We start from the raw sequence: 121,896 nt of genomic DNA on the forward strand, positions 1-121,896 counted from the left end.
TTCACAACCAGTATTTGAATAGGATTTGGATGACATGAGGATCTTACGAAGTCTCCTGTAAAGCAATAGTTTTAAAATGCTGATGTCTAGAGAGGTACATAGAACCAGGGAGGATGGGAATCTAGTAGATTATGAGACAAAAATCAGTGCTGTGAGAAGTTATATACCTTTTCATTTATTCTCTGATAAAATCTAGAAAAGATAGGACTATCTTACTCATTTTTTTGAAGGTACTTAAGGTTACTAGACTGAAGAAAAAGAGCTTTAAAAAATAAAGATGTATTTGAAAGGAAAGAACAGAAAGAAAATGAGGTTTCTGGCCTTATAGCACCCTTAGCACACACTCTGAAATGACTGTGTTTGTGTTATTTATGATGCTATCTATCTTTTTTAAATTTCAGTACTAGTAGCACAAGGCAGTCTGCCATTCAGATTATGTTGGAGCATCAGTCATACCCAGAATAAACTGCAGAGATCCTGAGCATCCATGAAATAGACAGCATAGGGAACACTCACAGGGAAAACTATGCTTTTCCTTCTTACCTTTGTCACTGGCTGCCTTCCCAGCACTAGTCATGCCCTTTAACTTCACACGACTTCACCTTCTTCATCCATCAAACAGATACATAATTTTTATTCTGGTTGTCATTGAGGTGCTCAAGGAAGGCAAATTCCTCCTGTGCATAAAATGAATGATGGCAGGAAGGAGGCAGCCGTGGTGCTCTGTCCTCCTGCCTGGCTGGCCCTCTGCAGAGGGTACCAAACCTTCAGAGGGGACTGGCAACACATGAACAAACTTGGGAGACTGTGAGTGTGCAGTGCTCCAGGATAGGCTCCAGGGCTTGCAGGTGCATGATTGCAGCTGATGCACATATGGGCTGCCGCAAAAACAGGCTGTCCATGCTCCCTCCCTGACTCCTGTCAGACTTAGTAGTGAATGGCTTTAACTAGTTAAACTAGTTGAAAACTTAAATTTATTAATGTGTTTTTTAAGTTAGTTCCTTAGTCATATTGTGACTGCTGGAATTTGGTTATAATTCTGCAGGTGCACAGTCCAATCATTTCCATGTGTCCAGTTTTGATTCTTTAACTTGTATGTTTATTAGTGTCTGAAAAACCCTGATCAGTGAGCTGATTCAATTCCCAAGACAGAGTTGCTGAAACTGTCAGATGATCCTGAGTTTGGACATAGAGACAGCAGTTAGTGCAGAGAAATGTTTAGGGTGCTAGGGAAATAATACACATTAGTGAATATAACACTGGAAATTCAAACTGTTGGCTAATGCATCTAGGAGAAAATAACTAAAACATACTTCTTTGAGGAACAAAAACAAAACAAAAACAAAACAAAACAAAAAAACAAACCCACACCTTGCAGAGATTAATCAACAGCTGCTGTTTTCAACTCTTTATGTTCTGCAAACCCAAAAATATTCCACTGCAGCTTCAGCCTCCTGTAGATCAGATGACAACAGGCATCAGGAAATTTACTTTTCTTTGTGGCATGTCCTCTTGAAGCCATCTGCCAATGCAGAGATCCACAGCCCCCCGGCTGAAAACCACTGAGCACTCTCAGAGCAGGGAAGGGATTTTGCTGAGGAAATGAAGCCACAAGTCTTCGGAGTCGCATATTGAAAAGACTTTATCTCCCACCTACACCTGACAAAGGAGAGATGTAGTGACACATTGGGTCAGTGCCCAGTGGCAGCCCTAAGCCCTCAGCACGCTGCTCCAGGCACTGGTTCACTCTTGAAAGAACTCTCAAGATCCAAAATACCCACTGCTCACACTGCCAGGCTTTCCACACAACATAGGATTATATTTCCTGCATGGAGTAGACAAATCCCCTTCACAGACCAGGTAGATAATAATCCTCCTCTACAAAAATCTGATGGGACCATTCTTGATGTATCATATTAATTTCAGACTACTTCAGTATTTGAAAAATGTAGATGTAGTGGAGAAAATACAAGAACAATGGGAATTATTAAGGGTTTAAAGCTGACTTGTGAGCTCACACTGCACTGGTGTGATATATGTGGAACTCAGCTGGAAGTGACAACTGAAGTAAAGAACAAAATTGCTGCCTACAGGAACCTGTGTGTTAAATACAAAGAAGATTATGTATTTATTGCGTTAAAATGGTGATTCACTAAATGCAGCATGAGAGGTTTGGATTTTTTGCTTTTTTAAAAAAATGGAAGTTAAGATTAAGTACTAAGCTTACTAAGCAAATCAGATTGATCTGAAAGTATTTTTCTGTGAATAGCACATCAAGGACCAGACTAGAGGCATTTTAGAAATAGTATAAGATAAATAATTTCATGTATGATGGAGTTACTCTATGATGTTAACTTTGTGATCAGAAAAATTAGGCAACCAAGCAAGATACCCTCTGCCTTTTAAGCACAGGTACTGACTTTTTTTCTCCACAAGAAATCCCCTACAAGAGGGGATTTTTTTTAAGATGCTTTGAAAGGCTCTTCTGCAAGGTTTTTTCCTGTCAGACACCCTCCCAGATATTGTGCTGTTGGAATGGAGCCATGTTTGCTTCTCACTCACAGAAAGTCCACTTCAAGTTTGGCAGAGATGAGAGGGCCCAAAGGGAAATCACGGTAGCTCACGCAGATCCCGAATCCTGGCAGCATGCCTCCATTGAAACAGGACTGCAAAGACCCCTCCTGCCAGACAGATCAGATCCTGGGAATCTGTAAAAGCAGTTCTTAAGCTTAGATCTTTTGAATAGATTCAAACACAAGGTGTTTTTTGCTTTGAAAGGGTCACAGAAATGTAGTAGTCAAGGTCTTCCACACCAAGAACTGCTGAGTTTCAGGAACACTGAAACTGCCTGAGCATTCTCTGCTTCATCTCCAAGTAATTTAATCTTCATTGTTTTTCTCCTGTAATGGCTGGATTGCAAAAGCCAGTTAATGTTTATGGGTCCATATGTTTTTGTCTTCCTGCCTGTTCTAGCAAAGTAACAAAACTGTTACAACCTGTAATTAATCATTATCTCTGATTAAATTAATGCCTGTGCAATAAAGAAGATACAAGAAGATACAATACACTGTCAGGAGCAAGTGTAATTAAGTTGTAGGCAACACTGTGAAAACACATTAGAAGTCTTGACTCACAGTTTTATGCAATGATATTTCCCAGCTTTTTCCCTGTCAATAACATTATAATGTGCATTTTTATATTTCAAGTACCAGCAATAGAACAGCAATATCCAAAATGATTATGTGGCTGATTCCACTTCTTGTTTTACTTCCAGCATAATTTCCTCACTTCCAGTTGTAAAACCCACTTCTGCAATTTAGCACTGTCAAAGCTCTTCTGGGAACCACACAATTACTATGACACTGGAAAGGTCATCACATTTCAAGGCATTTAACAAACATTTCCTATGAAACAGCCTCTCTCAGGACACATGATTAAAATAATACATACATGTGGTTTAAGGCAGTAAACTCCAGCTTTTTCTTGTCTCACTAAGCTTCCAGCTCTCCAAAACGCTGGATGAGAAAAACAATCCCTTAGCCCATAGATAGAAGATGCCTGCAGAGCACACAGGTAATAGAGAGGAAACCAAGGCAGGGGCTTCCATGGCCACCGTTTTTCCAAAGGACAGCAGGGGAGTGAGGCCTTGTCTTGCCCTGCCCACTACTTAACACCCTCTCCACCAGTGCTTAAGAATGTGTCTGCGCTCTGCCAGAGCTCAGCCACACCAGCTTTCCTCCCCACCTTCAGCAGGTGCAGAAGACCTCTGTTGAGCACAGTGGCAGTGACCCCAGGAAGCTGGGAGGAGATGATGTAGATTATTTCAGTTATGATGGAAAGAAAAAGGTATTTCTCAAGTCACTGCCCAGGATACCCTCCCTGCCCATCCTCATTTTCATTCTCAAGATATGGCAGTGGGTAGACCCCATCCTCTCAGGATTCCTATATACAACCCTATCTGACACTGAGATAAGACACTAAAATTATTCTGGTACAAAAGAAGAGGAGTGGCCAACCCTGTAAAAAAAACTGCATTTCAAGAATACAATTTATTTCTGGCTTGGCATAAGTCACTGCAGTGGGAATGGAAGAGTTGGCCTCCTAAAATGCATTTCTGCTCTTTAGGGAGAATGAATCAAGCAGCCAGTGATTTTTCTACCTTTTGGTACATACAAGACCTTAAACAATAGAGCAAATTAGCAGAGCCAGGAACAAAGGAGGCAGAATCAAAAGCAAAGGTGCAAAGGCTCCGTAAGTTGTGACAAGGTTAAAAGCCCAGGGCAGAGAGGACAACAGCTCCTGAACAGAGGTTGCAACCTGCCCCCTTTCTAATTGCAGTTTTCTGTAGAGCAGCGGTCTTTCAGCAGCAATAGCAAATTACCTTGACAGGAAAAATGTCTTGCTGCCCTAACACGCTACCAAAAATACAGCTGCTGGCATTCACTTGTCCCAGGCAGTCTCAAAGGAAGCCTGAAGTGGAATGGCTTCTGTTAGCAGCAGCTTCCTCCGGCACTGTTTCCTGATTCAAAATTCCCATACCAATTTATCTTCCAAGATCAAAAGTCTTCAGGAGTTCAGCAATACTTTAATGATTTGGGGAATAAAAAATCCCAAACCTAAACCACCTCCAAAAGTATGCCAGCATTGTTTATAGTGCCCTATCTTGTTTCTGCATGGAGATGGGCAGTGGTTTTCCTACCATAGCTGTCTTTTGCTGGATTTGGGTACAATTTGCCTTAGCTAAAAGTATGGCCTAGAAAACTGGAAGAATTTCCATTTTTCTTGGCTGCAGAGGTTCTTGTTAGATGCTTACCCTGTTCTTCCTTTGATCCCCTGGGATATCAACTTGTGTGGACAGTAAGGCCTTTTAAAATCATGAATCACTTGTGCCTTTTTCTCAGTCAGAGATGCCTCACAAGAGCTGCATAACAGAAACACATGAAAGCACATTATGTCCCTTGAAGTCATGATGGTCTCTATCCCACCTGTATGCCACAAGGTCTGACCCCATATGGGATTTGTCATAACCCTGTGCACACAGGGACCCTACAGCCAGTTTGAAGCTACATAAAGCTCTACTGTTTTCCATTTTTTGTGAATCCTGCCTGCCTGTCTGGCAGCTGCAGACAGTTGGCACCTTCCACCAAGGGTGGAAGCGTCACATTATCACCCAAGTGCTCAGGGTGAGCATGCTGGGACTGCCAGTGCTGCCTGTGCTGGGCATGGTGGTGCAGCAGAAGGTGTAGGGAGGAGCCACCACTTCTGCTCACCTTCTGAGCATTTCAAAATACCTGTGGGGAGCTTCAGCTGCAGCAGTGGCAAAACTGTGTCACAGCACAAGCTTAGTTGTTGCAGAAGTGTCAGCACATTGAGACAAGTTTTAAAGTGTGTATGTGAGTGCCTTTGAAGCACACTTTAACATATCTTTTCTGGCAACCTTTTCCTCTTTTTTATGCACTGGGGGATCCCTAAAGGAGCATTTCTGTTGTGATTCTTACATCTTCCCACTATGACACTCAAAGCTATGCTAGCTGAGCTCGGTACATAGCTGATATTGCTGGGTAGGAATCATGCTGCACATGCCTAGGACTGGGTTTGAACTTGCTGTCTTTGATCAACACTGCATTTCTGCTTCTACCTGGCTGCCATATTCTGTGTGAAAGTTCCATGATCTCCTTTTGTTTTGCCTGCTGGCTAATTTAAATGTGACACCTGCCATTCTAACAGAATTTGGAGGCTTTTTCACCACCTATGTTTTTGCAGGTAGGCAAACAAGATGTTAATCTTTGCATGGCCACAGAACAATTCAAATTGGGAATGCATGATTTCAAAGAAAATAACTACAACTCTCTTCCCCTTTTTTACTATACTGCTATTTTTTTTTCTTTTCTAGACTACCAAGTCACATGGTTGCTGATGAAGTCCTGTTGTTTCTTCACTCAGTGAAGCTGGTGATACATACACATTCATGTGGTATATTCATATTCCTTTCAGGGATAAAATATTCATCACATACTTACAGAAATGCACCCAAACCATCTGCCTAGTCTTTATAGGAGATGTAGAAAGATTTGAAAACATGCTCTGCTTCCTTTCCCATTTGCAGAGGGGAATGGATCTTCTTGAATTCTGTTTTTTTTAAAATCTTTGTTTTACTTTGCCCTTTCTCTAACTGTTGTAGGCCAGCAAAGTCTTTGTTTCCATTCTTGTTATGGTGCAATTTTTGCATATCTATTTCTCTCATAAACCAGTTTCTCCTTGGGAGAACCCAAAAGACCTACAGAGCCTGAATTTTTAAAAGATATTGCTGCTTTTGAGTGTGCATGTTTAGACCTAGCTTTGCAGAAGTAAATAGGAAAGTAAATAGCAATGTTGATTAAATATAATCAACATTGATGACAACTGTGAAATCAATCCCTTCAGAGGTTTGGTGTTGAGTGTCAAGGAGGGTTCTTAAAAGTAGTTTCTGCTTTTGAAAACTTTGGACTTGAGCCAGAGCTTTCATCTCCTTATCTGTGAAAATTGAATATGGCTTAAATACCTGTCCAACAGCTTATGAAGGTTCATTAATGTTTATAAACCCCTTGGAATTGAAAAGCACTGATAACTACTGCATATTTATTAATTGCAGCTTCACATTCCTTTCACATGTCAAAGAAGAGGATTTAGCAGCTAGCAAAACCAACAAAACCTGTAACATTCTCTGCTCTCCTGCCCCTCCCTTACTGTAATGGTCTCCCTGTACTCTCTCTCCATGTCCCCATGGTTGCCTTTACATCTTCAGTCCCCCCTTCCTGCAATGCTTCCTGTTTCCCCTCCTCCCAGCGTGGTTCAGACTCTCTCCCAAAGCCTCCCTGCTGGGGCCAGCTGGTCTGACACAGCTGCAAAATGGCCAAGAAGTGAGAGCAGGAAAATTGGTTAGAGCTGAGAGAGCAGGCAGCAAAACTGACAGCAGACTCCATGGCAGAGCCCTTCCCCTCCACCAGGTCTCCAGCAGATGGAGATTTTACAGCTCCATCTCTTCCAGGCCTCTATCCCTCTCTCTCCTTTGGTTGAAAATAGCCACAGGTTTAAGACTTAGTGGGAAAGGGGAGGTTGGTACAAGACTGTGTAAATACAGAGTGGTTTCTTCTTTTGTTGATCAAGTAGATGTTTGAAATGCTCTTGATATTCAGGTCATAAATAAACCACACTGAGCAAACTCAATTTTTCCAGCTGAAACCATTTATGTAAGCACACTATTGACATTTCTCCATGCTTGTTTTTACAAGGTTATACTCACCTTGGTCGATGTATGAGAGTTGCTCCATTCATGGTACAGATTAAGTCTTCTGAAGGACACCGTGGCTTGTGACACAAGTGTCTATGTTGTCCAGGAACAAGACTCAGGACCTCAACAAAACAGCATTTCTTGAAGTATTGCCCTGCTATCAGACTGTCTTAAAGTAGCTCTCAGCCCATGTGCCCTATGCCAATGGGACATAGAGTTTACTCTGACCTGGCATGGTCTGTGGAAGCTGCAGCAGCTGCTTCTGGCCAGATGAAGGATGTTGCAAACTGAGGAGCTGGCTCTAGGGCATGTCATCTTCTAAAGATGAAAACCCTACCTACAAAAATACAGGGATATGCACATACAGGTCCTTTATATCCCTACAAGGTGAAACCAGTGACTTAGTGGAGAAACTGAAATCAAGGTGGTAGTGTTATTGCTTTGCCCTTTTCTCACTGCAAAGCAGCCCTGGGACTTGGCAAACTTGATGATTTGCTTTCAGTTCTGCCACACAAGTTTTGCCAAGTTATACTTCTGCCCATTTCTTGCTTTAAGATTTACCCTGGCTTACATATGTGGATGTGGATATCCAGACAAACCAAACATGCCCAAATGCACACATTTAATTCACAGTTACAGATGCAAGTCCACATGAGGAGTTCTGGGAGGGTGGCTAGGACTTCAAATTATCACCAACATGGAATACCTAAGGAAATGTTTTAACCATGTGCTGTGGAAAGATGTGTTTGTTTTTCCTCAACTCCAGCTCACAAACTATCCTAGTCCACTATTAAACTACTAAAAATAAAGTACTTCTGATTCAGCTTTTTCTCTCCTGTCCTTTCCAGCTGCTGCCCAGGCATGGATCCTGCACCATTGAAAGAGCTGTTCCTGTTTTGGACTGTGATGTTATTTCAGAAGGATGCACACACAAGGCTCTGACCATGAAGGGCATTTCAGCAGTGGTCTTTTTTAACCCTTACTTGACAGTGATGGGTCCTGGCAAAGAAATGATGCTGCTTACGCTGCTGAATGTTGACAGCTGTTGTTTACATCAGGCCTTGCCAGTTGAGGTTTCTGGTGCTGCAGGGTTGTGAAACTGCATCAAGATCTAGAGCAGGGGTGATAAGCAGCAGCTACAGAGTTATTGCATAGGGAACTCTGACCTCTTGGAGTCCTCTGAAGAGCTTCCTTTGACCCAAAACTGCTGTAAAAAAACAGAGACAGGACCTGGTGCACAAACAGGTCACCACTGCTAACCAGGAGGTGGCTGTGACAGGCTTAGGTAACCATTTTTGTTTTGATTAGACAACTTCTAATGCTGTGATAGGAAGAAGTTTGTGCTGATGCCAAACCACAGGCTCCGGCAGCTAATACATGTGAAATAGTAGCTGGCTGAGAGAGAGTGCACTTCTCCAGCTACACTGACTGCATGTGTCTGTCCTTGGTGTGATCTCTGCAAGAAATGCAGCAACAACTGGCATCCTGGGACACAGATCTGCAGATGGTGGCTGATCACAGGGAAACATTTATGGACACAAGCATGGGATGCATAGAGCATGAAACAAGGATCCTGAAGAAATCTAGGGTTTCCCTTTTGGAGAAGGGACTCAGGTTATTTCTGACAGTATATTTACAAATAGAAAGACTCTACCCATTATTTCTTTATTTTACCCACCTCACCATCATCTTCTATCCTGGCATCTAAAGTTATATGGTGAGGATGGATCACCTGATAGGAAAAGAAGGTTTAATTATATATTAAATATTTGCAAAATTATTTCAGTTGCTGAAGGCAAAATTGCTCAGCCTTCAAAATTGTTTGGAAGTCTATGTGTTCTGAAACATTTGTATTAACAGCACTCTGCACCTTCAACACCTTCAGTGAGAGCATCAGTTAAGAATGTCAATCTTTGGAGACAGAGAGGGACAGCAAGAGAAATCAAGGATGTCACACCTCTGTCTCCCCACCCCTGAAATACTGCCAAGTACCCAGGAGAGCCTCTCCAGAAGTACCTCTGAACTCCCAGCCCAGTGACTCCAGTTCTTCTACCTTCAGGGGACGATGGGCATCATGTGGTGTTACAGCTATGCCTAAGGTGACAGCCCTTTGCTGCCTACCCACTGAATTCAGCCAGAACAGGCTTCTCCCATGAGGGAACTGATAAGATCTCTCCTCTGGCCCACCCACTGATTTTCATAAAACTCATGTGCATTTTACACTTTTGAAAGAATTTTGCGTTTCTTTCAGATCTGGTTGAAAGAAATTAATGGTGAGAAGTTGATGGGGAAGGGAAGGGGGAAGGGGGCCAATTTGATAGACAGACAAATAGACAATGTGACTGCATCAGTCTCATTTCCTTAGGAAACTGGGCTAAAAATAAAAGGTTTTATTTGCCCTCGGGAATAAAGAAGAATGTCTCTTACATCTTTACAAAACATTTGTTTCTATGTATACTTATAAATAGTCAGGATGAGAGAGGAAGTTTGCACTGGATTTTGAGCAAAGAATTAAAAGGAAGAGCAGGAGGTGCGTGAGTTGCACAATCTGAGATTCTTTTAGGCAAATGAGAGCAGAGCAATGAATGCAGGGCCTTGTACACCAATGCCACACTACCCAAGAGTACACATCTCTGCCCTGCAAACCAACTACCCGTTGGGCAATTTTTCAGAGCCCCTCAGAATGCATGCAGCTTTACTGCATCAGTGATGGATGATGTGCTTTAGATCAAAGCCTTGGTGCACTTTATGGTCAGCAGATTCTCTCGGGTGTAAGTGAGCAACATGGAAATTGCTATATTTGTTCAGATTTATGGTCTAGAAATTCCTGTCTCATGGTGACCAAGACAAGTTACAACAGAGAAAATAATCCCCAAAAAGGTCTCATCCATCATTAAGAGATTGTGTAAGATGAAGAAGCACTTATGTACCTTCTAAATTACTCCTTTCCTGAATTTACTCTAGATATTTTGTTATCTTTGAAAATGTCATAGGCCTCCTTACAACCATGGCCTCTGTTACAGTCTGTAGTAGTAAATTCTTTATAAGCATGCTGTATATAAAATGCTTTTTGTTTATGAGATTTGAATTTACTACCTTTCAGTTTCACTGAACTGGCAGCACTGAGAACATGGGCTTTTATAGTCATACTTAATAGACAGGGAACAAAGTAGTTCCACATCCTCTAGAAATTCTCATTGTTGCAAGACACAAGTGCCAACAAGTAGGAGCCACAGGAGACTTCCCCCAGGGCAGGTGGGCAGAAAGAAGCATTTGTATTGTACAACCCCTTTGGTTTTCCACTGCTCATTTGTTTTTGCTTCAACTGCCTATGCATAGAAGCCCCTTCTTCCTGAGGCATGCCAGAATTTCCATTGCAGGGATGCTGCAATTACAGTCCCAGAAATTGCTGTACTGAGGACTGTCACTAGAGGCAGTCCTCATCCTGGAGAATTTATGTTTAAATATGAAAAACCAGCACAGTCTGGGGAAAAGGGATGCAACACAGCATTGGAAAATTAGAAATGGAGTGAGTACCTTGCCTGCAGGTATGATTGGAGCTCTGACCAGGAGTTAAACCTCACCTTGCTGTCAAACTTGATCTTGCTTCTCCAGGGGATGAGACTGATCTCCTAACTTAGAGGTCAAAAAATGAGATGTCTGAGGTCATCATTCTACAATCCCTCCACCATCAGCCAAGAGAATTAGTTTCTTCTGGAGACTGTTCATGTGACTTATCTTAAATAAAAAGTAACAGTAATTTCTTCTGTTTTCAACTATATGCATAAGAGATTTCTTCTCTGACTGGTTTAATATCCATGCCCCACTCCACAGCTTTTAGCAGAGTTACTTACTAATATCACCACCTATGCAAGGTACACTAAGATGGTTTTCTTGTTAATTTCTTTTTCTAGTTAGAATAGTCTCTGGTATGGGCAGAAATAGAGCTTAACTTACATTTTAACTACAAAACATGAATATGCCTGTCTTCGGTACCTTATTTGATAAACAATTTTAAATTTTTAGGTAACCTCTGAAAATTTTGTATCGTAATTTCAGTCTAAGGTGCATTGTGTGAATTACTAATAATTCAAAAAGCATCTCAGACATCAAAATCACTTACATAGTCTCAGAAAATTTGCTCCTGATCTTGCATCATCTTCTTGAAAGAAAACCACAGGATTGAAAAAACATCTGAACCAAATGATAATGAAAGCAGCTGATTTTTTTCAAGCTTGATAGCAAAACCCCTGTCTAATTATATGCAATTGCAATGAGGTCTGAGTCATGACTTGTCAGATGATCCTCTGATGTGGCTAGAAAACCAAAAGATATACACTGGGAAGGCAAGCAAACTGAAGACCTCACAAAAGCACAGGCCTTCCTTGTTTCCCTGGTCCTTTGCTTTTCTCTCTTTCTTTATGTATTACCTTATGTTCAACCAACCCACAGAGCAGAAGTTGTATTTCCTAAAACCTTGACAGTGTCATGCACATTTATGGTGCTGTGCAGATGACTGATGGGCAAAGAAAATGAATGATGCTGTGAAAAGACAGAAGGGAAAGGTGTAATGACGTAAGCTTGACCTGTATTCATTTTTGATAAACACTCTCTGAAAAAAATATGTCACAGTACTGGAAAATGAAGGTATTTACACATAACACTAGGAAAACATATTGCCAGTAGAGCCAGGCAATGCTGTTGTTAGTTTTATGTCCAAGCAGCCACACACACAGGGTGGTCAGGACAGTGTATGGCTGCTTCACATCTTGCTTGTTGGCTTCTCAGAAACCTCTCCTGGAAACAAAGCTCTTCATATGATTTAACTACTGAGTTATTCATCAAAAGGCAGCTGCTATCTTATGCTGATGTGTGTGTTTGCTGATGGCATTTTTCTCTTTGTGTTTGTTAGTTCACCAAGTGAGCGTGAGAACTGTCTAGAGGGCATCCTTGGGCAGTTCACTCCAGAGCTAACTCATTGCATTCTCTGGCAGCACTCACTGGATGTGGATCATTAATATCTTCATTGTGATCAGAACAGATAAGCAAAGCTGTGCCTGAATACTGAAATGTTGTAGTTTTCCCTTTTATTTTCTCGTATGGTATGAGAAAATAAAATTATTAGTAGTATTATTACTTTTTTTTAAACACTAAAAATTATATATTTCCAATGTGGCTGATTGCCAAAAAGATTGCAGAAGAGGGAGGAAAGAGGGTCAGGAAATAGAGAATGGGACTTTTTTTAGTAGAGACATATTGTGTTGCATTTGCCTTGTCTTTGAATCACATTAAATATACACACTGTTAAAAGGCTATTGAAATGTTCAAATGTCAGTGTTTCAAATGAAAATCAATAGTATGCTATTAGGCTCATTATATTGCTGTTATGCATCATTAAAACACATTTAAAAGCTTTCAGCATAAACCAGGAGATGGGATGAATAACAAGACACTTTGAGAATGTGCAACATACTTAAAAGGAAATGAAGAGGCAAAAGAGAAACTTTGTAGGCACTGGGATAGAAAGCCCTTGAAAGAGCTCACTGGGTGTTAGAAACATACATGAACATGAGAAAATGAATGATATGGAACTCAGGATACAGGCAAACGTGTGAAACTGTACACACATTTACACTGAAAGTATATTACCATATGAAAGTATGCATATGAGACTAAGAGAGATTCCTTACTATATTTTTAAATTTTCTTTCTGAAGAGAAAGCCTGGGAAGAAGTGACTCTCCCAATGACTGGGAATTTAAGTGGGCAAGAGGGGCAACAGATTTCTAGTCCCTTCACACATGTATTTTTATGCTTTTACACCTGATTGCTATAGTGCACATTTGCCTTGTTCCTGGAGCAGGACTACAACACAGACCACCCACCATCCTGAATGTCACACTCCATTAAATCCATCAGATCCTGCTTTTTCGCCCTTCCTCTTATGGTGAATCTTTAATGCCTGTAAACAAAGCAAAATAACCTTAGCCAAAGGAGATAAACACTCCCCTCTACTCCTAATAGCCATAATTTGGGCTGGAGTTTAAATCCCTGTAGGGAGATGAAGAAAACCTGAATCTGCCACTTCCTGGATAAGAGCTTTCTAATCAGCTCAGAATTATTGAATATTTTTCAGAAGGTGGATTTCAAATTTGTAGCTTAAACATAAAGCACTTCCTCCTGTAATTTTATCTGCATAGGTAAAGATCCTACTGGAATTGATTTTGGATGAAAACAGAACCATAAGGCATAAATCAAGTCATGGAGCCAGGGAACAGAAACAGTTCCATTTGTATCAGATATGCAATTGCATAGCTCAAATTAAAAATGCTGAGTGCTCAAATTAAAGTTCACAGTGAAGACTTCCCGAGCAATGCACAGACTGAATGTTTCTACACAGAACATATGCTTAGATATTTTTAAATTACAAATAGATTTTTAAAAAAAAAAATCCTGTCTGAAAAAAAGAGCAAGAAAAAAAGGACAAATGAAAATATTATTTTGCTTTTGGTTTTTGGAGGAAAAAGTGTTTCTGAGCAATCAATAAAGGGTTTCCTTGTCAGAAGAAGAGCCTATCCAAAGACACATATGCAAATAGCTATACTGTATGCTCCTTTTATGTGCCAATATGTCCCACTGGGCATTTATTTTCACCATAAATCTAACAGGGCCAAAGCTCTGCCTCTTCTGGGAACATCCAACACTCAAAGAATCGAGAGAGTGGACTAACATTAATTTACAGATGTGATCATGTGTGGCTTGAAATGCAGAGACATCACTAAAACTCACAGTAGTTAAAGAATTCAGCAATGACCATGTTTATTTCTAACCCACTCAGTATTCAGCACTTATGAAGCCATTCATGCAATGATATTTTTGGTGTTTCTTAAGTGCTTTTCAAGCTGTATCCAAGAAACCTTGGCAGCTTAGAGAGCTGACTAACAAGTGAAGATGTGTTCTCATACAGTTACTCAGGAAGACTTTTAGGCATTGTTAGAATGCCAATATTGTTGATTACTCCAGGAATAACAAAATCTGTTTCTGTATTGGTGGTCCTGTCTTGTATTTTGAATTGAAAAGATGAACTAGGGAGAAAACATTTAACTGTTGCTAGAAAGACACACATGAAGAGATGTATATAAAATGCATCTTCTCCTTCCTTTCTCTGATATGCTGCTATTTAAAATACACTGTGGACAGGATGGGTCACTTTAATTACTATGGAAAGGAATTTGTGTCCAAGAGAGAATTCTCAGGAGAATAAACAGAACAATATGGAAGTGCTTTAATTCATCCTTTGACTTTAAGGTGTGATTTAATTCCTTCCTACTGTGTCCTTCCTAAATGAACTGTGGGGATAAAAGATAGGCTGTTGGGAGTTGTTTCCTGAGTATTCAGCCTGTTTGCTAGAAGAAACTAAAATACTTTAATACTTTTATTGCTTCTTCCAAATGTTGTCTTTTTCCATCTATCCTTCATTAGGATTATTGTTATAGTACCTGCAATGTAGTCTGTGTTTCTTTTGTGTCATCTAAAATACAATAGTAAACAATACAAAATACAATAGTCAATAACCTAATAAATTTTAAGAAGGAAAGAGAACTCCTACAGTTAAATTGCATAGCCTTGCCCTTAGCTCAGGAAATCATATCTGATTCTGCTCTCCTTTGGTTGTGAATCTAATTTTCCAGTAACAATTACAATTCATCAAAAGCTGATGTTCTTGCAAATACTACACCAATTGCATTCTAACAGCCAAATCATTTTGTAAAGGCTTATTTGTATTTGCAAAGGGTAACCTGACAAACTAGATTGCCTGTGTCACTTTTAGTCTGCGATCTCTGTGTCTGGGCTGATATGTATTACCATGTTTGAGCCAACAGGACAGGGTTACACAAGGGGGCTGAGAATCAGGAATTTAAGTACAGCCTCAATCTCTTTATCCCTCTTTAGGAACTCAAAGTATGATTTTTACTGAGGTTCTCCCTTAAAGTCAAGCATGAAAAATAACAGGTGTATTATCTGCTTGTATTGACCATTTAGAAGCTATTCCATAGGCCATCTATAAAAGAATGGAATATGCTCAGCTTGCTCCCAGAGGTGTAGCTCTGTAAAGGGAGAAAACTGAAGTCTTCCTTTCATACCATGAGATTGTGCTGCATTGGGGCTCTCCCGTAGAATTGACCCCCCTGGCCCACCAAGGGAGCTGGGGCCCTAGCCTTCCTCCCTGAGAGTAATGCAATCCATTTCAGATCCAGCCAAGAACTCCTTTTATTTGAGTCTGCACTAGCACCACACACTCTTGCTTCTTCATTACACAAGTTTTGAGCCCAAGAATGTCCAACACACTCATGTGTATACAAAATACAGTGCCCTGTGCAGTCACAGAAACACTTATTTTGCTTACTACACTTTCTGTCCCAAAAGCATTTTACCCTCATATCCTCATATTTATTTTTTTTTAGATTAAGATTTTTCCTACCCTGAACTGGAGATCTGTTTTAAAATCTTTGTGACTTCCAAATTACCTTTGTCAACTGATGCTTGGGTCCACCCACCCCACTTCCTAATAAGCATTCCATCTTCTAAACTGTTAGCTTTCCTGTTCTGATGAAACCTTTTATTTTGCATTGAATGCTTTCATATGGCTGCCTTAGTGACCACATATGAGTAATACATTATTCTTGCTCTCTCAGTCATCAGGAAAACTTTTTATTTCTCTAAAGTCCATTTCTGCAGTTCTGCATCCATTATTCCAGTAAGTACAATATCAAAGACTAAATTATGATTCTGAAATCTATAGGAAAAGAAGCAGCAGCTTTCTCTTTCCAAATATGTTTCTTCTTTTAACTGTGCTGTCTTCAGCAGTTTGTTATTAGGAGCAGGCTGTACACAAAAGACCACCTGGATAAAAGCATCAAAGGTTTGTTTGGGTGCTAATCCATCCAGCAAGCCATCCCTCAATATAAGGCACAACTTCAGATGCAATAATTTCTAACCATAAACTTCATGCCAAAAATGAACAAGTGTGACTTTTGTCAGCACACCTGAAACAGAAAACCTGCTGGTTGGTCTGAGGCCTGTGCTCTCCCAAGTCTTCCATCTATCTCTACCACACACATACATAGTTTACTTCCTCAGCTATTTGCAATGCTTTCATCTTCTTCCTAAATCTTACCGTTAAAGTCCTTGTTGCAGTTGTTAGTAAACTCTAAATGGGCCTAAACTTCCAAATAATGCTTTATTTCCTTGAATGCCCTGGCCAGGTCAGGGAGCTCACTGGCATCCTCTTCCACCTGCTTTACTCTTCTAGCAGGGTATGTTGCAAGCAGACTTCGCTGGTAACTGCTTTATCAACAAGACTTTCAGATCTTGCCTCACCTGGCTGTAGACCTTGTTTTCCTCACAGACCCATCCTTTTTTAACAGCTCTGTATGTACATGAATCCTTCACACCTCTGGGATCTGGGTTTCTTTGCCATTGGAAATGTGAAATAGGGAACATCTCCATTACTTGGTCTGTACGTGGAACACAAGCCTTCAATTTATGTTACTTTAGAAACAGAATCCCATCTCTTACACATGCACTGCTGTCTGGAAAGCCAAGATCCTTAGGGCTGGGTGTCTTGGGAGGAGTACTGCTGCTAGAAGGATCAGTGCCTGCTCTCAGGACTTTCTAAGCTCTTCTCCTCTCAGAACACTCCACAGAAAGCCCTTCCTTCAGGCCATGACCTCAGCACCACTTCAGATTAAGGCAGTGACTTGCTGTCCCATGAGATGCACTTCCAGAGGATAAGCCAATGAAACAGATCATCACACTTCACAGGGATGTGCTTCAATCCCTGACTCCCAGACACATTACTGCAGCTCACCACCCTCCTGCTCTGCTGCAGCAAAGTGGGTATTCTCAACTGCACTGGACCATGGAAGATACAGATGAACATCAGCCCTTCAGAATCACAGAATCAATTAGACTGGAAAAGATTTCTGAGATCAGAGTCCAACCTGTGACTGCTCATCACTTTGTCAACTACACTGGAGCACCAACGGCCATTTCCAGTCTTTCTTTAAACACTTCCAGGGATAGTGACACTGCCACCTCCCTGGGCAGCCCATTCCAATGTCTGATCACACTTTTTGTGAGGAAATCCCTAATGTCCAACCTAAACTTCCCCTTGTGCATCCTGAGGTGATGTCCTCTTGTCCTGCCGCTGGTTACCTGGGAGAACAGTCTGACCCCACCCGACACAACCTCCTTTCAGACGGTTGTAGAGTGTTAAGATCCCCGCTGAGCCTCCTTTTCTCCAGGTCCAACAGCCCCAGCAGCCCCTCACAGAACTTGTGCTCCAGACCCTTCAATGGGCCCAGTCCATGGCGTAACTGCTCCGCCGTTAAACGGCGCGGCCACGAGGTGTTCCTCGGCCCAGAGAACTCCCCCGGCCCGCAGCCGGGCGGGGCGCGGGAGGCAGCGCGGGCCCGGGCGGCGCAGGCCGGGAGCAGCCCCGGCCGGGGTTGCGCAGGTTCCCGGCGCGCCCCCGCCGCCGCCGCCATGGCGCTGCCCCCGCCCGGCACGGGCACGGCGCCGCGCGCCGCCGGGCGCCCCCTGCCGGCCCCCGCGGGAGGCGCGCGTGCGGCCGCTGCCCGGACCGATGCCCCGCCCCCTCCGGGCGGCCCCGACCAATCGCGGCCCGCCCGGCCGCGCGCGCGCCGCCCCGAAGCCCGGGCCGGAACGCCCCCGGCGCCTTTCGCGGCAGCGCCGTAAAGCGCGGCCGGCGGGGAGCGCCGGGGCCGGAGCGGCGGCGGTCGCGGTCGGATGCCCGGGGGCGGGGGCAGCCCGGCGCCCGGCACGCAGGGGGCGGCGGAGGCGGGCGAGGCGGCGGCGGCGGGCGGCAGGATGAGCTTGTCGCCGAAGGAGCTGTCGAGCCTGCTGAGCATCGTGTCGGAGGAGGCGGGCGGCAGCACCTTCGAGGGGCTCTCCAGCGCCTTCCACCACTACTTCGGGAAGGCCGAGCACTTCCGGCTGGGCTCCGTGCTCGTCCTGCTGCTGCAGCAGCCCGACCTGCTGCCCAGCCCCGCGCAGCGCCTCACCGCGCTCTACCTCCTGTGGGAGATGTACCGCACCGAGCCCCTCGCCGCCAACCCCTTCGCCGCCGTCTTCGCCCACCTCCTCAACCCCGCGCCCGAGCGCGGCGGCGACGAGGCGGAGCGCACCCCGCTCTCAGGTGTGTCCGGGGCGGCGGGGAGCGGGCCCGGCCGGGCGGCACCGCAGCCCTCCTGGACAGAGCGGTGGGGAACCCGCACGGCCGGCGCCTCTGGGCTTGGGTCAGCCGGGCCGCTTGCTGGGACCTCAGAGCGCTCTGCAGCTACCCCAGGGGGCTGGCGATCTTTAGCCTGGAGAAGAGCAGGCTCGGCGGCTTTTCGCTCTCTACAGCCGCCTGAAGGAAGGAGGCTGTAGCCAGGTGGGGGCCGGCCTCCCGATCAACCAGCGACAGGGCAAGAGGACATAGAGTAAAACGGAGCCACGGGAGCTTTAGGTTGGATTAGGGAGTTCTTCACAAAAAGGGTGATTAGACATTGGAGTGGGCTGCCCAGGGAGGTGGCAGAGTCACTCACTAGGAAAGACTGGACGTGGCGCTCAGTGCCCTGGTGTAGTTGACATGGTGGTGTTCAGTCATAGATCAGACTCGATGATCTCGGAGGTCTTTTTCAGCCTAATTGAGTCTGTGATAACACGGATTTTTTGGGGAGAAAGCCGTCACAAAAAGCTGGAGGTGATTGGAGGCTTCTGACAGCCTTAAAGCTGTGAAACAAAACTGTTGGAGAGAAATACATGAGAGTGAAACGCTTTTTTCCTCTTCAGTAAATATGACGCTACCAGTGTTGAGTAAATCTCTTTCTAAAAAAATATAACCTGTTGGAGAGACTACTTGGGAGGACCACCAAGTTGGTTAGAGGGCTGGAGCACTGGAACAGGCTCCAGAGAAGGTGTGGATGCCCCATCCCTGCAAGAGTTCAAGGCCAGGCTGGATGGAGCTCAGAGCAACCTGGCCTAGGGACAGGTGTCCCTGCCCGTGGCCAGGGGTGGGAACTAGATGGTCTTTCAGGTCCTTTCCAACCCAGGTCATTCTCTAATTCTGTAAATTCAGGTCACACTAAATAGCTCACTTTTTGTCTGGATGGGAAATTGTGTGAATGAACTAGTATGAGTGACTTAGCATCAGCTGTATAACACTGATCACATAGGCTGTATTTTGCATTAAAACAGTTCTGTATGTGTCACACAGCACAGACTCTCCAGCTGCACCTACCTTGCTGTAAATAACAGATCAGTTTCTCTTAGTTTTGCTTATTATACAGGAAGAGCATGGAAACTGTTAATGCTCCCACATTAAAAAGCATGGATTGTTTTTCATTGTGTCTCCACAGGCTTCTTACCTCCCATAACTCCTCCAGAAAAATTCTTCCTTTCACAACTGATGTTGGCCCCTCCTAGAGAGCTGTTCAAGAAGACTCCTCGGCAGATTGCTGCCATGGATGTGGGGAACATGGCCCAGTCAGTGGACATCAGTGGGCTGCAGCTGGCATTAGCAGGTGAGGAAGGCACAAGCCTGGAATGTGGCTGTGGGCTACCTGGGAAACACCTGTCTGTCCTCAGTATGGAAAAGTTTAGGCTATGCTTTAAGGTCTTCAAACCTGTGCTCCAGCACTTAAAGAAACTTCAGGCAGAGATTACATCCTAACTCTTTTATCCTCCTTAACAAGTAATTTTTGAAGCATATATGTAATTGCCTTAAATACAAGAATATTTTGCAAGTATAGGAAGATTTTAATCTAAAGCTATGACAGTTTGTGTTTTTTTTAGGGATGGGTTTTTCGAGAGGGATGTTTTTGGTGGGTTTTTTCATTTGTTTGCTTTGCTTTAGTTATTTGTGAGTGATTTTTTTTTTTTTTGTATTTTCATCCCTTTTCACCCTTTGCGGTATTTCTTTTATAGAGAACTAGCATAACTGTAATACTACTGTTACATGCCAGTACTTCAGCTGTACCTGGAAAATTGAGTATTACTATTATATCTTTAGATTATTGCAAAGTTAGGCCTTGGTGTTAGCTCAACAGTTGGGAAGAGATCCAGTTTTACTAGATTGAAAAGAAAAGCAGTGTGATGCCTATCCTTTGACAGAAGAACAGAAGGAGGGACATGACTGTTCATGTCACATCTGGAGTGAAGATGAAATACTATATATTGTTGGGAACAAGGAACCAGTCTAAAAACAAAAAAATCCTTTCCCCTTGGTATGTTGCAGTAGACCTGCTTGCTTGAAAACTGACCATCCCAGTTCTGTATCCTGTATCTGTGCAATGTGATTTATTGCTCTGAGGTTGGGCACCATTTAAATTTTCTGTGTCCTGCACTTGTATCTTGGTGTTGTCTTTTTTTTTTTTTTTTTTTTTTTTCTCTGTGGACTCTGACATTGACTGGTAAAGCTGTGGTATACTGTCCCTTGTTCACTAACTAATATCTTGTGGGGTCCTGCTTTGCCATTGTGGGTGAGACAAACTTTTCTGGTCCTTCTTATGTTCATCCTGTCTGCATTTTGTGGAATAGCTTAGCAAATTAAAATTTTGCTCGGGTAACTTGTTGTTTTTAGTGCAAGGCATATGTGATGCCTTAAGAAACCTCAAGGTGCTTTTATTTGTTTTCTCCTTGGTATTGTTTGCCTTCTGAATAGTTTGTTCTCATTAAAGATGAAATAATTGAATCACAGAATCTGTTGGGCTGGAAAAGACCATAAAAATCATCTACTTCCTCCTTCACCCACTGTAGACTGGACACTTCCAACAGACCAGGTTGCTCAAAGCCCCATCCAGCCTGGACTTGGACATTTCCATGGATGGGGATCCACAGCTTCTCTGGGCAACCTCAAAACTGTGGTTGGGTGAATGTGTGCTCTAGGCTACATGCTTTATTTTAAAATAGAAGATAATGATGGCTGAAAGTAGAATACAAAGACATTAATGGTGCTTGTATAAAATTTTTATTATTGTTTACATAATCCAGTGAAAGTGCACAGTTGCTTACAAGCAGTTGTGGAAGTTATGTAACAAAAGCAGCTGCATCTGAAAAATCTCTGTGCTGTCTTTCTCAGAATTCTTGCTGTAGGTCCCCAGAATAACTGTCTGCTTCCTAATCACTTTCTTACAATATACATCTTTTACTTGTTTTAAAATCATGATGCTTCTTCTCTTTGTTGTGTTTTGGAGAGTCTATGATTTTTTCACTAGTCTTCAGTATATTTCTCCTAATGATTCAATATGCAGGATGAAGCTGGTGCAGGATGACACTAAGATGCAATGTTTGAGGTGTTTTGTTTACACCCTTTCCCCAGGATGTACAGAATGGCACAGCTGTAACACTTGGTAGCTCTTCAGAAGTATGGTCCTTCATATGAGTTTAGAGTTGCTCAGAGCAGGATGATTTTTACTTGCTTTAGCACATACTTGCAAACTCAAATGAAATAATTCAGAAAGCATTCAATTTTTTCTATCAGTTTATCTCTGCCAATCCTTTTTTTGTAAAAAAAATAAAAACACTTATCCTCTGAATCTAAGCTCACTGTGACAGTTTATTTGCAGCTCTTAAGGTGGATTTCCTGGTTTTGATTTTCTTTTTTGGTTTAAGGTTTTTCCACCACCACCCCCCAAAAAAACCAAACAAACAAATTAAAAAAAAAAAATAGAATGCTGGAATCGAGCATCTTGGGCATGAGTATTAACTTTTGTTCTGTTCTCTTTTCCCTTTGGTCTGCAGAGAGCTAATTCAAATGTTGGTACTGCCCTACAATATGTGTTTGTTCACCTGGTGTGCTACTGTATCAAAAAAGTAATTTTCTCCTAGTTGCTGTGATAGGTCTCCTGGCAAAGTGTTCCTCAGTGTTTGTCTGCTAAGCCCTATTTGATGGGGGAGTAATTGACCTGGATGAAAGTAATACATTGAATACATTTTAATACATTGTCAAGCTTTATTTAAGAATCAAAGAAACTTTCTTTTTACCTGTAAAAATAAAATAATAAGCTCCCTAAAAAACCTTTTTGTTTTCAGGTTAGTTTTGTAAAATGTAAATGTATTAGTTGAAGATGCTGTATTAGTTTCTGTTAAATCACTGTGTTGTAATTCTTACTTCTGCTTACCTGAAGCTGTTGATTCAGCCCTTATTCTTGAAGCAGTGAGGTTGAACTTTTGAGCTTCAATGCATGCAACTGAGGGCTCAGCCAGGCTTCTCAAATCAGTGAAGTGAGATATCAGTAATCATCTTATCTAACATCACCAGCAATTTCAGATTATGAGGTTACTAACAAATCCATGATTTACTGACTTAAGTCCTAGGCTATTGATGAAAAGATAAAAAAAGGACACCCAATGCCTCTTCCCCACTCCCGTACTTCTTTTGTTAAATCAACCCTTCTGTTCAGGGGCTAAATGAAAATACTCATGGGATGAAGTTTGAAGTAGTTGCTGAAGTAGAAAGTATGTTTTATAAACCATCTCATTCGGACTTTGCCTTTAAAATGGGGATTTTTTTAAGATTAAAAGTATTGTAGTTGTTGCCTTTAATGGAAAAATATACCCTGCTGTGGTGCTTCAGTGAGCATATATGCACATGTTTGCATTATCTGAAGTAGTTGGATAAAGGAGGACAGAAAGCCAGAAATATTAACAACTTTGTTCTCATGATGCTCTTGTCTCACAGTTTTGGGCATCCCTTGCAGATTTGTTTGGAGTCATATGAAATAGTTTGTGTGTGTGGGCAGCTGGAAAGGGTCAACGTGATCGCACAAAAAGGAGCCAGCACACTTTGCTTAGAAGTGTTAGGGTACACAAAATATAACAGCACTCACTCAATTAGCCAGGAAATTGAGTGGTGTTTAGTTTCATCTGGAACTTCTTCAAGGGATTTCTTCTGTGATACCAGCAGTTTTGGACTTCAGATTGCTTAAGGCATAATCTGCTGCTTAGTGTTCTCTGTTAACAGGGTGGGGAGAGGATTGTTAAATGGTATTCTGCAGTGGGGTTTTTTCTGCTTTTTGTCCTTTGGAGTTTTCTTTGCCAAAGCAATGGAAAACAGGATCTCTCAAAATAGTACAGAGAACACAGAAGATCAGCCATTAAGTCTCCAGATACAGAAGAGCAATAGATTATTGAGAGAAGGGCACATAAAAATCTGATCATACAAGCAGTGAGGTCCATATTTCCCTTTTGTTTAAGTCTTCAGCTGTATATACACTAACCTTAATGTTGTTTTTCTGTAACTTGTTTATGCTCTGTAATTTGACCTCTAATGGGATGGTTTTAGCTCCTTTCAGGTTTGCTTTAATGATGATGTCTGTAGAATCATGTAACCATTAAAACTCCATTGTTTACCACTAAAGCACTGGTTCTGGCTTGACAGCAAATGTACCAGGAGCTCAGGCAATGCCACAGAAATATGAAAATTTGAATAGCTGACTTCAGGTCTAGTATGACCATTATCTAGTATGACCAGCAGGTCTGTAAATGGATCCATGTAGATCTTTCACTTTCCTTCTCTGAGAAGTGATTACAAACCAGATACAGCACATGAACCCTTCGAGGAGTAGCATGGGAACCTACTAATGTGCTGCTTGTAGATGTAGATTACATCAGTTAGGTGCCTGTTCTAAAGCCAAGACTACATTTAAGATTAACGTCTATTTCTTCTTTCTCCTTGCTGCATACCCTCTGTGCTTGCCTGTCAGCTGGCACTCAGACTGCTGACTGCCCAACTGTACTAAATTTCATGTTGATATTATCTGTTCAGTTTTTTTTAAGCCAATTCTTTTCTAAAGCTGCTTGTTTCTCACTACTTTTTGTATTCTGGGCATCTTTGTTCCAATTTTATGGTTTAATATTCCTCTTTCAGAACGTCAGTCCGAGTTGCCAACACAGAGCAAGGCCAGCTTCCCCAGCATTCTCAGCGATCCTGACCCAGATTCTTCCAACTCTGGTTTTGACAGCTCTGTTGCTTCCCAAATCACAGAAGCATTAGTGAGTGGACTAAAGCCTCCTATAGAAAGTAGGTGCATTTTCACATCTTTGTTTCTGTAACTCACTACGTACTGTGTTATTATAATTCAGATAAAATGTAATGGAATTCAGAAATATTTTCAAGGCACGAAATGGAAATTAAGGTGAATGGAAGTGCAGAATTGCATCAGGTTGTTTCTAGATCAGATTCTAGTGTTCACATTTGCGGACTTGTCTTCAAGCCCTTCCCCATGTCATCTGTTGAACAAGACACTAGTCCCTGCACTGAGATCTGCATTGGCTGGTAGCACTTCCCAAGGAAGCTGTTACTGTGGAAGGGAAAAAGACCACAGTATCAGGAACACAGTGATCTGAATCAAGAAGAAAAACAGGTGGATGCAATGGTATCACTAAAAATCAGAAATAAATGTTTTTCTGGGAGGCAAATAGGATTGTAATGCTGTTCTCAGTGTTATAATAGCTTAAAGAAATAGGGGCTTTTGGGGTGTCTTCTTTTTTACTGATACAGAACTGAATCCCCAAAGCTTAAGAAAACCTCTCCTATTGTTGCCTTTTTAGGTCACTTTCGACCAGAGTTTATCCGACCACCACCTCCACTCCACATATGTGAGGATGAATTGGCATGGCTAAATCCCATTGAACCAGATCACACAATTCAGTGGGATAAGTCAATGTGTGTTAAGAACAGCACTGGAGTTGAGATAAAAAGAATAATGGCAAAAGCTTTTAAAAGTCCTTTGACTTCCCCACAGCAAACACAGGTAAGGATGATGCGCTTTCCTGTCTAAAATGATTCTCTAAGAAGCTATTAACTGCTGTGTTTTATAAAAGTTTGAGCACTTTAATTGATCTGTGTTTGCATTCAGAAAACTTTAAATAGTAAAAATCCAAAAATTTTGACTTGGGTTTGTCTGAATAAGGAAAATAGTCTGAATAAGGAAAATAATGTTCATACCATTGACTTGATGTAGCTACAGGTGAACAGGAGTGGCACTAACATGTTTTTGCATGGAAAAATCTTTGTATAACTAAGTTGTTTGTGCTTCTGTAAAAGTTTTTGATAAATAATTACCTTTTTTACATTTTTAAACAACATTTTTTTCCCCTCAATTTGATAGTATTACCCCTGATTTCAGTGGGCTTTTTTCATAATCATTATGCTGGCACTATAAAATTAGCTTTATTTGCACTATTCCTTCTGCCAAGTGAACTTGAAATCGAGATTTCCTTCTACTGGACAGGAAACTAAAGGAGGCTGAAACTTTTCTTTCTTTTTTTTTTTTTTTTCATCAAAAAAAATCATCATGGATTTTTTTAACTCCCTTCTTTGCCATCCACGGATGAAAGACTCCTAAATGCATTAGTTTTATGGACACACTTTAAGTCTTTAAAGACTTAAAGTAAAAATTTTAAAGTAGCCCTCAGTGCTTTTCAATAGAGAAGCCTAAATCTCAAGGGCTATCATTCTCTTGGATCTTAGATGTGTTATAACAGTTTTTTCAAGCAGTAACATGAATAGTTGAGAAAAAATCAAATAAGGATTTTTTTTTCTTCTTCACAGCTCCTTGGAGAATTGGAAAAGGACCCCAAGCTTGTTTACCATATCGGTCTCACTCCTGCTAAATTGCCAGACCTGGTTGAAAATAATCCCTTAGTAGCTATAGAAATGCTGCTGAAACTAATGCAGTCTAGTCAAATAACAGAGTATTTTTCTGTCTTGGTCAACATGGACATGTCCTTACATTCAATGGAAGTTGTAAATCGGTGAGTAGGATCTCAAATCTAGTAAGGTTTCGCTGAGTGTGTAAAATCAGCAGTTTTGTTTTATCAGGATATCTGGAAATGTTATTTTGATCCTTCTTGAGGCATGTCACTGTGAGAGATTAAAGACTACAGTGGGACAAAGGGCATTTATTGTGAGAATCCTTCACAAACAGTTAATGCCACATGCCTAATCTGCTTAATTGCAACTTGTATTCTTGATGCAGCTTAAATGAACAAAAGGTGCTGTTGTTAAACAGCTGCCCTGCTGTAGGTTCATGTTCTGTTTTCATTGAGAATAATTTCTGCAGATAGGTACCACCCATTTTCTTAACAGAATGCTAGCCCTTTAAATGGGAATACTTTTCAGACAGCTAATTCCCACAAATTTACAGAAATACATCTCTCCCACTAGTTTCTTCCATTTCTTGGCAATTACTGAATATGAGCTACCAAAAAAGCCTCAATCAGCAGTCCCTTTGAAGCAGAGTTGAATTGCACCTTAAATATCTTCTGATTAAAGAAACAGTTCCAAAATAAATGCCCCCCTACTGGTGCAGACTGACAGCAGTTACTGCCCTGAAGTGGAGCTAATGATTGCAACATGGAGAAAGAGTTGTGAGAGTAGAGCTTTTACCTGTGTCCAGGAGAGTACACCACCAGTCAGGCATGTGGCTCTCCCACAGCATAGCTACCACAGGAACAACTTCCCTCAAACTGCAAAGTGACTGTCAGTGCAAACAGGGGAGACACTGATTGTTAAGGGAAATAAGACAAAAAATTGAAACTAAAACCTTCACCTTTTTCCCTGTTGTCCCCATTTCACTATTTGAGGTAGGATTGATTTGAGTTACTTTGGTCAGAATGTGTTTTAACCTTGTGGCAGTTCTCCATTTAGTGCATGTTGGTACCTTAAGAGAGCTGTATTGCTCTTTCAGTTAACAGTGGCAACTCAAATGTCAGATGTACTAGAAACCAGTCTAACTTAGCTGCTGTACTGTCAGAATTTTAAAAAGTTTTACTCTTAATTTAGAAATTTAAATGAGAAGAAATACATCTGAAAGCTGTGAAAAATCAGTTCTGTATTACAGAACTGGGAATAAACTCATATAACAGGTCTAACTGATAAGATTTGTTTTGCCACAAAAACACTAGATTTATGGCTTCATAAACCACTGAATATATTTTATTTGAACAGGCTTACTACTGCAGTTGATCTCCCACCTGAATTTATTCATCTTTATATCTCCAATTGTATCTCCACCTGTGAACAGATTAAAGACAAATATATGCAGGTAAGTGCTTTGATAAATTGGTTAGGAAAAAGTATCCCATGTATTGCTCTGTGAAATATGTGCTATGATTTTAATAAGGCTGATAGCATCAAGTTCCTCTGTTTTAGTGCTTTTTTTATTTCAAAGGCACTTTTTTTTTTCTCCTAACACTCTCTGCTTTCCAAGCCTGTCATACTTGCATGCTGGTACTGAGGAAGTTGTAGCCACTCCAAGGATCCCTGGCTAGGGAGGGTCAGGGGAAACCTGAGAAGGTTTACACACTTGTGGCATTCGGGGTTTTCCACATGCCGTGGGAGGTACTTCCTTCTCTCCTAAACTGATCTGTTGGTTTCACCAGGTGCCCAGTAGAACTTTTCTTGGGTATGTCATTGGTGAAAAACATTTCTATGTTCAGTTTCTCCTAGGCTTTTTGCATCCCAAGTCCTGCCTTAGCTTTTTCCTCTTGAAACTGAAGGACTGCAGTGTCCTGAGTCTCTTGCAGCAAGACAACTGTTCCTTTCCCATTAAGCTTTTTTGGTGTACTCTAGTACCTTCTCCAGCTCTGTTGTATTCTTCAGCTACAGAAATGAAAGCTGTGTGCAGTGCACAGGATAGGGTTGCAATGTGGTTTTAGACAGCAGCAATCCTCCCATCTCGTTCTCAATCCCATTCTGATGATGACTGACCATGTGTTGTCTCTTGGTGGCTGCTGATGCTTCTCTGCTTTGTGGTTCTGCCAGACACACATGGGTAACTTGATCTGTGACCTGCTGAGTAGCTCTGCCTATTACATTTGGTAGTGGAGTAGGAAAATAGCAGCAGATTTGGGCTGCAGCTGAGAATATGCCCAGAATGGGACACTGTGCTCAGAGGGGCTGCTGAGGGCACAGACCAGCTGTGCTTCAGGCACACAGGGAACAAAAAAAGAGCTCTGAGGGTCAAGGAACATACACTGATTACTAAGCAGCATGCAGAGCTTGAGATCTAACATTTTTTAATGTGTATGGGGCCTCACAGCAGCTGAGACACAAGATGTTTTGTTTAAAAAGCATGGTACAAAATTACTGTTGGAAATGATCCTCAGAGACTGGGAGTCAGCCAGTAATCTTGCATTTGTTCTTTTGCTGAGTTTCATGCTCCTGGATTATTAAAATTACTCATGTAACTAATTTGTGTTGCAGAGAAAGCATGTGATGTCTTTTGATCACAATGAAGGAAATAAGTTGTTTAGTCTCTGAATTGTCTCATTACAAGTAGCAAATTTTGCAGTAGTAAGATCAGTTCCTGGAAAAATAGCTGCTACCTGATTTTCAGTGTCAAATAATCTGAAATGCTTTAGACACTTAATCTGTCATATCCCTTAGTTCTGTCTGATAAACATTGTTCACATACATAAGTGCTTTTAGAGAAAGGTTTGGGTTCAAGTCTTTTTCACAATGTGAAGTATGAGAGCACTTTAGTGATAAAGACATGGTTTTGTCCTTGGGGAAGAATGTGCTCTGTGTTAAACAGATGGTTGGTGACTGGATCTATGTATGACAGATTTAAAGTGCCAGTTCCTAAGCTTTCACTTGCAATTCCCATCTGCTCTTCAAGGTGTTACCTAAGTAGCTCTTAAAAAAGAGGAACACTTTTAAGATCCTGTCTTTTCTCTGGATCAGGCAGGAAATGAGCCATGAGTTCTTGGATTAGGTGTCCCTGGAATTTTTTTCCTTCTAACATAGAGCAAAAGGGTTAGCAGCAAAAGGGCTGCTGATTCAGCAACAGAGCACAGTCCATGAAGGAAGTTTGGAATCAGTTTGGTTGATGTCACTTCCTATCTGGAGTTCCTTGATGATGTGGTCATAAGAGATTTTAAGATGTGAAACTTGTTCAATTTTCTTTATGGTGCTGTTGTAGAAAATAAGACTAAACAAGACTCAAATGTTGACATCATCTTCAGCTATTATGTCTTCTTTGCCTTTATTCAGAGATTATTATGTAATAAGCTAATTATGGTGGATGGGTAGATCTGGTGCTTCATTTGTGCATGGGATTAATCCTGAGAAGGCTCCTGCATCCAGAAGTACAAGAACTATTAAGCTGTCAATATTGTAAATATAGTAGTGTGGGAAATGGAAGAGAAGGGGCAGCATGTACAAAGCTTGGGAACACAATAACTGCTGAAGCTAAAGCACCTCACTAGTACTGCTGAGGAACAGTCCTTTAACTGACTTGGTTGCAAACATTTATTTAGATTATTAAACCATCTCTCTTATGTTTCAGAACCGCCTGGTCCGTCTTGTTTGTGTCTTTCTTCAGTCTTTAATCAGAAACAAAATTATTAATGTACAGGACTTGTTTATAGAAGTGCAAGCATTCTGCATTGAGTTCAGTCGGATACGAGAAGCAGCTGGCCTTTTCAGATTGCTGAAGACACTGGACACTGGGGAAAATCCGTCAGAAACAAAAGCATCAAAATAAAGTGACTGTCAGTGGCAAAAAAAACCCTCTTGCTAGTGTTCTATACCAATTAATTGTACATTTTAAACTTATATCCCTGGATTAATTATGTATTATGTTAATTACATTATAAATAGCATTTTATGCATTTGAACAATAAATAAGGCTTTTTCTGATACATGTTTGATTTTGTGAAATGAGTTAGGCCTTACACTGTTTTTCACTATGGCTAAAATTTGTATGTTATATACATATCCTGAAATTCAGGCTCTAGTTCCAGAGATAATATAAAGGATACTTAGCATTCACAGCAAATTTAGGTATTAATCTGGCACTCGCTGTCTTTGGGTCCAAAATTACTTGTATATAATTAAAGTCAACTTGTATCAAGGTAAGTTAGTTCCTTGTTTTACCTTTTGTTCACTGTGTACGACCTTCTAGGAGCTGGACAGAACTCCTAACAATGTGTTCTAGTGAGTAAGGGAAAGTCTGTCTTGATATCTAGAAACAGCTACAGGCTTATGTTCACAAGGCAGAAATGAAGTTGGGTGCTGTAGGCTCACAGAAATATTCTCTCCTAGCAAGACCACTGAGTATTTTCAGAATCATGCCAGCAGCAGTTGAAATACCATACCTTACATGCTTGTAAAAATCTTTCACTTAGGAAAGAGGGTCACATTTCTTCCATAAAAATCAAAAGAATTCCAGTCACTTATCACTGTGCAAATTCAGAAGTCAGTTGCTGTGTATATTCCAAAGTTAAACAGCCTCTTCCTTCTAGAGCACAGAGGCAGAGTGGCTTTCATGTTCGATCCCAGCTATTGGGGAAACTGGGGAGCAAGGCTGCTAAACTATAATTTTAAGCTGATAGCAGAGTAGCTGCTGTTATATTTAAACCCTGAGATTGAAAAGGAAAGTAACTTGGAAAGTAACAAATTCTAATTTAATACTGCTTGCTAAATGAAAGTTGTTTTAAATCTGCATCTGCTTCTCAGATTTTTAGGAACTACAACATCAATAATGCAAAGTAAATACAGTCTTTTGGCTTTTTCTTTCCAAGGAATTTAGGATGTGAAAGTGCTTGGATTGATAGGATTTGCAGTCTCTTGTCTCATTTAATACAGTCTTTCAGTAAAAAGTCCTGCAAGAAATGTTCTGTAGTCACTAGGGCTTAGACTTGTGCAGCTTTCCAGTTAAAGTGTAAAAAAAAGTAAAAGTAAAGTATAAAGTAACACTTATTTAAGATCTGTTCTAATTCTTGACATTACTTCCAAACCCAATATATTTGCTATCAGGCATTTTTAGTGGCAACACTTAGAGCACAAGCAGGTTTAAAATCATACCTTAATGTTTTCTATCTACTAAAGCTGAAGCCAAATTTGACTATAATTGTGTTTAGGAGGGGTACTGCTACACATACATTTTAGACTAGTGTCATAGACCAGTATAGTGCTACTATGATATTACAGCCAAAGCCTAGCTGTTCTGCATCTTCACTGTATTTGCTTGAGTTACACAGATACATGTAATTTTTCTAGTTCTGTGACAAATCCATGGATTAGGGACTTACCAAGAAATTTTATGATTTTATCATAGATATGCCTGAGCCATATTCATTTCAGAGTCCTGTGGTACTGGGGAAGTGCAGGGTGGCCTTTGTGAGAAGAAGGCTGCCCTGTTCCAGGCCCAGCCAGGACAAGCTGGCACAGCAGAGCCCCTCAGCCAGGCTGGTGACAGCTCATTGATAACCCTGGAGTGGTCCATACCTGATGGAGAAGATCCACACTGAAGGAGTTCCTAAAGAACTGCAGAACTCCTTGGAATGAGCTCAGGATGGAGCAGGGCAGAAGGGTGAGGAGGGAACAGCAGCGATCACCTGTAACAGGTTCATCCCCTCCACCACCCCAATCCTGCCACCATGGAAGACAGAAGTAAGACAGAAGTGTCAGCTTACACAGGGGTAGTTTTAGTCCTCTACTACCCTACTCTCAAACTAATTTATTGCCATTTCAAAGTAATCTCCATCAGTCTCACAGTCACATCTCTTGTGCCTGTGATGGCAATTGGTAACTGTTTCTTACCTTAAGTTCTTCCATCAATTTTTCCCCTCCTCACAAAGGAGCCAGCCAGGGTTAGCCCAGCCCTGCCAGGTACTGGTGACATGGGGAGAGCACCACATGCTAAAAGGGGCTCCCCCATAGCTACCCAGCACCAAGTTACTCTTGTTTTGTGCTGTGCTAGTGGGGTGTGTTTCAGATCCATATCCTAAGTGTACCAAAGAACACAAAACCCTCCACCTTATCAGACATTGCTTTTTAAAAGGTCTGTATAATTTATTATGGAATTTGAGCTTTTAGCCATTAAGTTACAACAACAATGCATAACTTGACATTCTTACAACTGTACATACACAATGGAAAAGACAAGTGCTTAATCCAAACAATGCAACCAAATTAGTTCAAGGTTACAATAAAAGACTGCTGTGAATAGGTTTTTACAGACTAGCAAATTCAAATAGTTCTCTGCAGGTATATGTTTATAGTAGAAGTAGGTGGCTTCAAAGTTTTGGAGTTAAGCTTGAGACTAACAAAATGATGGAAACTTACTCTGCTCTTCTGAATTAAGGATATGCCCATTTAAAAATGCAGTAACATTACCATGTTTCAGATGGTGAAAAGGAACTTCAGGTTCCATGGAAGTATAATGGACAGTCTCAGGCAATGCACTCTTCACACAAATACATGCAATTATAAAGGCATTCTATTTTAAAAACTTTCTTAAGTTTTGCAACACAGTAGGATATCTGAGGAGAGATCAGGACCCATACTGAACAAAACCAAAAGCCTTCAGCTTGATTTGTGCACTTTTAATCAATTCCAATTCTCAAATCTTCACATATCACCTGTGAGAGAAAAGAGCACATCCAGTAAAGATCAGTCTTAAAGACATGTTACAATTTTTTACAGGCATTCAGTTAAAAAAAAATTAAGTTATCATACTCCATTTCAGGAACTGTAATTCCACCATGGCCCTATTGTAAAACTGCATCTTTTCAACTTACCCAAGGGGACAGTCTCATTGGACTCTGCCCAACTACAACAGGCTGGTTGTAGAGGAATCTTGCAGGATGGCCAAAAAACCTGAATGACCATTCCCAAGCCAATAGGTAATTAAAAAACAGCTTTGCAACACTTGACAAAGGTGCAATAGTGTTTCTCTGTGCCAGTTACAACCTAAAGAGGACCAGAATTCCCAACAGGTCAGCTTTGGCAGTAATATACTGGTATGCACTTTTTAAAGTCAGCATGGATTAAAGGCATTTCCACTGTAGGCAAATTATCCTACAACTCCTCCAGCAGACCTCCAAAATCTAGTCCTAATTACTGGCAACAGGCTACTGGACTACATTCACATGCAATGTGGGGGGTAAGAGGCAGGGAAAAGGAATTACTGCTATCCTATCAAACTTGTCTAGTACATGCCAAGAATCTCCTCCAAGCGCTGCTTAGAGCCAAAGAAGAATCCAGTCTAGCAGTCATTAGTAAAAGAAAATCCAGACTTTCCAGTTAAGTTGGTACTTCAAGTAATTAAACCATGAACATGCTTTTAGATCTGAAATGTCTATGGTTCATTTTTGCATGCTATCAAGTCTGAAAGACAGTTTAGACAATTATTTACTACCAAGTTTTTTCCAGTTTCTCATATGTAGATTATTATTAATAAACTAAAATTTCTAAACAAAGAGGGGCCTCCAGTTTTTTCTTTAAGACAGCAACTCATTTTAACATGTTCATAGCTCCCTTGGTAAAAAAAAAAAAAAAAAAAAAAAAAAATCACTTAACTTCACTAAATTTCTCCCTAACAGAAAGAGCAGCAGTAGCAAAGCCATACCAATTAACACAACACTAACAAAAATCAGCATCCCCTAGTCCTGCTAGGGATTTTTCCCAAGTGATTTATTCAGGATCACCATTGAGGGGCTTTAGACTTCCTGTGAGCTCTGCAATTTAGATTTTTGTATAATGATACCACAGGAATGCCTCCAATAAGCAGAACTCTGCCTGATTACAGCAAAATCTAACAAAGGGACAGAAGTGTTCAAGACAAGTTCCTGCATGTTTTATGTAAACTGTGCAGCTAGGAAAAGTGATGAGGGCGGGGGGAGGCAGCAGGAGCCCACAACACACACAGCTGCAGCTCCCACACCTGGCAGGATATGGCTGAAGCAGCAGAGGCAGATTATAGCTTCCCCAAATGGAAGAGAAGCAAGTCAGGAGGCACCTACCCTACAAAAAGGAGTGAGAGGGTGAAAAAATCACTCATTAGTTCTGATCTTCATACAAGCTTTTGGTAGGTTAAGTGTTAGAAATGAGCAATACCAGTTTGATCCAATAGTGGGGATCCAGATTAGCAAAGTCTGTGCACCTGTATTTACCCACAGCAGCCCACACCCATTTACTCAACATAACAGATAAGCTGAAACAGCAGATCCTACGCTTCTTGATTCTAAGCTTCTCTTGCTACTGTTTTAAGCTCCCTGGATTGTCTTTTTCCTGCCCTGTACCTTTCATCCCACCTCTCTTTTTACTAATGCATGTCAGCTCTTTGACTGAGGTCAGACTAGTGATTCGCTTCGGATGAGTTTTGTCATTGTGCTTCCAAGGAGAGCAAACTGCTTGCTGGAGGCACTGCAATTCGGCCTTTTGTCATCACCCCTCAGCAGCACAGCTGGCCCCACCACACTTAGCTGTACCAAAGATCAACTATGTGCAAACCTATTTGACTGAAACAACTGTAACTATTTTTGTGAATGACTGAAATGAAACAGGTGCAGTGCCAGCATGTGAAACAGACCTCAGGAGTCTTCACACTTGGATATTTTTTTAAGTCAGCATGCACCAGATTTTATAAGCACACTTCAGTTTGCAGGTTCCTTAGCTTTTCTTCCATCTTTCTGCCAGATCTCAGATTTAATTCTTAAGAAAAGCTTTTGGTTTTATAGGTATTACATAAAAGCTCAAGTACTTACCGCAATTCTCCTCTCCAGAATGAATACTGTGCTGTAGGTATCAGCAAGACACAATCCACAGACTGACAACACTTCTCTTGATAACTTCTCTTTTGGTTCCTCCTTGAGCTAGAATTTAAACCCTCTCAACATTTACTACATCAATGTTCAGTTTTGTGTTAAAGAAGAGGGAGAAGACTTAGTTTTAATATTGAAGAGATAGTTAAAAAGGCAGTTCTGGAAATGCTGATAAGCTTCTTTTGGAGATGTAAGTGTCCCTACACATTGTCTGCTTTAGTTGTGAGTTGTTTATTTTTTTGTTCAGTTTTGGAGATGGCTGGTCAGTCATATTCCATTCTCATGTGCTTCTTGTAAGATAAAGGCATCACAAAAACTTGCACCTGCTGGTGACATCAAAACTACAACCTGACAGTTTTCCAGTAAACCTAAAAGTTATACTCCTACAGGGAAGAGGCAGATTTTTTTAAAGTAGGCATTAACAGGAATTTTTTTGAAGGAAATTTAGGGAGAAACATCTGCTCTGCAAAGTAGAAGTTCAGATTATATCTTCCCCTCTGTCATTTCTGGAACATTCATTTTAAAATTAAAAAAAAAAAGTTATTGCTTCTATTGAAGCTCAATGTAAGTTAGAAAAAGAATTGCATATTTTCTTAAAAACATTCCCAATATACATTTTAAAAACAAAATGCACTCTAAAACAAATGTCTAGTCAAAGACACTGTTTTAAGCAATCTGTAGCAACAGCTTTACAAAAGAAAACTGAGGAATGTAGCATATTATTTATAATATGACAATGCTAAAATCCTAAACAATTCACTTAACACCCTTAAGTAATGTTTTAAATATACACATTTCTTTACAAAACAGTTTAGCAATTCCTTATACCACTTACAGTATATAAATATTTGAATAAGAGGTCATAATGGGAAATTCCAGGGTTTATATTTACTCTCAGATGCTTCAGATTTCTTAAGTGTTTTACTATAAGGCACAGTACTGCTAATCTAAAAGAAAGGAATAAAAGCTAATGGCAAACCCAGTCAAAACTCCTAATGTGGAATATACAAGAGAATTCCAGCATCTCTATGCAAAGGAAAATAAAAGCAAAACAAACCCAACCTTTGTATTTCTTAAGAAACCATTTCCATTTGTACATAAAGTGGGTCAGGATGGGAACAGGAGCAAGAAGAAATTATGTAAATTCTTATAAATAGACTAATAAATATATTTTAGCCATAATTAGCCCTTTACCTCTGTTTTAAGATTGAAAGAGGTAACCAGTGTGCATATACTAAATGTCTACATGCTCAGCACGTGAAGACCACCTAGCACAACCTATTACTGCCAAATTCAGTATAGAAAGCTAGCAAGATGGAGGTTTCCTTTTCTCAGCATCCACTCTGAGTAGAACACATTACAAGATAGAATAAGTATTTGTTACATGTTGCAACCAGCAATTTTTCCATCACAAGAAAAGGATATGCAGCATATCCATTAAGTTATTTGATTCCTTCAAGGTTAATGTCTTTTCTGAGAATATTCATCTCCAATTACAACAGTTCAGAACTTTCAGAACATTTTAATAGTCATAGCTTGTAAGTGTTCTTCATGTGTACATACTGAATGTAAATAGTGCATCCAAAATATTTAACCATTACACAGTCTACATTATTTTCACTGCCTAGTCTTCATCTTTGTTACAGCCCTCTGGAACACAATGACATTGCAACAACGCTTACAGAAAAAAGGGTTATTGCATTTCTTTTTAGGATGAGACATCCAGAGGAGATTTTATAAAATCCTCCTGTGTACAAAATTCTTAGTTATTAGCCCTTTTGGAACACCAGCTAGAAAAGTTTGAAAGGTAAAATAATTTACATTGTTATTTTTTCTGTTCACTAGACAAAAGTCCATACTAATTAAATAAAAAATAATAGTTCTTCAAAAGTCTATTCAAGATATCTTCCATGAAGCAGTTCAGTGGGAATTTCCATTAGATAGATGTTCTCCATGCCGGTTATTACTGGCATCCACATCTAGAAATCAGGAATTAAAAGAAAAATTGTTTGTTGTTTTACCATTTTAATATGCTTTATCTGTTACATTAATCCATACCCTGGCTAAAAACTTCATACTCATATATACCTCAGGTTCTTGAGATTCTCTGGGTAATCCTCTCAAGACACTGCTTACATCTTTCTTTCCCCTAAGTCCAGTTATTTGCTGCTTGACAGAGTTCCTTGAAAATCTGCTTGTATTTTTTGAGGACCAGAGACACCACTCAGTCTGCTCTGCACTGCAGTACTAACTGCTCACACCAGCTAGAGAAGGGCTTCTAACGCAATGCCTAGTGCTAAGATTTGTGCAGTGAAACACTGCATTACTTACCAAGCAATGCTGTGGTTTCCCCTGCATCCTCTTTTAAGCTGGTACACTGCAATACAGACTCATTGGTGGAGGAAGCTGACAATTCGCTCCCTTCGTTTCTGTCATCATCTTGCAAAGCAATACTCAGACTTCCGACTGAAACGCTGCCACTTATGGATTCAGGTATTGGAACTTCAAGTACATCTTCAGGGTCCCCCTTCAAAAGTAAACATATTTAACTGTCACTTATGCCTACCATCAGACTTCAACATTTCTCCGTGTCACCTTTTGTAACCTCACCTTATTGGAAAAAAGACCATTTTTTAGCTATTACATGTGCACTCCTGGGAATAGTGTTGATATTGTCCACTTTCAAGGTTATTGTCTGACTGCAAGAAGGAAAGCCAACCAAAAGAGAAGTCATTTCTCCAAAGCCACCACAAAGCCAAGAGCAGAAACAGGAAAAGTCCACACAGTCAGCCTTTTGGATGGATTACTTCAACACTGTAGCAACAGTATTGCTGAAGGCTAGGAGCAGGCTCAGCACATACAAAGTCCCCACCAAGGAAACCTATTGATTCTTTAAGTTTGCAGAAGTCTCCAAGACCTGTTTTTTCACTATAGTACTTGGCCAGGTTTTTTTTTTTTTACTAGGTTGAACAAACATTTACATCAGAACCAAATATTGTCCTCCTCTATCTCCAACCTAACTTTAGGTCTGTTCCAAAAACACTGGCTTGTCACTTTACAGGAATGCAACATCTGCATCACAGGCAAAGGGATCTATTTCACCTATAGTATAGCACAAGCTATACAACCTCTGAAATAATTTTCAGAATGGATCAAAGTTCTATACATACAGTTCTGTTTCTACAATTAAACAGACTACCTTCATTGCCATAGATATACTGATGTTAATTATACATAAGCAATTATATTGCAGTTTAAATAGCTATTCTTTTTGCTTATTAGCAAGTATTTTTTCCTTCTTCAAACAACTAGCAAAGGCCCATCTTAAAATTTAAGAAATTCTGGGCTGATTCTTTCTTTAGCATCAAATCAGCATAATTTAAAACATACTGAATTTTAATGAGCTACAGACATGATACAATTGAACACAATCTTTACATTTGCAAACGGGAGGGGGCATTAATGATTTAGTTTCCAAAACTTAAACAGTTAAATAAGAACTGAAACTACAAAATTAAGTAATGCTCTACAAAATCAGTCAGACATGCTGAAATGCAGTTCTTTCTCTCATAAAAAATAGCATAATGAAGAACTACATCAGTGAAGTCTGCTCTTTACAAAAGCCACATCATAGGACTTAGTGACTTTTTTCTACTTCAAGCCTTTAAAAATGTGAAAGCATCTGAAGTATTTGTTGTCCATAACTGAACTGAGCCTTGAGCCTCTCTGCAGAAGGTTTAGTATATTTCTGTAAGGCTGCACATTCTTTTCTGTAGGTTCAGAGCGCAGTGCTGAGAGAAGCTGCCTTGCTCTTTGCACTTCTTTTCTTCACATCAGTAAAAAATTCAGGCAATCGCTCCACAGACTAGACTGTGCAACCTGGATCAAACTGAAAACTAAGCTCAAAGAAAATTCCTGAATGGTTTCCCACATTATTAGCTTCAGTGAGACTTGAACAACTGATGCAAACACAGGATCCATTTGCCTCATTTCATTAGAAAAATGAACTGGATTCTCTATTTAACATAATCCCATTCAATCTGCTTTCCAAAAATCATTTTAGCCAAAAAGCAGAGGAGTTATTACTGCTCCTGGTTGGGCTTAGTACCAGTATCCTCTGCAACAGCACAAATTCAGGGAATATAATTATTCTGAAGGTGTCAGTATTTCAGTTTCCAGCCTGTATTCAAAAAGATAAGTCCTTCTGCATATAACACAAGATACATCAACCCCAAGAATTCAATGTGGGCAGAAACCAAGCTGCTAATATAACAATCTTAAAGTAGCAATAGCTATTCCACATGACAACGAGATTGCAACTCCCAGGTAAAGTTTGACTTAACTCACAGAAGCATCAAAATCTGGTATATACATATTACATAGCAAGAGTATTAGCCCCATTTACCAAAATAAAATAGTAACTCCTAACATTCTTCCACAGATCTGGTAAGTCTCTGCAATGAAGAGAAAAGGTAGTCAAAACACAGACCTAGTGTATGAAAGGAAAGGCCCTGAAACCAAAAAGCCATCTCTGTTTTCTAGAGATCTCTGTAGATCAGTAGGAGATAAGAGAGGTATATTCTTGCCTATAGCATTTTAGTGGAACTCAAGACTATTTATCAACAGTGACTGAGTAACCTACCGCATGTGTCTTCATCTCTCTTTTCTGGTGCTGTCAGAAAGAAATGAGAGCACATCATTTTCTCTACTTAACCAATTACTGGTGAATGTCTTTAGGAAGGTTTTAAGTACCAGCTCATTTACAGGGATAAATCATGGGGCATATGTGGAAGTATACAAACATTCTATGTAGAAAACTATAACTTCTGCCTCTGAATCACATTCTCAACAACATCAAATATATGTTCTAGATTTATTTAATTCAGTTATATTTTTGCAGCCTTAGCAAACAGCATCACCTCTGCTTCAAATTCCTTAACATCATCAGCTGGAGATAGAAAATACTGGTTATCAAAGAAGACTCATAAGCTGCTCAATATATTTAAGCTCTTGCCCATAAAATTCCCTTATTTTCTGGTTCTCATTCAATTACTCTTTGCATCTTTGCCCAGCTTCTCAAGTCTTGTCAAATAACAGCTGCTCTCATTCTGAACAGTTACATGAAGTTTGCTTCCTAGACGGTACTTCTACTTTGAAGATTAAAGTAGTGTGCAACATACCCAGTATCCCAGAGCTTTGATAACATCAAGTTTACACATTGGACACGTTCGGTGGTCCAAAAGCCAAGGATCAATGCATGTTCTATGGAAGATGTGCCTAAAGAAAAGAAATGCTCTTTAGAACTTATCATGAAAGCCACACATCCCTCCTTCAAACAGTGGGCAAGTTAACACATTAAAAATAAACCTTTCCTTTATAATCTTGACAATTAGCTGCTGCTCAATTTACTAGTACAGACATGTTTCTGGAAACCTTTGGTTCATGCCAGCTTTCTGAAGAGGAGATGCTAATAACCACAAAGACACCATGCAGGTATCAGTTCAACAGTGTGCAGTTCTAATTTAAGCAAGCTCTACTTCACTCCTACAGTTATCCCAACTGCTCCCTTGTCCCCACATACATATGAAGTGCTACAAGGTCTCACAGTGCCCTTCAACGTTTAACAGGCCATACAAATTGCAGCTTCAGCTCTGGCACCAGAGGTTCAGAAGAATTTATAGGAAATTCATCCCATTTCTTCAGAAAAACATGCTAAAGAGTAAAGAATAACTATGACAACTTACTTGCATGGCAGAATTCGGACAGTGTCCTTCAGTTTGTAGTTCTCAATACACACAGCACAGTTTTCCACATCAACATCTAAACCCTAAATATGACAACACATTTAAGTGTATAACATTCACACTCATTACAGAACAAGCTTTATGTAATAGCTAGCTTCAAAGAATGCAAAATATATCAAAGGGTATAGCTAATAAAAAAAAAATCTACCTCATTTAATTTGAGATTCTATCAAGAGGTGATTTGATCAAGTTATCAAATACTATAAGCAGCCAAACCCAGATTTTCTAATTTAAATAACTATACATAGCCTACTAAGTAACTCAATAAGTCTCACACACTGGCTTTGTTCATGGCAGCACAGGAATGTTTCAGTTGAAGGTTGCTATAAGATGAAAACACTTTAAGAGATCAGCACAAATCAAAGTGTGCAACCTAATCCTGAATTAGCAGTCCCCAAAGATTTCCAAGAGCAGGAAGAGATTTTGGGGGTTGAATCCCACAAACCTCTTCTACCACATCCTAGCAGATATTCCTTCATAGCCAGAAGAGAACACAAGTATGCAATTTGGGTTTAAAATCTTCCTCCAAGTTCACACTAGACAGAACATAATTTCCCCACTTCTACTTTTATCTAAGGGTTAAATATCTTTTCTAACAGGTCTCACTGTCTTCTTGAAGCCATGCTTAGAGTTGCAGTGTAAATATGATGGATAGCTCCAAATACAAGAAAACTAATCCAATTTTAATTGGGCTGCATAAATTCTAAGTATTAGAAGAACAGACAGTGGAAAAACTCCTCTGCTTTCATCCCCCAAAAAATTAGTATTTTTGATTTACAACTTACTAAAGTACTTCAGTTTCAACACAAACATTTAAACTAATTAGTTCTGCAAGGAAACTTTAAAGTTCAAGGCAAATATTTCCCTCCTTTGCACACTATCAATTTACACAATTAATTCCTTAAATTCCCAAATAAATCACATTAAGACTTTTTTTTTTATGTAAGCAAAGTTAAGTGCTTATTCTATAACAAGTTATCTTTCATTCTGTACAAGAGGCAAAATCCAAGCACACCATATGTAGCACATACTCAAATGAGTGTCCATTTTACAATAATCCCATAAGCTTCTCAGGAAAAATCTACATGATAGTAAATACACTTTTAATATATGACCTATTTTTAGTTAAATATCCCAACCTCAAGTGGGGATAACTGTACTGCATCACAACAAAAGAAACAGACTCTTATTAAATGTCTGAAAGGAAATATTTAAAGAAAAAAATGTACATTTACAGAGTAAGACAGGACAAATGTCCAGACAAATTTATACTAGTTCACGAAAATACCTCTGCATCAGTAAGTCACATAAATTTGCTGATAGCAGGTTGATTTCAAATCATTCAAATTAATGAGATCTACCACACACAAAAGCTCTATTTTAACACAGAGATTCTAACCTTATCTCATTCTACTCTTCTTAATGAATGTGGCACTCATAGGAATAATCAGCATAAGGTGTAACAACAAATTCCCCCATTTTATTTACTTTAGTCAAGGCTCTATTTATTGGAAGGAACTCCCTGTATAATGCAAAAATCACACAATACAAATCTTATTTGGAGGATCTTACTGAATATCAATTTTAAAAGCTCTTAACATCTTCTGTGTGGTTTTTAACATACATCATGACCCTTCTATGTCCCTTTCTTCCTATGCTGACATTGTGCTTTGATAGTGCTTTACACAAGTTTGGGCTCAATTCTGTCTTTCTTGATCTCTAATGTCACTATTGTATGAATTGAAGTATGAATATCCCTCTGTTCACAGCTTGAAATATATGCTAAACTCCATCAAAAAATAATCTAGTAAAAAGTAAGAAATATTTGTAAAACTATTTAAGCATGTTGAAAGCATAGAAGGAAAAGGCAAGGAAGTTCAAAGATCCTTTTACATTTTTTTAAGTTTCAAAACTGATTTACTAAATGAAGGACATATCCTCTGTAGCACATGACCTGAACAGAACAGCTTCTGCTAGACTCCTTCTTTTAAAGTTTTTACATATCAATGTCCTTTCTCACTTTGATTTTATTCATAGACTTAAAAATAACCTAATCCTTGTTTTTCATCTCCAAATAAATCAGTCCTTAAATAAAAACTCATCAAGTAAAACAAGGGCTGAGGGGGAATAAATTCCTATGTAGCAGCAGAAATCTAGTCAGAAGCTAATTTTGCATCTAGGATCAGCACTCCTGAAACTCCAACTAAAATATTTTCTTTCAAAATGTTGGCTTTTCTACTTCAGTTATTCTAATACAGCTGAGTTAAGGCCATATGCTGTCAAAGCCAACTTCCTGAAAACTGCTTTAATTTTTAGATTAGCTATATTTCATAACATAGAAATATATTTTTAAAAATTTCTGCTTCAGGTTAAGCCTACACAGCTCCTTAACATATTATATGTCAAAAGATGAAACAAGTGTTTTATTTTTAAAAGCTTTTTATATTTTTACGGCCTTCTGATCAATAAGGTGATGAATGTTCTTTTAAGAACACAGAACATTACATCAGCTCTAAGAACTGTGAGGAAGTATTTTGCAATCCACTTGTTGATGTTTTCAAGTGCTGAAAAGATAACAAATGTTTCCTCATCTGTACAGTACCAGTCCCCTATCATTCTGGATGACCAGATATTATTTGCAACAAAGTAGCCTTAATTTCATAAGTAGTTCAAATTTGACTCCTTCATTTTAAATTCTGCCTTTTAAGCATAGGCCCTGGCATAAGCCTAGAATTGTATGTCACAGTGCAATTACATTGTGGTAATTTTAGTTTAAATTCTTTGAAAACATTACAACCATTTTTAAAACTTACAGCAATAACCAGAGACACCAAATTACCTTTTCTCCACGTTTCACTGTATGCAGCTGAAGCTGGCTGATGGCTCTCTTGGTTTCTTTTCTATGTCCCTTGAAATAAGATTTTAAGTGTTAGTATAGACTAGTTTCAGGAATTATATTTCCAAGTTTTTAAATACTTTCCAGGTGGATTACTGAGTCTTCTAAATGCATCTAAAAAACTGAATTGATCTCTGGGCGATGAACTAGTTTATAAAACACTTGCAGGCAGCAGTAAGCTGCACCCCAGAGGCTGTGCAAGCGCCCTGCTGGCGGGAGCAGCCCCAGCCGTGCGGGGTTAGCCGAGCACACCGGCGGTCACGGTCCCGCACCCCGACTGCCCTGCCGGCACTAAGGCCCTTCCCACACAGCAAAGCTCAAACCCGTGCAGGCTTCAGAGGCAAGCAGAGCTGTAGCAACAGCCATATAACCAGACCTTCCAGTTAGGCAAGCCCATGAGCAAGCACACCGTGCGTTTTGCAGCAGCCTGGGAGAAGGTGGAATCCTGCCAGGCAGCCTACAGCTGACCACCAGGTCAAAAGGCTGCTTGTAGCTATTAATACTTCCACTCAGTTAAACACTGTCTCCTGCACTGGACAAAGCTTTGCACTCAAAGGACACATTATGCAAAGGAGGTGACAAGAAAGGCTTTACAGACGTGATGCACCATACTGGACTTCCATGCAGTATAATTATGCTTAGAGGGGAAGCAAGATAGGAAAGCAGTACTGTAATCCAAGACAAAGTGCTAGCTACTGCAAGAAACTGAGAAACTAAACACTCCCAGTTGACAGATGCTGACCTGTCTAGCAGAAGCCCTCAGTAAAGAAATAGCACAAAGGAATAAAAACCCCAGACCCACAATGGCACTCTGTAAGAATTATGATGACATATATAATTTCACCAATGTATAGCTCTGAAAATTGTGATTTTTTAAAATTTTTATGATGTTAAAGATAAGTAGTCTGAAAGGTCTCCCACAAATGGACGAAACCAGCAGCAGAAGCCTGTTTCACCTCTTCAGGGTTTTCTGCACAGTCCTGTTTTCCTCTTCAGTACCAAGAAGACCTTCTATAATTTTACTGCTAAACTGCTATTAGAATAAATCTTAAGACACCCATCTTCAGTTAGCAGTTACACTGCAGCTTGCTTTAAAGCACAACATATTTAACTCACAAGTTTTAGTTTTAATTGAGTCCATAAGCCAAGCAAAACAGTATTTGGGTTAGAAAGTGGCTTTTTGTTTCCAAAATTCCTTTAAGACTCTTAATGATACATCTCTACTAATATAGTCAAAACTTTCCAACCTTGCATCATTTTTATTTTTGATGGCTATTTTAGAAGAGAAAGAATTGAGAAAAGGGCATAACATTCTAATGCTAGACAGATTCATTTGTTTAAGAGGCATTCAGATGACAAGCACTGGCAAAATCTACTGGCATTTGGATGACAATAGCAAAATTCTATTAAGAGTCTGTAGCACAAGTTTCTTAGAAACATCACATTCACATCCTTAAAACTAAAGTACACAATATGATGCTTCATAAAGCACACGAAGTTTCCTCTGTGTGAACTATTTAAAAGGCAACAGGAAGAAGCAACTTTCTTCACCAAGCAACTATTACAACACAGAAACGCATCCCTTTTCTATAAATGCTTCTCAAAAATTTTCTTTTCCCAAAAGTATTGTCAGAAAGTAAATGCTAAGATTTAAAGCTTAGTAAAAAAGACTCTAGGAAACCAAAATTTCAGGGAGACCACAAGGTTAACCAATACAGAAGCCCTGTGTGTTATCCTCAGTTATTGAAAAGAGAAATTAAGTATTTTCCTAGAAGAGTCCTCTAAGTCCTAAACAGAGTTCAGACTTATGAAAGTGAACAAAAATCCCTTCCTTCCTCCCCCAAAGCTAGAATTTACATCATCAAGGAAAAGGCAGGAGAAGTCCACATGCTAAGCACTAGTTGAAGCAATATTTTTTCCTGAACTGAGGCTAAAAAAAAAAAAACCTGCAAACGGTAGAGCTGCTGATCATGGAGGAACCTATCTGCAGTAGCTGAAAAGCAGAGGTAAGTACCAGTCTAAGGTATTTCCAAAATTCAGATGGATTTGCATCCTCAACAACTCCATATAAGTTGCTCTCTTCATTGTAGGAGTCCAAATGTCCCTTCCAGCCTAAGCGGTTCTATGATGAAGTACTTTCCTCAGGGAAAAAAGTAAAGCTGGCTTTTTTTTTCTTCTAAGTACAGAAATGTGAGAAGGGCAAATAAGGAGCAGAATTACTCCTTCCAAATGTCCTCAGTACTCTCACTGTTCTCAGTACCTTGAGTAGCCCAAGAGAGCCGAATCTCACCACACATACACCTTCTAGGCTGCTGTAATTCAATAACTCTACAGTGGAGCTGTAGAATTACAAGTACCAAAAGTAGTTTTATGAAAACTTTAGAACTAAAAATTCTACCCTGAAGAACTTGTGGGTTTTATAAGAAAATTAAAAAAGAAAAACTTACCATGGTCTCCTTCCATTAAAAAAGTCTGGTTAGTGAAGTTAGTACTTTCAAAATGAAAATTACAGAAGAATGAAAATAACTTTTCATGCCAAAAGGAAGGAAGTTCAGTTAGGTGACAGATCACATAAGAAGCTGTTGTTGACAAGTGGCTAAATGTATTTCTCATTACTTCATATGAGCATCTAATAATTATAACTAGTCAAACTTGTGATGCCAATTAACATAGTGCTTATTAGCCTTACTGACTGTTGCTGAGCAGCATTCACAGTTAGCAAAATAGGAAGAAGGCACAGATCTTCAAGAACACTCCAATAAACAATCAGAGTTAGGCAACTGATTTGACACAAGGAGGAGGTAAATACTCTTAAGTGCCATTAGCTCCATTTACCTGGTTTCCAAACTGTGATCCCGTATAGAGGAAACGCTGTATGTAGTAAAAGATGAGCCAGGCAAGGGATATAATCATCATGGTGATGAAGGCAATGGCTACAAACACAACTGACTGCCCACTAATGTATTCCTGCACATGTCGTGTGCCAACAACAATGCTCATTGTCACTGGAATCCCTCTTCGGACTGGCTCCAGTATCTCTATTCCTTTTGGATAGCCAACCATTATCACCACTGTATTTCCTGTTCCTGTGGGAGGGAATAAAAAGAGAAAAAATGTCAGTAGTCACAGTAAAAATGTAGGTGTTCTTGCTTGAGGGTAATTTGGCCTCTTCAGTTAAGATCAGCAAGAAAAGTTATAGGAAAGCCTCCTGTGCTTATAGCAGAACTGATAGAAAGTTTATTGATAAAGAATCCTTTATTTACTTTCAAAAACTCTCAAACACAAGATGAAGCTCAACAGATGCATCTTAACTATTCAAGGCCTATAGTCATCATTCCACAGCGAGGTAAGATGTGGAACCATGCAAAAAACCACACGAGTCACACACAAGCCATCTCAAAGCAGCTTCAGTTCTAGCTTGCAGCTCAGGAACAGCTGGTCTTTCATTTGTCAGAGTGGGAATTTTAGTTGCAGATGGAGACAGTATGTGAGCATCACAGTGAGACACTTTAATTTAGTTTGAATCTGAATCTATAGCCCAATTACACTGGATATATAAACAAAAGAGAAAAATATTCATATATTGAATAATAAATTGAATAAGAAATCATTTTAAACATTGAAATACTTACAGATTCTTTAATACTAAATATTCAAAATGTAATGAGACTTCATGACAAGGACTTGTCAAGAAATACTTTGTGACTTTTTTGGGGGCAGCGAACAAAAGGATTTTTCTAATTTATTAGAAGTCTAGAGCTCTCAATTCATATGAAAGAAACCTAATTTCAAAAAAAAAAAAAAAAACCAAAACCTTTAGGCAACACACTGCCACCAAAATTAGTAAGATACTACCAAGACCAACTAGCAAAATCCAAAGGCCTCTGTGACTAGTGTTTTATTCCATTTTTTTTTTCTGGAAGAAAAAAAATACCCAGTATTCTCAGAAATAGCTAGCCCAAGTATGACAAAACAAATTACAAACAAATGTACCTATTAAAAGTGTCACATTTTCACTGTTCTATTTCTATTTGAATAGTTCTTTGTGTGTACCAACACTGCTGCCACCTTGGTAAGTCACAGCTTCATACTTTGCTCTCCTACCTCTGAGAAAAAGTGAGACTAGTCTTGATTCAGAGAGAAAGGAAGAAATAGAGAGGGGTTTTCCTAGCTGAAAATCTAAAGCTGTAATGTTACAGCTACCTTTTCTAGATTCACAAAAGACTACCTACCTGCAACAAAACCTCCCCGTGAAGGGTTAAAGCCTTTTTTCCTTCTGGCTGTGTTAGATTCCTTACAGAGAAGCTATGCCAGAAGAAATGGCTTCCTTATTTATAGCATCACATCAAATGGGGATTTTCAAAACTCAAAGCTGCATTCTGGCCTCAGCCACCTCTGCCTACTAAGACAAAGTTATTTGCGTGAACTATTTAAACCAAATTCATTTATTTGAGGAAGGAAAAAAGCTGTCAGGCTGTGACAGCTTTTCAGTCTGGCCACTCTGCTACCAAGAAGTTTGCAGAAGTTTCACTTGTGTATGTAGAACTCTTCCCCCCATAAGGCATATATAGTTAGGTCTGGATGAAAACTAAAGGTTCCAGGCATTAGCTGAAGAAACCTCCCTTCTCAACTTCACCTTCACACAACCATCCCAGAACCATTACACCTGTGTCTGCCAGATCCAGACCCAGCAAAAAAGTGGGTTTTTTCCTAACAGAGTTACAGTTACACCAAAAGCACTAACGGAGAGCCTCATGAAACTCAGAGAGGAGTGTGAAACACTCTCTGCTCTCTGACCCTGCACAACTCCACAAGGAGTTAGCAAGAGAAAAACATATGAAAATGGGAATTTATCTTACATTGCTAAGAACTGCTATCTCCATTCCTAAATCAAGAAATTAGGTCCCCTGTCCTTCATCAATTTTAAGAGTTACAAATAACAGGAGGGGTGCCTAAGGATGGCCAGGGAACAGTAGCAATGTGTTGGAAAGATTTATGTGGTTTCATCCAAGCTTAAGGAAAAAAAGGAAATTTCAAGATTAGAGGCAGCCTGGATTTTTAATCAGTAAATTCCCACCTCCGTCCTGAAATCTTAAATCAGTTTAATCTTGCACTTCATTCTCTGCACTATTTCTAATGATGAAGTATTTAAAAATCCCCACAACAAGAAGTATAGTCCTTCTCTGCTTTGTCACCAGAATGCCCAACTATCAGACAGTTAAGTTATTTCCTTGAAATGAAAGTCAGGCTACTTTTGCACAATGGCTGCTAGACAGTGTGAACCTTCCACTTTTCAAATTAATATTTTAAAATAAATACCCATTAAAAGTATTTTAACAGTTTTAAAGATTTGGTGATGAACCTGCCATATAAAATGCATGCAACTAAACACAGAAGCCTTGAAGGTCATGAGACAGAAGGGGAAGAAGAGAAGAATAATTGCAATCCATGATTACAAAAGGAACAAGAGCAGTCCCAGAGAAGCAGTTGCCCTGAGCAGCCTGTAACACTAAGGGTTTTAACTCATTCCTTGCTAATTTTAGCCTGCTGTTCTGAAACTCATTATTCGAAGACTGAAATGATGGTGAGTCATTCCATCAACTTCTTTAACTGCCACACAACTCAGACACCTCAAATCACATTTATAAAGAAAACTTCAAGTGTCACATATATGCCTTTACTCAAAGCATGTTGTATTGGCTTTGCCTTTCTATAACCTCCTAGTTTTACAATAAATAATCACATCTTTACTCTGCTAGAGTAAAAAATTTTTTTCTAGATTTGATTGATGCTTCAGTGAAATTTGGTCCACTTAAAATTTGGTCTGTGCTTTTTAACATTATCAGGGCTGGCAGATCCTTGGGATACTTGCAAAAATGGGCAAATTTGGAAGTCTGAAGATGAAGGTATGTTTCCTGCCATTGCAGACAGTTTTACTGCTATGACTCCCAGTATTTTCTTGCAAAAGAAAACCAGAACTCTACTGATGAGGAAGTAGTAGGACAGGTACAGATGCTTATTGCAGGCACACCAAACTACATTTATTCCCATTCATGCTTAGAGATGAAGAAAATAGTTTTCTGTCATCCGGAAACTGATCACAGACACACCCTTCTTTTTGTCCTCCTGAGCAATGTCAGAAAGCTCCCAGAGTTCCACCATCTTAGTAAAAATGTTTAAGGTCAGTCCATTGCTTTATTTAAACATAGGTACTCTACTAATACTGCCACAACTAACACCAAATACTCTTTTTAGCCCCTGTTCCAAACAAATGCTAACAGTACTCTTAACAATCTCATAACAAGCTTTGTCTTAACCATCTCCCCCAAACTCATCTCACCTAATCCCTGGTTCATGTTGTATTTTCACCTGCCTCAAGGAGGATTTTTAACCACTGGTACACATACTCTTTCCACCTGAGCTCCAACACATATGCATTTTACCTACAAGACAGATATAAGCAATTACTCCTGCTTCTTCAGAACAGCATTACTAGCTTAACATCATACAGTCATGTGTTACTAAAGTTAGCCACTGTCCTTTCAGCAGTTCCAGTACCAGAAACTTTCAGCAGAAAACAGCAGTAACACAGAGATTATGCACCAGTTGAGAATCCTGCGTAGTGCCGCAAGCAGTGTAACAAAGAGTTGAACTACATGCCAAAATAACTCTGACTCTGCTGCTTTGGAGATGCCAAGGACTTACAGAATCACGAGCACAAGGTAATTTACATCTGTTTTGTCCAATACATGTGCATTAAAAAAAACATGATAATGGAGGAAAGAACTAGTTGGATGTATGTTGGCAAATCAAAGACCATTTTCATTATGTAGCCAGTCATACACTCAAATTAAGTCCCAAGCTTCCCTTAAATCCACAAACCATGAATTCAAGTCCTAATCCAGACCTACCTCAAACTATTACAGCCACTGCCTCCCATCCCTGCATGTCAAGCAAAACCTCATTTCATTCCATACAATAAGGTAACATGTTCTGGTCAGGACCACCAATTCCTAGCTTGGAGGGGACACAGAGATGGTTGGGTGCCCAGCATGAAGTATAACAGGAAAACTACAGAGCCAGAAGACCCTGTTTTCTTTCCATTGCAATATACCTCTGCTCCCCCTAACTTCTGAACCAGAACTGAGCTTCTGGCTCGCCTTAGTCTGGTCTCTACAACACTCCACACTTTGCCTCTCCAGATTCCTCTCCAACCCACTCCCAGCTAATATTTAGGTGCAATATTTATTTATGCTTTGGAAAGCAATTTGAAGCTTCTGTATTGTATTAAGTTCACCATCATCACCAAAAATGAACAGGGTTAAGACTGCCTGCCAAGTCTGTAAAACTGAAGTCTGAATTTATGTAGTTCAGATTCAGTAAATGAAGTACAACTGCTCAAGTAATTTGGGTAAAATGAGAGATTTTCAATGGAAAAATCTTCTCAGCCACACATGAAATTGTGTCACTATTACTTTCCTCAAGGAGAGGAGTCATCCAGCATTTTGAACAATAATTTGGACAGAGAGCAAAGGCTTGAAATGAGATGCATCAGTAGAGTCACATTTGCAGAACTTTCTTTTGGAAGAAGGGGCAGGATTTCAAGGCTACACATTGAAATTCTCAACTCTCTTATTCCAAAACTTTAGTTAGCATCCTCACTCACTGCACTCATGAAGATTACAAGGGGAAAAATACAGATTATTTGGAACATTTGTCCTTTTTTAAACCCTTTGACACTAGCTATAAGAAATAATTTCTTCACCTAATCAAAAACCTTTCTTTTTACTCAGGGTGAAACATGCCTAAAAACACCAAAAGACAACCAAAAAATAGCACGCATGTATCACATACGTCCCAGAAAATTCAAAGTGCGGGTTTTCCAGGAGGAGAACGAAAAGATGGCACTGAGATCACAAAAGCTATCACCTTCACATAATTTGGGCTGCATGTCTACCAGCCATAACCACTGTTCCATCTCACATCATTTTCAGCGCCACTAATTGCAAACGCATTAAGCGGATTTTACTTATGCATGTAACTCCACTCCTTGGTAACTGCACTGCAGATTTCCCAGAGTATTTATCCTCAGCACTCCTCCCAGAAGGAAAGCTTGCTTCCTTATGTGCCAGTTCACAAATCCCTTCACAGAAATGAAAATGTAGATCCTGTTAACTATAGCTTTACTTCACACAATCTTGCCTGCCAGTCTTCCATAGACCATTCCATCATCTCCCTTCAAATAACCTAAGACTTAAAACACCAACAGCACCTCTTCCCTTTATTCCCAAAGTGCACTGAAAGTGTTTAAACATTTGCATGTTTGAAAGTGTCAACCATGAAACAAGCATTAATGACTACATTACAGCTCGTAATTATATTGCGATATATCATAATCCCATTCAAACAATCCTAAGGTCAAACCTGCATTTATGAAGTCAGTATAAATACAAATGTATTATTGTACATTTGTACTATACTAAATTATTGTACATTGCACTATACTAGATCACACTCTCTACATAGGTGGAACTTTCATCAGCACCATTCTGCCAATTCAAGGAAAAAAAAACCCAACAAGCAGTCAGAGAGCACTTCTCTTTACACCACTGGCAGACGTAATTGCACTGTGAAGTCCAAAACTGAGTATTAAGCCCAAGAAGGTCTTCTGTAGCACAAAGATGACAGCAGAAAAGGGAATTTTTTTTTAAATTGTAAAATAAGCAAAATGGGAGAAGCAGAAAAAAATTAAACAAAAGAGCAAATAATATTTATGAGATGTTACAATGGGGAATAGAGAAGAATGAGAAAAAAATTTGTACTGATCGGCCAATACAGGGTGAAAACACAAAAAGAAACTGTTTCAGATGAAAGCAGTATTACACAACAAAGTATCTTAATCATCACCTAGGATCAAAACCAAAGGTTCATTTTATCTAGCATCTCACCTCCACGTTTACAGTGAACTAAGAATACGAAATGGGCCAGGCTGATCTCAAGCAAGCAGCAGGCTAAGAACAATAATCATGATTCCAACCCCCGAATTGGTGCCACTGGGTATCCCAAGAGGAGAGATGTGTTTTCCAATAGATAAATCACACGTGCAATACAGCAACAGCTCCCTAGCTGAGATTTTCAGCTTACTACACTAGGAAAATAAGTTTGTTTCGTTTAGAATCACATTATGGCTTTACTTCACCCAAGTCCCTGGCCCTTCCCTTCCTCACAACTAGCAATGAGAGCCCGGGCACTAATAAACTCATTGTAGCAAAACCATGTGGAGCACATATTGACAGAATTTTTTACTTAGTTTGCCTTGTCTTCACATCCTCCTCTGAGGACCTCCTAGTTTTTCAAAAATCTACAAAAGCAAATAGATTTAACTGCCAAGTTTTGAGGCTTTTTTCACCTCTTGATTTAAGCATTTAATATTGTCATAACCATAAAAACTCAGCAAGTCTTTTGTGTCATAGCCCAAGCGGGGACTGTGGTGACAAAACATCTGGATTCCTATCTCAGCAAAAATCACAGAACCTTTCTGCAGGCTACACAGCAGCAGTGGTACGCTGAGACAAGCCAACATCCTTCTCCAGGATTCAGTTTTCCTAATGCATTTGCGAGCGTTTAAGGATTACCTGATGCTTACCGCTCTCACTCGCAACAGACCTGCGCAGGAGAGGACGATGAGGCTAATACAACAAAGCCTGTTCTAAAGCTATCTTCAAATAGCTACAGCTGTACCTTCAAAAGCACCTGAAGGCATCTCCGGGATATCTGCTGCGTTTCCACACGGCCTGCAGAAAGCGGCCTACCTGTGACGGCTGGAGCCATTCTGCCAGAGGGTACCAGGCAAGAAGGTGCCGCTAAAGGAAATCCAAGCCTCCCACCCCAGTGTGCCACACGGCTGCCGGTCCCGATGGCTGTGCCGCATTTCCTCCCTGACACCGGCCCGTAACTTGGGAGACAGAAGACGGTCCCGGCTTTTTCCCTAGCGTGGCTTACAGAAAGAGAAAACAAAATCCCGGTTTTCTGTACCATTTTTACAGGGATTTCTGCCTCCCTACATCCCCACTCCTCACCGCGCAGAGCCGCATCAGCGATGCGGGCCGGCGTTAGACAAAGCGATCCCCCGGACCCCTCGGCGGGCGCGGGGAGCTCACCCAGGTGGGACATGGAGACGGTGCTGTTGCCGAACCGGGCCTCGTTGTAGATGACCACAGCGGCCGCCCGCTTCCGCGCCGCGTTGGTGACCTTGTCCTTGAAAGTGCAGCCGCCGCGGGCCACCAGGGCGATCCAGGTCGGTGGGTCGCCCTCGGGGGTCCCGCGGCCACCGGGAGGCAGCGGCACGTCGTAGTCGGTGTCGGGGGCGCAGCCCTCCATGTGGCGGGGCGAGGCGCCGCGGGGAATGCCCACATGGCCCCGAGCGCTCTCCTTGGGCGAGCTGTCCCCGTAGCGGCCGCTCTCCGTGCTGCCGTGCACCGTGCGGTTGCTGAGCGGCTCCACGTAGGCCGTGCTCACCCACGCCGTGTACCACTCCAGCGCCCGGGCGCCCGCGCACGGCGGCGGCGGCACCCCCAGCGCCACCAGCGCCGCCGCCACCAGCGCCAGCCGGGCGCGACGCACCATGGCCCGGCCGCCCCCGCCGCGGACAGGAGAAGCGTGCGCAGGTCGCTCGGCCACCACCGCCGTCGGCGCACTGTGTCCCGCGGCCGCCCCGCGCCGCGCAGGTACCCGCGGTGCCGCCCGGGGCGGAGCCCGCCCGCCGCGGCTGAGGGCGAGCAGGGGGCCGGGCCAGGCCGCCCCGCCCCGCGGCATGCCGGGAGAGGGGGGGTGGCACACTAGATAGGCGGGCGGGGCGAATGGCGGCGCGGGGCTTGGGGCCGTCCCGGCGGCAGCTACAGAGTCTGAAATCAATTGGGTTGGAAAAGACCTCTGAGATAATCGAATTCAACATGTGATCGAGCACCGCCATGTCAGCTAGACCATGGCACTCAGTCCCACGTCTAGTCTTTCCTTAAACACTCCGAGGCCAGGTGACTCCACCGCTTCCCTGAGCAGCTCACTTCAATGTTTTACACCTTTTCTGTACAGAAATTCCTCCTAGTATCCAACCTGAACCTACCCTGGTGCAACTTGAGGCTGTGTATTCCCGTACTGTCGCTGGTTGCCTGGGAGAAGAGGCCGACCCCCATCTGGCTACAACCTCCTTTCATGTGGTTGTAGAATGGCAAGGTCTCCCCTGAGCCTCCTTTTCTCCAGGCTAAACAAACCCAGCTTCCACAGCTGCTTCTTATGGGACGTGTGCTCCGGCCCCTTCACCAGCTCCACTGCCCTTCTCTGGACCAATTCCAGCACCTCCATATCCTTGAACTGAGGGGCCCAGAACTGGACATAGCGTCGAGGCGTGCCCTCACCAGTGCTGAGTACAAGAAGAGAATTACTTCCCCAGCCCTACTGGCCACTCTATTTCTAATACACGCCAGGGTGGCCATTGCCCCCGGTCTGCTGGGGCTGTTTAAGAAGCACAGCTCGGCCTCGGCCTCCTGCACGCAACCGGTGCCCACGGGGATCACCCTGAGGCGGCTCCTGCCCGGAGCGGCCACTGCCCCTGTCCGCACCCGCCTGCCCCCGCCACCGAGCCCTCGGGGGCTGCTCGACCTCGGACCCTGCCATGGGGCGGCCCCGGGTCCGGCACAGCAGCCCCGGCAGTGACACACGCGTCAAGCTACATGAGTCACCACCGCACCCTCCGGGGCACACCTCGCCCTATTCGAGGGTGCAGCATGGCTTCCTGAGGCGTGGAGGGAGGCTGGAGCGCCAGAAGCAAGGACACAAGGGAACAAGAGGTGGCCGGAAGCCAGCAAAGAACACAGCGGTTCCACTGACATGCCGGGGAAAGGGAACGGAGCTACGCGCGGTCAGATACACACGGTGCCCGTGCTGAGGGAAATGAACATTCGTTCCAGAGCCATGAAAAATGGTGACAGGGTCTGTACCGTGTCTGGAGGGAAAACTACAATTAAGGTATTAAAGTACCGAATAGACATGATCGTTCTATGGACTTGTTTCCCTTAAATAGGAGTATTTGACATATGCCTCTTCTTGAATAAACACAGAGTCTCCCCTGTTTTTTTCATGGAACTCATCTGTATCTTTTCCCAGCTTTTAAAACGAATCACTTGTTTCCACCAGCTAGCAGCCTTTTTTGAATGGTTGTTTTCCTTCAGAAGACAACAGTTGTGTGCTCCTGCACTGTTACCTATGTTGTCGAACAACATTGTCAAACTTTGTTGATGTCCTTCCTAATCATGATTATATGTTGTGGGTGCTGACACAGGCAGGGCCTAATAGAGCCTGGAGTAGTTTGTGCAGAAGATATCACAGGGAAAAGCCACGAGCTTGATGAACTGCCCTGTTCTGTGTCAGCATCAAGGCCAATATGTTCCCATTTCTGTTCCAGAGGCAGTGTTTTAACCAACAAAGAAACAAATACCTTCAAACCCAAAGTATTCCTTGAAGCTACTCTCTAGCATTCTCCCAAAATAAGACTTGTCAGTGTTAGGATCCTCTCCAAAGGCACTGAGCATAGTGACAAGAAGATTAAAGTAGCAAAATCAAGAAGACAGACGAGACTGAGCAGACAAAGTAATGTGGAACGGGCTGTGGAGAACTTAGAAGCTGAGGGAAGAAGATAGAAAAATTAGAGTTAATGTAAAAAGTTAGGGAAAAGAGGAGAAGGAAACAGGAGCATCTAGCAAGATGTTAGAGGGCATGTGGAGGTGGTAGCAGTGAAAAGGCAGGTAAAAGGTGAGCTTTATTGAACGATGACAAGCAACACAATTTGGAAGAAGCACAAATTCAGTATTTAGCAAAAAGAAGGTTAAAATCTCAAAGTACTTCAGTGATTCCAAAAATGTTCAAATTAGGGTTTGGTTGGGGTTTGTTGATTTTTTGTTTTGTTTTGATTTTTGTTTGGTTGTTTTTTTGTAAGTAAATTAAAGACACATAGTTTAGTCAGAATCAACATCACTCCAGAAATGGGTTAAATGTAAAAACAGTAAGTAAAAAGGAAGAAACCAGCTGCAGGAAGTGTTCTTTTAAAAATACAGATTACTGGAAATAAGAAGCTAGTGTTGACTGAGATTTGTGTAGGGTAGGGAACTGTGGTCACAGTTCTTACAGTAAATGCAGTCCAACTAGTGGCAAGAGAAAGATTTAAAGTGTAAATAGGAAACACAGGCTGTTATTTGATCCTAACATAGGCTTCTATTCTATTCTATTCTATTCTATTCTATTCTATTCTATTCTATTCTATTCTATTCTATTCTATTCTTTATTGGATATGAATTTTAGTATGAGAGCTTGAATTTTGTTGAAAGGAGATGGTATAGGAAAACAAGATGAGAAGGTAAATTGTCAGACTTGGCTTAAGAAAACGCATCAGAGGAAAGTGGAGAGAACAAGCTGTAACAAGAACTTGTAAGATCTGGGCTGGCAAGGGAAGAAATAGCACTGAGGAAACTTCCAAAACACTATTAATGCACACCGAAGAGATGAGTGCTCAGTTCCTACATGCAAAAAAGAAGAGTGAACTTTAAGAGTGACATTTAAGTGCCACAGTGAAAGCAAAGAACACAATAAATGAGAAGATGAAGGAACGATAGGTGCTTGACTAGACTTTTCTCCCCAGAGAAAAGGCAAATTGGAGTCTCAGTTCCCACAAATATTTTGAGAGAAATTAACTTGGTCCAGGAAAACTCAGGGAGAAAAAACCAAAACAGATGTTCAGATCAGACAGAAATTGTAATGATTGTTTGCACAATGTGGGTTACTCTGGCAAATGCTATACTGAAGAATATCCTTATACAGTTTCTGCTTTGAAATTTGGTTTATTTACATTTCTTCATGGCCATTTTGTCAACAACTTTCAATATTTTTAGAAATCAAAGTACATTGCAAATTGCAATACACATCCAGAAATGAGTCAGGTTGCATTTCAACCACTGAAGTGATGAAAATTTCATCAGAAACAACATTCTTTGATTAAATAAGAACACCAGTTCAAAATATCTGTGCCTAAATCCTGTACCTGCATTTCTTTTGCCCAAATTAGCAAGAAGTGAGAACTCAACTTTTCAACATCATTTTTCTTTTTTCAAGTATACAGAAATTACTAAATACATCTTTTAAATATTCCAATACCACAGGTAAAATTTTAACCATGTTGCACAGCCTTTTTTTGGTGAAGCTACAGAAATAGGGAAAATACAGAACACATGGAAATTACACATCAGCTAGTTGAAATGCTTAATAAATACAGAAGAGCTTATCAAGATTTTAAAAAATGCTTGTTTGATCCAGTAATTAAAGCTCAATAAATAAATGGGATTTTTTATATTGAACTGAAGCAAAATCAGACTCTACAGTCTTAAGGAAGTTTTTATTGTGGTATTTGAGATAAAACTCTGGGTTAAAAGCTTCAATAAACACCACTTACCACATGATGACCAATATTACTTGAGACATTTGTCTGTTTGAAGAAAAGTTAAAACTAGCCTATAAATAATAATATAAAGCTCAAACAAGCAAACTACTGTCACCTCCCTTTTTTTTTTGGTCTGTAAAATTCCACTCAAAATCTGCAGGTCATATTTTTGATGAATTTCTATGAATTTCTGCAGACTTTCAAGGACTCACATGGTAGTTATTCCTTGGGTTAAAGAAGCATGAAATGAGAACAGGTGATGTAAGACAGTATTCCTTCATGGGCCCCTTTTGTCACATTACATGTCACAAGCATTTAATTTTTTAAGGTTCTGTCAAGAGCCTCACAGCAGGTCCATACAGAAAATCATCTTGATGAATGTGTCATTTTACAATACAGAAGGGACTCCAATTAACCTGTGTGTGCAGGGAGGCAGCCTATAACAAGTAGTGTGTTGTAAATTCAAAACCTTTTTTAGTACACACTGACTTCTTAAACTATTAAAGCTCTTCTAACCTTCTTGACACAACCCCTTACTGCTTCAAGGCTTGTTAATGAGGTAATGGACAGGACATAGGACCATGTCACTGTTGCCAGGGGATGTGAATGGGAAATTGAGAGTATAGTAACAGTAGCACTTCTAAAATTCTTCCTCACTTCTTCAGCTTGTTTAAACATTAAGATTGTACTCTGGATTTGCTAATCTATGTGTATGTAGGAGTGGGGGGCAGAATGGGGGTTTCAGGTTTCTCTGGGAATAGGGTGAACTGGGATAAGGAAATATGTAATTATACTTTTACAGGAATGTTACACCTCTGAATTTCTCTTACAAGGACTGGTATTCTTCCTGTTGAACACAGTTTTAAAATTCCATTAATCCTAATGGACAAAGTCATCAAATCCATAGTGGACAAAGATCTCCATGGCAAAATTATAGGGATCAAGGAGGTTTTCACTTGATGGTATTCTATAAATCTGTATAGAACAGGCCATCTTGCTTCAGTATTACACAATGCAAGATTAAGGGGCGAACTCAAATGTGAAAATGCAGCTCATCTGCCAAGAAAAAAAAAAAAGGAAATAGATTCAGGCAGGACACTTCCTCCTTTTGTGTAATTACCTCGGCAAAATATCTGCACAGCTAACAAAGTCTCTGGCAATGAGACAAGAACAAAAAAGCTTAGTGAGTGTCTAAACAAGGTTTCCCCCCTCATTTGCCTTGGCTTCTTACAGAATATCAGGAATAGTAGTGATACCTGGGGGGCTGGGACTCGCCCTAGGGCTAAGTTGGGCACTCTGGGGCCCCTTGCAGTTACACCAGCACAGTGCCCAGCTCTTCAGGCTGTCTCTCTCTCCATGCCCGAGCCAAAATAAGCTCAGCTACACTTAATTGGCTTCCTGCTGATCATAGCTCATGCAGGTGCCTCTGAGCTCTGCCCAGGGATTAACCTGTGCAGGCTCAGGGCACTCACCCAGGTTCCTCCCCAGCCCAGATGTGGTGCAGGTGGATGACCAGAGCTCAGGTGCTCTCCCAAGGATGTTGGAAGACCTTTCCCACAGGCACATAAACCCCATCTCAATGTGTCTCCTTCCTAATGTAACAGGGAGAGCAGCCACATAATTTTCAAACTTTCTGGTGACTTGGTTAGCCATGGGAATTTTCTTTCTGTGATACCCTTAAGAACTGCAGAATAAGTTTACCAGGAGGACATCTAGAGAAAGAGCTGACAGTAATTAAAATACCTTTGAACTCTTTTAGTATTACCACATGAGAAGCCCACACATAATGTGTTTGCAACAAAGTTTGCACTTTCCACACCAAGAAAAGCAGTTTTCATGACCTGAAATACCTACCAACTTTGGGCTTCTTTAAAAATTAAATGCGTGAATCAGCCCTTTAAATCTTGGTGAGGAAACAGAATTAAGGAACAGACTCCACCCCTCAGTGAGTTAGTGAGGGCTTACAAAAAATCAGTTGCACAAGCCAGTTAAAAACAAAGCAGTGGCTGGAGCAGGGAGGCAAAAAAGAATTGGGACTACAGGCTATTAAAAATACTTTCCCTGTCTCAACAGGAACAGGCTAGCTGAGAACATTTACTTAAATTCTTCTTAGGAGAATGTTTATACTTGTATTGAGATAATCCTTGTGGGGCTGATTTGATTTTGGCCTTTAATGTGTTTAACCAGCTTTGTGTCAGAGACAAGTTATATGGAGCTGTGTTTTTTTAACTGATTGCATTTTTTCTGCTAAAGAGAGAAGTTTTACTCAATTTCCAAGTGAAACACCAAACTATCTAATTAGGGAAAAGCACACATAGAAAAGAGAAGTTAGCAAATGAGGACAGCTTTAGCAAATAATTTGTTTTTAAACTTAAATACCCAAATTTGCCGCTATTAAATTTCTCTTATAGTACTTACAAATCAAAAGAGACCAAGAAACAGTAATACCTCCACAATGCATAGAGGGTTCTGAGTAGGCAATTTGCATTTTCTGCAATTCAGAACATTATATTTAGCACATAGTGTAGTTTCCCTGTGGGTGCACAGCAATAGAAGTCAAAACAAACAGATACAAAGCGTTTTAAAAACAGCATTTCAGATGACGCATTGCCTGCTTGAAATGACAAGTCTGTACATTGCAGGGTAGGGCTAATATCCACCTCTCCTTTATAATTTGAAAGTCTGTGTTGATTTATTTTCACTCCACTCCATGTGACACAGGGCTATTTTAAAGCCTTTTGGGAGAAGAAGAAAAATTTCACTGTAAAGAAACCATCTACCATGAAATTTTAAAAGTGTTTGGAAAGGAAACTCAGGAGATTTTTATCTCAAAGCCCATTCAATCATCCTTTATTTGGAACTGCTTTTAAATACTCTTCTACTGCAATGGGAGAAACTTCTCCATACCAGCTTTGAAGCCAGATGTGTTCAATGTTCATTTTCATGAAGAACCACTCATAGCTACGAGGCCACTTTCTTACCACTGGGTGCCTGGAGGGACAAAGAAAAGCAAAAAAAAATATTAGAAGATGTGCCAAAACATATGCATAGTCTGGTTTTATCTTCACCCTGGTGTGCTCAGCTAGAGTGAAACCTGAGATATGAGAACCACCATTCATCTTTTTGGCCCTTCCTTGCTGTAAGCTTTATGATCTTCCTCACCCCAGTCAGGGGAGAACTGCCACTCAGGCAGCCAGCCATCACCACCTTCCCCCACTGCGGAACTCTGTCTCTAAACATAGATGTTGTTTGGTCTCTGAGTAAGTGAAAAATAGTTAGGGAAGACTCTTTGAATGTATGTCAGGATTGTGCTTGTATCTGTTTAAAGGAAAGAGCATCCTGAAAATACTACATCTTTGGTAGCAATTGTGGTACAGAGGGAGGGCTAATAAAACTGGGCAGAGCATTGTCTCTGCAAGCTGTCACCTCCGACAGCCTTCTCATCCTGTATTTTTCTCTCATTTCTCTGGTCTCCCTTACAGCTAGGTCACAAAGATTCTCCCTGACTGGGTGCAGATGTCTGCTCCCCAAACCCCAGCAGGTGTAGCTGTGGGAAGCTCAGCAGTGATGCACAGAGTGGATACCACAGTTCAAGTCAGTGTTCACAGGAACATGGGTGGGAAGTGCTGCAAGTCTGGGCAGGGTTGGCTCACTGCCCTCTGCTCCTGCAGAGGACCCTTCAGCAGAGGTGCTTGGTTTGGCAACCTCTTGGTTTCCCTCTCATTGGGAAAATGGTGTTTCCTACCATTTTCTGAGTTGTCCCTTTGAGCACCTATGATTCTGGGGTTGGTAAGTGGCATCAGATGCTGCTGGCACTGGATGTGCCCCAACAGCCCGCACTTTATCATTCTGACTCTTGCACCCTGACAGCAGAGCATCCTCTGCTGAGGTGCTGGTAGACTCTGGATCACATGGAAATCTAATTCCTGTGAAGTTTGTAAAGAAGGCTTGGGTGTCAATGTGGCTCCATCTGTTCATGGTCCCATTTTTGCTATTGGTGGCACACACTGACAGAGTCCCACCCTGACCCCATCCTGTAGATCAGAAGGAATATAATCTCTGGGCTGTTTTGGATCCAAGCTCATCCCAGTTTCCCAGCAGTATTTGATTGACCAGGCAAGGTGCACCTGGAGGACAATCCCTGGCAGCCTGTGTGGGAGGTGTGTGCTCCAGGTAAGGTTTAGGCTTTTCACGCTGTAATTCTGGAAACCCACTGAAGGGCATGGGGCACACCCTGTGTGTGTGCTACACATCTGGGTTATGCTTGCATCTGTTCAAAGGAGACTGTTCAGTCAGTACTATGGCTTTGAAGCAGCTGGGACGTTAGGAGATGTAATTAAACTGGTAAGCTCCACCCTGAAAATGTTTGTAAACCCAAAGGCAGCAGACCTCTGCTCTGTCTCTGAGTCCACTACCTGTCATAAAGTGGGGTAGAATCTTTAAAGATAACAAATACACCATGGAATTATGGAATCTCTCCTTGGAACCAGGTGACATATCTTCATCATCCCCAGATTATAAGACATGTGCCTTACCAGAGTCCAACACTAACTAATTGCATTTCCATATTTAATTTCCTCAAGAGTTAAAAGGTCTGTCATTCCAAGCCACGCAGAAGCCAGCATGATTCATGGCCCCAAAGCAAAGGTCAGGCTTGTTATTTCTCAGATTTTCTGTACCAAAAGGCCACATTTGTGTATTTGTCTCAAACCCATGGGTTGCTCTCTTCTATGTGTATGTTAGATACAGACCTGGAAAACATTGCTTGCTTGGCAAATTCTACTTCCTCTGGAGGCACCATGACCATCTGTCCCGTGAGAGTCAGCCTGGCGCACCTTGGATCCTCTGGATCAATCACGTTTTTTCTGTGCACAGAGAAAATTGCTCATGAGTAACAGCTTGCTTTCTTTCTTAAGGGTTTTTGGAGAAGTGTGGACTCTTGCTCACATATAAAAAGCTTTGTCAAGCCTTGAGGGTATTCTCTACTCCCAGCTATACTGTTTGGTGGAGGGGGGAAGTCTGGAAGGAACACTCAACTGACACATAGCTCTGCTGTAGATAGCAGATTAAGATTGATTAATCTTAATTTATACTCAGAAAAATTGGATTAGTATATATTGGATTGTAAAAAAATGTGAAAATGGCAGTATTCCCAGGCAGATGTACAGCCCTATATTCAGGATTCTGAGAAGAAGTAGTGAGATAGTTAGTCTGTGTCTATGCCTACAGAAAAGAGTATGACTATGTGTATCTGTATGTAAAACATAAGGTCTTTTCATTGTGATTATCCTAGAAAATCAATCCTTGTTCATTTTTTACTCATTTTTCAAGTGTTTTATACCAAATAGAAAAGTTCTCCAATTGCCTTCAGACCAAGCCAGGGAAGCTATTTGCTACTTTTTGGCTCTTTGTATATAGTAATGATAAATAAGTGCCATTAGTAACTGCAATGCAATTGCTGACTCTGACGTATACAATACAAGGATATAAATCATAACTAAATCTACCAATTGCAAAAAACAATAGTGTGTGAAATGAATGCAAAGGCTTGATCCTGGCAAATACTGAGCAGCCCAAAGTCCTGTTGCCAGCAGTTTGAGACTGCTCAGTGTCTCAGGGAACCATGTTCCCATATCAGCCCAAGAAACTACATTAGGAAATGAAAGCTGCATTTCTTCTTTGCTGGGTCTTAATCACAGAAAATTACATCTCATCCATGTACATTTTTACTTAAAGATCTTGGCTTGAGCCCTTTAGCCTTAAGTGTGTGCAATCTGCAATGGCTTCATTTTTGGTTATATTTCTCAATGTCTGTCTAGTGTATGCAGGAAACATATGGGCATCCTCCTGCAGCTAATTTAACACCTTCAGATTCTCCACAGATGGTTATGAGAGACTGTGTAGCTCACTAGATAAAATAGCTGCTTTTCTAGAGAGGGTCATGAGCAGAGATATGTAAGGAAGTACAGGAGGCTGATTGATACTTGACTGTGTCCGATAAACACTTGCCACTGTGCAGCCTGACCCCCAAAGTGCCATTTGCAGTCACATCATCTCAGGGACACTATTTCAGTGACATGTTCAGTCTGGAGCAGCAGTTGTCTGAAGGGGATTTTCAGTTTAACAACTTTTGGACAAATTCCACTTGTTTTCCTCTCCTGTGCTTACTGATGGGAGGAAGGGTCAAGGCCAAAGATCAAGCTCAAACTTTCTGTCCACATCAACTTATAATGGTCTAATTTTCTGTACTAAAATCTTTTAAGTTATAGAAGTGGTGTTCTGAGAACTCAAAAATCTGCATTCTCTGCCCAGGCACTTGGGTTTATTTCTATCAGTGTGTATGCAGAGTACAAACTTGTCTACCTGATCACCTTGGTACACCCTAGATCCTCAGCACTGACTCCCACTGCCTGCTGAAGATGTCACTTCATGTCTGGGTTCCAGTGTCCTGAAAGTGCTCTTTCCCTAAGGAACACAGCTCCAGGGACACCCATAGCTCTTGGGGTTCCCTAAGGAGCACAGCTCCATGCCCCAGGGACACCCATAGCTCCTGTGGTTCCCTAAGGAGCACAGCTCCATGCCCCAGGGACACCCATAGCTCCTGTGGTTCCCTAAGGAGCACAGCTCCATGCCCCAGGGACACCTGTAGCTCCTGTGGTTCCCTAAGGAACACAGTTCCATGCCCCAGGAACACCTGTAGCTCCTGGGGTTTCTTTTGTATGGGCTTTGGATGTTGTGTGGCTGCCCATCATCCATGGCCCTGTGAGATGCTCACCCACCAAAACACAAATAAATTAAGGCAAATACAGTGAATACAGCTGAAGAGAAAGGAGCCAATCCTACATGCAGAGGGTGTCAGCTGAGGGTCTGTGTGTCCAGCAGCCAGGGCAGTGCACATTCATGCTCTTGCCCTGGATGGTGAAGTGTTCAAGTCCATTTGAAGCAATCTCCTGATCTATTGTTATCTTTTATGCTTAATCCTAATACTGTATCCAAAGCTCTCTGCATATGTTTATGTATTCAGAAATTGAGTTCAGAAAATTGCTTTAAAACAACTGTGCATTTGAATATATGATACAATTTCCTCCACAGCCAAACAGTATCATAGAACAACTGAAGAGCCAGGAAAAGCAGGAATATTTGCAAGTGTCCTTCTTGTACACAGCTCCTAGGTAATACGTGGTTAATTACTTAAAAAGAGGATTTTGAAAGAGATTGTTATAAAAATATATCTGTGTTTCACAGAGCAGATTGAAGTGATTTTGGATGTAATCAGGAGCAGTGAGAAGTTTTCATCTGACCTACTCAGATTACAATTATTTGGTGGTTTTGTGCAAGTCCATGTTTATTCTGAAAGCATAATATTTGATTTTGAGTAGGCAATAGAGCTGATGTAGCTGTGGTTAAGCAGTGAACCCTACCTGCCTTTGCTGAGAAAGTTTTGCCTAATAGGAGTAGTGTCTGATGTGACTCTTCCACAATTGACATGAAAACCTGCTCTCCACATATCTGGCTGGCAACAAAGCCTACACACTGTGCATCCATAGCTTGAATAGGTTTTTTTAAGTTTTGATTTTTCCACCCTGGTTTCTTCTTGTTTACAGTTTTCTGTACATTCTCATGAAGGTGCTACACTAATTGACACACATAATACTATCTTCTCAGTAAAAATTATTCAATCTGAATTCTGCATATTGGAATAATATTCTGGAGGGTCAGTTTGTTTTCCTGGGAAAAGACTCAAACAAATTATTTGTTGAGATTGTGTTAGGTGAAGTTTTGGAAGAGCTGAACAGGGCAATGATACATCTGAGTTCAGCACACTGCTATTGCTTTCTTGGTTTTGCCTTCAGTTCTGCCTCTTATCATAGGTTTTTTGTTTCAGGAAATCTTGGAACCTTGTATTCTAATCTGACATTAGCATTAATATTTTCTTTTTCAAAGAAACCCTTGATATTCTGAAGTGAATCTGCTTCTGCATTTCTTTTTTTGGCATAGTATTTCCCTAATGATGTTTGATTACTTTTATACTTCTTAAACCATTAAAACCCACTAAACTTACAGCTACCATTTCTAAATGTTGTGAATGGGTCTTCAGTTTTCAGTGTTGTTGCCAGCACAACTAATACAAATGCAGGATTTGCTTCCTTGGAGCAAGGTGATATAGTCAGGGATTTATGTCATATTTTTACTAAAGATAATAAATAATTTACTTAAACATTCCTCATTTTCATTTGTAGAGGTCAAATCATGCATTTAATAGACATTTCTTGCCTCTGTATAAATACATATTCAGCTCTCAGTCCCTGAGTTCCTCTCATCTTTGCTGGCACCAGAACAAGTAGATGCAGAGGAGCAGCTTTATGTAACATTTGTGTGCTGCTGACTGGGGGTGAGGGGGAGGCAGAGTCAGGGGTAGACATGGTGACACTGTTGCTCTGTTGAGGAAACCCAAGGTGGTTTCTCAGGTGGTTTGTCTTTACCAGAATCAAGCCCTCTGTCTCCATAGAGAGGACTTCATGAATGCCATGGTAAAATATGAACTGAGGGAAAGAGAAAGCAGGTAACTGTGAAACAAAACCAAGCAATAGAGAACACATTCTTTTTTTTTTTCATGCTTATTTCAAATACATAGGCTTTGTTGCAAAAAATTAGGAAGGCCAGATTAAAATGGAAGAAGATTCAGCTTATGCATTTTATGAGAAAACAGTGCATTAAGAGATATCATCTTAATTATTCATCTGATCTGTGAAGACAGAAGAATTGATTGTTGCTGTTCCTCTGCTTACAGTGAGCAAAGTAGGTATGCAGAGTTTGACCCAGTCCAGGCAGTTTTCTTCCAAGTGTGTGAGAAGATATCACCTACAAAGGTGCCAGCTTTACTGAGCTTAAGGAGAGGCCAGCATCCAAGTAAAAAGTATTTCCCAACAGAAATGCAATGCTGCAGAGCACACTGCTAATGACCGTGTCCCACTTATTTTACTGTGTAACACTTCCGCAATTTCTGGGTCCTGGTTCAAGAGTGGCTCAGAGTAAAGAGTGCCACCTACTCATTAAATTGTTTACTACACTAGCCATCTCTTGGAGTTTAATTAGAAGGTTTTTATGCAGCAGCTATCCAAGTCTAGGTGTTATGAACTTATACTTCAAGCTGATGTGGTTATATTGGCACATAAGATGATGATGTTGGGAACTGGTTAGGATTCCCTTTCACAGCTGAGATCTCTGCTTTGACTGATGGTGGTCTGTCTCCTGGTTTCTGACCAAAGTATCCCTGAGTATTATCTTCATTCTCAGCCTCTGCAATCCATTAGTGAGGTGGCACTGATCTGCCACAGATCAACAGGAAAAGCAAATTAAGAGTTTGGAAGGCACTTAGGAAGGAAAGCCAGGTACTCCCAAGAAGTGGAACTGGCAGGAGAAAGGCAGGAGGGTTAAGTACTGTTTCAGTATGGGTGTGGAAGCAGGGGTCTATGCAGAGGAATCCTTCTCTTTTTCTTCTTTCCCAGACTTCTTTTCCCACAAAGGAGCTGACATCCTTCTCCTCCACTCCCCAGTGAAACAAGACCTTCCATCCTCCCTGGGAGGATATACATATGTCCCCTGAACACATTTCTCACTGCCATGTGAGAAATCACTGTTCTTATCTCTCTACTTCTTCAGAGTTGAAGAGAAAAGAAGTTGGGAAAGAAAGAGCTTTCTCCTATTGCAGAAAAGAAGAGACAGAAATCCAAGAAGAAAGCCCCAGAAAACAATTTCCCTACATTTTTTCCTACTTTAAAGCACACAGCTCATGAGTGGCATAAAGGCAATGATTGCTTCCACACATTCTAAGCTCTCCTATAATGGTAGCAGTCGTGAAAACCTATGTAATTAGGAGATGGGGACTGGCTGCTGACACAGCTCATGCCTGTCACCTCCCATGGATGCAAGGTAGGTGACTCTGTCATACCCTGCACCGGGCTCCTCTTCACATGGCCTCAAACTGGGCACAAGGTGAAAAGGCAGTTATTTTCTGCTATATAAAATGCATCATAGGATTTTTGTCCCCTAAAATCTACAAAAAGGAAGGGAGGGAATGTTCATTCCTTAGAGAATTACTGTAAAGTGCATATAATTTTGATTCATAAATGTGATTAATTTTGAAAAGTAAGTTGCACTTCTCATTCATTTCATCTGTTCACCACTAACAATCAGAGTCTCTGAAGCAGAAAGAATGTATTGGTGCTGCTAATCTGCATGGCATGAACATCAAACAAAATCTCCACTGAAAGCAATTTCATAATCTGAAAAGCTGCTGCTGGCCTTCAACCGGATATGGCTAGGCAGATCTGCCCTGCTCTGATTTTCACAAGAATTTCTCTAACAGCCCTATTTGGGAGCCAGCAAAGTTAGTTAGAACATCTTTGCTTTTGGAAGAAGTCTTCTGTTCTGAATCTGAAGTCAAGTCAGGGAGCTAAAGTGTATTGGTGTCGTGGCTATTCTATTCATCTAAGTGAGCCTGTGCTCCTAGTATATGTGTTTTAATATGTTAATGTATTTAATGTGATAATGTTAATAATAGTTAATGTGTTTTAAATAATTTCATTCTTTCTAGAAGATAATCCTTTGTAAAATGGTTTAATTACAATGTGTTATGTGAAGCCAGTCTGTTTGCCTCTCTCCATTGACAATAACATCTGCATTTCTTCAGCTGAACTCTGTGTTTCAGACAGGAAGCTTTTATATAGTTTAACCATAGACAATTCATGCAGAAAAAAAAGAATCACAGCATGAACTATTTCTGTAAACAGAATCAGAGAAACGCTATTTTCACTAGAAAAGGGATTTTAGGAAGTTGGCTATTTAAGAATACGGGAAAACAGTAATTTAGAGCTGTATTGTGTGCATTGGGTCATGATGATAGAAGGTTTCATGTTTGACTTTCTAATTTGGTACATGCATTTTAAATTTTTTTGAAATACAGATTTTTTTAATTACAGATTTTTCAGGAACAACTACTGACATAATTATTTGCATATGACTAAAAAGGGCCAATATAAATACCAGAACTAGAAATATATCTGTGCCACAGAATCAGGAGGTGGATCTCAAAAAATAATGGATGTCTGAATTCAACCTTTGTCTTCTGCATGCGTAATTTCTCATTGTGTGAAGGTACAGTACCAGATTTCTTTGTTATATTAATCCTCGTATTAACAACAGGATCTACAAACCTAGCAGGAGTTGAGTGTTGAGTGGCCATATGATATCTCAAAGGTTGTGCCTTCCACCCATGGCAGCTTTATTGTGCCCCAGGATTGCCCAGGGAATGAAGCTGGATGTTTGTGCATGCTGCTGATCCACCACATAGCAGGAACCCAGACCCACAAAATTCCTCTTTTCTTCCCATGGCTTGGTGGCTCAGCACTTCCTGCCAACATTTTCCATGCAGCATTTAGGAAACCTACAGAGTCAGCTTATGTCCACTGAAGACATCTGCCTGATCATGCCAATCTGCTACTTCCAGCACCAGATGAGCATGGTGGATAAAACGGCTCTGATGGAGATCATAAATCAGGAGGGGAATGTAAATTCATGAAAATCACTCATGGTCTGCAGTGTGGATTTGAAACACCATCCTGAACTAATAGCAGGAAAAAAACCAAAGGTGGACTGACTCCAAAGCTCGCTGCTTTTCCCTTGTATGAAAACCAGTTCATGGCAGCCATGTAACCACTCCTTCTCTAAGAAAGCTGCAGTGTGTCCCTGTGAATGCGCTGAACCTGATGTCAAGGAGGTGACACACATTTAAAATTAATTGCCTGTTTTCCAGGCTGCAGCTGTAATGAGGCAGACTGAGGAGCTTACTTGGAAAGAGGAATCCTCTGAGCAGCCTGTGTGTTGTGAAATGTGTTTAGAACAATAGCTGCTCTATGCTTTAATGTCGGGCTTGGTCTTGCTCCCTCTGAAAGCTGCACGAATGGAACTCAATCTTTTCAGCTTGTCAGTGGCATAGACATACCAGTCTATTTATAGCCTGAACCATTTAATTTTTCTTGCCTCTACTATCCATTTATCAGCCTTCAGATAAAATGCTGTGTAGTTACTAACAAATGCTGTCTCTATCCTGGCCATCAGAGCCTTCTCAGAGAGGGGCAGCCCATCTCCCTCTGGGAAATGGTAATCTCTAGGTTAGAGATGAGGTATCCAAACTGTAGCTGCAATACTAAAATGTCTTGCAATTAGTGCCTAGTCAGATGCATTGCAGCTCTCTTTCTTTCAATATTAAATGTTATTTTTCTTATTAGTTTAGGGTTTTCAAATTTTCTCTCCAGCTGATTAAATATTGAGGCTAGAGCACCATAAAGGCCAGTCTGTATTCCTCACATCCTTGAAAGGGAAAATATTCACTGTCGGGGTTTGGAACTTGAGTCTGTTCTGAAACAAAACAAATGAAATTTGCTACTAAATAAATTTAATATCAAATTGGTGTACACAAGTCACTTGAAACTCATTAGGTACACAAAGACATTGAAATGTCAGCTATGTTTTCTTTCTAAAGGCCAGAGATTTCTTTTGCATGCAATAGGTCAGAAGCATTTTTCAGGAGAGTGCCAAATACTCCCAGGAGCATTGGCTACAGGCACCGATCAGCTCTCACATTTATTTTGATTCTTGCAACTCAGAGTAGATTAATAATGGAATTCTAATGAAGTTCCACGTGAAACTAAGCTACAAATGCATTGCCAGTATGCAAGGACATGAACTTTCTCACATAGAATATTACTCATTTAGCTATTTTACATAATTATTTTGAAACCAAAACAATTATTGATGCAATTGAAGAGAATGTCTGACAAGAATGACACTTTCCTTTGCCAAGAAGACCTCACAGATACCATTTTAATACTAGCAGGACCTGAGGTCTCACAGAGGGAAAGGTCTTGCCTCTCATACAGTGCTAGTAAAGAAGACTTTTGCTGCACCAAACTTGAGCCATCACATAAAGCTCTGCACTGAGGCTGCTGTGCGCTGTTTGCATGGCACAGCCTGTCTATCTCAGCTGGTCAAGTGCACACTGAAGCTGGGGACAGGCCACCCCTAGCACTGGCAGTAGGGCCTGGACACCTTGCTGTTTTCTTCAGTGTCACACTGCTCACAGAGGCCCTTTGAGAGGGGTAACAGTGGGGTGCTGTGCTGGGCTGCCATTTCAGAGGGTGCTGCTTTCAAATGCAAAAATCATGCACGGTTTCCTAGTTTAATATATACATTAATTTATGACACTGGTTATAGGGGAAGGGGAGAGAAGAAAGGTAAAGTCCATTGCCTATACCCTTCCTTGCTGAGAGACAGCCTCAAAGCTTGCTCACATTTTCATACCACCAAAAACAAAAACTGTAGCTCGTGTAAAGACACAGATTTTCATTGTCTGTATTGCTTGTCTTTGCACTAATGCAAGCCAACATCTGTTCCAGATGAGAACTTCAGAAATAATGAAAAAGAAACTGAAGGTAAAATAAATAATGCATGGAACAGTGATCAAACTCTGAACCTGTGTACTCAATTCAGTAGTAAGCTCAATTTTTGGAGTATGGTTACCTGCTAAAGTGAGAATATTCTATTTTCCACCACCTTCTCTTTTCCTTTCGCCTCTCCTTTGTTCTTCTCTGGCTCTTGAAGAGCTGATTCAAGTCACTAAGACAGTAGAAATCTCATCCAGAAAAAAAAACCAAAAAACCAAGAGGTTTCCACTGGGTTGATGAGCAAAAATAGGCCCACCATATGGTCAGCTGGAGGGTGGGGATGGGATTCCAAGGCCAGGAGCAGTACTGGCCACAGGATGAAAAGAAGAAGGATCAGCAGAAAAACTTATTCTTGCTGTCAGGATAATTTTCTTCACATTTATGTTTCAGCTCAGGCTGAGGCAAACCCAGAAGTGATGGGGGGCAGGGTAGCACATGACTGGTGGTAGGGAGGGAGAGCAGGGATGTGGCAAATGGTAATTAGTTTGGACTAAGCTGTTTTGGAAATCCAGGTTTAGCTTCTTGGCCCAGAGAGCTCTTCTCACCAGAGAGCCCAGTCTCAGGCTGCAGAGGGGACGGGAGAGTCAGGTGACAGAATCCAGGTTTCCCTGGCTGCAAAACAAGCAGCAGCAAATATGTGGGATACTGATCAAAAGAGTAGGGATTTGGAAATTAATAGTGATGTAATAAAAAGACATCGAATAAATATCCTCAGAGGTTTGCGGTGTATACGGATTTCATATTTCTGTAATATCATGCAGCATTTCTCTTTTGTTGTGAATTGGCACTTCCCAAACAGGTAAATAGGACAGTGATGTTGCTAAGCCATAAGAGGCAAAGACTTTCAAGAGTGGCTGTTTAAAGTTAGGGATCAAAGGCCACACTTAAGTGCCTAAGTGGGTGTGTGGTTTTCAGAAGTGCTCAACATTAACACATCATCAATGGAAGCTGCTCTGAGTCTTGGGCCTCTGAAAATAGGGCATTAGGTAGTAGGACATAGGACTTAAAATACATTTTTAAGCACTTGGTCTGGATTGTAAGTTAACTATTAGACTGAATGAAAAAGCTCAGAAAGCAGGAATAAGTGCCATTAAGCCTGCAGTGAAAGAACGGATATGTTTATTTTCTAAATTATTAATCAAAAATGAAATTTAATGAAAATATTTAAGCAATAAACAGGATCATTCCAGTGTTAACTTCACTACTTCACTGACCTCCTCAAGCATTCAAGACTGAATTACCTTAACAAATGTTGGTGATAGCAGTTTCCTGTTAGGTGTTTGACATTGTAAGAGGAAGCCATGATTTCTATTCCTTGTGAACAGGATGCCAGCCTGAAATTACTTGTACTGCTTCAGACTAAGAAACATTTCATTTTTCCACCGTATAACTCTCTAGAAAACAATATATTCTGAACACAAATACAGATAAGTGGAACAGTAATGTTTTATATTTGCCATTCCCTGCTTTTCCCAGGGTTCTTCTCAGCTAGCAGGTTTGAGAGGTGGGATGATACTCAAGGCAATCCTCAGCTGGGGAAATCTAGTCTTAAGATAAAACCTCTCCTTCCCCAAAGATGACCTTAAGGTGGAATAACAACTGTTAATGCCATTTCTTTCTGAAGGAGTCTGTTCTTACCAGTTCTCTCTCTCTCTCTGCTTGGAATGTCAGCTAAGACCTGCTTTGGTAACAGAGTTCTGTCTGACACAATTTCGGTGTCATGTACCCGTAAAGAGGCCTTTGTAAATAACACTTCACACAAGGCTGACCCAGCCAAGTTTGCCACATGATTGACTGTAAACAAACATATGGTAGAGATATGTCTTTTTCAAGGAGACAAAAATGGAGGGGGAAATTGAGTCATCTTTGAGGTTACATAGATACATTTTACACATGTAAGGCTTTGGGGATCTGAAGTTATTCATTATATGCAAAGAACGGAATGGAGCTGTTGGAGCAAGTCCAGAGGAGGCCATGAAGATGATCATAGGGTTGGAGCACCTCTCCTACAAACACAGGCTGAGCACTTGGGTTGTTCAGCCTGGAGAAGGCTCCAGGGAGACCTTATAAGCAAACTTCCAGTACCTAAAGGGAACCTGCAAGGAAACTGGGGAGGGACTTCTCACAAGGGCATGTAGGGATAATGGATTTTAACTAAAAGAGAGTGAGTAGGTTTTGGTTAGATGATAGGAAATAATTCTTTCCTGTGAGGGTGATGGGACCCTGGAGCAGGTTGTCCAGAGAAGTTGTGGATGCTCCATCCTTGGAAGTGCCCAAGGCCATGCTGGATGCAGCTTTGAGCAACCTGGCATAGTGGAAAGTGTCCCTGTCTGTGGCAGGGGGTTGGACTTAAAATGACAGAATGGCTTGTGTTGGAAGAAACCGTAAGGGCCATTGTCGCAGACATCATTTGTGAAAATCCTTTTCTTTAGGATTTTTCCTTCTGAGAAGCTAAGAGGCCTCAGAGACAAAATGTAAACAATGGTTTTCTGCTGCTGTGGAATGCAACAGGTGGGTCTGTGATTGGTCTTGTGTGGATGTTTTGATTTAGTGACCACTCACAGCAGAACTGGGTCTCTCTGTCCAAGACACAGATCTTTGTTATTCATTCTTTTCTATTCTTAGGTTAGCTAGCTTCTGAGGAAATCTTTCCTTCTTTTTCTTTTTAGTATAGTTATAATGTAATATATATATCATAAAATAATAAATCAAGCCTTCTGAACATGGAGTCAACATTCTCGTCTTTACCTTCACCTGAAAACCCCTGTGACCACTGTCACAGGCCATCTAAGATTCTAGGATATGATTAAGAAGAAGTCAACTCACTGCTGTCTCTGGAGAGAAGCACTGGGGATTGGATGTAGATTGCTAAACCTCAGACGTGGATTTCTCTATTTGGGGGGTCATTTACTGACTGTTCGTGATATACAAGGTGTAAAAAAGTTGCAAAGATATCACATTCCATCATATTCTCTGAAGGGGTGGAAATCAGACAGAATGTCATAGGCCTGAGATCCTCTTACAGAACCCAGAGAGCTGGAGCCCTGTCAAGGCATTTAGCAGGGCCACCAGAGTTTTCAGCAGAGGGAAGATGTGAATTGGATAGCCTCTAAAACTCTGTGGATTTTATTGGCTAGATAACTATAGACTATTATAGGATCTTGAACACCTAGATTTTATGTAGGCACGTCCAAGAAGAGATTAAAATTTAGGTATGTTAATGTTCAAGCTGAAAGCCACTCCAGCTGTTGACGTTACAATATACTTCAGTGACACATCTGCTTTTCTCTACTATGCTTTACCAGGGGAATTTACTGGGAAAAAAATCCAAAAAAACCCCAACCAATGTAGCTGATTCTGAGAGTCAAAAATAAATGCAGGACATTGAAGGTGGGGACCCAGCAATCGGCTCTGAGGTCTCTGTTCTCACTGAAGGTGGTAGGAGGCAGATAAAACTTACCTGCAGAAATTTCCATCTGCCTCTGGAAGGGTCAGAGAAGCCATGGGATTCTTCAGAAGGTCTGTCACAGTGTTGTCCTTTGGTGTCACGTAAAAGAAAGGGATTCCAGTGCTGTTATTGATGGGACCATCGCTGAGAAGTAAACAGTTCCCGTAGGGCATACCTTGGATCTGCAAAATCCAAATAAGCAGCTGGTTACCTCTTTGCACATAGACAGTTCTCGAGGGGGGGATTCCCTCAAGGGCTCTAGCAGAGAGGACAGCCAGCCCCATTGCTCCCACTTTCTGCTATCATATGAGAGCATTTCTTCTAAATTAGATCTGTCATGCTTCTATGAAAACAGATCTCTCTTTTATTTCTTCTCTCTGGTCCTGTCCATGACACTGTCAGGAACATCTTGTCTTACACTAAGCTTAAAGGAACTACCAAATTAAAAATATTTAAGTGCATGAATTTCTTTTTTTGCTGCCATTCATGCCAGGAAATGTTTACTCTAAACCACTGCTGGTATCTTTCCTTAAACCCAAAAGGATACAGAGCCTTATTTAGCCTGCTTTTTACTCTAATAGTGCCTCCTCTTTTAGTTTTGACTTGCAGTGTGATTGCATCGGTTTGCAAAAACAAGAAAGCATTTGAGTTAGAGTTGTGTTTGAAGTCAAACTGGACATCAGCTCAGCTTCCTGGGCAGGAACATCAAGTTCGTGATGGGGGGCTGTGTCTCAACTACCAAGCCAGCCTAAGTAAAACCTCCTCTCATGGCAGAGAAGGGACACCAAGGAGCCAAGTTTTCAAAAATATTTGCTCCCATATACTGCCCTATGTACACACAGTGGTTATAATGCATGCAAAAATGTCCTTGCCCAGTAGTGACACTCATTAATATGCTTCAGAATGACATATACTCCTACTATGCTTTTCATCCCATTATAAATAGCAATGACAGATATTCAGTTAATTGCTCCTTTTTTCATGTGTTCAGATATTTTTTCATCATGGTTTATTAAATGTTAAACAGTAAAATTATCTGTCAATACATTAAATCTTTTACAAAAAAATCAAATTAAATATGAATAGTTAGTAAGAAAATCCTGGATGATGTTGTTACCTGGGTAGCATGCTTTCTGATTTTTAATGTTTATATGCCTTTAAAATTTTAATGCTTATAGCACTTATAAATGGTCTTTGTTGGCTTCCCTTAGAAATAATGCTTTAATGATATTACATAACTTAGAAAATACAAATCCTTGTTTATTATTAAGAGTTACGATTTAAAAAGAAGCTCTCAGTAATATTGCAGGATGTGTTCCCATTGCTTAAAATATTCAGTCTGTCATGCAAGGTTAATGTTACTCTGGATTCTCAAAAATAATTGTGATCACAGGCAGCATAGTTCAGCATTCAAAGCAGCAAACACCACCCTCCAAATTTCAAATTTTATTATGAATCAGATTTTTCTGTATTACTTCTGTGTTCTGTCTGGAGGCAGATAACTGCAGACTATAATATGGCTATAATTCCACTGAGGGTTTCTGGTGAGAGCATAAACCAAGAGTTACGATCATATGGTTTAATAGGATTTCCAAAAGCTGATGTAGAATTACAGGCCTTTTCTGTCTGCCTACAAATTAATTTAGTAGTATCTTTTTGTCAATCTGTTACTTTGTATTTCACAATAACATTAACTGCCACTAACTCAGCCGAGCTTCCTGAAGACTTACGTGCTTCTAAATTTAATTCAAAATCACAAGCTAATTTATCTGTGAATACTTTCAACAGAAAGTTAAGAATGTATTTTTAATTTTTTTTTTAATTTCTCTTTCCCCCCCTTTTGTCTGAGTGGTACTGGATGCTGTGTCTCATCCGAACGTTTCACTTTAAAAAAGGAAATATTTTAAAGCTGAAGAAAAGAATGACCCCAATAGCAGCCCAGCTATTTTGTTTATTGTTCCTGACAGAGAAATCCTCCCTTAAGCTGGTATAGCTGGACGGACGGGCAGATTTTGTGGTAGCCCAGCAGGCTCTCCTCCTTCTCCTCCTCATCCTCCTGAAACAGCCCCTTTCCAAACCCTGCGATGCAGCTCTGCTTTCTGGCCTTGACATTTTGCTATTTTAGGTGTCTCTCTGGTGCATCCTCCCTGCCTGAGCTCCGAGCACGATTTCTCTCTCCTCCGCAGTTTGCGCCGCTCCGTGGTGGGGCGGTACCGGGTGCCGCGGCCGCCGCGGGCTCCGTACCTTTCCTCGGGCGGCCCGCGTCGCCACGAAGCCCCAGGCGTTGTGTCGGGCGAGGAAGCGGGCGGTCCCGGCCCGGCCCGGCGCCGCGCCGCCCTCCCGCCGGTAGGAGAACATCCTGGACGGGGCGGCGCCCTGCCCCTGCCCCGGCCGCCGCGCCGCCGGCCCCGGGCCCAGCGCCGCATCCTCGCGGTACGCCGAGGCCGGGTAGCTCTGCTTCCACAGGCCGCCCGCCTCCTCCAGCAGCGCGGGCAGCGCCTCCTCCGTGGAGGAGCTGTGCAGCTCGTCCGCCGCCGCCCCCGCCTCGGGCAGCGGCCACGACACCGAGCTGACCACCACGTACCCCCCCGCGCCGCCGCACAGCAGCGCCGGCAGCAGCCAGCACGGCCACGGCCGCCGCGCCGACATCTTCTGCGGCAGCGCCCGCAGCGCCGCTCCCGCCGCGCCCTCCCGCGGCCGCCGCCGCCTCCCGCAGCGCCTCCGCCCCGCGCACGGCGGCTGTGGCTGCTCCCGATGGCCCCGCAGTCGCGTCACGCCTCGGTGTCCTGCCCCCAGCCCGGAGCCCCTGGCGGGTCCCAGCCCACGCGGAGCTCCCTGCGGGGTAACCCTGCCTTTGTCCCTTGCGGGGCTCCTGGGAGCCCGCTGGAGCCCCTGGTTCAGGCGCACGGTCCAGCAGGTATATCACGTATTAAGTTCTCTGCACGCACCACAAAGCCAAGAAGGTAGAGTTGTCCGGGCAGAGGCGGTGCGACCTCTCCGTTTATTAAAGAGGAGACTATCCACGAGGGAGAGTGTCCGTGTGAACCCTCCCGTTGCAGGGAAAGCTTCCTTTGGGCACTGGGGTCAAGTCACAGCAAGACCCCAAGGCCGGGGTGGCAGGCAGCATTAGTTTGGTGCTTGTGAGGATGCAGTTTTGATATGCAAATTCAGGGAGCTGCTATTAAACATCTTCCAGGCAAGGTTTTAATTAGGTAAAGATTTGCATGTATATGAGTTCATATCAATAGCCCAATTTAATAAAGGCACATGTGTATACAGTTCCTTTCTTGGCAGTAGACCTCATCAATATGGCAATGTAAAGCTGTAATTCTTTAAAACATACGCTTGTAAACTTCCATTGCATTAATGCAAATTATTTCAGGAACACGGGTTCAGTAGCATCTCTCAGAATCAGTAGAATCTCTCAGAAACCTTTGCCTGTCAGAAGGTTCTCAGGTACATCTAAAAGATGTTCTCAGGTACATCTTACTTTTTCATATCTGTGAAGAATAGATGATCAGTCTACTGATACAACTTCTGCCTAATTGTGCCATGAGAACAGGTATATCTAATCTAGAATCTAAACTCTTATAAATAAAAGTGGACCGGAGAATACTGAGTATTTTTAGCTTATTTTTTCCTACACTCCCTGTTCCCTTTTTTTCCTCCACTATAAAACCTAAGGAATAGTAGAAATGGGTATAATGGGCCTTAAGACCCTAATATTTTTTTCTGATTGTGAAGATACTTCCCAAGAAAATATAATTTTGGCACCAAACTCTTAATCTTTTCTGCAGAGCTGAATACATGACTACCTTTTCATTTAGCACATGGCCCTGTCTACATCTGCTGCAATACCACACTTTTGAAAAATTATTCCCACTTCAGACAGAGCTTGAGCTGAGACAGAGGAATGGAGATGCAAGTGGCAAATCAATGTAGATTTCCAAACCCAAAATGAGTGAAAGCTTCCCAAGCTCCTGACAAGTGCTTTTCTCTGATTCAGGATACGTCCCTTCTTAAAATATTGAAGCAGTTGTCCCTTCTTGAAATAGCAACCAGGCACAGACAACTCACTGCAGGCATGCTCTTCAGAAATAGCTAAACCCCCCATTTCCATGGTGTTTCAGGGAATTTCCTCACACAATCTGATGCATGCAAGATACAGATCTCATCATTTGTATTTACAATTTTCAATGAATTTATGCCAGGGTTTCTCTTTATAAATGTCTTTGCTTGTACTTTAGTTACAGAACAAGCCCAAACAACCTAGCTTTTAACATAATAAAATAGTAACATTCTATACAGCCTATTTTATTTTGGTTAATAGAATTATATGTGAGATACTGACTCTTTTATCCTGCAGAAATGGTAGACAAAGCAGGAATTTCTAAAGACAGGAATTAGTGCTAGGTTTTATATTCAATAAATATAAATTTTTAATTAAACACCATAGACACAAAGCAGCATTAACACAGAGTCATTCATTTATACTGTAGCTTCCAGATAATTTACCATGATTACCTCAGGTAGGTCTTCAGCTTTACTGACAACAGAAATATACAAGAAATACATAAAATCAAGCCACGAGTACTTCACCTTTATCATCTGAAGATTTATTCAAATAATCCAAATCAAATCACATGACAACTTAAAATAATTGCATTGCCAGCCCACTTTTGCATTTTGTCTTAAAAAAAGAAAGCTCTTTAGTATAAGAGAATGAAAACAGTGTTTCTTAAACTTTATCAAAAAGTAAGAATGGCATATCATATATAATGCTACAGCCAGGATGCTTTTCTCTGAAGATTTGCTGTTCATTGGAGGCAGAGAAATATAATTTCATCTTTTTGAGTAAGAAATGTTTCCTTTCCAACTTGAAGATCCAACTTAGTACATGATATAATAATTTTCTCTTCCTAAATTATCTGGATGTGCTGAAAATTAGAAAAGAAACATGGAAATGTTTTGACTGTAGGAATTGTAAATCATTTGTTTCTCCCTTCATTGAACAAAAAAGTCTTCTCTACTCTTAGTTGCTGAACCTGAGCTATTTTATGGATATCCAGCCTTATTTTACATCAAATAAACCCAACAAGAGGAAGCACACATTGGGGTTCATCATAGGGTGGCAAAGGTCTGGCAGAAGGGCATACCCCCTTTGAATACATCATTCACACTTTATTTGTTTTGAAAATGAATAGAAGGGCTCACAGCTGACACACAGTCTCAGCCTCTCTCCTGATGGGGACTGCTTTTTCATGCTGAAATTCTGGCTTTCTTAAAGTCAGCAGAAGTTTTGACACTGAATTCAAGCAGGGTCATGTTTTTGCTCTCATTTTTTGATCATTTTAGTTAATGATTTCACTTGATCTCTGTATCCTGGCTTATACAGACCTCTCAGATGAACACTTACCATTCCTACAAGTCAAGTAGTTAACTATGTCCTATTTTTTCTCCCTTTTTAACAAACCAAAGTGTTTGATTTGCTCTCTGGCAACAGAGCTAGGAATAGCATACCCTCAGTTTCTTCGTGCCCAGGTTTGCAGTATATTGTATGTTACAAGGTGTGGAATTGGATTAAAAGCTACAGCACAGTGCTCTGCAGATGAACCCACTGCAGGTGTGCTGCTTAATAGGATTTTAATTTGGTAACAAGTGAAAAAAAAGCAGAAACGTAGAATGAGATTTTCTAGATGAAAAAAAAAAGCTATTCATGCTGAGAGAAAGCAACTGCAAGCTCTGTGATAAGGAATAAAGATCTGGCCAATTCTCTCTGAACTGCACTTTTATAGATTATGGCTTATTCAGAGCATCTCTGTTCCTGCCACCGGTTTCATCAAGTTCAAGTTCATACTATGTGTGTTTGGCTCTATAGCATTTCATCTGCCACACTTCCCTGCTAAGCCAGTGTGTACAAATCTTCTACTATCTTGCCCCCTGCCCTCTGCATTTTTTTTTTCATATAAAACCAATGTTTTCCTCAGGAGATGCCACCAACCTGGAATGTATTCTGTTTTCAAGAGTATTAACTCTATTTATTAATTCTATGTATTAATTATTTAAACTATATTTAAAGATAAGATTCATAAATGGACTGCATTGTTCATAATAAATGGGAAAAGACGGTGTCCCTGCTGAGGAGTCTAATTTATATTCAGCATCAACTAGGAATGGAAGACTAGAAACAGATGGAGAAGGAAGAGGAAGAATAAAGGTGACAACTAAAAGATCAGGAAGGGATCTGCTAAGCCACACATATTGGTGCTACTGATATCAGGGTAAGGTTGGGAGATTCTTTTCTGATTCATGTTACCAGTCTTCCCTCATATTTTTCCAGGGTTTTGTAGCAAGACCAAGTGGTTAGCACTGATTTCAATGAGCTGAGTGGGGAGGTGTGATGAACAGATTTTTTTTTTTCCACAGCATAACAGGCTGTAGAGAAGGCATAGAAATGCCTTGTGGAGCAAGATTAAAAACCACGGAGGTTGGGTGATGCTGGCAATGGATGGAGTGGAGGATGGGAACTGACAAAAAGCTCTGGGTTACAGAAACCTGCCAAGCCCACCTAAGGTGAAGGAATTAAAAGCAAAAATTATGAAATAAACCTGAGCAATATGTCAGGCAGCAGAAATGTGGTCCAGGAAACAGCAGTGTGGCTGGTGGATGCTGCTATGGCTGCTGAGATACCCAACAGAATGGGGTATCTGTGCCCAAAGGGGGATTAGGCAAGAGCAGGGACAGATGGTTCCTGGGAAGCATAATGATGACTTTTAGTGGTCAAAAGTCACAGAATAAAAATCCTCATGCAATGGAAATCTAGTCAGAGGAACTACAGAGATGACAATACAAACAAAGCAGTGGGTGACAGAGATGCTTTTGGCAGCTGTGTTTTTCAGCAACCTGTGGCATCAGTGTGGATATACAAAAGAAAGAATCTGCAATGGTCAAGGTGGGAGCAGCACTCATCTGAAGAACATGAGCAGGCAAAAGTGCTCACTCACTCTCTCACAGCTCCTGAGCCCTTTTGAGCTGCAGGTTCACATTTTCCAACTCCATCACAAACTGTAAACACTTCAACCACAACATAACAAGTGCTTGCTAGAATATCTTTTTCATCCCAGTGATTAGCATCTTGCACATGGACTGGTAGAATCCATCATTTGTTGTGTTATTTGATGCCTAAACTCCTACACTTTCTTAGTCGTTCACGGTGTCCTTCCCTCATGCACACCTTCTCCCAAGTCCTCATACTCCTCATTTCACATTTTACACTCTTCCCCTCTTATTCTGAAAGGGATGATTCCTCATCCCTCTCTCTAATCAGCCTTGCTCTGTTCTTGTGATCAGGTACAAAAAATTCAAAACTGGTACATATTTGTAAGTACATCACTTCCACAGACCAAAGCTGGGTCAAGCCCTTGTCTGATGACCCCAGCAAAAAGCATTGCAATGGGCATGGGACATACAAAAAGTAGCACAGTGAAGAGCACAGGACATGGGCAGATATTGAATAAAATTTCTAGTGGTTCATTTCCTCATTTCTGGCCATCACTGATTTAGAGCTCTCTTGCAAATTGTCAGCACCCAGCACAGTTTACATTTTTATATAAAGGTAGTATGGCAGGATGGGTCTTTATTTTACAATTAGAAAAATAACAAAAGCTGACAAACACACCCATCACGTGTATAAATCATTCTTGGTTTGTCCTCTGTGTGACTGCTTTCTCTCCTCCAATTTTCTTTGCTGGACTAGTCTTAGCATACTTTAAAAAAATTAGGGTCCCTTACAGGGCCTTATAATTAATATAGATGTTTTTAAAACAGTCAATTTCCACTCCTGTGCTAGTGTATGGAAACTGACTACCTCTTGGGAATAACTATAGTAGTGCCACCCAAAAAACCTAGTTTTCTCTGTGAGTCTTGGTGCCATTAACATTTTTCTTTCAGTTTTCTGGAAAACACAATGTTCTCTGAGACATAAGACAAGTGCTCTTACTGCATGGAAGAGAAATATGAAAAGAGCTGAATGTCTAATTCATCACTTGCATTAACCACAGAGACTTGATCCATATTCCCATGTGTTCTTGTATTTAGCCTTGTATTCTAGAAGACTTAGAGTTTATCTTGTTTTCTACCTGTATGTCACACCTTATGCTAGTGAGTTTGGAGCAGTGGACTGACTGCAAGAAAATCAAGAGCAGAAGGGTCTCAAGGATTTCATATTTCTGAAGATATTTCATATCTTTTGATAAAAGTAACAGATAATTGGAGGGAAGAGAGCCTCTCAGTGCTTCCAAAAGTGAGGAAAGACCACACTGTGCCCTCTCATTTTTGATTGATAAATATATGCAGTCTGTTTGTCAGCTAGCCCATGGCCTGCTCCCAACCCACCAGAACAGCACTGCTCTTCCTTAGACAACACTTGGGGAATCAGAAGGAGCTCCTGATGTCTGCTGGAAACCTAAGGAAAGAACCAGGAACCTATGGTGCTGAGGAGGTGGGTGATGTTGAGATTACAATCCATTGGTATCACTGTGGGATGGGAGCAGGATGTGGAGGATGCTTTGTGAGTTGAGGTTTCCATGACATTGGACACAGCTCCATGCAAACCTGGATTTCATTAGTTCTACTTTACATGCAGAAAATACCCCAATCAGCCACACACCTCCCAATCTGTCCTAATTTGCCCAATTTATAACATTTTCCCCATCATTTTCTTTTAAGTTAATGTTAATTTCACCTTGCTGACAGTGGCTGTGTTCACCAAACAACTCAGAACTCTGGAAAGCATTGCTTAATGCAAAGTTATTCTGGTTCTGCATCACAAGAGCTGTCTGTGGAGCACTGGCTTGAGGTTCCTCCTCAGCAAAACAGGCTGAGAGATGGCTGGGCTCATAAACACACAGAACAGGGACCTCATTTTGCTTTGCAACCAAGGCATTTCCTTCTTCCTTCTCCTCTTCTATATAGGACTGGAAAATGTGAGCCGTAAAATCAACAAGTAGCATATTCAACAAAAGCCAGGATCCTAGGTTTAAAGAAAAACAAAGATAATTATGACAACCTCTGCATTTGCATATCTTTATGATGTGTTCTTTTTTGAAGGGCTTCATTATAGTAATAGGCTAGACAAAGTAATGGACCAGCACCCATCAGACAGTACTTACAAAATTATGTACTTCCAAATATCCCAGAAAAATAAGCACCACTGCTATTTTTAAACAGCAGTTTAAAATACATGCAAAATTTTTTCCCTTATTTAACTAGAGAGGAAAGTTGTGTTCATTCACTTTCCTTTCAAGTTCCTCCTCCCCACTCACTTCTACGACAAAGCTTATCAATAACCACATATTATCCCCATTCTCCCCTCAGACAGATAAATCATTCCACCTCTTCCCAAGTGAAACCTCCTACAGACATCTGTGTGTGTATATCTATGACATTAAATGGCCCACCTTGCAGCTTGGACCATAAGTGATAAAAGGCCAGAAGGACTCACTGAGGCCATTGACTTTTGAATCATACCTTGGTTGAAAGCCCTTACAGTAAAAACTAGATCTTCCATGCCATAAATCTGCATAAGAATTCATCAAGCTCTGCATCCCACAAACTAGTTTATATAGACATTAACAAGGAGAGATCACAATTTATATTAATGACCACAGTTTACAGATCCTTAAAAATGAAAAATATTCTTTTGATGTTATATGTGTCTAAGAAGCTGCTGCTTTTGCTGTTCATCCTTTTGAGGATCCTTAAGCTAGGAAAGTAGGAGGAAGTGCTTGTTTACCTATGGAACAAGGAAAGGGATTTTTATAGTTGGAGTTGAAACTATATTGATTTTTTAATAGTAGTTCAAGAATGTTTCTAACAGTCTTACAGGTGTTTTCAATATATTCTCTAAGAGTAAGCATGAAGCCAAAGCTACCACTCCAGTTGTCTTTTGGGATAATCCAGAGGAACACAGTTCTCAAGAGGAACCAAGCTGAAGCAATTTGTTGCAGAAGAGGAATACACAGCTCACTACTCACTCCCCATGGCTTGGAAGTGCATCCTTGAATGCCTTGGAAGGCAGCAGAGGTGTGTGAGCTGACATGAAACGCTGTGAGGGAGGCGTGTAGAGACACATTTTCTGGAAAGGAGACGGAGCTGAAGGAGCTGTAGAGCTCCCATTAGCCCTGGATGCTCCAGCACACCTGCTCCCTGCTGCCCTACAGCAGGGGTAACTGCAGGGCTCCTCTGATCTCACCTGGGCACCCCCAAGTGGGGCTGGGCTGGAAAAGGGTGAAAGCCAATCCCAAATTGAGAGGTGTGAAGATGCCAGTGTATTATGTCTGCTGCATGTGGCAAGCTAGAAGGCAAGAGGTCAAGTCAGAAGCAAGATTTGTTTTGGTTACTGGATTAACACGACACACATTTTCCCAGGTAATTGTGTTTCCTCATTGTGGATGCTACATAGTTCATATTTTGAAGAAATGCTGAGATTAAAGACATTTCTGGAAAGCAATGTTCCCAAGTACAGAACTTTTACACCAGATGGCTTGTTAACAGAACTGCTTCAGCCTGTCTGCTAAAACTCAGTGTCCTAAAGGAGTAGAGGAGTAGAAACATGCAAAAAAAAAAAAAAAAAAAAAAAAAAAAGAAGGGACATTGATAGATCAAATACACCATCTTAAGGAGCAAAGAAAGATAATAATGGCCACATTGTTGAAGCATCACAGCAAAATATTAAAAAATATTTTTAACTCTCTCATATTTGAAATAAATTCAATTTTAGTCTTATTGTAGTAGGAAAACTGTCATAAAATGGGTAAAAATGTAATTTGTAATTAGTTTAATGAAGCCTCAGCAGACCAAGAGATGTGCTCCATCCATTGAATCCCATCCATCAACACAACTGCAGAACAGGGAGGCAATTCATTAAACTCTTCTTGTGGTGGAAAGAGGGAAGAGGATTTCATCATCATGGGGGATTTCAATAAACATTATACTTCCAGTGCAGTTCTTGGAATGCATTCTCAGTTTATTCATTGCCAAAAATACTGCATATGACATTGGAGAGTTTTGTGCAGAACTCCTCTGGAGAGAGAGAAAGGACTGATTGTTTTACCCTTACTGTAATGCAGCAGCTGAGGGACGAGGGACCCTACTGTGTTATGTTCCCTGCAGACACAGAACAAAACTCTGATCCTGCTCCAGACAGTTTACAAGCAAACAGAAGGCAAAAGGCAGCAGCTTGATGCAGAAGAAGAGTGTGTTCATGCATGGACAAGCACAGGCATTAATGGGGTAAGAATACTGAAGAACACAAAAGGCAGCAACTTTGACATACCCCTTTGTTACATATTTTTAGCAAACACATGAAAGCATGGTTTTCAAGGGGCATTTCAAAGAAAATAATGAGGTTTTCTTTGGCTATTTGTATGAAGCTGCATCCAACAGATGAGTTTAAAATATGAAGTTGCTCCTTTGAAAATCTAAAAGGCATTTAATACAGTTTGGGATTAGATGCAACTCACAGGAGACAATACATTTCTGCAGAAGTGGCACCTTTGCAAGTGAAAAGAAAGGCAGTTAGGGTAGAGATTGGACTGATTTAAGACATATTTGTATCACTTCAAGCCTCTTGGAGTGAACACAACTGCACAGCTCCTTTCCTTCTCCCACCTTGCACTGGTGTATGATGGATTTGATGTTTGACAGCTCAGAGTCCTAAGTGCCTTAGAGCCATAAGATGGAAAGAAAAACAACCCAGCTAATTTTCAGCCAGTTTTTTAGGCTATTTTCAGGCTACTTTTCAGTCAGTTCAATACCTTCAACAGGTGTGCTGCTGGCTAGACAAGAACTTATGTCAGTGTAAGACATTAAGTAAGAGGAGCATATATCTGTTGTCAGAGGAACTAGCTGCTTTTTTGGCAACTAGTTATTGCAGTGTTTCTGCTCTGGCTGTATTATACACAAAGAACCTGGGGAGCTCAGAGCTATCACTTGAGATGTCTGGGATGCTTATGGTTTGGAATATTAGTGGCCCCAGATCTCCATCAAACCATTTTGCTGTGGTGTGCACCTCTTTTATGGAGGGAAAGCAGAGGCTCTCACCTCAGGCTGCTGTTCCCTGTTTCCCCACAAAGTACAACTTCTGCCAAAAGAGGGAGTCCTGGCTTTCCTGCCATCTACAGCTTCATGCTCCTACTCACCTCTCTTATGCTCATCCTAGAGTTTTGCCCAGAGAGCTGGTTTGGTCAAAACGTGGTAATCATTTCAATTCCCTGACTTCTCTAGCCACATCACCAGGAGAATGGTGATGAAAGGGAAGGAGTAGGAGAAGAGATGCCTCTATTAAATGTTGTGTGCATTTATATCAGTTAAAATCATAGAATCACAGAACTGCAGAGCAGTTTGGACTGGCAGGGACCTTAAAGACCATCTAGTGCCAACCCCCACCATGCAGTTTCCAAAGGTTGCTCAAAGCCCCATCCAACCTGACCTTCAACACATCCAGTGATGGGGCATCCACAGCTTCTCTGGGCAATGTGTTCTGATGCCTCACCACCCTCACTGTAGAGAATTCCTTCCTAATATCCAGTCCATACCTGCTCTCTTTCAGTTTAAAGCCATTCTCCATTGTCCTGTCATTACATCACCAGCCCTCATTGCCCCCTTTAGGTACTTTTGGATCTGTTGCCTCTGCCATCTCAGGTCAAAATGGGGCATATCAAATTAGAGTCACAAAGATCCTATTTACCAAAACTGTCTGTCCTGTTGATAGTCAGAATCTTGCCTACATTGCTCAGTAGGAGGTTCCATTTCAACATGAAATCTGATGCCTGCTCTTTAAATGCCTCTTTACTCTTGCTTGGCTGCAGATAAAGAAAAAAATTGGTTTATGATAAAGTTGGTTAAAGGAATTCCCTTCTGTGTGTCAGACCATTTTCCCTGTACAAACTGCATACAAAGGTGAAAAAAGCAACAAGCATTTTTTTCTATTAGAATCCTAAAATGTCTTAGGTTGAAAGACATCTTTGGATATTACCTATTCTGATGTCCAAAGCATGGCCAGCTTAGTTCAGGCCTTGTCCAGCCAAGTTCTGAATATCTACTGGATAAAGATTCCACAGACTTTCCAGGTAACCCCTTCGTATGCTTAATTATTCTAAGGGTAATTTTTTTTTCATTGTATCTATTGGAAATTTTCTTTGCTGCAACTTGTGTCTATTGCCTTATGGCCTATAACTATGAACCCTCAGAAAGAGTCCCACTCCATCTTCTCTATACCATCCCATCATGTAGTTGAGGCTTATGTAAGATGGAGGCACTACAGAATTGCAAAGTACTAGTCTTCATTTAAAAAGAAAAAAATAAGAGTAAATAATTAAGCCAAGGGAACACAGCTTACTCGGCTTCTTCAGAAGGGAGAAAACAACCCCAAACTCTAAGTACCACACAAACCCAAGTTAATGTTATGGTAACCAACCAAATGCAGCAGTACCAACACAGTGACACAAATTGTGAGTCAGTGAAGGTAGAGGGGTGGTAGAGTTGGTAATCTATTGAAAGGTGCATATGTGAGGATGGTCATACTTGAATCTTTCACAAGAGCTAGAGACTTTCTGCTAGAAGTTCTTAGTACTTGCTAAAAGTCAACAGCTTGGTGAAACAAGGATCTAAGGAACCGTGAAATGTTCTTCATTTATACCAACATATTAGTTCTGAATTTTGGTTTATTAGGGGCTATGATAATATGTGTATATGAAATCAGAGCAGATACTGAAATGACTAGAGTGGATATGTGCACAGAAATATGCTTGTAGTTGTTTGCACAGATGGAATTTTTGTATGTCAATTAATTCTCCCCTTTTCCACAGCATGCACAAATTGTATTTATGCAAATCTGCAGTCTGGTCAGGTTGCTAGTGTGCCATGTACCTCCTGCAGACTAGTGACAGTCAGCTTGTAGCAGGATAAATTATGTGGTCCCTCCTCCTGTTCTGAAATTAATAATTTTATACCTTAATAACAAAAGTCTGGAGATCGGAAGACAAACAGCTCAGGAGATCCCGAATATCTGTGGAAGATGCCAGTGAAGAAATGAAGTTCTTCAAACCTGTGAAATACAGAAGGGAGATCATTACTTGAAGTGATTGGTCTGCCTTTTGGTTTGTTTCTGCAGTTTTAAGCTTTTTTTTTTTTTCTTTTATCTTTACCTTAAAATAGATTAAGACATCTGTTTCTAGCATTTTGATTAATATACAATTTCTTTAGTGAGGAATAGTACCCTACTTTGAAATCAGTCAGAATTCATGTGTATTTCCATTTCCAGCATAAGTGCACTGACCTAGTCATCATGGCAAAGGTGGCAAGAAAAAACAGTTCCACAGAGAAAGCTGGAATTTGGTTAGTGGCAATACTAACTTATTTATCTGAGATTTTATGTGATTGAGAAAAAAAATCTTGGTCTCACTGTTGAAGGGAGAAAAAATTTTGAAAACAAAGCAGAAAATGCAGAATATTCTGTAGACCAACATAAATATGGATAATGCTGCCACATATCAGTGCAATTGTTGCCCCAAAAGTTTGGCACCTACCACCCAATGCCAAAAGGTAAATTGCACCTCCCTGACTTTATATCCTTCTAACTGAGGCCTCCCCCTTCAAGAAAGCATATGGGTAAGTTCAGTGAAACCTTGCTTATTATAGATGACAGTTTGGAAAAGCAGTGAAAACAGAGAATTCAATAAAACCACCTTGGGAAGACCAAGAAAATCGATAATGTAACAGAAAAATGTACTAAGTGTTCTATGGAGTGGTTTTGGGTTTAATATGTATATGTATATTATTGAAATTGTTATCCTGATGGTTCTGTGAAAAAGGCAAGTTATTATTCTTACTAAAAGCAGTCAAAGAAGGCACTGACAAGGGATTTGTGACAAATCCCTTGTCAGTGCATGAGTGGACCAGGCACAAAGAGCTGAGGTTCCCCTGGATAGTTCTGCGCACAGCCTAGTCCAACTTGCCTATCTCTTCCTAATATTTTAAATGGCAGACAATTAATCTAAAAATTAAGTTGCTGTTCTATTCCTTTTCATTAATCTGTCAAATCATTATGTCATGGCTGCACACGAACTGTGTATTTTATTGTTTACAGCCCCACATTGATCCCAGAGGCCACAATACAGCAAAAGGACACAAAAGCTAAAAGGCCTTGTCCAGTTCAGCATACAGTATTTCAAAATCTGGCCACAAGAAATTATTCTGTGCGCTTCAACTAATAACAGAGGAAAATGCAATCATTGAAAATATATTTCCTGTCAAAAGAAAGCATGAAAAAATATCCCTGCTTGTCAACCTTCTAGGAAATACATAATTCAGTAACACAAAGTCCACTCCTGCTGTCACAAAAAGCTTTAAGAGAGTCAGAACCAAAAGCCTTTAATTCTTAAACTTTAAAGTTGGGAGGATTTTACCTCATGCTCGATTCTCAATTTTATTGTCTCTTTTCTAGCCCTTCAGGTTACAGGAAGACTGTAAATGCCAGTAAGGCAGATGTCATGAATAAATAAGAGGAAATGCTGGACATCTAACAGTGACAACCTAGTGCTTAAGAGGAAAGACAATAAATAGCAACAATTAATTACATTTTAATTGTATGTTTTTCTGCCGCTTCTTTGGATTCCTAAACTTCTCTTGAAAGAGGTCTTTGGTCACATCCAGAGATTTCTCATTGAAGATGGCATGCAAGCCTGACCGCAGAACAGTGACTGTGCTGTTGTTGTTCAAGAGTGCTCTTACTGTCTGGACAGAATAAAAAAACAGTTAATGCCTTTCATTTTCTCAAGCCCGTAACTCAGCCAAATAAGGGAATTGAAGAAGGAAAGCTTCCCTTATTCAATACTAGACTTCATATGACCAGGCTCCAAATTGGGGGTGTGGGGGGGTATAGGATCAAAGGAGATAAATCTGAAGTTGTCTTCAAGAGAGTTTTGCTCTGGGACAAGTCCTTTTCAATGATGCTCTGTGTTGTCTGTGATGAAGCAGACAAGGCTAACATACTTGAATTATCTGGGCAATTGCCTGGGCAATTGGCTTTGCCTAGAGTTATTATAATTACACTAAATAATGATATTTTGTCTAAAGCATGGAATGGTGTATCAGGGATGACTTTCCTTCAGTGTTATCTGTCCTTAATTTACGTTGCAATTTAATCGTTGCAAGTTTTCTCAAATTGCTCAAGCCTTTGAGAGAGTAAATATAACATTAGAAATACAGTATTAGTTAAAACAGTATTAGTTGGTTTTTATCCCATTTATCTGCTTATGAGTCATTTGTGAATAAATCTGTCTTCATATTTGTCTAAAAAAGTATTACAGAGATATTGCAAACAATTTTCAGAGTAACATTTATCATAATCTCTTCACTTTTTAAAATTAGTTGCTAATATCACACAATAGTCCTTAAGATTCTTGATGAAATGATGAAAACAGTCAAGGAAACTAAATCTGAATCCATTAAATTTTGTTAACAAATATGTTTAGTCTTTCATACTGAAATCAGTAAGATTCTAAAGCTTTTTTTGGACTTCAGGCTTTTCCGTAAATAACTCTTATCTAGTTGGGCTTTTCAGAGGAAAAATATGGTTTGTAAAATTCCAGAAGACTTCAGGATTCATACATGTTTTAACAAATCCCATTTACCAGGTGCTTAACATGACCTCACAAGCAGCAACAAATGCAGCTGACCATTTCTTTGCAAAAAATATCAATAAAGCTATATTTCATCACTCTGCTAACTTTTTTTTAAATACCAAACTCAATCTGATTCTCACTTAGCAATCTCCTTCATATAAGTTACAGACAAAGGCATTCTTCTTATTTGACGTGGAGCTTTCAGGGACAGAAAAAGAGCCTGCAAAAAGAACACATGACCCAAGGGCTGGGAACTACCAGGGCAGCACCTTCAGTAGGCTGCTAATACCTGACTCCATACCCAACACTTTGGACTGATCCCTTCAGCCCTTGGATTTCACTATATTAAATATGATTCTCCAAAATGACTGAGAGCCAGCCCTCTCAACATTCAAATACAACTTACCAGAGGCAGGAATCAGCCCCAGAAAATGACAAGCATCACATTTACGTCCTTTTCTCACAGGGAATTTGCACCTTTTTATGCTCTAATTATTTCTACATGTCCAGGTAGTAGCAGCTGTCAGCCTGCTTTATCCACACATGGTGGGAAAGTTACTTTTTTTCTTTTGAATGTTGACCCTGCCAAAATTGTTCTTACTTTCTCACCAGATGGCTGAATTATTGTGAAGTGCTCTACAAGGAATGATGTGGTTACAGTGTTCAGAGGTTGCACAGTGCCTCTGTAGCACTTCTCATCAGGAGCACTCTTGCCTGCTCTGACCATCAGTCTTTAGTTGAAATTCCAGATGCATTTTAGACAGAAAACTGAGAAGGTTGATTAGAAATAACAAATTACTCCTGTGTGAGAAGGTGAGATAAACTTGACTTTCAGAGAGAAATAACTGAGGCAGGATGTGATGCAGGTCTGTGGGAAGCATTGCTTGAAGAAGAGTAGGAATTTTAAAATAATGAAAGAAAGTATTTTCATACAACAAATAATTATACCTTGGAACTCACTACCCCAAAATATCAAGTGCAGTAAACTCCTTTACTTTTCTCTTATTTTGAAGAGGGTCTAGAGAAGGTACAAACTTTTTCTTGTGAGAGCTAGAAGTATAAATTTGACCCTGATTCTCGGTCTGCTGTGTTGAATTTGTGTGGGTTAAACAGTGCAAAAGGTATGTAGAGCACCCAGAGGCTTCTTCTAAAGAATTTCCCTCAATTGCTGAAATTCTCTTGCCTTAAATCTTGAGGGTGTAAATCCAGTTTTGACTCTGCAGCTTTCCCACACATTAAGAATAGGGAAGGAAGACTGAAAGAGCTACAACCAGCCCTTTGATATCATGGCTTGAAAACAAGAAGGGTGATTTGAAGTATGCAAATCAAATACAAATGTCTGGGAATAGGTGACACTCATGATCTTGCTGGATCTTGCTCTTCAATGCATAAGAAGCCCTGTTTAGAAGCACATAAAGCTGAGATTTTCAGGTATGAGTATCTCCAAGGGCTGCTGCAGTTAGTGGAAACTGTGAGTGCTCGGTACTTCATGGAAGTCAACTTTTTGTGTGGGTAGTCACCTTTATACATGTCTGTGCTTTTTATTTTTTACTCTTTTTTTTTTAAGTAAGAGGAGGGAGTGTTTGGTATGCTGCTGGTGATGAAGTTTCCCCATAAAGAAAAGCTACATTTAGTGGTCCAAGAATCTGCAGTTCCTTCTGTCCCTCCCTTCCTCCCTCATTTATTTTCTCCCTGCTTCCCTTCTTCCATCAGAGTAACGATTCAAATCAGATGGCATGTTGGAAAAATGTAAAAAAAACCTTCACATGTTTGAAGGAGAGAATATATCCCCTGTTCTCTTTTGCTTTCTTCCCTATTTGTGACCTTCCTTTTTCTGCTATAGCCCAGACCACCTCAAAACCCAAGGATTTGGGAGGATCCAAGGGCACCAATGGAAGGAATGCTCCAGCATGTGCTCTTGACTGACTTTGGCATGGATGGGCAAAGAAACTGGAAACTGTCATCTGACACAGAACTACTGTGTTCTCCTCTCCATGGGCTGCCATCAACTACACCTCAGAGGCTTTCAGAAGGATCCAGAGTGAGGAAAATGTCCCCTCAGCATGCTTAACAGTGAGGGAAGAGATGGGAAGGAGTGTGAGCATGACATGTCAGTGTACAGTTAAGAACATCCATGCTGTGCACTTGTTCTCCAATGCAGCATGTCAAAAATAGTGCAAACAGCTCACAGGAATGACATTCATGGCTCTTTTTTCCATGAATTCTGGAACATACCTTGACCATGTTGCAAAGGTCTGTCTGTCTCCTGAGCCTTTTTACAAACTCTTTAGCTTCTGTTAAAGAAGAAGAGGCAGATGTTTCACATCATTAATATTTTACAGTCTAAAATATATTAATGAAGACATATTTTAAGTTAGAAAGTAGTTCCCTAGGGGAGATTTGGAGGGTAATGGAGGGCACAGATGGGGCACTGAGCCAGCAATATGGGATGGGCTGGGGACCCTTGCAGTCAAAGCTTGCAAAGAGAAGCTGCCCAGCTCACATCTCTTCCTTCACTGTGAATCTATTAATCCATGATGTGCAGGAAAAAGTCTTTCAATATTTTATTATTTTCATTTAATACTTCCTAATTAATGCTCTGTCAAGCATTCAAATGTAAGAAATGGCAAAATTAAGTCTGTCTGCAATACTGAGCATATGAATCCTAACACAAACTTTTGCCTGCACAGGAGCCCTGCTTTACCTCTGGGGAGTTGGTCTTCACTCAATGATCCACTGAGCAGCATCATGTTTTAGGCAGAATCTTCAGCTTAATAGGTATAAATATGTGGGTATGTGTGTGTAGGTATTTACAAACACACACATATACCACAGCTTTGTAGAGAACAGATTTTTTCCAAACATCTTCTAATATCAGTCATATTTTCCCTATGGGATTATGGCTTTTTTCCTTTTATATTGGAGTGCTACAGCCATTAATTAATTTATCAGCATAAAGTCACTTGTAAGAGGAAGAGACCCAATAATATCTGAGTTTCATAGGGCATGCTGCATATTATTGGTCATCTACATGGCCAAAGCAATCATGGCAAGAGACTTCGGAATTCAGAATTTTAAAATAACTTGACTGAATGCTCCTTTAAGTACATTTCAATTTCGGTACATTTCAATTTCAATGAACTGGGAATACTTTAGGCTTAAGTTTGTTCTCACACATTATGCAAGACCATTTATTTTTAACTGTATCCCAGATAACTCTAATTGTTGCTACTATCACTGTTACATCAGCTAATTTTTTTTAAAATAATTTAAGGGTTTTGTAATACAATCTTCTCTGCAGTTTAACCAAAGATTATTTTTGAAAATATCTCTCCTACTCAAACCTACCATTAGACTTGGATGTTTGGAGCAGTAATGGAAAACCTCCCAAAGGATTAAGCATCCAACATTTAACATTTTCACTGAATGATCTGATTGAGTCTATATGTTGTGCAGGCACCTCCTCCAGGAAATCAGGAAGTAGGATGTTCTCCAACTCCTAGAATACAAATTCATGCTGCTGCACTTGACTGGTGTACCACAGATATTTACAGCAGCATGAAATAAAATTATATTGATAATTTAAATGTAAGTGTAAAGAAACACATTTTTTCTTCCAAATAAGCAAGAGCTAAGCTAACTTTTTAGCAGAAGGACAAAGATCCTATGAGTAAATGTTGCTACCTGAATTAATTTCTAGACCATACTTAATGACCTGCTGGAAATAAGTAAATTATTTTTATCAGAAAACTGCATATTTCTATGTGGAAGGTCACTGAGAAATGCAGTAGTGTTCTCAAAGGAAAAGTAACTCTCATAATCTGGAAAATCATCATCAGTTGAAATTTCAGTCACATAACCTCATGCCAGAACCACAGACCACATTTATAACAGCACAGTCCACTGATATTAGGAACTTACAAATTAATATATAGGAGAAAAATGAAAGTCATCCCAAATTCTACTGTCTCCTTTCAAAACCAAAACCCATACAGGGCTGTCTCAGAGGAAGCAGAAAGATAAGGGTTGAGGAATAAACAAAAATCCCATTGTACAGCATAAAAGAAAGAGAGGACCCTTCTCCTTAGAGCTACCAAAAAGACACAAACACACAATAGCATAGCTACAACAAGGAAATGTGTGTGCAGTACCTTGAATAGATACCTATCATAGCTTTTTAACAGCTGGCACACATCTGGCAGGCACATCAGTTCTATTCTTTCAGGCTGCAGAGATGTCCAGAATGACATGATACAATCTTCCACCTGTCACACAAAGCCCTTTATGAATTTTCACTGATTTTACACCTGTGGAATGTGAAGTATGATTCAATAAGACAACACACAGACACAGCAGCAAAGGAATGGCCATGGAGATGGGCTCTTTGCCTGGCCCATCCTGGCTGGCCTCCAGTGGAAGTGGAAGCAAGTTGGGGAAGCAGCAACAAGCTGAACCTCACCAGGCAGTGTACAAAAGAGGGAAGAAACAAAGAATTGTGCCATGGTTTTGAGGATGTAGTTAAAGATATGTATCCATGGCTATTGTAATGTGCTCAGGTCAGACTTATATATGTGCCAGGAGGGCTCAGGTTATGTGTACAAACTCAGATTCTTGGAGCATGTTGTGTTAACTCAGAATTTTAAAATAACTTGACTGAATGCTCCTTTTGTCCATAAATCATCATCTACCTTGGCTCAAACCATCAAGTAAATAAGATACTCAGTCACAATTTTGCCCTTACAGCTGTTTGCTGGTGTCAGAGTAAATGGTATTAAAGAAAAAGCATACCTTGTCAAGCTTGGTCTCTCTCACCATTTGTAAAATAACTTGACAATAGTTGTAGTAGTCATTGGCAAGCAGTGCAATCTGTTACCAAAAAGAGGGTACAAAATGATCTCACAGGAAAAGAGCTAACTTGTTTTCTGGCTGTGCACTTTCAACGTACCAGTTCATAGGGGTATGTCTCACTTTGTGCTTGTTCTCCAAAGAAGAACTGGTTGAAATCAGGAGAAAGGTAATGAAAAGTCTCTTGTTCAGTCTTCAGATAAATGACAGATGGATAATACTGCAAATTCTTACTCTTGATGCATCAGAATTTATTTTGGACAATTAAAAAAAAAAAGATTGCAATTACTTTGTCTGTTTGGTTAAAGGTGTTAAGTATTTTCTTGAAGTTGTAGGACATGATTTTATAATAAGATGTATTTCTTTAGAGAAATGCTTGTCTTTTTTTAGGAAATAGAGGTGGGTGAAAAAAATAAGAAGGACTGCCTAAATGTTTAAATCCTAAACTGTACATGAATTTTTGTTCAAAACCAGTAAATATTTAATTCTATATGTATCATCCATATATATTTTCTGTAGCATTTGTGTCACACTTGTAACCCTCTGCACAAGGCTGCAGCTAGCTGGCTGTGCTGTGGGGCTGACAGGACATTTCCCACTGGCTGTCCTTGCCACAGCACTCATGACTGCACCCGAGCACTCGGTGGAAGGCAGTCACACATCCAGCCTCTCATGCTTTCCTCACTTTGTCCACACAAGTTTGTTGCTCGTGCTCTGCGGGCTGACATCCAACAAGCCTGGTGTCAGGTCATCCCATGGCAGCTTGCTGAGGGGAGACCTGCCACAGGTTAGTTTTGCATCTGCCCTTTTCTGCGGGCAGGGATTGTGCTCTTTTTTCTTAATAATTTCCCAGTATTTAAATACTTCTCATGACAATAAACTTCGAGCACGCTGATGTCGCCGTTGAGTAAGAAAGGACATGTTGGAAAGACACTTTCTCAACAGCAGGAGGGTCTGCTACTGTGGGCCTCAGGCAAGGAAGGCTGTGCCCCACTAACTCCCCTAATATCAAAACCTCATCTGTCAGCCACAATTTCTGCTCTCAGTACAGAAAAAATTATCTGAGCTGACGTTAAGACAACAAAAATATTTAGCTATTGGATGAAATAGGAGTGAGGGAACTAAGCATGTAGTGAGATTACACAGACCAAGATTATTTTGAGGAAGGTGGGCTAGCTGTATTTCATCAGAACATATTAGATAGAAGTTGTAATTAAACACACAGATAGACATTTTGTTATGTCTAATGTATCTGAAACTCACTGTTCCCTTTTTTTGTCTATTCTTCTTGTAATCAGCTGTATTTTCAGAACTCCAGGAACTTCTACTGTGACAAAATAAATAACAGAAAAAAGCAAACATTCAAAAGCTCACTGATTCATTCTGTATTTAGCAAGAAAATGAGCTCAAACTGGATAGACTACGCTAGGTTGGAGAATTGTATTTGGGAAACAAACCCTGCTCCCTTTCCTGTTATTTGGTAATCCCATGATTTTCTAGCAAATCTGTGACCAATTTTTCTGAATTCTGAATTTTAAGATTAAACTGAACCATTAATTTTAAAGACAATTGACTGTTAAAAAGTGCAATGTCTTTGAACTTCTTGCACCAGAACCATGGGTCTGTATTTCTAGTTGCAGTTTGTTTGGAACGGTAATAACTATTACAAATATGAAAATAACAAAAACCTTTTGCTTAGGTTTCACAGTTATTACATTTTCTGCATCACACATAAGTTTAGATGGCATTTTGTTTCTGACTGCTTCCCATTTACTTTTCAAGTTGCCCGTGGTGTTCCACACAGCCAGAATTTACCCAGACTTGTGAAGGTTTGACCACTGGCTGAAAGCAGGCACAACAGGCTGCTTTCTTGCTGGGCTGTCTCCTAGCTCCCTCCCTGCCTCTTTTGTTGAGGCTGATGGCAGCAGAGGCAGAGGCAATGTTGCCAGTAAAAACTGGATGTCTCCAGTCAAGCCTCCATCTGCTGCTGACCCCTGCTCAGTGTCCATGAAAGCATTTCAGACTCAAGGGTCCTGCTGGACTCGGCTGGCTGGAAGGGTGGCAGGCTGTCTGATCAGAACCTGGCTGCTGGGTTTCACTGCTGTGGTGCATTACAAACCAGGCTACCACCATACACCCTGAAGGGACAGGGAACAAGTGTAATAACTTATCCTCCTGCAAACTCCAGCCACTGAAATGCTTCCTCTGCACTCTCTGCCATCCACAGGACTGCCCTTGCCCCCTTTCCCTCTGCCCTACTCTGTCATGAAAGCTGTGCTCCAGCAAAGCCACCAATTTGGCTGCCCAAGACAGCGCACAACATCCATGCTGAGTATGTTTGGTAGAGCTGGTGACTCTTTTGCCCAAATATTTTAGAAGTGGTGACTGGACAAAGCAAACACATGTAAGTAGAGATGTTTCATAACACTTCTTTCAAACAGGTCCTTCCTAAAGATTTCTAAAGCCTGTGAAATAAAATTAATGAATATTTTCCAGCTCTGCTCTCCCTGAGAAGGCAGCCAGCTGTATCTTCTGCTGCTGCTACTATGGCAACAGGGATCAGCATGGCTCGCCTCCAGTGCCTCGGCTCCCTGGGCAGCCTGGCTCCCACTCCCCTGACACAGGGACACCCAGGACAGACAGGGAGTGCCCCAGCAGCCAGCCAGGAGCTCGGTGCTGGTTAGGTGCAAATCCCTATGGAACCCTGGCAAACAGCTCTGTGCCCTCCCACTGGTACCACAGGGGCTGGGACTCACCTGGTGCTTGGCTGCACATCAGAGATGCTCACTTCCCCTGGAGAGCAGTGCCTGGGTACACACAGAACACACAAAAGAGGAGGTGGGTGGGAGAAGGGGGAAATGGGAGACAAAAAAATCACAAGGAGTTTCACTATCTCTCTTGCAGAGTTTGGGTGATGCTATGGTGTGGGAACTAAAGCTAAAATGGGAAATACAAAAATGGGGATGAAATAAAGAATAACAGAGATGCAAATGGGAAGAACAAAAGAAAAATGAAAGAAGGGAAGGTCAATGTGCATGCTGTTGACTGTCAGATTACACAGAGATTAGAAAAGTTAATTTGCTAGAAGCAAAATAATTTTTTTAAATGAAAAATTAGTACGTTTGCTTCACTAGCCAGTCAGGAGCCTAAACCTTGCCTATTACTAGAATGAAAAAAACAGCTCTTACAGAACCAGAATTCAATGACATTTTTTAAACACTGCTGTACTCTGAGCCAGACCAGGTACCATTGCAGGGAGAGCTTGTCCTCAAAGCTCCCATTCCAAGAGGGAACACATTCTGTTGTAATACAAATCATATTCCCTCATGTCTGCAATACATTTGTGGACCTCATTGACTACAGCTGCATATATTTACACTATTTTCATGGCACCATCATCAGAGCAGTAGTACACATATCTTCAAAGCATTGAAGATTTCTAAATGAATCACAGGTGCTGTGTCAGACCATCCTCATCAGCCCTTATGTGGATATGTTCCAACCCTGACGCATCCAAGGTCCCACTCACCATCAAAATACAAGCACCTTCTTTGTATTTAAAGGCAAACCATTATAATCTTACTGCCCTTTCTGTGACAGCCACAAGCACAGCTCCCAGGCTGTCAGGTCCTTCAGAAGCCTAGTTCCTCACTACCAGCACCATGTCACTTGCTGGCTATCATGGTCAAGATATATCCTTTGCAGTAACTAGAAATAGTCCACAATTTTGGAGCCATTCTTTTCCTTGCCACCCCACAGACTGATGGATGCTGTGGTCTCTCAGCTGGGCTCAGGGATGCACTTTCCTGGCTGGTAGGTGTGACAGAAAAAGCATCTGCATGTTGGAATTTATTCAGGCATGGGAGGGCACAGTAGCTGTTTAGGACACCTTCCCCAGTGAAACAGATACCCCCAGCCTCTGCCTGAGGGAAGTGGCAACAAGCCAGAGAAATTATCCCATTAGAGGGGTATGGACAGCAGACTGGCACTGGACTGCACTGAAATGCTGCATCATAAATCTTCTTCACTCTGATTTGGAAATTTCCACACAAATACACTCTCAAAAATTGACATTACAGGTCAAACACCCTGCTGTGTTTACACATATGATTACTTATATAAGAACATAATTTCTTCTTGCAGGTAAAAGAGTCATCAAGTTTTAATTACTTTTTCTAAATTTCAATTTTTTGAGTAAAAAACAATGTAGACTTTTCCAATGCTGGTTTTATCAGTTTTATTGGATCATGAAAAATTATTGGTGATTTCAAAAAGTACTGAGCCCTACTGATAGGACAGCAAAGATGAGTTATTGCCTTCATTACTTAATTGCAAAAAATTTACAAAGCTCCACCCAAATGGAAACTAACTCACTTATTTAATTGAAGCAGATGTTTTTTTAGTATGTGACCTAATTATTTCTTTCAGAGTCGTGCTACTCATCCTCCTCTGGCTGCATTTTGTGCTTTTCTATTGCTTTCTCTCTGTTTTCTCCTGCTGTGCTTTATGAGACACTAAGAAGTAATTGTGACACCCATCTGCCCAGGTGTTGTGGGCCTGCATGTTGGCTTGGGACAGCTGAATTTAGAATGGAAGCTGTTCTAATTTCAGCTGTCTGGCTTGCCTCAACATTTTAGTGTCTTCTTAGAATTGTGTTTAATGAAGGAAGCATCAGACAAGGTAGTTTTGTAGTTAAGAGACTTTTCTACTGCTACTAGAAATATGATCTTTGTCTGAATATGATCTTTATATTTTGGGGGTTTCTTTTAATCTGCATAGTTACAGAATCATATAGTAGTTTGGTTTGTAAGGGACTGTCAAGGGTTATCCAGTCCAACCGCCAAGGGCAGGGACACCTTCCACTAGAGCAGGTTGCTCAGAGCCCCATCCAGCCTGGCCTTGAACAATTCCAAGGATGGGGATCCACAGCTTCTCTGGGCAACCTGTTCCAGTGCCTCACCACCCTCATTATGAAGAATTTCTTCCTAATATCCAACCAAAGCCTACCCTTTTTCAGTACAAAGTCTTTCCCCAGCTCTCCTGTTGTCTCCCTTTAGATATTGGAAGGTGCTTTAAGGCCTCCCTGGAGCTTTCTCTTCTCCAGGCTGAGGAACACCAACCCTCAGCCTTTATCAACAGGACAGGTGTTTATCTTAAGAACAAAGATCAAGACCAGTAGGTGGCTGGTTGATGTCAGTCCTTTCCCTGCATTGCACATCCTATTCCTTGCCCTGGCCAAATTAAACACAGTTTTTTAGGAGTAGTGTCTGGGCAGGCACCCCTGCAGCTGCTGGAGGAGGAGGAGGAGGCCTGGAGCAGCCAGGGCAGCAGCTCCCCTGTGGTTAACAGGTCCTGCAGGGTGTTCCCCAGCCCACAGAGGAGATGGCTCATTTCCATGAGGAGGGACAAAGACAGAAGCTATGCTGGCAGATGTGCTGTGTCTGTCTCCCAGCAGTGGCTGAAGTCCTGCTTTCTGCACCTGCCCCAAACTCAGCTAACATTGCTACTTGGGTTCCTCCTACTTTATCATTTTTTCCCTCATGTTTCTACACTGGGAAGAAAAAAAGAGCAACAGTTCAAATCATTCTGTTCTCTCTCAGCTCTCATATAGCCAGAGCAGTCAGCTTTCCTTTTATGCCCATCAAAATTGCTATTTTTAAGTGATGCTGCAGGGAAACACCTTTCTTTCCATGAAAAGGAAAGACCAGCAGAAACTTAGCCAGAGACCTGCAATATCCCTTAAACAGTGGACAAGACCTTTCCTCATTGTGGGTGTGAAACCTTAGGCCTGTTCTGGGTACTGGGTACAGAGGAAGTGAAGGATATCCCCCTTCAGTAAGTGTGACATGGGAAACCAGCCTCAAATTCCTATGAATAATTTGTTTAGTCTCACAACAACAGACTGCCAGTCAATCATCTACAGAAGCTGATCCTCTGTCCTGTCTCAACATTTATCCTTGTCCCTCTATGGACTTCTGCAACATTACCTGCCATAAAACCTGTGAAGAAAGGCAACAAACGTATGGGTGTAATTTTTCCATGTTCTTCCAAAGCATGCACTCAATTAAGTAAATATTATACAAAATATCACTGAAACAGTTTCAGCATCACTGGATATCTGGGTCCTTATAGACTGATTTGTATGCCCCTAGCATTCATGCCACAGAACAATGATGTATCTCTATATATACACACTAAACTAATGTACAAGACTGTAAGAATGAGGATACAAACCTGGTCTTCAAAGTCCAAGGCACAAACTGCACCTAATTTTTTTCTTCAGTATAAATGAGAGTAAAACTGCTGCAGAATGGCAGCATTTTTTCTTCTTTTATTTTTTCTTCTTTTGGGGGGAAGAAATTCAAGCCTGTAGTTTGTTTATCTGAACCAAGAGTTCAACCATGAGAATTCTTCCTCTCCTGCCCACAATATGCTCCTGTCTACCCTTTAACCTACCATAGTGTCTTACATTCATTTTAGGACTTTAGCTTTTAAGTTTTGCAATCCATTTTTAATTGTCTTACACATTTTCTTATTGATGTTCTCTTACAAGAGGTGATTTTAAAATCTGATATTTTAAAAGCAAGTGAATGAAGTATTTTTGAAGTACTGTTTCAAGCAGTAAAACCCCAGATAACAAGATTGTGTGTAGGACTCTTCAAAACAGCACAGTCATTTATAATGTAATACATTTCTCCAGCCTGCTGTTTAATGAGGAAGGTGATAGAATGTCAAGAAGCCATTTCAATATGGGTTTTTTTGAGCTCCCATTTAGAGTCTTAATATATTAAGCTTTTCTTTTAGGTTCAGCATGAGTTCCAGATCTTAAGATCTATGTGGCTAAAACGTCCAATTTTTGGAAGTCTAATTAGGCAGTGTCTGTTTCCAAAACGCAGCTTGTCTATTAGGGCACAGCACTTAGTGGCACAGCACTTTCACAGTGTTTATAATGAGAAGAAAAACATAATGCTATTGTCAGTGTTCAACAGAAGATTTACAGATTTTCATGGATAGAAAACATATAGACAGTCGTGTCATTTTTTGATTAAAACATTTTTAAAAACAAACCTGAGATAATTTTGTTCATACAGCAGACAGCAAAAACGTGCATAAAAGGAAGACTCCTTCTTGATAGCTATGCCATCATAATGATATCTAGAAAATTAAAAAAAATATTAACTGTATGATTTTCAATAAGTCAGCAAATTCATAATCCTTTTTTGAAAGCAGATGATCATATTGTTTAATCAAGAAAAGATGAAGTAGGAAAAGCAATATTTGTCTTTTAAATTCTGTTGAATGTTTATTTTCCCAAACAGTAAATAATTACACAAGCTTTTTCCAAACTCCCTTTAACAGTTTTTGTCCTGCAATAATACCCTCTTCTAAATGAAATAAAACTTAAGCCAGTGGATGGAGTGCCTCAGATTTGTTCAGGACAGTTAGTGAAGTCAGGAAACAGACTTAGCAGGCAGAGGTCCCCATATCCCGACGGAATTTGAAGGGCTTAGTGCAGCTGTTCCTCGGCCATTCACAGCAGCTCAGTGACTGGATGGCCCATCAGTGTCATGGCAAGCTAAAACTCAAGCAAACTGCCAGACCTTCTGTAAGATTTATCTGAGCTCAGTAAGAAACAGAGGCACCACCTCTGCTCCCAGGGTGCTGCCAGCTGTGAGCCAGGGGAGCGGCGCCTGCTTTGGGGCACCTGCAGCCAGAGCAGGGAACCCCCTGCTGATGGCAACAGAGAGCATGGAGGCCACCAAACACCATCCCAAACCCTGTCTGCTGTGGGCAGGAGCCTACGAGTGTTTGAGGAGAGGCACTCCCAAAAAACCACAAGGATCTCTTGGCTCAAGCTGAATGCAAGTCCAGACTTGTGGAGACAAGTCAGGGCATGTTGTTCTCAAAGCCCATACTTGACAGCTACACAAAATGCTTGTAAAATTATTCAGCCTCAATGAGATTAAAACATCTAAATATCCTAGTCTGGATATTCAGTGTGCAAGTATAACTTTGGATATGAAAAATCACAAAACTCTCTGTGCTCCAGAAGAGAGGGAAGGGAAAAGAAAGGACATTTCGGAGGAGGACCTGAAGCTGTCTGATTTAAATGGTTTGAAACTGTACAATGTCTCCATTGACCATCAGTATGTGCTGGGTCACTCCATGGATGTGTGCAAGGACAAAAAGCACAATATAGACATTAATCATTAATCACCACCCCTGTGCATCCAAGGGCCAGTCTTTCCAGGCCCAGAGATGCAGTGTCTGAAGAGCTCTCAGTAAGGCTGTGATGTCTGACAAATGTTTCATGCAAACCATGCTGTTAATGGCCAATACAAATTGGAGCACTAAGGTAATTTAAAAAGCAATCCAATCTGGAATTCATGCCTTACCAAAACAGATCTGATCTGGTGGTTTTCATGGAATTAACTTTATTTTAATGTCCTTGGTTACACCATGAATTACTCTGGATCTTGGGTTGTGTTACAGACTTGCAATCAACAATTCAGCTGCCATACTACAGAGTTGGGGCTGATAAGTTACTTACTTTAAAATTTTATTAGAATAGTTATAAATAACATTTTCAAAGAAAGGACAAAAACCCAGTACCTGATGCTCCCTGCTGTGGTTCGCTTTCTTGTCACCAGGCCTGGGAAAACTAACTGAATAAGCTGTATAAACAAACAGAAAATTAAAAATACTTGGCAAATTCATTCAAAGATCCAAAAATTTATCTGGCACACTTTTTTGTCTTTAATCACTTTGTTTGCTTTTCATAATTTCCAGGCTACCTGTTCTTACATACCTCTCAAATGGTAACTGTTAAACTAAACTCAATCAGGCATTTGTGGATCCAAGGCTTAATAATTTAAAGGATTACCTCTCTCAGGTAAGAATTTTTTAATAGTTTGCACTAGAAAACAGTGCTCACACCAAGAGACCTCCTGCAGCCAGGGAGGGATCAGCCAGCTGGGGGAACCTGAAGGTGCCCTGATGGTCCCATACTCTGCCAGACCTTCAAGCCTTACTCATTAAAGAAAGAAGGACTTACACAAGGCTTCACCTATCCACATACTCTTGGAAGGTGTACTGACAGGATAGGGCCAGACTTATCTGTCTTAAAAGGACAAGAATCATCAAGCTGCAAAGCAACCTTTTGACCACTGTGGTGGTGTGAACTGAGGTCATGCAGCATCTGCCAAGGCTGGGCTCTACAGAGTAATTAGATACTGTCAGGGTTATAATCCACTTCACTATGATTATTCTGCATGAGCTGTCCTGAGACTAACAGAGACTAACTCAGGACGCCTGGGTCCAGGACTAACCCAGGACACTCTAACATTCCCAATAAAGCAGGAACAGAGGATTTACTCTGTGTTAGTGAGGAGCAAGGAGAGTCTCCACTCAGCAGCACAAAGCTTGCACTCTGCACAGTGTGCTGTTGGTCCAAAGGCCTGATAAAGAACCTATCAACATGCACCTCTAGGGTTTATGATTGACCTGTTCATTGCATGTTTCTGCATGCACCCACCCCAGCTGCTCCCTTTCTCAAATTGATAGCTTAGCATAATCCCATTTTTCTAAAAGAGCAGCCTATGAAACTGGGGTTTTTGTGGCACAAGACATATCCTTCCTCAGACTGCCATTCCTTTCAGAGACAGTGATGGATTTGGGCCGAGGGACAGGGCAGATGAGACTAGCAGTGTCTTCAACCACCATAGTTTGATCCACATGGGGCTGGACTGCAAAAGCTCTTGTAGTCCACACACATAGAGCACAGTCAGGTTACTACAGCTTGGTAAATTATTAATAGCTCAGCCCATTATAGGCTGTGGCAAGTGATTACACATGCACTCAGGTTAAACCAGGATTGCTGCAGCTCCTGCTCTCCTCAGCTTCTTGCTACAAGGTCCATTCTCTTGCTGCAGAAAGCCACACCATTTCAAGACACTGGGGAGCTGCAGCCCAGCTTGCTGCTTTGGGATGTGCCAGCTTGCACTGCAATGCACTGGGTTGGTTGAGGCTGTGAGCAAAATAGCTGCAAGCACCAGCCCACAGCAGCTCTGGCTGGCTCAGCTCTCCCATGTGACCAGATTCACACTTCATCTGCGCCTGTCCCAGCTTAAAAGTCAAGCACATTAAGGTAACCCACACCAAGGCTTGGCTTACAGGTGGTAACTCAGCCATGCGGGAGCACTGGAAGGGTACAGGAGGAGCATTAATCTCATCTACATGGCTACAAGGCAGAGGAGTCTAAGATACTCACTGCAGTCAATGGGAAAAACAAATGGCAGGGCAGAGGCCCCTTTCATCTGAGCTGTCTGAGCTGACTCATTTAGTGTGGGGAAATGTGTAGCTACTTATTTCTCTCCAGTGGCTACCTAGAGACTTTTAAGGTGACAAGCTTCATGGCCAATGTCTATGCTGAACCAGGCAAATTCTATCCATGGTCTTAGCTGATGGGTGATGATCCATTAAGCTGTGGTAATAAATTACACTGGATCATTCACTCAAATATTAATTTTCAGAAAAAGTGATTTAACTTATCCAGTAAAAGAATTAGATTCAACTGAATTGAGATAAATGATTCATAGAATGGGGTTAGCTATACAAATGAAATGGACTTCAGGTACAACTTGTACTTAAATTATTTTGGGCTTGTATTAAAGCAATGCTTAGTAGCTCTTACTATGGAAATTAACAGAAAGTTAGCCATATAAAATAGGAAATTCTGAAGTCTGAATAAGAAGTCTTAAACAATAAATAATCACAATATCTTCCTTAATTTGTTAAAAAAGATTGAATAGCTATGGTGTTGATTGCAATTTGGATTTCTAAGTGTCAATTATTCCATGGGTTGTATCAACCTCTATGTCATAGAAAAGTGGAACTGTTAGAAGGAGATTCAGTTCTACATCTGCATTTGTTTTGCTTGGATGATTCTGTAGCAACTTTTTGGGGTATGTTTGGAGCAAAATCTCCTCAAGTATACTGAAAAGGGAAAGTATAAAATTATGTAACAACCAAAGGTGTCTTTTAAAGACAGAAGAATCATCTCCTTGGAATGAGTTGCATAACTTTCTGCTGTTAAAAAAAGAAAACTGTAAAACTTTCTAAAATATATTGGCAAAAGAAATCTTTGCTAGTGTATCGTGCACCAGTTCCCTGAAGAAAATAAACTGCATCCCAAACAATACCCTTTCCTTTGGTAGAAATGCATCTACATGAATGCTTAGCAGAAACACATTACAAAAAACGAAAAGCATAATTCACTACATAGTCATTGTTCCTTGTTATTTAATGTCTTTTGATATGCAGTGTGTAAAATTGATGATCAGGCTTTCTCTTTAGGCATCCCTACTTCTCATCTTGTATATCCTATCTACCTTGTACCTTTCCAAAGGTGGATGGATGTACTTGAATCTTGAAATCTGGATTGCAGGTTTCAATATACAGCTCATATAGTAGCCGGCAGGGTACAGTGCATCCTCCACACAAATAGAAATTATCAGCTAGCCTTTAAAACAAAAATCAATTGGTTTATGTCAGAGTTAGAAGAAAGAATTGTTAGATTTTTATAGTTATTAGATTTTCAGTGAACTCTGTAACAGTCATTCTGATTTTATAGAAGCATAGAATCAAAAAGAGCTACTTCCTTTGTGTTATTCTGTATCCTGGGAAACAATATACTTTTTCATATATATGGACATGTATACTCTCTGTTTATTTCTAACTTTTAAAGCCTTATTTTCCTTGTTTTCAACATGTAAAAGAGGTCATGTGAGATTCTGCTAAGAAATTAACTAGTTCTCATAATTTTTAAATTAAAACAATACAACTTAATAATACCATTATAACATTAACACCAATACAGACAGAATTAGAATTTCTCATATGCAAAATGTTGTTATATCAAAGGATCTAACTTCAGTCTTCTAAATAGAAGGGTATCCACTATACCAAAAATAATAATATGAGCATTTTTTTCACCTAAAATGTTAAATATGGTGTTCTGGGACAGAGTGCACAAACTATAAAGGACCACATTCTGTTTTCATGATTTTAGGACAAGTTTAATAGGAGAACAGAGTTTTAATTCACAGTTACTATATAACAGAACTGCCAGGACTGAAACAGGCTTAGCTGTTTAAACATCCATCCTTTTGCCAATTCCCTGATTCATCCTACTAATCAGAATGGTCACAGTCATGTAAACGCAACTACTCATGTGAATAAGGTAAGGGAAATGCAAACTTGGTTACTTATTAGCCTAAGATATTACTTTCACCAGGAAAAAAATTATCTTTAATTATAAAATAATGCCAATGGTTTTGATGTCAGAAGATAACAGGCTACAGTACAAATATGGGAGCAGAGCTGAATCAAAGGGGCAGAGGGATTAATTTTCAAGGCATGACACACTGCTCGTATCACGGCACTTTCTTGCTCTGACTCTGTTTCTGTTCTAGCAAATTATTTATGCATATTTAATTAATTTATCAGCTGAATGCCTGTGCAGCACAGTGCCAGTTACTCACTGTATCCTTACTGACAATTGAGTTCATTGGGAAAGCAGACTTTTCAATTCACCAGGTGTGATAAGTCAGCTGGACTTCAAGTCAGCATCCTCTGCTTTAGTACCCTCACTTCAGGCACCCCAGCTGTTTATCTTAGTTGCTTTGTCAGAAGACAGTGGAGAAGGTCTACAGCAAACTGGCTTGCTACAACAGACTGAGCAAGCAGCTGATGATGTTTACCTCACTGATATTGGTGCCTCCTCCCCTCTTTCCATTGAAGAATGCTATCTGCTTCCCCCAGCTTTCCTTCTCCCTAGCAAAAGACCTCCAAAAGCCTCACCTACACCTCCTTGAAGACATCTCCTCACCCAACAACCCAAGAGGCTCTGCTGGGCTCCCTGCCAGCTCCTCACCACCTCCAGCCCCACCATCCAACAGCAAAGGCTTCATGGCTACACCTGAGGAGGAACCTGCACCCAGAGGCAGGGGATCTGCTGCTCTAATGGGCATTTCCCATCATCTAAAAGGCTAAAAGGTAAATGAAATTCATTCTACATAAGAGTCCTGCCTCCCAGCAGGCAGAAGTGCTTTTTCTTCTAGAGCATCTCAAAACTCTTCACAATTGAGCAGTCTCAGAGGAGATTAATATTAAGTTCAGATTCATCCTTAATATAACATCACAAGAATCATTGGAAGTGCATCAGAAATTAATTCATGCTCCAGTAGCTGGTTTCTGCCAATAGTTTTTCCTCAGCATTTAACTACTTAGCAACAAAGTATTTGGGAAATCCATTTCATGAATTTTTTGTCTATTAAGCTGCCAGTCTTTTTGAAATAATAAGTCAAACACCTTCTTAGTGCTGACACATAATACAAAAATATTTCTATCAGGAAAGCAATCTGCACAGAAAAGAGCATAGCACTCCTCTTCTTGCTTATTAGCCCCAAGGTGTTCAAAACCTGAGTTTTTATGGCATGCATCAAAACAAAACTGTGAAAAAAAAAAAAAAAGACAAAAAAATAAAAATTAAAGTGTGGTAAGGCAGAAAGGTAGAGGTTAAAGAAAAAGCACAGGGGGAAAGAACTCCTCCATTCATCTACTGTCTATCCACACATTTTGAAGGGTTTTTTATCCTGTTGATTTTAGGACCTCACATAGACTGCAAATATTTAGCGTTTGCCACCTATTCTGTTTGAACCTTTAGCAGCCAGGCCATCATACAGGTTGGCAAATCTGTTGTTAAAGTATTTCTAGAGCAAAATCTGGTTTACTGCTGGAAATGCACCAACTGTAAAATGAAGCTGAACATTCAAAATTTTTCCAAACATGAAATGAAGGTTGTCATGATGAAAAGAATCATTAGTTCATCCTTTCAAGGATTGCTTATGATTCAGTTTTATGCTGTGTCTCAGACCTGTTGGATGAATGACCTTGCAGGAATCTTTTCCTTCAGTCCTTTCAGAATGGGAGCAGTGGTATCTATATGCCAGGGAAAACACAGACTAACTCCCACTACTCAGGTATGACTGATGGGGGGATTAAAATTATTTAAGATCACTTGCTGATGAGTTAAAAGTTTGTATGTGCTGTTACTGTTTCACTTTAACATTATTTATGGGCAGGACTCATTTGTGCTTGGGGAGACAAGCAAAGTAATCCTGGTTTCTCTGTGGCTGTCACATGGCAGATGATGCTCTTCTCAAAGCCCAAGAAAACAATTGTGTCAACCTTCCTCCACTACACAAAGTGTCTCATTAAGGAGTTCGACCTTCTGCTCAAGAAAAAATAACCTTGGAGAATGTCGAACATCCAGCATCACCCCGAGTGCCCGTGTGCCACCTGCTCGCAGCCACCTGTGTGCTCCAGGAGCCCACCAGGCAGCGGAGTACGTGGTGGAGCTGGAGCCGGGGGGATCCTCCCTCGGCAGCCATCCCAGCACGTGGATGGATGGATCGCTGCCGGGGGCCGGATCCTAGCCAGCGGGCAGGCTGGGACAAAGTCCCGTTTCCCCCATGTCAAACCACCTCTGTGTCACCAAGGCTCGAGGCACTAGGTGGTCTTTTGGGGAAATTTCCCTGCTTGCTTGGTACCGTTTATGCATCACCATGATGACGAGGCCTTTGCAGCAAGCCACACTCTTGCCCTAAGAAACCTCGAGAAGAGTTCAAAGCGGGACTCCTGCACTCCCCGTGGGAGGCAGCTCCTGCCAGCCCAGCCAGCCGCGCCGCCTCCCCGCTCCATGCTCAGCCCCGGGCGGCGGGCAGGGCCAGCACCCACCACTGCAGGACGGGGAGGTACGTGAGGGAGGTGGGGCCGAAGTAAGCCATGTCGGCCGGCTCCGGGGCGGGCTGCGGCTCCGCGTCCTCCATTGGGACCGCGATGGTGGGGCCGGGGCCGGGGCGTGCGGGACCGGCGGGTAACGGCCGGCGGTAACGCCCGCCCCGCGCGGCCCAGCGACCCTGCCGCGCGGCACGGCCCCGCACGGCCCCGCAGCGGTGTCCGCGCCCGGCCCGGCCCGGCCCTCACGGCCCCGCAGCGGTGTCCGCGCCCCGCACGGCCCCGCATGGCCCCGCAGCGGTGTCCGCGCCCCTCCCGCCCCCCACGGCTCCGCACGGCCCCGCACGGCCCCGCAGCGGTGTCCGCGCCCCTCCCGCCCCGCCCCGCCCCACACGGCCCGCACGGCCCCGCAGCGGTGTCCGCGCCCTGCGGAGACCTCGCCACGCGGCATTCCCGGCACCCACCCGCTGCTCCGCCGCCTGATGGGTTTGGTTTTTTTGTAGGAACTGCAGGCGAGAAAAGGAATTCTGTCCAAATCGGAAAGCCGATCGTGCGGCGCTACTTCTGAATATCACCTAGTGGCAGGAGAAGAGGGAATAGGTCCAACCTAAGCGTAGGTTTGGATTATGTATTAGGAAAAAACTCTTTACTCTGAAGATGCGAGGCACTGGCCCAGGTTGCCCAGAGAAGCTGTGGATTCTCCGTTCCTGGAAGTGTTCAAGGCCGGGTTAGATGGGGCTTTGAGCAGCCTGGTCTGGTGGAAGGTCTGCCCATGGCAGGGGAGGTTGGGACTCAATGATCTTTATGGTCCCTTCCAACCAGGCCATTCTATGATTTGATTCCATTCCTTTCCAACCAGGCCATTGTATGATTCTGTGATCACAAGTGCCATCCTAGAAGGTTTTGCACATCTTTAAAGCATTTCTTTCAGAGTTTTCAGCAGGGATGCTGCAAACTCCCATAATTGTTTAATTTCTCTTTGATACAGATAGATGAAAGGTCTGTCTCTTCTGCTGAAACCCTGTAAGCACTTTTCCATCACAAGTATCCATTATGCAAAATGAGCTTTGCTGCCATGTGACTGACAAACATAAATTATGTATGGCTGGAGCATCTAAAAGCGTACTAGTCCATGGCTTTGGGTTACATCAGAGCTCAGCTTCTCAGAAACTCCCACAGCTCCCTCCTGTTAATTAGCTTCCTGAAATCCCCATGTGTGACACAGACTGGCTTGCTTCCTTCGTTATGACAGTATGACCAAAGCCTACACGTTGGTAGACAGCAGTATTAAAGTGGGGGTAGGGAGCACGACGCCAGGAAAGGGAATTTAAAGTGGCAGGTTACTGGTTTTCTGGTCCCTTGATGTACCTTGTTTTTGAGGAGCAGTGCACACAGATGTCATGTATGGTAGAGGTTGCTTTGAATCTGTGAAGCCTCATGCTGTGTTGAGAAGCCCATGGGAAGATGATGCTCACACAAGGGCCCCTGAACCAAAGCCTTGAAAATGCTGTCTGCCAAAAGCACAGGTTAGTGTCAGTATATGCATTGTAACCAGCCCAGTCTGCCATCTATAACTGTGCTTAATGGCTGATTGTGGGAGCTTCCCTCAGTAGCTGCAGTTTTTGGTCTTGATTTTGTTTGTCTGCAGTCTACTGACCTCCTCTGTGGGACATTTAGACAGCAAATACTCCTGCAAATACTGGAGAGCAAAAGCTTTTCAGGTTGGAGTAGCTGTTGCAAGAACTAACAACAGTGATACTGCAGAGCTGTGAGGCTTGTGTAGTGTTGCCATATGAATACTCCTGGAGCTTCTGCAGCAGCTCTGGCGGCAGGTGCTGCCCAGGACACTCACTGCCAGTTCAGGTGTGCCTGTCCCTTCTGCACTCAGAGCAGTGCCCATGCACCTAAGGAAGAGGAAACCTCATCTCCAGTTTCCAACACATGGCTTGCTTATGTGTTTGCATGTGCTTCTGAGTCCTGCTCTTAGTTCATCACCAACAACTGACTTTTTGGGGCTGTCTGAAACTCTACATAGGGAAGTTCCCTAGGTCCAAAAACACCTTAGCAGGAAAAATCCCAAAAAACCATCTACAACTTAGCTAAAACTGAAGAATGATAAATAGAATATTACTGTGGTAACAGACTGAAATAGGGGAAATGATACAGATCAGAAAGTCCCTGGACAGCACCTCATACTCAGAAAGGTTTTGGTGAAAAGAAGCAAATGCTGCACAAAAAAACCTGTCCAGTTACTGTCCATGGCTTGAGAGATACCAATTAGGTGGCAGCATTTTTCCTGCCCAGTTTGCAGATAATGAGATAGACAGATCTGTGTGCTGTTGAGGCCTTGACACACTTTTACTTCATTAGGGCTTTCCCATTTTTTTCCAAAAATTACTCTTCACCTCTCCGATAATTCAGATAATTTTAACGTGTGCTTTTTTCTTTTTTTTCCTTTTTTTTTTTTTTTTTGGCAGGAGGGAGAGTGAGTGGGAGAGAAGGGAGATTCTGACTTTAAATGCCGGGCTGTTCGAAGAATTTGGTTGAAAACCTGAAATCAGTTTCTTCAGCTTAAACCAGTCAGATAGAACTGGTGGATATAGATTAGGTCAAGCTGTAGTAAGTCTTTATTCTTGCATAAGCTGAAAGCTGCAAAGCTCTTTATTGCTGTCATGGACATACTCCTTGCATAAAATTACAGAGTATATAATGAACATGCGCTTTGACTGAAAAAAGATTTGGAATAAAATTAGGAGTATGGTTGAACTAATTAAAAGGTGTACAAAAAAAGCTTCCTTCCTCTGACTTTCACCCATAACTAGGACAAATTTAAACCAAACTTTGAGGTAATCTCCAAAACGTTGTAAGGAGTGTCTTTAGCACAAAATTGCCCGTTCAGATTACTGTCTGCCCTCAGCTCCCCCATCCCATATTAAAGAGAAGATTTGGATACCTTGGGAGATTTGGATGCCTTGTAAGGTAAACAGGTTATGTAAGAGCTCTTGCTGGTGACAGCTGTCTTGTAAAGGCAAGTGCTAACATCTCTCAGAAATTTACAGTTTTAAAAACAAGTGCTTTATAAGATTTTTTAATACTTAAGCAAAAGTATGTATGAAACAGTCATTAAAGCAAGTGAGTCTACTATAGCTTCCACCACTACTAGCAGCAATAAACATGTGTATATAAGAAATTGTATGTTTCCCCTAGAGCTGCTGGAGGGTATATTCATTCTCATGTAGGAAGGAATGGGTAAAAGAGCTTGAAAAGGAAAGTCAAAAATAAGAATCCTTCCCTCACACCCGCCAAACTGAATCCTGGAGCAATGTATTATTAACTTTTCCATGCAAAAAGTTGAAAGAATTCCATTGGACAAAGGCAAATATCCCAGTTCGAGAAATCAAATGTCAGTACATTTTATGTACTGTGTCAGTAGATTTTATTAGTTTGGCATTTGTTTGGTTTTTTGTTCGTTTGTTTTTTATCTCCACTAGTTGGCCTGCCAGAGACAAAATTACATCTGTGTGAAAGTTTACTCCTGTTTCCCCTCCTTTGAGATCTGAATAATGTCAATGATCAGACATTACCTAAATCTGATCAGTTTACTATGAGCAGAGATCTTCAGTCATAGGTACCTTTTAAACTTTAGTTTGAAATAGATCACTTGAAAGAATCAAACAAACCCAATGCTTTAACATTACAGAACGCTGTGTCCTTCACAAGCCAGGCACTCGGACAGGAATGCACACGAGGAAGAGGAAGGCTCCTTTCCCAAGTGCCTACAGCATGTGAATTCTTGTATGTATGAAAATCCAATTCAGCAAAGCATGTCAGCATGTTTGTAAGACTGCTTCATTTCAGCAAAGCATTTAAGAATGTGCTTAAATTTAAATATGTACTTAGCTGAATCGTTCTGCTGAGTGGGGATTGATGGCTGAATTGAGGCATTAAGCATTAATGAGAGAGCTGGGAACACAAAATAATATGTAAATTGGGATGTGTCCTGTCATGACTAGAATAAACTGATTCAAACAATGCAATCATTGCATGACTAAGATCTCTTGAAAGATGTGAAACTATTAGAAATACTTAAGGCCTGGTGACTTGAGATGGGAGACAATCACTGACAATCACTCAGTCCTTCTTCACTCACCTCAGATCACCTCAGATCACCTGGTTTTGGAGTGTCTGGTGGAGAGGCTGGGTGAAAATCTCCTCCACACAGGAGCTGAAACACTTAACTGCCTGTTGCCACGTCGTTAATTCCAGATGCTGCCCAGGGCAGTGCCATCTACTGATTTTCTTTTAACCGAGATAAACCATGAATTCCTTGACTGCTTTTGGTCCAGCCACGACTGGTAGCAGGGTCTGTCTGAGGAGCTGTGTCCCTCTGGTCTGGAGAGGCTCTGGTGAGGCACTTGCCAAGGGACCCTGCTGGTCACTGCCCCCCTGATATGAGGGGCAGTGCCTCTAGGAAGGTGACTGTGGAGCTGAGCGCTGTGCTTCCCACTGTGTGCTGACACCTGCTCTTTGTATTTCTCGCTCTTGAGTCCAGCTTAGGGCAGCCAAACAGTTTATACAGTGACTCATGAAGATGGAGATATGGATAAAAGCCTATCTGTCCAGAAGAGGCTGAGGTAATGCTTGCAGGAGAAAGCAACTGCTTCATTTCTGCTTGGCAGAAGATATGGTGCTTGCTCCTCCAAGTAGAAATAGCATTTTATGATGCTTCCCTGATACATTATTTTTGTGGTTTTGTTTTATTTTCTACATTTTGGATGCATACTGGAGTTAACTTTCTGTTTAATAGGACAATCTATTATAAACAGCTGTGCTATAAACTCTGAAATAGTGATGCTAGGTTTGCATGTTAGAGTAATTTGAACAGAAAAAAATTCTCTACAATAAAAGCAGTGGTGAGTCACGCAAAAAAGGCCCATCTATCTCCGAGGCTAGAAACAGCAGCTCTTCCATTAGCTCCTGTGCCTGGTTTGCAGATGACATGCAAAAGACCCTTGATTTTATTTGTGTGTCAGGAATGTTTACACAATGAAGCAATTAGTTCTGAAGTAACGAATGGCATTAAGGGCAGCTTTCAAATGTATTCACAGTAAAGTCCAACCACAAAACTTTTGAAAAGAGAGAAAAACATCACCCTCCTCCACAAAAATAAATACAGACGTTACTGTGAAAAGAGGTGCTTTCTTTCTTTCTTCTTAATTAAAAAAGGTGAAAATGTTTCACTTAAATGGCTACATTAACCAATAATTTTCTTGAAAGTACTTGTTGAAAGATTCAGCATAGTGTTTGACATAATTAAACTACAATGTAGTTAACAGTTAACTCCACTGAAATGCAATTTTATTGTAACAAATACAATCCTGCCTCAGTAATTTTTGAGGGTAAAGCATATTTTGCACGACTGATGTAGTTTTATCTTCTCAGCTTTTGAATATCTCAGGCCAAATAGTACATCAGAGAAACATTATATGCATGTAGTGTCAGGGGTGATATGATTAAAACTGCATACAGTTCTGTATTCCTATTATTCTTTTACAAATCTTGTTTTATCCTTCAGATTAGAAAACATAGTAGGAGATCGTGTGATTTATGCCTTGCTTATAGTTACACAACTGACATTTTCATATAATATTTTATCTCAGATTACCAATAAATTCAAGAGAGAGAAAAAACACCCTAACACACTTAATAAGCCTGACCACTGTGGGAACAGTGTAACCTGAAGTACCAAGACCCATCTGAACAGTTCAGATCCACCAGGACCCCTCTTTGATCAAGGAGGTGAATTACATAACCTCCAGACATCCTTGACCACCTCATTGATTCCATGATGGCTGCATGGTCTTTTTCTTAATTGCATCTGAAGCATTTGTGACTTGTCTATGCTTGGCTTTTGTTCAAATAAGTAGAAGGTTCATTTATGTTGCTGGCAGTAGTGTTGCTCTGGCTGCAGCAGACTCAGCCAAGGCAAACTTTATAAAGAGAAATCTTTCACTTGGGCCAGTTCATACAGCTAGTCTAGATACAGATACTGAATGCCCACACAGATTGTGCTGGATCTGAAGCTAGCAGCAAACACATGGCTGATAAACGTTGGAAACAATTGCTCTGGTAGAATGAGAGAGTGTTTCTTTTCCTCAATTTAGTTAATTAGATTAGACTGATATGGTTTAGGACGACAAGATGTCTGCTATACCAATTGATATTCTCTGTTTTCATTGGAATAAATTACAAAATCAACCTTTGTGAAAAACTGGATTTGAAATTCCCCTTTGAGGAACTTGTGAGCTCTGGCCCCACAGCTTTGCACTGACATGGAGGAGCTCTGGGATGATTGGATTGTGACCAGCCTTAGAGGGGCTCTGGACCCATCAACATCCTTCATTCATGGTCCTAATTTGTGATCCTCATCTTGAACTACTCCATCATTTCTCACCCTTACAAGTACTTTCCTTACTGCTAAGTGCTCCTCAGACGGCTTACATAAAACATTTCCACCTCTGCAAGCTTCTTATTTCGACTGTGTGCTATTTGTAGCAGGCCCTCTGGTTGATAATGTTGGAGTTTTGCATGAGCAAAGACTAGAGCAGACTGAGCACATATCCTAAATATCCATTTGCATTCGAAAGGGAACTTCCATTGAACTGTGGCTGTAATCCTTTTATGTTTGTTTTCTATGAATATGCCATCATGTGAGCGTTACTAGCAGAATACTTCTCTGTGAGAATGCCCATGTGACTTACTCATGGGAGGCAGACATTTCATTCAAATGTTGCACTTCCAAAAGGAGGTTCAGAATTTTCTATTGGCTTTGTTTTGATTACTTTTTCAAACTAAATGTTACGATCCTTGAGGATAAAGCAAAGCACACCTAGGCAATATTATAGTCAGTGGGACAATAAGCATTCACACTCAACTTGTTAATTTAAAAAAATGGTATCAATATAGGCCAAAAGATATATGTGGCTTAAATTCACTTTTATTGATTTATTGTAGAATATACATTCCCAAATGAAAATATCAATGTGGATTACAATATTCATAAATTGGATGATCTGCAGACCTCCAATTATTCTCTGAAGTATTTAATTAATGATTTTATAACAAGCACATTTCAGTCTTGAACTGCAGATCTACAATTGATTCAATGTAAACTTTGCCAAAGCAAATCCTCTGGTAAGATCAAAATGTGTGAGTTAGAAATGGAGGATGTGGTTGCTTAGTTACTAAGCAGGAGTCTATCTAAAAAGCACAGAGAGTATGGAGAGCACTTCAGAGTATGGAGAAGGGTTTTGCCCTTTACTTTTGACTGACATTTCTGCTGAATGTTAAACGTGGAACCAATTTTAATAAACAGTGACTCCAGTATGGCAACCTCATTGCTACTGCAGCCAGTGGTAGTGCAAACATTAGGGAAGATAGAATCACTGGGGAAAATTTAGACCAAAATTTACTTTCAAGAGGCATTTAAGAGGCATTTTAGAGAATGTACCTTGGATATTTTTCTCTCATATGCCATCCTAGTTGCTCTCAGAAATCACAAAGGTTTCTTATCTGTTTTAATATTTTCAATATATCCTTGGATTATTTTTAATAACATTTTTATAACTGTTTAAAATTAAAAAACCTAAAAATATCATTAACCTATAGTACTTTAAATTAGTTTTCCCTTTAATCTGATTCTTGACAGAAACAGTATTTAACAAGATTCTGTGATGTTTCTGCAATTTGCCAATTTTTTTCCAGATACTTATAATGTATTTTCACCATTGTCTTTAAAATATTCAAGAAGACAATGGATTATTCCCCTTTCAACTGTGCAACAATAAGTTAGAATCAGAAATGTTTTCCATAATTTGAAGCCTTAATGGCCACAGGGAAAAATATCTTTGAATCAAATCTTTAGTAGTTTTCATAATTGAAAGAGATGCTAACATATTGCTAGGAATGCACAAAGCTTTTGTTTAAGAAGATATACAGTTTTGACTATGAGTGAATCTTGGAAAACAGCATGATTTAATTTGCCATCACAGTCAAGTGATCTATATGAATATCAGACAATTTTATGACATACTTTTTTATGCTTCTGCAGCTGTTGTCTTTTTCCAATTTTCTTAGCTACAAAACAGATGTCAAACATTTTGTTTGTAGAAGTTACCTTGGAATTATTTTATCACTCACATCATTTATAGGCATTAGTGTACCTAAGGATGCAATTAGTTAAGAAATCTCTGCATAAATTGCAAAAATACAATAAGTATTGTGCAAAGCTATGCACAGTCATTTCTTTACAAATTTTGGAAAGTACAGAACATTTTTCTAGAGCTTGCATCTTAATGGCAGGTTACTGTCACAGCTATAGCTACAGTCACTCTAGAAATGTAGTGAGCAAGAAAAAACCCATAAATAGTATGTAATGCCTCCCTTCCTGTGGCATTACTTGCCTGTGCAATATCTGTTTCTCATAACTAAGTGCTAAATGCTGTTTTCCATACAGTTACTCTTTACCCATGTGGAAATGCTCAATGGAAGGAGCTCCAGCCATGACCTGTCTCTCTGCTGGCATGAGAGCTGGAAGGGATGCATCTGCACCTCTTGTTTTTCCCTCTTTGGGTGGGGAGGCACAGAGGGCCAGGAGCCAGGACCATGGCACTCCAGCAGCTGAACATCTCAGGGACCACTGAGGACCTTGCAGGTGAGCCCCTGCTTCTCTACTGGGGTCAATATTCACAAGTCTTTCTTCTCTGATCTTTGGCTCACTTTCATAGATTCTTTCATTTCAATTTTAATTGGAGGCCTTGGTAAAGGGGCATATTTACCCTGCTTTTTCTGAAAGAATCTTCCATCTCTGAAACCCTCAACACACCTTGCCATCCAAATTACTTCTTCCCCCTCTCTCTCCTATTTTATCTTGTGGCTTCCTTCAGCTGCTCTCCCTCATTAACAGTTCCTGGTTAGCTAAGCAGGTGAATGCAAGCAAATCATATCAGGATGAAACCTCCTTTCACGCTAGCTGCTGAAGCCTGGCTGGGAATTAACAAGAACGTCCAGTAAGGGTTCTCCTGAGCAAATCCTATTAACAGCAGGCTACCCATGGTCAGTCAAAACATTGAAACACTGCATTTAAACACACCAGATGCCTTTGACAAAGTTTTATAGTGTTATTCCCTGTATATCACCTCCTTAAGTGGGTTAAAAGACTACAAGCAATGGCCAGAGCAATGTCATATTTTAACAGACAAAGCACAAAGCAGCATCTACAGTTCTTACTTCAGGTGAGCAATGAGTTTTAGAACTATACAAAAAAAAGTGGTTTCTTTTAAATGTTGCGATTAATTATTATTGAAATGCTAACTTTCTTTGGGCCAAATTCTACTTCAAAAATGAGGTTTATAAAGAGTTACAGTGCTTAATGTTACTCTGTGCAGGTTTGATTGATTCAGTTTTCTTCTTGCTGCTGCAAAAATGAATGCAATAAGACATGACTCTTAAATTAAAGAGTGGATTATCACCTTCAGGGAGGAGTCAAAGGATTTAGGAAGAACCTCAAATAAGGGATGGATGAACATATTAATGACAGTTAGCATTCACTGTCTGCTAGGTTGAAATAAATTAAGACAATTTGAGCGTGTGTATGGCAAAGTTTTTTCAGTTTCCTGAAACCAAATGTGTTAACTATTAACACATGCTAAAAACCCTTAACCCTTTGATAAAAGGTTGGGAAGTAAGATGTGCATGTTAAACCCAAAGTAATTTTCATTATTAGTATTATTATTTAATGTGGTATTTTGTCCTGTTTGTTTTTGTTGGGTAGGTGGTTGCTCATGTTCTGCCAGTTAATCCTGTTCTTTTGCCTGTTTTAATTATAAAGCACCTAATAACGTAGTGACTGCTTCTAATAAATTAAAAATACCTGGGTAAATAGAGAGGTGATGTTGTCTATTAGGCACAATATCCAGGTTTGGTTAAAACCAGGAAAATCTGCTTGAGCTCTTAAAGTATCTTCTGCAGCTTGACACAGATCTAGAAGACTTGCTCTCAGCTCTAGCAGAAATGCCTGAAGCATAAGGTCCTGGGAACTTCTGTTCAAGGACAGAAATAATCAGCACACACAACATCCTATTTTTTCTGTTCAGCCCTCATAAATATTGTTCCTAATTCTCCATGTGACAGTGAAACAGTGCATTTTGCAGCCTTGAGAGGTTTTTACATTTTCAGCTTAGTGTGGTTTAACCTCAAGCTGTGTAGCTTGGAGAAGAACAACCTACTTGTGCATTTCTCCAGAAGCAATGGCTCAAATGCCTGTGAAGCAGGGGGGACACAGTGCCCAGGCTGTGCCAGTTTCAGTGTTTGCCACATTGGTGGTGCTGCCAGTCGCCCTGCAGAGCCAATGCAATGCAGCTTTTAGTCACAGGGCTTACACTACCTTCTGATATTCTGAATCAACTGGGACTTGCCATGGGCTTTTCATCAGGCCCTTGTAGTTCTCCTTTCCTTGGTATACAGCAACTCTTAGAG

General features: G+C 40.9%; 4 protein-coding genes and 1 non-coding gene across 6 annotated transcripts; 1 reads left to right on the plus strand and 4 right to left on the minus strand.

The window, feature by feature from the left end:
• Positions 1–18,081: 18,081 nt before the first annotated feature.
• CNOT11 (CCR4-NOT transcription complex subunit 11) lies at positions 18,082–30,281 on the plus strand. Its single transcript, XM_058800064.1, has 7 exons — positions 18,082–18,490; positions 19,695–19,859; positions 24,206–24,358; positions 24,889–25,091; positions 25,892–26,094; positions 27,290–27,386; positions 29,631–30,281. Exons 1-7 carry the CDS (start codon positions 18,082–18,084, stop codon positions 29,826–29,828), a joined length of 1,428 nt encoding a protein of 475 aa, XP_058656047.1. The 3' UTR covers positions 29,829–30,281.
• A 1,853-nt stretch (positions 30,282–32,134) lies between these two features.
• Positions 32,135–54,265, minus strand: RNF149 (ring finger protein 149). Of its 2 annotated transcripts, XM_058823804.1 has the most exons (9): positions 53,754–54,265; positions 46,429–46,679; positions 43,537–43,605; positions 40,638–40,720; positions 40,074–40,170; positions 39,536–39,565; positions 37,225–37,420; positions 34,837–36,872; positions 32,135–32,709 (listed from the first exon to the last, which is right to left on the minus strand). In XM_058823804.1, the coding sequence occupies exons 1-8, from the start codon at positions 54,217–54,219 to the stop codon at positions 36,814–36,816; spliced, it is 1,251 nt and encodes a 416-aa protein (XP_058679787.1). In that variant the 5' UTR covers positions 54,220–54,265; the 3' UTR covers positions 32,135–32,709; positions 34,837–36,813. The 2 variants fall into 2 exon arrangements, with proteins under 2 accessions (XP_058679787.1, XP_058679795.1); XM_058823812.1 differs by lacking the exon at positions 39,536–39,565.
• LOC131555010 (small nucleolar RNA SNORD89) lies at positions 34,416–34,528 on the minus strand. The gene has a single exon (XR_009274505.1). It is a non-coding gene; the product is annotated as a small nucleolar RNA SNORD89 (small nucleolar RNA).
• A 3,240-nt stretch (positions 54,266–57,505) lies between the features above and the next one.
• Positions 57,506–77,680, minus strand: CREG2 (cellular repressor of E1A stimulated genes 2). Its single transcript, XM_058825435.1, has 4 exons — positions 77,276–77,680; positions 75,044–75,213; positions 62,830–62,943; positions 57,506–61,069 (listed from the first exon to the last, which is right to left on the minus strand). Exons 1-4 carry the CDS (start codon positions 77,678–77,680, stop codon positions 60,922–60,924), a joined length of 837 nt encoding a protein of 278 aa, XP_058681418.1. The 3' UTR covers positions 57,506–60,921.
• Positions 77,681–79,921: 2,241 nt separating this feature from the next.
• RFX8 (regulatory factor X8) lies at positions 79,922–111,452 on the minus strand. Its single transcript, XM_058800453.1, has 16 exons — positions 111,361–111,452; positions 107,959–108,082; positions 105,175–105,236; positions 103,630–103,716; positions 99,318–99,368; positions 97,825–97,888; positions 96,662–96,796; positions 96,505–96,582; positions 95,868–95,981; positions 95,065–95,215; positions 93,952–94,010; positions 90,670–90,826; positions 89,044–89,138; positions 87,780–87,894; positions 83,775–84,062; positions 79,922–79,968 (listed from the first exon to the last, which is right to left on the minus strand). Exons 1-16 carry the CDS (start codon positions 111,450–111,452, stop codon positions 79,922–79,924), a joined length of 1,719 nt encoding a protein of 572 aa, XP_058656436.1.
• Between the last annotated feature and the right edge of the window lie 10,444 nt (positions 111,453–121,896).

Source organism: Ammospiza caudacuta, chromosome 2, assembly GCF_027887145.1.
Source record: "Ammospiza caudacuta isolate bAmmCau1 chromosome 2, bAmmCau1.pri, whole genome shotgun sequence".
Classification (NCBI taxonomy): Eukaryota; Metazoa; Chordata; class Aves; order Passeriformes; family Passerellidae; genus Ammospiza; species Ammospiza caudacuta.

Bases quoted from the DNA above. Each gene is read 5' to 3' on its own strand.
- CNOT11 (XM_058800064.1), top strand. From the start codon at position 18,082: ATGCCCGGGGGCGGGGGCAGCCCGGCGCCCGGCACGCAGGGGGCGGCG. The intron at 19,860-24,205 runs GTGAGGAAGGCA...TTCCTCTTTCAG, and splicing joins GCTGCAGCTGGCATTAGCAG to AACGTCAGTCCGAGTTGCCA. The intron at 25,092-25,891 runs GTAAGGATGATG...TCTTCTTCACAG, and splicing joins CTTCCCCACAGCAAACACAG to CTCCTTGGAGAATTGGAAAA.
- RNF149 (XM_058823804.1), bottom strand. From the start codon at position 54,219: ATGGTGCGTCGCGCCCGGCTGGCGCTGGTGGCGGCGGCGCTGGTGGCG. The intron at 40,171-40,637 runs GTAAGTTGTCAT...TCTTTTCTTTAG, and splicing joins GTCCGAATTCTGCCATGCAA to GCACATCTTCCATAGAACAT. The intron at 37,421-39,535 runs GTAGGTTACTCA...TTACTTTTGAAG, and splicing joins GAGAGATGAAGACACATGCG to GGGGACCCTGAAGATGTACT.
- CREG2 (XM_058825435.1), bottom strand. From the start codon at position 77,680: ATGTCGGCGCGGCGGCCGTGGCCGTGCTGGCTGCTGCCGGCGCTGCTG. The intron at 75,214-77,275 runs GTACGGAGCCCG...TGGATTTTGCAG, and splicing joins CGCGGGCCGCCCGAGGAAAG to ATCCAAGGTATGCCCTACGG. The intron at 61,070-62,829 runs GTCTGTATCTAA...TTGTCCCTCCAG, and splicing joins AAGCAAGCAATGTTTTCCAG to GCACCCAGTGGTAAGAAAGT.
- RFX8 (XM_058800453.1), bottom strand. From the start codon at position 111,452: ATGGAGGACGCGGAGCCGCAGCCCGCCCCGGAGCCGGCCGACATGGCT. The intron at 89,139-90,669 runs GTAATTAATTGT...TGTATTTCACAG, and splicing joins GAAAAACATACAATTAAAAT to GTTTGAAGAACTTCATTTCT. The intron at 84,063-87,779 runs GTAAATAGGATC...CTTTAAACCTAG, and splicing joins CAACAGGACAGACAGTTTTG to GATCCTGGCTTTTGTTGAAT.